Genomic DNA, 100,957 nt, shown 5'->3' with positions numbered 1-100,957 from the left:
TCTACAATATACTTGTATTTACTGTGGTGGATGTTGTGTGCAATAGATTTTTTTATAAACAGTCTATGGTGCAGAGTGAAGTAAGAAACGTTGTGTTCATCCTACCTGGGTTATCTGCAATTAAGATGTTATCGTTGATATTCATACAATTCACAAATTCAAAATGTGTTTGCTTTACTGTTCACATGCAGGGTTTGGATGATTTACTTAACTGTTGTTATTTTTGTCATACGTTTTGTGTCGGCTATTTCAGAGGTCTGTTTAACCCTGAAACTCCAAAAGTGATTTGTGGACTCAAACACCTCACCCACCCCTCCATCTGCAAAATGGCGAGTAGATAATGAGTGAATATTCATTTTTGAATGAACTATCCCTTTAAGCGATGGACACAATCTTCAGACCCACGCTTACAAATTTTCTAAATAAAAGCTCTGATATGGCTCGATATAAAGAATTTCAGCAACAAAACAAACATTGTGCTTTTAGTATGAAGACAACTTGCTAAAAAGGAAAGGATATATACGTCATTGGAAAATTAAAATAATCCGATTATCAAAATTATCTGGCGGGCAGGGTATTATTATTATTGACCACCAGTTGCTGACCACTGCTATAGTTAATCCAAGGACGTAGATGAAGATTCAACTCGGTCCACTGACTGAAGGCACACTGCCCCGCCCCCACTGACCACTACAGAGTGCTGGTTGCCTGTTTATTCAATTTGTATTAATATCCAATGTATCACCTGTCCAAATCGCACCAAATTAGGCACTGCACTAGTGTTAAGCTGAAAAGATGAACAGTCCGTGAGATATGCATTTCACATACAGACAGACGGACAGAAAGACATTTGTAGAATTAGTAGGTAGATGGACGCTATAAGCAAAGGCCAGTTAGACACAGTTGGCCATAGATTAACCTGCTCAGAGACAGGATCAAATATTAGAACCTGGTCTCAAGTATGTTTGCATATCTTGGTAGATTCTTTATTTTTCACTGCGGATGTGACAGAGATCCTGAGAGTGTATCACTTCAGATACTAATCTGAATCCCTGGTCTGTTAAAAGGTTTTGTAATCATGTCTTTATAGGAGAAAAACACCAAACTTCCATCATTGTATGCAGTCCAGTTTAATCACAGTCTGAACAAAGCGAGCACACCCACACACATACACACACATACACACACTCACACACACGCACACACACATAAAATGAGTGGGTGCTGCATCGGTATCGTATCGACTGTTTTTTGGTGGAGGAGTGGTTACAGTGATGATGACAGATAAAAGCTGTGTGTGTGTTTGTTCTTCTGAGAGAATATAATAGGAAACATTGTGATTCATTGCATTGAATCACACTGAAAGAAAAGAGCTTTGAAGGGTGGGTGGGTGAGTGGGTGTGTGTGTGTGTGTGTGTGTGTGTGTGTGTGTGTGTGTGTGTGTGTGTGTGTGTGTGTGTGTGTGTGTGTGTGTGTGTGTGTGTGTGGGTGTGTGTGAGAGAGATCCATAGCTTTTTATCAGTCGTGCCAATCATGAATACTCTTCATTACTTGAGGAAGATGGAGTCAGTCACACTTGACTTGTTTTTATCTTGAAGCAAATGTCCTCTATTCAATTATCCCCCCCTCACTGGCTTTGACAGATATCTGGGTGCAGACATTGGGCATAATATGAAAGGCTTCCTGGCTGGAGAATTTATTAGGAACTATTTCGTGGGAACGGCGCAAAAGGAGCCACGGTGACATTCCCGGCAAATTCAATAAAGCTATAGAGCCGAAAACACAAAAGATTGCAATGAGTCAAATAAGAATTATAGTTTTAATCACCTCTGTTTTCAGACTAATTGTGTTTTCTGTCGGGGCTTTGCTTGCTAATTATGGAGTCCACCAACAGGAGGGGCAACAGTAATTATTTCTCTGATTGAGGTCAAAACCCTTGCGTTTAATCCTGAGGTCTATCCTGAGCTCCCCTCACACACAGAGTAAACGTCAGTAAACACCTTCCCAGCATCCCCTACTCAATTTCACAGCAGACACTCTCTTATAAATGATCATTTCACTCTTCAGTAAATCCACGTTTCATTAGAAATTCTGCCACATTGTCTGCAACTGCACCCATGGTGTCTTTATATTGTGCAAACCCAGTGTCTTTACATTAATACACTGGATTGATTCCATACCATCCACGCTTAAAAATGAGCAAAAAAAGGCCCCCTCTGGCTTCAGGCGCCCTTCTGGTAACTGCAGCTGGCACTAAACAGAAAATATCTTTAGGGACTTATGCAATAAGATCGATATATATACAAACATATGAAATACTTCCAGGACAATGCGTTGGCTCTGAAATCAAATATCCCTGACTTTTTTAGGGGGGTTGGTTGACGCTGCAGATTTTCTGAGCGGCGGCGTAATTCTTCCTCTTTTGCAAAATTAAGGCAGCCTTTGGGGAGGAAAATGTATTCGTTTTTTCCCGGCAAGAATTCATTTTCCAGCCCTGCTGTTAATAACAATCAATTGTGTCTTGACAGGTGAAAGTCCTGAGCTGCCATAAACCACCGCAGAGACTTCCCCCGCCCTCCCTGTCCCCCCCTGTTCCACATCGTTGGGTTTCATTGTGGAGGATAACGGTAAAACACCTCAGCTGGGTGAGATGGAGAGGAGACGAGGAGCTCGGCGACACGAGCCAAACGCCGCCCAGGTTTGGTTGCAGCTGCCTGTGTGTTTTATGTACTGCTTTTGGCGGGGGGCCCGTGAGCCATCAGTCAGCATTTTTTGCATCTCTAAAAGTCCTCTGAATCCAGCTGTTAGTGCAAGAAATAAAGTTATGTTTTCAGGTGATAAATCAAAAAAAGGGGAATGTACAGAGCATGCAGATTTCCCATTTGCTTACGTGTCTTTGAGTTGAAATTGAAAATTGAATTCATTATAGGTGTCTGTCTTGGGACAGATAATACATTTATTCTGATTGGATAATACATTCTGCTTTTATATAAGCTATACATCCTCTCAAAACTCTCAAATGGTGCATATAAATACGTGGTAAAAGAATTTCTTTCTTATTACGCCTTTATATCCGACATTCTCCGATTTTTGACAAAAGGATTGTTTTTTCTTTGATTTAAGTACTCATTTTTCTATTGATACAAATCAATATGTTTTCTTTATATAACATCAGAATGAATTAAACATCTTTGGACGCTCTGCTGAGATATTCTGTGTAGTTAAATGTTGTCGTATGGCTGTTTGGAAGCCAATTTCTAAAGAGGGATGTTTGCTTTTCTAATCCATGTGGAGAATTGGTGAATGAGGAACGCTTCAGCCAATAAGAAACACTTTTTTGTCAAAACTGGAACTGCTTGGGCTTTATTTAAATACAGAAATACAGTTTTGTTCTTGGAAATTATAGTATTCCCCGTTTAAAATGATACCTGAGTTCATTTTCGAAATTGTTTAAAATGACAAAATATGTAATAACGGATGCAAAAGAGAAACATGTGCAGGGTACTATATCACTACTAGTTATGAAGAATCTAAATGAGGCTTTATTGCTAAGTAGATATACACCTACAGGGGATTTGCATGATTAGCATTAATATAGAAATAAAAAAATGTAGAACATTATATATAAGTTATAAACATGAACATTACAGATGTGCAATTGAGTGTATGTACAGTATGACCATTGTTGGCCAATTTCACAAGGTTTCACAGGATTTTATGGCTTGACAAGAAATTTTACAAAACATCAATACCAAATCTGGACTTCTGGGGTTTTAATGTGATGTTGTGCCAAGTTAAGCATGGCTTCCTGTGTCATCAAGGTAATCTCGGCCTTTTGCTCAGCCTCTTGGAAGCATTTATGTACACTGGACAGCCAGTGGATAACAGCGATATCAATGACAGACAGGCCTCCCAATGGCTGCTTGTTCCTCAGGGCTCCTTATCTCAGCTGCACCGAGGGCTCTGTCTATGTACCCAATTCATCTATCACTATCAGACCTCTCACAGGTTCAGGGCCAGTGTTCACACTTGCACAGGGAGGCAAATGCTAACGCCAGCTCCTGATCACAAGGGAGTTGATCCTGGTGTGTAACTTCAAGACCAAAAAAGTAGGTTTTCGAGACATAAGCATTGCTATCTCTTTCACATGTACAGTCAATGGCTACGGAGCCTCTGGGTTTTACCCACACTAGCATACAGACATTCATGAGCCCGAGAGGTAGAATCCTAATAACTCATCCGCTGACTTTTCTTCAAGTGCCACCTGTAGATAGAAAGAAATCCCTTATATCACTTTATCTCTACATCTGTGAGATGTGATGGCACAAAATGTGAAACACACATTCATGGTTCCCAGATAATGAATTCTAATGAAGTTGCTGATAACCTGACCTTTTCTACAGCACCACTCAAGAAATGTTGGATGGACCATGAAATGTGGTATCGCATCCCTAACAGGACAACCCTGTATTAACTTTATGGAACTTTGAAACTTTCATCTATTGTGACATTAAAAGGTCAAATCTTCAATTTGTTTAGTTTATGACCAAATATCTGTAAAACTAATGATAGCCTCATCAACCTCAGCTCTACTTTTGTTTATTGCTAAGGGTGGGCCAGGGGGGACGTTGGCCCCGGCTGAAATCTGATGAGCCCTTGAAGTGCCCCTGTCCTGTCAGTAGTCTTTTATAAGCTCGTCACTTACTATCAATAATAAATATGACAATTTGTTAAGATATTTTATTTTCTAAGCTTTAAGTACACAATTTGCCTGATGCTTAAGCTATAGAGCTATCATTAAATAATGAATACCTTAAATGTGCACCTTACTAAATCAGGAATTGTGTATGGATGTTGAACATATAATTGGCCCCTCTGTGTAAATTGCGGCCCCTTTGTGGCTCCAGATTAAGAAAAATCCTAGATTTGCCACTGAAATGTTAGCATGCTAAGAGACTACAACTAAAATAGAAAAAATAGTAATTATTGACCTCTCAACATTAGCATATTAGTCTTGTTACTGCGAGCTTGTTATGATGCTGATATCAGTATTTAGCTCAAGTACAGCCTCAGATTCATTTGAATCTTTGAGGGTTGCAAGGGGGAATGGAGCCAATCCCAGTTGACATTGGGCCAGAGGTAAGGTCCATTTGGACAGGTCGTGGACAGTGTATCGCCAACATATGAAGAAAAAACAACCATGCTCAAAGCTATATATAAAGCTCAGAGGAAACAAGGAATGAATGCATTGTAATTGTAATCGGCCCCTCTGTGCAACTTGTGGCCCCTTTTTAAAGCAAGTGATTTTGAAAAATAGCACTCACATTCACACCTATGGTCATTTTAGAGTCACCAATTAACCTAACTCCAGATCAGAAGGGAAGGTATAGGAAGCCGGAGTACGCCGAGAAAAACCCATGCAGAAAGAACCTTTCTCCTGTGAGACGACAGTGCTAACCACTGCACCACCACTGCCACCCTGCCACCTGTTCCTCCAACTGGGCTTCCTGGTTCCTATCTCACTATCTCACCATACCTTGTAAATACTGCTCCAGCCACTGCAGCGCCTGAGTTAAAACCACACGGGTGGTTTTTTGGTGTACATCCTGCCTAATCCGGTTTTTCTTATCTTCATTTCACTTCTCCTGCTTCCTCATCAGCCTCATTTTAAACCCCCACTTGTTTCTGTCTTCACATTTTTTCTGCTCCATTGTTCTTGTGGTTGATATAATCATCATCACCTTAACCAAACACTCAACAAGTATTATGGGCTGTAGCCTACAGTGAAACCCCACAGGACCTTTCAGGCAGGTTTCTTTTTTTTTCCATCCCCAAATTTCCTGCATGACTCATACAAACCTCCCGTCTGCAGAATCAGGCTGGCTGCAGGCTCTGTCCATTGACTGCCCTGCCCTGTATTGTCTATTATTTTACCTACAGGGAGAATGTAGTGTCCTATTCAGGTGGACCATCACCACCAAAAAAAGGGCTTGTTGTTTTTCCTGTCTCCAGCACAAACAACCTCATCGACCCATCGTCATCTCCATGGCATCGCTCTTCTCACCAGCGCTCAACTAGCATTTCTGGATTCAACACCTGAAGTGTGCCATTGTTTCCATGACCTTGGCGGCAGCTTGGCATTGAGGCTGCGGGTTTTATGGACACCTTAGACACGGGGCTTCTGGATCAATCTCAGGGTGGATGATGCGTATTTTTAGAGCCCCATTAGTTGGCTCAATGAAGACGAAACCAGTGGCGTAGGCAAACGCCTCCTACGTCAGCACGGGGCAACGGGTTGTGTGTGTCTGTCCCCGGGTTGTGCGTAACAGAATGGGGGAATCCACCCCTCTCTCTCTCTCTCTTACTCTCCTCTCTGCTGGTGTGAATGGTGATATACAGGGGAAGGGAGGAGGGGGGGTGGAGGGCTGAGCCAGGAGGGAAGGGGTGTGCAATTATAAGAAGCCTCAGAGGAGGCATGTGTTCAGTTGTTGAAACCCTTAGCCTAAGGATACGAGCTGAAGCACCAAACTCTCTGACAGGAGGAGAACTCTGAGAGAATATCTTTACGTCACCAATACAGGTAAGCAAGTATGACCTTTTTGTATCTGAGTGTGAACCTGCCTGTGTGGTCGTATGAAAAAGATGTGAATGCTTAGAGATGTGCAAGTAGTTCATTAGGAAAGGATTCTTGTATGCACAAACTAATGACTAATAGATCCTGGGGGAATGTTGTTGTTTGAAGACAACAACTGTGAGGACTCTTCCTCTTTCTTTCCTCTTTCATTTTACTGAGTCTCTAATTTCTGCTATATCTGTTTCTGATGCTGTGATTTTGGGTTTCGACTCCAGAAATGGATCTAGTGTAAATAACCCTTTCCTCAACTGGAGTAGATTTTTTTTTATTTCCATCTCTCTCGTCTCCCAGCGGCTCTAAAGGTACCACAGTCACGATCAGCATTACCCACATCGCACTTGATAACTATCATATTAACAAGAGAGAAAGTCCACGATTGTGCTGAGCAAGCAGTCAGTCACTCAGCTGTACTTTGTATTGGGCTAAAATATATTTGACTTTAATGTAACACAAGTAGAATATATAAAATGTATAAATAAGTTTAAGATGAATGGAATGTAGATTAATGACACTATAAATGCTGCAGTGTATACACAGATATACATGGATGTTATTTAAACCATTTCCAGTATTTATTCTGAATGCTGCTTATTTATGGTATCATGTATCACATGGAATCTTTAAATCTTTAATCTGGCAAAAATATTTCCTATTCTTCTAAAAGCAGCCCCAATGTCAACCTCAACAAGTAGAGAGAAAAGACTTGAGAAGTGAATCGCTTGAACGTCGTTATTATGCTAAGCGTATGATGATGATGATTTTAATGATAATGGTAATGAATGTGCATAATCTTTTCCCATTATCAGTAAAGACGATACGCGCGCAGACGGGGGAGAAAATGGGTGGTTAATGTTCCGTCCACAGATAAATTACTCCATAGTGGGGGACTGTGCACTGAAGAATGGAATATGTTTACAGGATGGAGTGAGACACAATATTTTGGAGGTTTATCACACTATGCAGTCAAATTAAGTGCATAGTGTGAGAATATAATAGAAAAAACAATTTCACAAAAATTAATTTCACAAATGTTGTATTCAAAATGCAGAGCATATAAGAGGAAGTCCATTCATGCACATAGGAATCCCTTTTTGCGTTTGAGCATTTTTAATTGAAAATACCTCAAAATCTATATTTATATACTCTTCCTTCCGATATGTGGTTGTTTTAAAAATACAAAAAAACTCATGCTAAATTAATTACATTTTTGTAATTCCAATTCCACATTTCCTCTAAATCTAAAAAGGTTTAATCAAATCGTTTCTCGCATTATAGGCACAAAATTTCATTTACATTTATTTATTCTGTCTTGTAAAAAACAGGATCATGTTTCCTTGCCAGATCATCACACGTATTCTCTCTCTAATCAGCTACAAAAGCTTGACTGAAGTGATTACACTGTGTTTACAGGCCTCTCTGCCAATATTAATTTAGACGGCTTTGTATCGTCCTTGTGATCAGTCATTCAGTCATTCAGTGATTCACGGTTTGCTGAGGGAATAAGAGCAGCAAAGTTCCCTTATAGAGAAAAAGGGTGGATTTCTTCCACGCCTCCCTGCACAGAGATCCTGCACTTCATCGGTTCGTCACGTCTTTTCCAGTCTCACTGTTCTCACCGGTGTAAAAGTTGGGGGCTCGTGTGGCCGTGCTAGATTCCTTTCGCCCGGCTCCATGTCCAATGGATTTGTGCAGGTGTCAACGCAGCTTAACGGTGACCAGATCAATGATGACACCACGTCAGCTGCCTAACACTGCAGAATTTCAGCGCTATACAGTCTGAGGCTGGCGGGAGGAAACGCTGCAGGACCGAGGGCTTAATGTCCATATTATGTTTTTTCCAGGAGCTGATTTGGGTTTGATACATGATATTTTTCACCCAACTTTTTTACGGTGCATTATCCACAGTTTGGTTTTATTTCAGCATCGATATTGCTTTGTGTCTCACTGCCTCTTTCTGGTCTTGAAGAAAATCTAAATAATCTCAACTCCATCAATAACTTTGGGGGAATGCAAAGCTCCACATGAATGCACCTCTCTGCAATCTCAGCGTCAACCCTTTATTTTCCCCGTCTTCTAACACATCCATTTCCCACAGACTCTCTCACACACACACACACACACACCTAATCCTGTTTATCAGCCGACGTGTCTGTGCTGCTGCTCTGCTCTCTCCTGGTGGTGCCACCAGCACGTACGTACGAGCGTGCGCTGTGAGGGTATTATTTGGGGGGCAATTAACACAGCGTCGTGCTGGCTAAATGAGACGATTGTTGGTGTGCTTTCCAATGAAGGACGTACCTGATGCTGGGAATGATTGCAGAGCAGCTCTGCCTGCAGGTGCTAATATGTTCCCAATTAAGAGGAACCCTGCAAATACAATAGAGGGACACAATAGTAATGATTCGCTCAATTGGTCTGATATGATGGTGCCTTGAAACAAACATAAAGAGGATCCTATCTCCTCTAATATTTGTGCTAAATGTGTATGATGTGAGTCAACGCGGGATATGGGGAGAGAATAAGAAGTGATGCACTTTACCGTATTCCCACTCAATTTATGTTCTCTGCAGTCTACACGAGATAAGGAGATAAAAAGCAATGCAAGATAAAAGGACAGCCGCAGGAATTGAGATTACTGTGATAGATATGGAGACGCAGAGATTAAGACAAAAAGAGCGAAGATGATAAGAGGAATCTATATAATCGCATGTTATCACAGTTGTATTAATTCGCCTGATGCTCGCACAGCGTCACCATTCCCTCAGTCAGCTTTAATCTTGACCTCTTTCCCCTCATGATCCTCATAATCTATCAGCCCTGCTTGTGTGTGACAGTAACTGGACTCGAATGCAGCGACGTGTAAACAGGCCCAATCATGAAATCTGATGCAGCTTTGGCAGACGCCTCTAAAATTGGATTAAGCGCACGCTCTCACATCAGTCATTTCAGGAACCTTCCTGCAAGGAAAGGCGACCACTGCAAGTGCACCTTCCGCTGCTCCTGGCCGTCTAAACTTTCCGCCGAGTCGCACGCCGTTTTTATCTGTAGCTGCGCAGGCGGGATTTAAAGCTGCTGTGTGGCAGATGATCCTGTGGCTGTGTGCGTGCAAATCCTCCACAAACCAAGGGTGTTTGTGGGAGTGACTCGTTATCTGTGGTTTGACTGGGCAACCATGGTCATACTTGGTGACGATTCCAGTAGTGGGGAATGTTTCTTGTGGTTTTCTTTGGGACTTTTTTGTGACTTGAACCAGTGGAATGACAATGTAACCAAGGGGTGACATCAATTTTGGTAAAAGTAATTTATCAAGCAAGATTTCTAAACACTTGTTGTTGTCGGCTTCTTAAATACCAAGGTTTCTGGCTTTTGGACCAGCAATTTAAACACATCTCTTTGAGCCTCAGGAAATTGTCCTTTTCACTTTTCTCGTCATTTTGTAGACTAAACAAATCGTCTCTCGATCGGAAAAAAATAACCAAAGCTGATGAAAAGAAAAAACCTGTTCAACACAACTCGAGGCTGTGGTTGCAGATGGTGCATTATAGCACTATACACATACATTTTTCTCAAAACAGTTATAGAAGCAGAATAACAAATGCAGAAGAAGGAATTCCATTGGAACTGGAATTTTAAATGAGCGTATTAAGGACAGTTTGATTGCAGGCAATCAGTGACCTATGAGATACAGTATCTCATGTGAAGTGGCTGGTCTGATGAGTCACCACATGATGAGCAGCGAACCTGATTTATAAGACTCAGTGGTGAAAGACACATAAGTACAGTCACTCTAGCATAGCTCATCTATAATAACAACAGCCATTTACAATGTTGATTCTAGTAATAATAGTAATTATCGCAGTGATAAAAGTGAGTTGAATTCTTGCTTCTTTGTGCCGTTGTTTCTAAATTACTTTTCAGAATAACTATTCATGCGTCCACACATCCATCGATTCTCTAAACAAACCACTGCGATGAGGGACGAGAGGAGCTCGAGCAGTATAGAGACAGGCTGCAAGTCTGTAGCAGATTTTAGAAGAACCTAAATAAATACATTATTTCACTTTAATGGTGCAGTTGTGAGCGGAACTCCAACTGAGTGCTAATAGTAAATGATAATAATGTTACCTGTGGAAGATGGGGCTATACAGCAGCTATAGATGGGCACCAACATGATGTTTTTTTTAGTAATGTGATTTATTGCTAAAGTCATTTTTGAGAGAATCTCATCAAAATGTCACATTTTGCTGCACACTACAGACAATGGAGTTTTCTCAGTTCACAGAGCAAATCACTGGTTTGATTCAAATTAAGAATCATATTGATTTCTCCTGAGAGGGCCGCCTTGAGCCTTTTATTTTTTCAAATTCTCATCAAATTCTCATTTTAGAAAAATAACATTTAAAAAAACATACCTCACCAGACACATTGTCTCCATCATGTTGGATATTAAACAGACTACTTTTGATTGTGTCTTTGAAAACAGATGTTAATGGAAAATATGGTTGAATTACTCTGTACAGGTAAATGGTCCTATATGCTAAATGGTCTGTATGTACAGTATATAGAGCTTTTATAGTCTGGATGACCTCTAAAAGTGCTTTACAGTACAGATTTTGCCATTCACCCATTCATAAGTACATTCAGTCAGTTCATCTATGTGCCGCAATTTCTGTATGAGAAGTGGCAATTTAGGATTCAGTACGTCTTGGCTTTGGTTGCGAGCCCTGTGCCAGACCAGAAAGGAAACATCACAGACTGCAGAACGCTGCAGCCAATGGCTCTGGATCAGGAGGAACGAGCCCAACTGGGCCCCAAGATGTTAGGGAGACACACCCAGGTCAGATCAGCCAGTGGTGGGCCTGACTTATCAGAGGGTGCCTTTTTATTAAAAAGCCGAAACACCCGATGACACTGAGTACACAGCTTATGATATGTACCGAACATCTTCTGGTGATCCCTTATATCTGCTGGTGATTGGCAATGTATCATCAAAGTGGTGTGGCAAGAAACCCAACAGTTCCAATGTTGGGAAACATGTTGCCCATGAGCATTTAGGTAGAATATGTTCAATATCAACAGTTTTGTGACTTGACAGATTTACTTGACTTGATATTAATTTTCCATAGTTATCTTGATAAAAATGTAACCGGCAGCATTTTTTTCCTTCAAAACATTACAAATTAGTGGTTTACCAATATCGGTGAGTCAAGAGAAACAGTTCATGTTACTGTGGATAGTCAACACATCAGTCTTCACTGATTTCTCTGGAAACCAGAATACATAAGTAAGAAAATAAGCTCTTTTACAGAACCAGAGTGGAAATACTTTGAATTGTGAATGGATATTAGGATGCCTCTCTTCTTCTCTCTCCACTAAACCACACTTTATTGGCCCATTATCCCAGATCAACGCATTTTAAACAAGCAATCACAGAATGTTAAGTGATGAAACACTCATGAATCTCCTCAGGTTATGAGAAATGAGTGAAGGACCATTAATGGTCCATGATATGCAATAGGTATAATATTAATTTTAATCACTTTCCCTCCTACAAAAGTGGCCAGATTTTCATGCCATCCATCTTTGGTGGCTTCCACCGCTCCAGCTCAGCCATAATGAAGGGGAGTTAAGATCTACTCACCACTGGAAGCGGCTGGAAACCTCTGTGATATGTAATCAAAGATAAAAGATCTCAGCCATAATTCACAGATGTGTGGAGCGAGAGGCAGAAACATGGAGGGAGGAGAGAGGAGAGGAGTGGAGGAAGAGGTTTGAGTGTTCCAAGAATGGAGCAACAGGAATGGGAGAGAGGATGCGTAAGATGGACCAAGAACGAAACAGAGAGAAATAGACAGAGAGAGACCTCTAGGTTATCTATGCATTAGCAGACTCCTTTGTGCTTTTCAGCTTCATGCAGACGACTAATGGATGAGACAGAGTGAGTCACAGCTTTGTCAGAGACGTGTACAGAGCTTTTCTTCTCCCGCGCTCACATTCACGACACCTTGGCCCGCTCTCCACCCTTCATTAAAGCCACTAATGCTAATTTATCCCACCATTACCTTTATAAATACACTTTGCAGCTTCGCACAGGCTTCTCAAATCCCGCTCTCGTCCATTCATTTACACAAACAAAAAAAAAATTTTTCCCAAGGACTGTTCAAAAAGTCTTCTAATCAAATATTACATTTTCATAAATAGCAAGAGCCTCACTTGTGTGATTAATATATCCTATGTACTCTCTCCAATGACCAAACAAGTCCCTCCCCTTCATACCTAACAATTATATATTTATGACAAAATAGTTCTCAAGTAAAGTGCTGTTTGTTTCACAGTAAATCTGATCTCACAAGAGAAGACTGAAACAAGGAAAGATTAACCAGGAAGAGAACAAGTTCTCAAATCCTCCTGTGCTCTCCACAGCTTTTTAATCCAACCAAAAGTCAAAGGAACTTTTAGTCTCAGGAACTTTTTTGAAGGAACTATAATTTTCCTGCGAGTTGTTGTTTACTTGTGTTTACTTGTGTTTACTTGTGTTTTCCACCGCGGTCTAAAGACTGTAAACAAAAACCCATGATTGAGAGAACTCAATTGAGAACCTGTTCCTTGTAATAGATATTGCTATAGACTACCCTCTATAGACTACCCTCTAGACTACCCTCTATAGCAATCTAGAAAAAATAGAAAACTCTTTCTGAACCCCCCCTCTTCACCTCTAATAATTGTCATAGAGCCCCTTATGGAAACAGGTGGAACAATACCCATGATTTTCCTGCTCTTATGTATTTTAGGCTCCGGCAAGAGATGTACTCAACAAAACCTGAGACCAGCGGCTCTTTCATGAATACTCTGATTGCTTCCTGTTTGATGTGTCCCCTTGAAGAAATGTTCAGGGTCTTACCTAACTCTTATAGGAGCACAAAGTAGTATATTTGTTTCGGAAAGAAGAAGGTAAAACCCTTCATCTGTGTAAGATGGAAAAACTTATTTACGGAGGGACATCAGGTCATTTGCTATATTCCATTTTCTATTCATGCCAGCGTTCATTTTGAAGAGCAAGCTATTTACAGATGATGATGAAGATGATGATGAATGTTTTCAAACGCCACTCTTCCTGTAATAAGGTCCCAGACTCCTGCAAGAATTATGTTGTTTTGGTGCCCCAGGGGAAAAGCCTTGTGCGTCCAAATCACCATTTTATCCATGTACAGTACATCATATATCAGCCCCCTGCACCCAGTCAACTGCCTGCTCTGTCAGATTATGAAAATGATATGAAACATTTTATATAGCTGCAAAAGTATGCAAATTCATAGGCAAGTGTGGCTAAAATGGACCGTGTGGCAATATGGAGACCAAGAATGGAATCATTGCTGAAATGGAGCAGAGAGATGAGGGTGTACGGTCATGACTCAAAGTGTCACACACTTTCAATTTAAAGTTATTGAGATATGAGAAAGTTGTGACTCTTCGTGGTCCCTGGATGTGAACAGCTCCCGGGTGTGGTGACAGGCTCACTTGTCTGATAAAAGCAATTGTCTTTTCTTTTTTTTTGAAGTCAACTATTACAGACTACCACTTATGTGCTTCATCTCATCTTGGCTGTAGAAGAACTTTTTTTGTGAAATAACAGCTTGTATCTGTCTCTGCCTTTCAGATCATGGTGTTTTAGTTTAGTCATATTTTAACTGATTACTTCAAAAAGTCAGAAACTGGTAAAACGGTTTTAATTTCCTGATGTTAATCATGTATGTTTACCATTTATTACATTGCGTGTTAGTGTGTGGCATGGATGTTTGTTACCAATTTTAAGACGGTCCATCAAATAGCTAGGGAGACAAACGTCATGGTTGGCAGCAGTCAGATGATGACCAAAGCTATTAGGATATATCATCTGGGGACCATGACTGTCGGTATAAAAATTGCATGGAAATCCATCCAATAGGTTTTGAAATAAGTTAGTGCAGACAAGAGGTGGACTGACACTGTCATCCATAGACTGTATATAAAGATGGATGACATGATTGCCCCCCAGAAATGAAGCCAAAGTGTCCTGATTGCCTCCTGGTGGCTGGCCACAGTATAGGTCATAAATCCGGCCTCCTCCATGTTATTGTTTGCGACATGGACCAAACTAAATAGTCAAAGAACACATCAAATGAACAATTCTTAAAGATGGTTTCTGTTGTTTTAGGTAATTCTTGTCACACGGATGTATATCAAATGTTTCAGATAAGTTTGGTTTTAATTAGATATTTGATGCTATGGCTCCATCCTTAAATCGCTATTGCACCAACTCCAATATTTCCTCCCCTGATATTATTAAAGCCCATCACAGATAAAAAAGAATCCACTCCAACACAATCAAAGTTGCAATTTACTGATACACCAAAAGGTTCTTGTTTCCGCGTATTGGTAAAGCTTTAAAAACACAAAATCCTATACTTCCCATGATGCAACTAGAAAGCATCTATTAAAAAGATGCTCCCTGTCTAATGCACTTCTTTCAAAACCCACAACCCCAGTTTGTGACGTAGGCTTTCTCTCTCGAGTGTCAAGCCCAAGCTGAGATAACCCTGTTCACATCATCAGGTTTTTTTTTGCTTCAAACTTTGGAAAAGCTCCTCCAGTGTCAAAGACCATATTATCTGTTTTCACAGGTTCAGTAGTGCTTCTAATAATGAATAAACTAACGTTAATGTGTAAAATCACTGCAGTGTCCCTTTAACATCTAAAATGTAATTTATTCTCTGTGGAAGAAAATTATTCTTTCACCTACACTGATCTTTGGTTGGTCTCTATGAATTTTCAATTGCATGGCTGACACAGAAACTGACATCCCCTCACATGCACTGTCCTGATGACAGCTACAGACCTCGCTACTACAACCATTCTACACGAGCTACCAACAAAATAACCCCATACATTGCTCTACATACATGTTCAGTGTGGTGAAGTCAGAGCAGGCAGCGCTCTGTTACCAGGCTCTAAAGGGTTAAGTGTGCGGTGCTGTGTGGGGACACGAGCTGTGCAAACAGATGTGAGTGGGTATGTAATAAATAACCAATGAGCGACTGGAGACACTTCAACCCATCCCATGTCAATGGGCTGACCAATGCAAATCATTACAACCAGCTCACTATCATACCCTCTATAAACATCTCCAGGCTGCAGATTGATGACAACGTAGCCCATTAACCTGTAATATCCTTGTCAATTGTTTCTTACCGACTGTAATGGCTTCCACTCATTGCAACTCATTCCCCGAGCATTGAGACAGATATAAATTGCTATTTATCCACTTCATCAACTGTCGGCGGCAGCTCCACACGTCTCTGTTCGGCGAATCAACAGGCTAATTAAAGCCGATGAATGAATGAATTAATAAATCAACTGGCCATGGACTATTTGGTGATAGTTAAACATTTCCTGGATACATTTTAATGAGCCATGGCCTTAAAAAGAATGAAGAATTGCACTCAGAGGCACCTTTTTCTGATGTATGGTTGTCACAATAGAAAATATATTATTAATAATACAGATTAACAGTTTTGTCATGATGGGAAATAAAAGTACAAACTTTCCAAAGCCTGTTGTGGAAGCCTTAATATGTCTTACCTCAGATGACCTGATACTGTCTCCATGTTGTGCAGCTAAAAGCCTAAATCACAATATTCACAAAACATCTGAATGTGTCAAAGTGGACAAATGGACGCCCGTTGCCCCAAAATAAATCTCTGAAAACATGAGATTGCAAAACATGGAGCATTAATAATAATGGCTCCAAATGCATGTTTATATTAATACGCATTATTAATGTGTGAAAGCCATATTTCTGTCATACTGGAGCCTGTATCCACGGGCCTACGACACCATTACACGCTGCCAGTTCACTCATTTGTTCAACTTACGTAGTGAGGGCCACTTAAGGGAGAACATAACAATATCAAATGGGCTTAGTCAGCAGGCTAGCAAACGATCATGGTACAAAACATCTCAGTGAAGCAAACAAACATGTCCCCTCTAATGATTTCCCATAAAGCCATTTATATATTTTTCAATGGGCCAGAGTCACACTCGACTTGAACCATATGCTATTGACTGCGAGTGGTAATGTGCCAAAGTGGGAATGGTCACAATGTGCCAGTTTTCGCGTATTCATTTATTTTTCTGCTCCAGTGCACCCGTCAGTACGACTCCCGCTCCTTGTATGTTCAAAGATCTCTATTGACTTCCATCAAGTGTGACGTCCTCATTGTGGTTTTTATTGTTATGTCGTTACCGAGCTGTGACTTCTGCCAATCGTCTCTGTCTTGTGAATTCCACTGAGTGTGAGTCAACAAGGCACTGAGAGCATTTTTTATCAGCAATCTGCTATTGATAGCATATTATGTAGTTTTATAAGGCTAATATTTATAATAATATTATTGCTAATATGGTTTTTCTGTGTGGAGTTAGCATGTACTCCCCGTTCTCTGAGTGGGTTTAGATAATGGATAGATTATTACTAATATGCTAAATATCTCTATATCTGTAGAAGACATAACTGTGCAGCTCATCTCAACAGGTTCACAATCAAAAGGATTGAAAAATAATAAATATATTAGCTTTAATAAATTATAACATTTCATAGACAAATGTAAAGCATTCAAATTAAAACAGCTTCAATAAAAGACATGAGCAGTAACATACAGTAACATGCAGTATGTTCACTACACATTGCCCCAACAGTGCCGATCCATCAGCTGCATACAAAGTGTAAAAGTCCCTGCCTTGTTTTATGGCTCCCATTATTCCATAACAATATCTCTGTAAGTGTCTTGTAAAGAACTTAAAGGCTTACTTCATGTGTTGCTAATCACAAGAACAATGGAGACAATGGTCTCGTAGAGTTGAGCTGATTGGTTAATTCCAGTGACAGCTCCTTCAGAAATCAGCCGCTGGACATTTTACGGTCGATTTAAATCGGTGAACTATTGATAATTGCAGATACCGGTTCACATTTTCTTTGCTCATCTGAAATGCTGTGCACGGTCATCCGTGAAGATTCGCAATCTTCCAGGTCCTGGTATCTTCAGACGTTTAACACGTGGACATGAACTGGACTTGCTTGTGAAGTAAATCAAGCAAGTCCACTTGCCTACGTCCCCTTGTACAACGTCTGAAGACTCCAGGTTACACTGATAATTAGTTTATTATTTGGAAGTGTAGCTACTGAACACTGACTTTTTGCACTGTCCCATGCTTTTCGATTTTATTATCAGTTCCTTTCTAGTAACAGGTAGTGATACCAAATGGGGAAACCTGGATTCCTAATATAATTTCCTGCATCAGCTCCTTAGAGCAAGTCAATAAGTCATCAAGACCAGTAACATTAAAAACTCAAACCAGATGAGGCCATGAGACCAATGTTGCTCCTGAAATACAATATTTTTTTCACCATGAATGAGAATGGCTATGTTCCTGCACAGCATTGTAATATTGTGTACTGTTAGAGAAAGTTCTGTTGTGGAACTCTTTAAGGCTGCTATCATCAAACCTTCATTATATCAATACATGGTAAATGCTCTGTATTTATATAGGGACTTTCTAGTCTTGATGACAACTCAAAGCTCTTTACTTTCTCTCCCACGCATTGCTCATACACTGCAGGCAGCCATCAGAGGCTATTAGGGGTTGAGTATCTGGACCATCATTATATTCATATTAATAATTGGAAGGTGGAATTTATAGTGAATTTCCACACAAATCGACTGTCCTCTTCAGCTATACAGAGCGTTAAAGCCTCGTTCTGCTAATTGTTTTAGATTTACGGCCTGCAACGTCAATGTTCTGGTTCACTCTTCAGTCACATCATATGTTTACCAGCATGAAACAACAGCCAGACAAAGCAGGTGAACACTGTGCAGCATGTTGCTGCTAAAGAGCCAGGTGACCTTGGTTTCGGTTAAGACACCTTGGGGAGCCGCAGATAATGTGTCTGGTGTGGCGGCAGCCTATGAGCAGAAGCAATCTATGATGTTGTGAGTAGCTGTTTTTTCTTTGTTATCTCTGTTATTGGATGATACAGTGGTGGGTGACAGGATAGATGGGGTCAGGGAGTGGAGGTCAAACAACAAACACTGTGCACCTGGCTCACAATCTGGTTGCTGGAGCCAGAGGCAGCAGCATCCTCTGGAGTTGATTCATTCCTACAGTTTATCTTCCTTAAGCTCACACACACACATATTTCTTACATTTCCAGCTGTTAAGATCAAAACATGTTTCAATTCAACTCTCTTACACCAATGCTTCTGCCTTCTCACATTTGTTTTTCTACTTTTCCTGTTTAAAATTGTTGCTTGTGGGTTCTTGCAGCCACAGGCCATTACCCATGTAATGGTTAAAGCTAATCCCTACAACCACAGATCAATTCTTTCAAATCTCTAACTCTTGCTGTATGATTTCATCAGGGATTCTAGCCAGGGGCCTACAGTGACCGCTTCCTGCCCACTGGAAAATGCCCAATTTTTTTCGTTTATTGCCTCAGGTTGTGCTCTCGCTCCGTGCCACCTACGCTGTCCATCTCCTGGTGTTGGCTGAACACTCTACCACCAACGCTTTGACTGACCGCCTAAATCCAGCCAATGATCCTGAAACATTGAGATTGACGCAATATTCCTGTCACTCTATCTGCTTTCTCCCTGTAGACTGGAGCCAAGTCCCGAAGGCTTCATTTCTCAGATTCTCCCACTGTTGAACCCCGACTCCAGTTTTCTACCTGCTGGGCTCCTGTTTGCCGCTGCTTGTCTGGGTGTGCTGAGCGATGAAGATCCCTCTGTGGTGCCTGGTGGTGCTGCTGGCATGTCTCTTCACCCCTGGACGCAGTGACTGCCAGGGCCAATGTGCGGCCTGCAGTCTGCTCCTGCAGCAACACCAACAGCTGCAACAAGCCTTCAACACCATGGTGAGTGTGTGTGTGTGTGTGTGTGTGTGTGTGTGTGTGTGTGTGTGTGTGTGTGTGTGTGTGTGTGTGTGTGTGTGTGTGTGTGTGTGTGTGTGTGTGTGTGTGTGTGTGTGTGTGTGTGTGTGTGTGTGTGTGTGTGTGTGTGTGTGTGTCTCACTGCTGAGTCGTCACGACCCACCGTTGATAAGAGCACCTGCTAAATGCCTTGTCAATGCTGGAGAGTGTGTGTCAGTGTGGGCTCAGATGCAATAAGCTTTCAACAGCTTTATAGAGGTGTGATTGTGATTTTGTGAATAGGTTGTTTTCAAGCTGGATAAGAGCATCTATGTATTGTGTTGTGTTCAGTGTGAGAGTGCTGTGTCCACTCTTTCCCCGGTTATGTATATAGGTTTAAATGAGTTAGAGGGCAATGGGATTTTTTGTATATTTCTCATGCTTTTTTTTATAGCAGTCTCCCAAAAGCTTTTACAAATATGTATTAAGTTCTTAAAATATATATATATTTTTGGGCATCATGGTAGTCTAATGGCCACAGAGTAAATCCAATCTGTGCACTCTCCAGGAAATACTTTTAAATTTTCTAATTCTAAACTGAGGAAGAGAAAACATTAAAAGACAAAATGTATCCAAAAAAAGAGATACAATGGAAATTTTGGCTCCATTTTCCCCCCTGGAACCAAAATAATTACTGTGGTACATAATGCATGTTGATCTCAGACTTATATTAGCAAACAGTTGAGGCTGCACAGAGGTGCTTTGAGCTAAATGCCAATGTCGTCAAGCTAATATGCTAACAGTTGTAATGCGAACACGCTGATAGCAGGTGTGATGCTTACACTGGTCACCATCTTGGTTTAGCCAAATAACAAGCTAACATTTGTTTACAAGACAAATTAAAACTGACCAGTTGATGTCGTAGAAGAAAAGTGAGGGCATATTACAAATAATAATCCCATAATAATCCCATGGTCCCATTAAGGGGGAAAGTCAGGGGGGATCAATAAAGTCACCAAGCTTCATCCACTTGGGAACAATGAATGTTTGTTCATAATTTCACGACAACCAAATGTGTTGACTAGTTTTCAGTTGACCATTGTGGAGCCATACAGCTTGGCTCAAACGCATTGATTATTATTTCTAAAGGGAAATTAATATAACCATAGACCGACTCAGCAACAGCCCTGTGGGCTTGCTTGCTTGTTGCTTGCAGATTGCTCACCTTATTCATAATAATACATTATTTCTCTCACATCATTGAAGAAGTTTAATGTACAATGCTACACTACGCCATTTTAGGTGTCTTAATGTCTTTTCATTGTCAGAAATATATATATATATATATATATATATATAGTAAGTCACATATATATATATAGTAAGTCACATCTGTTTTAAGATGGTTATAAGAAGGTGGGGGAAAAATTTACACATTTGGTATTACCCTTAACGGCTAAAGGAATTTGAGCTAAGCAACACGACAACAAGTCCAGCTAAAACAAACAACAACAAAAGGTATAGAGCTTTCTATGAGTTTCTCAACAGGTGGCATGTGGTAACTAGACATAAGTAGTATTGCTTCTGCCTCATTTTCGGGAATATTTGCAGGTACATGTATCTGCGTGAAACGCTTCATGACCAACATGTAATACACAGGAATTGCTCCCCGAATTCAAAATTTCAGCACAGCACACACAATCTCATTTCCAAGCAGCCCAAGACACATCAGTGGGTAAAAATAGTCCATGGGCGTCCATGAATAACTGCAGGACGGCTAATTTAGCTGATAATGATGCAGAGAAAGGCAGCTGGGACCTTTTGGGAAGTTGTAATAGAACTATGTAATTGACTGCTGCTCAGTATCATCAGCCCCGGCTTACACCGGTGACTGACACATTTTATCAGCTCCTCATTGTGTTAGCCGCCTTCCCATTGAGCCACAGATGGAATCCACTGAGCAATTCCATTGTTGCCACTCTAGACTGAAAGAGTGTGTGTGGAACCGCCGGTGTTTGCTATAATGTCAGGACCCATTGATTTATTCATGCGAGGCTACAGACTTTGTATATGTGTGCATGCATCCACTCACACACAAATAAAGCACACCATCCTCTGACTACATTCATGACATAATGTTATTCTTGGATGATGTGTGGAAGTAAAGTCAACTCAGGTCAATTTTATTTATATTTCACCAAATCATAAAAAGATGTCTCAGGGCATTTTTCAGATAGAGCAGGTCTAACCTCCAGTGCTCTTCCTAGTACTGGAGGTAAGAATACTATGATTTAGAATAGCCCTCAATCAAGCTGCGCCACATTGTACACACTCATAGATATCAGTTCCCTTAATGGGCCTGATTTTGTTTGTTTTATCAAGATCAGTGAATTTTTCCCTGCAAAAACAACGAAAACATAAAATACACTACCTTGCAATATTAAAGAAAGTGGGACAAAATGTCTGTGATCTGGGGGTAATGGGTTCTTCCCTGACCCATACTGCATCCTTTCATCAACTTTCCTGGAAATGCCTCCATGCTGTAAGTTCTGCATTTCATCAACATTGTCAAAATTCCTGGTTTATTCTATATCTGCCCACATCAATGACATTAAGGTTACTTAGAAAATATGCTTACAACAAATAAACTACATCAACAGTTGCTTGATAGATTCCAGTGGTAGTCATTAACTCCCCTCATCAGTCCATCTACAGGTATAAGGTGAGAAGTATTCCTGACCTCCACCATACAACAAGCTCCAACTAATTCAAACCCTAACGTCGTATTTAAAGGCCAAACCCGAACTTCCTCTTCTCTATAAAAAATAAAGCTTTAGAAGCAACTTCTCTTTGCATAACCTTTTTATCCTGTGGTCCTCATCAGTATATAAATACATGACTGCGTGTGTGTGCACACTTTCCCACACACACATGCACACACACACACACACCCACACACCCACACACACACACACATCTCCTCTCACTCATAAACTCCTTTAGATTGCTCCATTGATCTGACGTGGAGAATCCCCTAATGTGCTCATTTCATTTACGATGGATAATTAATTTCCGTTGATAAATTTGCAGCAGCGCTCCCTGTCCTCTCATCCCTTTGATGTGAGCAGGTTTTCCGATAACAATGCAATTTATCTTATTTGAGCGTGATTTAACGAGTAAATGGGATTTGCTTCTTACCTCAAACTCAAATTTCACTTAGAGGGCTCCGGAGTTGAGGAAAGAGGAAAAATGAGAGGTACGGAGGCATACATTTCTATAGCGTGGCAGCTTTCGCCGAGTTTTACACATATACAGGTCTATGTCAGAGAAAATAATGTATTGAATTTTCTGCATTTGAGGGTATAAATGATAAACTGGTTCTTTGAGTAAGTCAGCAGGTTAAATGTGTGATCTAAAATATATTGATCTTTGATGACAGACTGAAAATACACAGAAAAATGTCTCATATGTCCTTCTCTACATACTAATATGTCACTACCTCCTTCCCTCTATACTAATATGTCCTTACCTCCTTCCCTTTATACTAGTATGTCCTACCTCATTACATATATACTAATATGTCCTTACCTCATTACCTATATACTCATATGTCCTTACCTCTAGAGTAATATGTCCTTACCTCCTTACCTCTATACTAATATGTCCTTACCTCATTGCATTTATACTAATATGTCCTTACCTCATTGCATTTATACTAATATGTCTTTACCTCCTTACCTCTATACTAATATGTCCTTACCTCCTTACCTCTAAAGTAATATGTCCTTACCTCCTTACCTCTATACTAATATGTCCTTACCTCCTTACCTCTATACTAATATGTCACTACCTCATTACCTCTATACTAATATGTCCTTACCTCCTTACCTCTATACTAATATGTCTTTACCTCCTTACCTCTATACTAATATGTCCTTACCTCATTACCTCTATACTAATATGTCCTTACCTCCTTACCTCTATACTAATATGTCTTTACCTCCTTACCTCTATACTAATATGTCCTTACCTCCTTACCTCTATACTAATATGTCACTACCTCATTACCTCTATACTAATATGTCCTTACCTCCTTACCTCTATACTAATATGTCTTTACCTCCTTACCTCTATACTAATATGTCTTTACCTCCTTACCTCTATACTAATATGTCCTTACCTCATTACCTCTATACTAATATGTCCTTACCTCCTTACCTCTATACTAATATGTCCTTACCTCCTTACCTCCACATTAGTATGTTCTTATATCCATACTAAAATGTATAATCCTTATATGTCCTATAATAGTCAAGTTGTGGTTTGTCCATCAGTGTTCAAGCGTGAGGTCAAACCGTCAAGTGTGATGATTATAAGAAAAGAAGGCCTTTAAAGCTGCACTAAATTAATTCTATATAAAAAATTATTTTCCAAAACACTATAAATAAATCAATATCAATTTAACAGCAAAGATATCATTAGCCGCAAGTTCAAAGTTTTAAATCATATCGTCAGCAAAGGACATAATTTACCTGCTATCCCTCAAACTGATTCGTAATTTCTTCCAATTTGGTGCTGTCAGTCATTTTGCAGAAGTGGATGTCAAATGTATCAAATGATGGACATTTCATATCAGCACATAACCTTCTATATACGCTGAACACAGCAGGAACAAGTCCCATTAACTTCCATGACACACATGCCCTCCAGGTCAACAGACTGTTTTCTCAGCCCGGAGTCTGGTTGAAAAAAAAAAGTGTGATTGAGTACCCTAACTTTTATGCTGACCGTGGGCAATACATACATTTGTATTATTAAACAGGCACTCCAATTCTTGATGCAGTCATCTTTTGTCCTTACATCTGGAACCACTGTGACTCAGTTGTTTCCTTTCCTATTAAAATATCTTTTAAAGAGTATTGGGTCAAATGACTTCAAGTAATGTAAAAGGAGTAGTTCATTGTAATAAATCCACAGAACATTATAAACCTCTGCATTTTCAAGCTAAGTTTTGGGCTTTATTGCCAACTTCATCATTAAGATTCACTCTGGCTGTCAGTAGCGACCTTGTTCACAGCTGTAGCAGGCAGCTGTTTTCAGTAAAAACCTTTGCAACTAGATGCTGAACAGTGGAGCGTTTAACAATACAGCTCTCAAGAGATGGTTTAGACCAAAACAAAGCTAAAAAGAGAATGAATGTTTGACTTATGCTCATCAGGCTGATAGAAACATGACTCTAAAATGAAAGCTAATGCTGATGTTCTGTGCCCATAATCAGTCAAATTTGTTTGTAAGTGGCCATAAAAAATTACTTATGCAGTGTTGAGCATCTACTACGTATTTAACTGTCATTTTAATGTGGCTGCGCGGCTGCTAACATGCAGCTACTAGCATGAAACTATTAATATCAGTATTTTTGGTGGTAAAATGTATAAATATGATTTCTGATTAACTGTAACTGATCAGCAATATGCTGGTAGTCTATGTAACAACACAATTAAGATGTTTAAATTTCCAATCAAACAGCATATCCATCCGTCCATCCGTCCATCCATCCATTCATCCATCCATTTGCTACTTATCTCAGTTTGCTACTGTGTCAACATCACCCCAAGCAAACTCAACCTATGGGCAGGATTTAGAATTTCAAATCATTCCTTGGTTGAAATAATCAATTAACTGTCATATGCTCTTCATTAACACATCACTCTTTCTTATCTGCCTGCAGATGTGTTTGTTGGAGTGTGAGGGTCACGTCTCCGCCTCGTTCACATGGGAGGTGTGTAAACGTGCTGTCAAACTGTCACAGCATCCTCTGTTTCCTGAGGGGGGCGCTCTGTTCAAGCGAACAGGGGAGGAGCTGGAGTTGACCCCCCTTGACCTGAACTCTGACAGTGAACTGCTGCAGGACGAGATACCACTCGAGCAGCGCAGTGTCCACTATGACTCATCCCTGCTGGAATCCTCTGAGGACGGGGAGGGCCTGCAGGGGTTGGATCTCAGTCTGGTGGATGAAGAGATGAAGTTGAGGGAGGAGAGGAACGTCGAGAGCAACAGCCAGCTAGAGGTGGATGAGGATGACAGCTCAGAGGCTGCCGTCACCTTATCCAAGCGCTTTGGTGGCTTTCAGAGAGGGCGCCACGGATACAGGAAGCTCATTGGCTCACACATAAGGCCCCTACAGAAGCGCTACGGCGGGTTCATAGGCGTCCGGAAATCTGCCCGCAAATGGAACAGTCAGAAGCGAGTGAACCAGCTGCTCAGACAGTACCTGGGCATGAGGAGCAGCCGCAGCGGCAGGTTCAACAACGTCCCTGTAACTCGGGTCTGGAGGCAAAACAAACTGTGATGGGTTTCTGTTGCTCTCACAGGATCCGGCCCCAGTTACCTCAACCAATCAATCATGTTTCCAGCAGCTCCCTCCAGTTTGAACTGTGACATCATCACCACCATCCTCATCATCATCATGATCAGAAGAAGAACAGACTTCACCATCTCGCTCCACCACTTTTTGTGTCTCTAAATAACAAGGAATGTTTTGACCGTGCTGATTGAGCATATTCACATGCCATCCTGTCAAATAAAAGAATAAGCGAAGTGCAATTGAATATATTTTTGTGTGTTTGTATAATAAAAGGGCCCAAATGAGATTGGAAAACTGGTTCAGTGCAAGGTTTGTCAGATGTGACATTTGAAATCATGTTGAATGCACTTTCATGCATGTGTGGATGGGCCGTGTCTTTGCACTCTGTGGTTATGGGAACTATAAACTGATGTCCAGCTCACATTAAACGGACTTGTGTTTCAATAGATAGGTTTCCCATTTTTAATATGGCAAGTTTACAATCTGGCACCAAACAAATCCTGTTCAGCAGACTCAGATAGAAGGAGCAAATCAGAAAACTGGAGCTGGACCAACAGTGTGCTTGAATCCATTGTAAATATGGTCGGACAGTGAAATTGCTGCAGCACAAACTGTTCTTTATTGGTATAAGAGTCCAATATTCTGCTGAAGGAACTTAACTTATTGGAAACAATGGATGTAAAAATAACACTGAGCTTTAAACCTCAGCTAAACTCTGCATCCTATTAAAAAAACAAACTGGCTGCCATTGTTTCATTCCTCCTGTTTCTGATTTTGGTCATCAAGCCGAGGAGATTAGCTGTAGGTTTGCAGGCTTCCTGTCAGTGGAACAATACTGACCTCTAGTGTTTGAGGAGCAAACATGTTCTTGGATCAATTTCTGTCAATTCTTTGGATTGGATAGGCTCCCTCTTTCTACTGTTTGGGTGAAATCATAAATAAGAAGACAACAAACCCAAAAATGAGGCTGGTTCATGGTTGATATATCATATTTACCATCGAAGGAACTGTACAGACATTTTTCAGGAGGAGAAGGGTGTTGAACTTTATGTTGAACTTTTTTTCTTTTTAAAAAAAAATAGAAATACCCTTCCCTGTGTTAATAATATTTTATTTGGACCCTCCCCTTAAGGAAACGACAACATTCACAGACAAATAACAAAAATAAGTATTAATAAATATAAATTGTTACAATTTATCTTCCTGCTAATAATTGAAATAACGAAAGCATTAAAAAATGAATTAGGTACAGCTAGAAGAACAAACAGAAGTTTGATCTTTTTTCTTTTGTAAAATTACGTGAAACTGGCAAATACTGGCACAAAAAAAACAAATTCAATCGACAATTCCTGACTTCCCTTCTAATAATTTTCACAATGTCCATAACTTACTCTGTAATTATGGAAATGAAGGAGCTATAATTAAAATTTGGGAGGAAAAACAAACTAATTTCCAGTCAGTCCTCAAACATTCCTCCTCCTGGGGCTTTTTGACGAGCTGTTATTGTCACTTTGTTCTTGTAAACTTCCGGGGTCAATGGCTGTGCACTGCAGCGCAGGATGGGAAAGGTTCGTCTAAATGACAAGCACCATCTTAATGTACCATTTAACAACAGAGGAGCAGGATGAACTGTGCATGTCAACGATGATCATTATTATTCAGAAAAAGATTGTTTCTGCTCGGGTGATTAAAAAATATATATGGTCTTGTTCTGCCATCAAGATGTTTTTCCTCCACAAGCAAGTCACATCCATTCTTTTGCATCTTAATAGTGTTTACTCGTGTTGGATTAAGAGATGTAATAATGTATGTGTGTGTGGGCGAGTGCAGAGAGTGTGTGTGTGAGTGTGCGAGTGTGCACGTGCATGTATGCGCTGGCTCTCTGTCAAACTCCACATACAGAAACTGACTTTGTGAATACAGTGTACATTTCAGACCACATTTATAACATTTACCATTGTTCTGAGTCTTCATACAAAGTGTGTATAGAGAAAACTACAATAAAATAGTTTGCTATTTCTTTTGTGGACTGTCATGCAGAAGAAAAACAACAGAAGTTTCAAATTCTCAGTGCTTTTTAATGTGTTTGACAAGATATTTCCTTTTTTTTTCTTTTATTGCTATTACAAACTCATTCTCCTAATGCTAGTCCCATTACCCCCTGACTCCATAGCTTCATGGGTAAAACCCATATATACAGTCTATGGTAAAACCTCACAACACTGGTCATGTGCCAACAACACGGGCAGGAAGGAAATCCATTTCATGGAAGGAGCTTGGTTGAGTCAAACCAAACGTAGCTTATTCCTGTGAGTTTATATACCAACAAAGTGCCAAAAAATTCGCCCAATACACGGGCTGAACAAGACAATTAAAAAAAATGTATAAAATACTTGTATGTAACTCAAAGCATACAATATAATGTACAGCATAACCACTGTGTAACCACTGGAAGAGAGGGTCGGAACGAAGAAAACAGCCAAGTAGCGGTCTAACAACGTGGAGCTAAAGGGGGCAGTAATATGACCTTTGGATAAAGTACTGTACGCTTAGCACATCACATGGTCAAAGTCAGTCAACAGTTAGCGCCACCGCAGACTTCACGTCTCAGGATCAACTTACAAAGATACATAAAACTGGATTTGCATTCTTTTAGGAAAGAAACAAAAAGAGGCTGAAAGTTAAAAAAAATCTGAAAACATGTAATAAAAGAAGAGTTGTTTTTCTCGATGGCTCTCAGGCCCTGATTTGTATCCTCTTTGATAAAAGTCTCTCTCTCGCTCATCGGTCCATCCACCGCTCTGTCTCTCACCCTCTCTCTTCATCACACAGATCTGTTTTTAGTCGGGGAAGCGCTGGCAGGCTTTTTTCCAGCGGCAGGCCGTGCACCACTGATCCTTTCGCTCCACTCCGTACACCTTGCGGCACTTTTTGGCCTCGCCGCGACCCTTCCTGCAGACGGAGAGACACAAAGCGTGAGGCTGAGCGGCGATGGGAGAGATCAGGAAAGGAAAGGGCACTAACACACATACATGATGTGATCAATCTTTATGAAAAAAGAAAGTGATAGAACACAGACTGATAACAGACAAAGAGAGGGTTGAATCAATTTGTATATCCCTTTGCCGAGAGCATGAAAATGACACTCACAAAGAATGAAAAGCTGGAAGAAACAGAAAAAAAATGCGTGAATCCAAATAAATAAAGCCTTATTCAAAAAGCTTCATTTACACTCATTGTTGAAAATATAAGACACTTTACGTATAATAAATCTATGAGGCCAGCGTCTCCTCATGACCAAACTTAAAACCTTGGAAAGTAGAACTTACTCCAAACTTGACTGAAGGGTATTTTGATACACTTCCTAATATTAAATCTACCTTATTCTTAATAAAATTTATAGTTTTCGTTTTAAATAGCTTTATGGTCATTTAGATGCCATTTTAAGATGACGAAAGAAAAAAATGAACTGAGACAGATGAGGCATGATATTCAAAAAGGCCCCCCCCCCCTAGCGTGTAAACGGGGGAGGAGGAATGGTGCCTCAACCCCTAAGCAACCAGGGCTCCCTCAAAATGCCACATTTTTAAAAATATGATTATTTATTAATTCATTTGTCTCACATAACCAGGTTGGTTTCCACAGCACTGTGTCATTCTGGCTGGAACCATTTTCATTCTGCTGGGAAAACGCACCAGCTCTAACCATTGTCAGGGGGGGGGGGGTCTTGTTTTGATGGAACGTTTGCATGTGAAGAGGTGAGCACTGTCATTTCAAATTCCCCGCAAAGAAAAGCGCCTCATGACATAAATCGACGTGTGATTGCTCATTTCAAATCTTCATCTGATCAATCCCATTTTGAAAACAGTAGTAGACGAGAAGGTTATAGTCTACATCTGCTGAGTCAGACTAATAATGTTTTTATGAAAACTTTAGTATCTGATGATAAAAACCAGCAAAATATGTTCATTAGCTACAACCATCTATATAATATTATTATACAATAAACTGTGTTTATTATATTTTTTATCTATGATTAAAAGTAGAGTTGTTTCCTGAGTCATTGAGGTTTCATAAACTGAAGCTAAATGCATTAATTTATGGGATGTATGTGAGGAAATTGTGAACATTAATGAGAGAGAATAATTATGCAAAACCTCAAATAATGTTTGAAATGCCCACTAACATCAGAGAAATAAAAGTATCAATGAGACTTAAGTTTAGAGTGTAGTGGTAGTATATATTTACATGTTACCTTCAAGGATTTATGGTCTTTAAATCAGCTACAGGATGGGTTATCATATTTTATATTTATTGAATAATGAATCGAAATACTATTGGTGATCCCTTACCTAGTTGTCCTTTGTTTTTATTACTAGTTAGCAGAGGTGGGAAGCAAAGAAGTACAAATACTTTGTGACAGTACTTAAGTAGATTTTTCAGGTATCTGTACTGCCCTTGAGTATTTATTTTGTAAGGAGTAACAACATGGAATAAAGTAAAGTACCATCCCTGGCCTTCATTCAACACATTGTGTACATTTCCTTCTGGACAGTTTTTCATGCTCACAAATCTTTTCTTGCTCTAACCCTGTTTTAGTGAATTGTTTTTATTGAGGTAAGAGTGGTTTAAGTCTTCGAACTATATTAATGTGACATGAGTCTCTGTCTGCTTTGCACAGGTACAGCCAGATGAAAACTTTTTACTTTAATACATATACTTTGAGAACATTTTAGAGCCTGTACTTTTATCATAATTAAAATAGGCCGAATCAGTACTTATACATTAACTTGAGTCGTTTTTAGCCCACGTATCTGTACTTCTACTTGAGTAAAGAATGTGTGTACTTTTACAACCTCTGCTAGATAGCCATCACTCAACACTATGTGCTGTGTCACCTGAAGGAGCAGTGAGTGCGGGACGGCGACGCGCTCATCGGCTGCAGCCTGTTCTGTTGGAGCCACTGTTCCCCAACGCTCACAGACCGGCAGCGAGGTTTCACCATCTGAGGAGACAGACCACCACAGAGTTACAGATGTCAGTGGGAGACGTGGTCACTATCTGTAATCTAACTGTATCAACAGTTCCTTTTATTATGAAACTTCTGGATTTCAAAAAAAATCAAATAGACTGGTCAGAAGCACACTGAGAATTAGATGCTGCCATGGGGATATCAGAGAATTAAGTTCAAAATAAATCAAATATTGTTGAAGTAAATTGAACACAGAAAGCAGATTTATATCACTGGTGGACTTACTGGAGTGTTACTGTGGCCAGAGACAGGGGCAATGGGCGTCCACCCCTGGCAGGCGGGGCTCCTGGGGGCCACAAGTACCTGGACGGGGCTGCAGGCCTGCAAGGGACAAAGAAAAGGAGACAACACATGACTCTTAGTGTCTGCACAACCCTGACAAGTATCTTTAAAGAGCTTTTTCACTTAAACAGTTACTGATGCTTTTGAAAATGACAGTGACGGCTGAACGTTGATGTTAAACCAACCCAGAAAAGGCTAAAAGATGGTAAAATGCGATATAGAGCAAAGGGAACCTGATGAATTGTTAATGAATAGGGATGATGTGGGTTTGTGTACGAGCGGCACATTGTTAATACAACAATATTTTGTTACATACATCTGTTCTGCATGATAAACCTATATCACACGGGTTACAAATGACCAATTCATGGTTTGTGATTCCATCTATCTGCTGTAGTAAATATTGTACACATCATATCTCTTCCTGTTCCCTCTGCCCTAGTTCTGCTCCCTGTGAAACCCTGAGCTCACTCAACATGGCACATGTCTACACACCTAACACCCCCCACACCACAGCGTAGACAGAGGTGGATGGAGAAAATCTGTGGAAAGTGCAATGTAACGTCCACGAAACAAAACACGAGGAATCTAAGTACCCACTGTGTTAACCCTGGAAGTAACAGTGGGTCTGTCGAGAAATGTCAAGGGCAAAAAAAATTGCGTTTAACACACTGGCCAAGCCTTTCAAGCCAAAAGCCTCAAGCAGCCATGACACGCACACGAACAAGCAGAGGCGCTGACCCACAATTCAACCCAAACACATTTCTGCATGCATGAGAAAATTATAAGACAAATGTCTTATTTTCTCAAATCTGCACCACACGATACAGATGTTATGTACAATATATGTAAAAGATGTAAGAAATATGCATAATATACATAATACATGTAATTATATCATATCTTTATGGTTTTATGTGTAGGATAAATCGGTCCTAAGTGTGCATGGATACATGTACATTGTGTCCTGACTGCTGTAAAAGCTCATGCAGTGTTATTCTGCCTTTTACAGGCTGCTCTGGGTCCCGTCTCCTTGGGGGAGCGAGCAAGCCGCCAGCTTAGTCTCTCACTGTCACAAAGCATCCATTTACATGCTCAGTGGTACAGGGTAAATGCAGGTCACCAGTTAAATGTGCTGCTTTGTGATGCATAAACACAGTTGTAGCTCATTGGCCTGTTAGAGGGGTATCTGCATGGGGTGCGCTGGGTGGGTAGGGAGGACCTCTGGAACGACACCGCGGCCGCGTGACACCAGTCTCCCGCACAGAAGCCCCGGTGAAAAGAAAATGAAACCCTTTTTTCCTATTTCTTCTCTGTGTTGTTTTTGTTTTCATTTACAGCCTGATTTCATGGAAAATATGATTAAGTCTGGGTAATTGGGAACACTGATGTTTGGGAGATAAATTCCAGCAGTCACATGCAAAAAATCTATGCCGGACATTTAATAATTAATGCGAACAAGGACTGCACTGTCTCCTTTCATCTCTCTTTAAAAAAAAAAAAAAAGTGTCAGTCCCCAAAAACATTCCCGAACCACATCTTCACGAGAACTTGAATTCTGGGGAGTAAACGTTTGTTTATTTCAATTTCATGTCAAATGACAGATTGAGGGTCTTTTCCGAACAGACTGAATACAACATCCAGACAGTGACAAAGCACAGGAATACAAATTCATTCAAACTGGGACAGATGAAATTATTTTAGGTGGGCGAGTGTCATTCCAGCTTTTCCAGCTGGTTGAACACATGTACATCCACCCACCCACACACACACACACTCACTAATCACCTGGGTCAGTCATATGAAACTGAAAGTAATAATAATGATAATAATCTAATATAATATAATGGAATAATGAAAACTTGAATTTATGTTATTCTCAAATCTGTTCATTAAAACTTAGGCTAGATCCATTAGCTGATTAGCTTAGCATAAAATACTTTAAAAGTTAAATAATCAATATGTTCTATCAGCAGAAAACGGGTTTTGTTCATTTCCACGGTTCACTAGTTCTAATGAGGTGATTGTGTGGCGTTATTTTCTCTGGGCCTGAATCACCTCAGGGTGGCAACTAGAATGCAGCTTTACGAGAGTGCTGTCAACCTTCTTGTCTAATCCTGAGCAAGAAAGTGAATTATCACATTTCCCAAAAAATATTAAACAATTTATTTCATCTTATTATCGAATAATTCCAGAAATCTCACTGTCTGTCTGTCTGTATGTGGCTCGAAATATCTCGAGAACCATTCATCTTATCAACTTCATACTTGGCGAGTGTATTGTTTAGGGCCCAAGGAAGTGCAGTGGCCATGTGATACCTTCAATATTAAATAACCTTTGGAGTCCAGCGCGTTCACAGCAACAACAACCGATTCTCCAGTTCGGATTTCTGCGTACTGAGTCTAGCTTCACCGAACCCTGAATAAAGTTATTCAGTCTTTACTTCCCACAGCTCAATGACTGCAGGTCTCTTGTACAGTTCCAGAAAGAAAGATGCAACCAGCATTACCACAGGCTAAACAAACAGCCCATTCAAAACAGAAACGTCTAAAATACTCTTCATGTTCACATTTAAAAGAAAACATTGGGTGAATGTAGCAATGCTGCTGTACCCACCTGATAGAGATGCTCTGAGTGGATCTGCCAGAAGCTGCTCGGTGCCGACTGGCTGAGTGGGCTGGGCCTGCTCAGGACCGCCCCAGAGCTGGAGTTGGACCTGGGCCTGTGAGCCGGGGGGAACTGGAGCTCGGAGCACGGAGGAGAACCACAGGAGGCCCAGCTGAGATGAGGGGACGAGGTCTGGGCCACAGGCTGCTGGGAAGGAGCTGGAGCGGCGCTGGTGTCCACACTCTCACAGGAGATCTTGGTGTAGTAGAAGTCCTCCTCTCTCTGGGACTGATCCGATCCACTCCTGTGTGTGTGTGTGTGTGTGTGTGTGTGTGTGTGTGATGGGGACAGACCAGATGACACAGACAGAAAGAGTGACCTGCTTGTCTGGGTGTGTTACTGAAAGTAGCACTTCACTGTGGCCCAGATGTAAAATCTCAAAAATATTTCATCTCTTCACTCTAACTAAGTCAGCGAGTAAAAATTTCATTCCCTCTTGTTTTTTTAATGCTGCTTTCCTGCTCAGGACATTCCGACAGCACTAAACTGTCTGGTTTCCACTTCACCCTCCACTACAATGGAGATGTGGCAAAACAATGTCCGCATGAAGCTGAAAACTTACAACGTTATAAAACAACATGTCCCCTGAGTGATCGCTTGATATAATTCCACAAACAATCTATTTATATATTTATTTAACTTTCCTTCTTTTTAATAAAGCTGTTAATCTACATTATATGACAGAAAAAACAAAACATATACTGTAAGGAATAAATGTAGTATTTTGAAGATATAAAATATATCTCCCTTGCAATATGTAAACCTAAAGACAGATATTTGGTGGCCGTACATTTCATAGCTAAAATAAACAGGACACACCCAGTTTTTAATGTCTCCCAATAATTGGATAATTTCTAATTGGCTCTATCAAGAAAGTTGGGTTTTCATCTGGGTTTGTTTATTAGCAGGATTACAAAAAGATCTACTGGACAGATTACCACAAAACTTGCTGGAGGATTGCAATCTGGGTCACAAAAGAAGTCGTCATTCAATTTTTAGTGCTGAACCAGATCAAGGGGCGGATCCAGGATTTTTTTCACTTTCACTTCCCTTAACAATATGATGTTTTCTTTGATTTGTGTTTGCAATTTGATGCAGAGCCAAATACAAATCAAGATCCGGTGAATTTAAATGTGTTATAAATATATATATATAAAATATATATATATATATTTTTTTCTTAGTTTTCTCCTTTTAGTTAATAATGGTAACATTTCTTTATAATTCTATGATATTAGAGAGGGACTGTGGTTCAATTATCAGTTTTCCTGGGCAGGGTCTATCACCATAAACTTAGCCAGTTTAGTGGCCTGGAGAAATGACTGTAAGTATATAAAAAGTTATATTGTGATATTTACACCTAAAATAATTGCAACACTAGTATAAACCCATTCAGGCAATATTTTTTGTATGTTTACATATCCTTAAAAAGCATGAAACAAAGACGACAGCTCACCCCAGATGCAGCACACGGATGTGTCGCTTTATTCCGACTGAAGACGTGAGCACTTTGCCACAACTGGGCCACAGACACTTGTACACACCTCGGAAAGAGCTCTGTGTGACAGAGAGAACGGAGCAGATGTTTAGTACAGGAGAGAAACAGAGAAAGCAGAAAGCAGCATCAGTCTATAAAGACATTACAGCTCACTGGCTTTGCTGCTTGGAGGGGCAACGGCTTCCACCATCTGGTGCTACAACCGAGTCAGTAAAAACTTTTTAAGGGAACATGTACTGCTGTGCACCTTTGGCTTTTTGGCGTTAAGCTCCTCTCCTTGCTCCAGCTCCATGTGCAGGCCTTCGTCGGGGCTGCTGTCCATCTCAGTGACAAACGGCGACGGGGTGGGGCTGGAGTTGCCATGGTCCCAGCTCCAGTAGCCGCTGCTGCCGCTGTCAGAGAGCTCGCCGCCGCCACACTCCATGTCAGCTGACGATGACGAGCCAGCTGGAAGACGGGAGGATTCACCGATAGTTGTTGTTTAAAGTGACTCTTGTCCTCTTTGCCTCTCAATCAGCTCTTTTCTCTCAATATTGTTAAAACATAAACATGCTGCTCTTTCCCCCTGATAGGAAACTTAGCAAGGAGTTGGTGATGCTGGATCAAACACAAACTCACCCATTGGAGTTGAGCTGTGAGAATATACCTTATAGTTTAGATTCCCTGTTCCTTTGTGTTGGAAATAGCTACTGTGCATTCGGGACTGCGCTCTGCCCATCCTACAGAGAACAGCAGGTGTCCCACACTGGTGCCAGGCCTGTGACACTTTCTATTTTCTGAGACTGTTTTACCATCATTTTAGCCTCTCTTTACTCCCTTTATGCTCCGTTCCATATCACCTCTCCAAAAAAAAATAAATAATATCAACTTGCTTTTGCAAATGATCTATTTTTAATCTAATAATATACTTAGATTAATCAAAATTAATCAAGGAAAACACGAGTTTAAGGATGAACGTTATTGTAAATACATGTGGATAGAACTGTGATGATTGATTTAATATATTGATTTATTTACTGAGTTTGCAATAAGAGCTTCTGACTACTCAATTAAAAAAAGAGCATCTTTTCCATTGACTACAGTTACAGCTTCTATTTCACTCCTGCCACTTTCTCTCTCCTAGTGCAGTGTCTGTTTTAAACATGGCAGTTTGATATGGGCTGTTTACTTGGCCTGTGGTAATGCTGGTTGCAGGTTTCTTTCTGAAACTGAAAATGGGACTTTCACTAAGCGAGCCGCAGCAAGTCAAGACCTGCTGCAGGAACTATGATGCCGCCGCGTTGTTGTTATAAAGCTGTGATACCTGATACTACTTTTTTCTACATATGCTACATCTATGTTGCATGTTAACATTTGACTTTACGCTTACAAACGCCACATTTATATTATTCAGCTAAAGTTACATTGTCAAACTTTAAAATAAGCCTTGAAAAATGATGCCTACACCAATATGATACAATGACGTGACAGGACAACTGTAAATACTATTCCTTTATGTAAATGTTTAGCTTTTGTTACTTCCTGTGACTTGAATACCTTAAAAAAGGCATTCCATAAATCCTGCTTTGCGAACATTGCTCATTAAACTGAATCTGGGTTTTTGCAATCTGCTACTGCAGACTGAAAATGATCTGTGTCTAACAGGAGACCCTTAATAAATGGGTTTAATTTGCAACTTCAGCCTTATAGATGGGTACGTAATCATTTGCAAAATATCCATAGATAGCCATTAAAGTGAGCAACTTTTATGATTGAGAAAACTTTGACTAGTAAGACACCTGACCACTTCCTTGAAATGAATATATGCACGAATAAGTTATTAACCATTAAATCGGCAGATTTCATGTTACAAATCTATTTATTAATGACTATTAACATTTACAACTACTGTCTTTGAGGTTTATTAGTAATAAAGTTGTTTAAAGGATCTATAAAGCAGTGGTAAATGTTGGTTTAACCATAAATAAAGCCATTAGTCACAACTTATACGCTCTTTGTAATGGATGTTATGTGGTACTGAAAACAGCAGAGACAGCGAGAGGAGACATACCTGGTCCAGGATCCATCTGTGGAGGACTCTGGACCGTGGGGCTGCAGGACAGGCTGGTCAGAACCATGGCGGCCATGATCTCGTCCATCTCCACTGACTCTGGGCTGCGGAAGCTGGAGACAACAAACAACATAAACACCATTAGACTGAGGGGATAAAATCCACACGCACGCTCTTAAACTGTGAACTCGCCCTCACCTGTAAGGTGCCTCTCGAGGAGACGACAGGTTTTTCAGGTGCGTTGTGGATCCAACAGTTTGAAGGGGAGTGGTCTGGTGGCTCCAGCCTCGCTCAGCCTCCCTCTGCAGGTGGGCGGATGTTTTGTTCTTGTGATGGCCGCTCTCTATGAACGCTTTCTCCGCCTGGACACAGCTCTGTGTGCTTACCTTTAAACGGAAGAAGTCAAATAATGAGCTTCTGGTCAAAATCAGCAAAATGTTTGTTTTTGGTGCCTTGCTCTGGGTTCACTTCAGCAGGGGCCTTCCAGCCAGTAGATCAGTGGAGGTTGATATGGGCAGACACCAGTAAAACACTTGAGAAAATATGTGGAGTCCTGCCCGGCGACAGCACAATCTGCTAGTGAATCAGTGTGAGAAGGAAGTGGCTGCCAACCTCCAATGACCAGTGAAAGGTGCATAAACAAGTTTTTAATGTAGGAATGAGTACATTAATGAATAGATGGAAGGCTACAAGTAACAAATACATGTTGGGTGAATAGCAGACTCGCCCCTCTCGGTCAGCTCACCAGAGTCTGCTGCATGCCAGGCCTGTTGATGTTGTGTGCTGTCGTAGAGGTGCAGGCCTGTAGCCCCGGCAGACGTGACGCCGTCCCTGCTGGCCCTGCTCCAGCTCCGAACTCAGGTCCCATAGCTGCCATGGTGCTGCTGCATACAGTGAGGGGACTCAGCTCCCTGAGGGAAACACAGCAGGGATATCATGAGGAGCGAACCAATCAGACCTGACTTCCTTTTTGCGACAATGGAATGTTCCCAAAATGGCCCATTACGGGGAGACCCCAGCGATTTTGGTGTTGAACTTTTATCAAATTAAAATCAAAACAACCAATGACAAGTTATCTTACATTTAGCCTCTGGTATGAGTGGAGATGGGCAGTGAATCCTGCATTTCCCACAATGCAACTTAATGGTGTCTGTCCGACTCTTTCTGCAGCCTAAACACTTACTCAGCAAAATTCACAAACAAAATTCAACACACGCCTCCTGTTAAAAATAAAAGTTGAAAGCTAAAACCAGGATAAACCTAAACATATCATAGAGATTAATTCAAATGAACCCTGATGACATCATCCCGGTTGTTCTCCCAGTCTGTCTTCATGTTGAGTCACCTGACCTTCACGTGGGAAAATTCAACTCATCAATTTTACTCTGTAGAATATTTCACATAACTGTCCTTAAGTAACGTTCATTTTACAAAGTTTATGAATATGTTCATATGTTCATTCATTCACTCGCTGCACGTGACGTCTCTCTGTCTGACGAACAGATCACAAACACCACATAGGAGATTTACTGCAGGAATCTGAAGTGAGCTCCACCAGTGGGGACTTAAACTGAGGCTGAACCCAAATCTTGCTGTAGTTCTGTTGCATCCTCCTCTGTTCAGGCTGATAACGTGTCCCGCAGACGTAATCTGACGTCTGGGTGGATTCACTGTGGCCTGTCACCCACAGAGGTAAAATGGGGGCAAGGCTGCTTTCAGGGCGCGTGGGAATAATCCTGATGAAATTGCGCAGCAGGGATTTTCTAGTTTTTTCACCGCCCACGTTTAGTAAAATAAGTCTGTCAGTCCCATTTACGAGAGGTTCCAGAAGAATCGTCTCTGTTCTAATCAGCTGCTTCAGACTGCATCTGCATGATTAAATGAGTCACATGAGCTAAATGATTACATTTGAGTTCACATTACAGCAAAACAAACACTTTCACTTTCAACAAAAATTTGAGGGGGGGGGGGGAATACAAACACAAACGTTTTGTGGTCAGATTCTCAAATTTGAGGACTGCTTTTAATTTGTTGTGGACACAATGTTTAACATTCTAGACTGGTATTAGGGTAAAAAACATTTTTGTGAGAGGCACTTTTTAATATTTTCAGAAGAAAATAGATAGATAGATAGATAGATAGATAGATAGATAGATAGATAGATAGATAGATAGATAGATAGATAGATAGACATTCTCCTTATTATTGTTAACAACATAACAAAAATAAAATATTATCTTAATTTATCTCAAAACAACAGCACACAAAACATGTTGAACTGTCACACAAATCAGGACTAAACACACAAAATGCATAAGGTATTATCAAAGTAAATAACTTGTATTACTGGAGTAAAATGGGAGTCCAGTGCCAAATTCTCGACGCGTTTACTTCTTGACAACCTTCGCTTGACAGCATTTCCACCAGAGCAGGTACAGTCTCCGACTCTCTCCTCCGACTCATGAACGCAGCATAAAACCAGATTTACCCACCTCTCCACCAATCAGCGGCGAGGATCGGTAGTAAACAAGCGGCGCGGAGTGGGCGGGGCGCCGCCGCCGATTGGCCGAGCCCTTATTTTCAAGCACACACCTCCCTCCCGACAACGTGTTCGGGCACGAGTCTCGCCGGGAGCGAGCGAGCTAGCCGGCCGTGGGGGAAGCGGCAGAAAACGACCCGATGTTTACAACGCGTCCTAAAGTCAGAGCGACATTAACGACGCATCGATCAGGAGCCACGAGCAGAAAACCACTGTAGTGAGATCAGGCGGCGGAGATACAAGCGTCCACAAGTCACAACAACAATAACGTCATCCACCCACTGGCGGAGCAGCGCTGCAGACCCGAGATCGTCACGTCCACACATCTGTGCACGGAAACACACGCATTTCAATACGAGATGATAACATGGATATCAGTCCTTGTAAATAAAGCGACTGCACAGTTGAGTGTTTCTTGCGCGCGATGACTGAGCCTCAGGTGACGCCGGGACACGCTCCTGCAGATTCATCTAGAACCGCTGTTGTGTATGTGTATATCCATAGTAGTAACAATACTATTGATGGGTCAGTGTTTATGGAGTCTGTCAGTGATCTCCACCCGGCAACGCAGATAGAGACCAGGGGGAAAACCCCCCTCCCTCCCCCTTCGGCTGAAGGAAAACAACATTTCTCTCCCTGCACTCGCTGCACGCGCGCACACACACGCACACGCTAAGCACAACCACAACAAAACAAGGCAACCTGCGTTTTCCCCGGTTACTCACTCGATCGGCGGAGACCTCCTCCCTGCTCCGGTCCCGTCCGAGCTGCAGCAGCGGGGGTCTGAGTCTCTGAGGCTGTCCCGTCCCGCCACTCCGCTCCGCTCGCCGGCTCCTCAGTCTGCCGCCGGGGGGAGAAGAAGGGGGTTGGTCGCTCGGTCGGATACGCGCCTACGTGTGTCTGCTCGCTGGACCAATGCCGGGGGTGACAGCTGGGCAGAGCAGCGAGCGCACGGATATCAGGCTGCAGCGCGTCCGCCGTGCGCAAGAGGATGATGTAGGTGAGAGGTTACCAGAGCAGCAGCAGCAACGGCAGCAGCAGCATCCCCCCCTCTGTATGTCTGTCTGTCTGTGTATCTGTCTGTCTGTGTATCTGTCTGTCTGTGTATCTGTCTGTCTGTGTATCTGTCTGTCTGTCTGTCTGTCTGTCTGTCTGTCTGTCTCTGTCTGATGTCACTCACATCTGCATGATTATTCATCTGAGTCACATGGACATGGTGTTGTGGTTGCTTTTGAGATAACATAAACAGTAAACATGCATTACAAAGACATTATGGTTTTCAAAATTTTTTTTTAATTCACATGCCAATCAATGCTAATAAGCTGAATAATATGCAATATGCAGTATGTGTAATACTACATCACCTTAGTATCCTCTTTTAAAAGCGCATTTTTGTAAAACGATTCTTGAATTTGAATTGTGTTTATTTAGTTGCTTTATTTTACCCATTGTCCTGCTTTAACTTATATTGTTTCTGTATAAGTGCCATATAAGTTAAGTTTATTATTATTATATGGTTATATGGTTGTTTTATTGTTCTTTTCATGTTATCACACAAGCTACAATGACACTCAGGAGCACATGCAGTGATGCAAACCTGCAAAAGTTGTTCAGTAGCTGCTACGTCATGATGATGGATTTTATCAACGACTGAATTAGAGTCGTTGAGGATTAGGAAAACTGAAGCAAACATTTTTATTTATGGGATTTATGTAAAGACATTATATACATTATTATAGGAACAGATTGCCAAACCTCAAATGAGAAAATATGCACTTATGTAATAGATAGTAATATGTAGTAGAAATAAAAGTCACAATATGGCTTCGAGAGTATTTGCAGCATATTTGCAGTGTTGCATTTAAGCACTTATGGTCTTTATATTATTACAAGAGCAACAGCTACTGAGGAGTTATCGTTATTATTTTTTTGTTCAATTTAGGAGTTGCAATACCTTTGCTAGAGCCTTAACCTTTCGCGTAGATTCGTTTAATTTCAAAATTTCAATTTGTCCAATACTTGCGCTGGTGCAGACCTCCACCAAGGCCCAACAGTCCCCTTATGGAACCACATTTAAACTCACTGGATCCAGATTTTTATTTGGATCTGCACCAGATTGCACACTCTCATACATATGACTCCCCTTAACACATATTTCATCAAGATCCATGAATCATTCTGTGAGAAATCAAGGTTGAAGTCAGCTCCAACCCCTGATCTAGATCTGCACAAACATTTTATGGGGTCTTCCTTGGGGCATGACCCACGCCGCCACAAAATTTATTGGAAATTGGTTGAGTAGTTTTTGCATAATCATGCTCAATAACAAACAAATAAAGGCAAACACATAACCTTGGTGGAGGTAACACGTATCAATGCAAATAAACTGTATAATATGCAATATAGATGTAATAGTATCAAACCACAGTTTTTGAAATCTTATCTGAACCTGAATATTAATCTGATACAGAAGCATAAACTGTTATTTTATTACAAAAATAAAATGCAGATCGGTGATTGGACCCATTCAGGCTCCATTAATTGTTATGATCAAATGCAAATAACTCTAATAAAACTGCTCATTCCACATCAACCCCCCACATCACATGCAACATTACTCACACTGAGATGAAAGACGACTTTTATGTGTGTGTTTCACAGACGGGATTAGTGTTGACTGTCTGCACCCTTTCCACCAGACATCCAGTCAGCAGGGATTTTAGGGTCTGAGCCCCGACACAGTCATAGAGAGGGAGAGGGAGAGAGAGAGAGAGGGATACACACACACACACACACACACACACACACACACACACACACACACACACACACACACACACACACACACACACACACACAGAAACTCAATCCTAGTCCCAATCCTGTTCCTAAAGCAGACCGAATTCCTGCCCTCTCTACTTCCTTTACTGATGACATGTCATGTGACCTTGACAACCCAACTGCTTTGACTGGTTCGACAGATTGAGAATTGATGCCATGAACAGATGAGGGATTTAGGAGGTAAACCTTTATAGAAAATAGAATGCAGTTGTTTTTAGAGAGACAATAAGTGTCAATAGGAATAATGATTTAAAGGGCGATGGTCCGTGGGCAAAGCTTCGACAGCCTGGGTTTTAGGTCATTATAACATTAGATATCCTCCATTTGAAACACTGGCCTCTTCTCTTAAGCCCTTTTACAACTGGTCAAAAAACCCAATAACATCTGGCTTTTGTCTGCAATGGGAATGGATAAAGTCGACATTCACTCCAGGGTCAAATGACACAGGTTTTAATCAGTTCTAGCTCCGATCAGCAGTGATGGAATCATGACACTCAGGTGAATGCAATAATTTGGCAAGACAGCGAGGTGGGAGAGGGCTTCAGTCTTTTGCGCATTTGTTGCGTCAAAAAAGACAAGGTGGAAAAAAAGGAAAAATCCTCCCATTGCCAGAAGAGGAGTCATTTGCCTTTTTAGAAGGTTTCCACGCATTCAAGAACCTGCATGTAGCTGCTGTTTTTGTTGAAAAAGAGTTTTTAAACAACACTTGGAGTTTGCAACCAAATCAGCAAATGATAATGCTAACATGCTTATGTTTAGCGGGGCTAACATTGTCCATGTTCATCATCTAAGCTTGGCATTTTAACATGCCAACATTTGCTAACTAGCATTAAACACACAGAATTGCTCATTAAACAAAATATTTGACCATTGATTTATTTCATATCATCTTGCAATTTTGTGCCATTCCATCCTATGCTGAAATATTTCACCAGACAAATACGAATTGGAAGTTTAAGGATTGCTCGTGGCCTCAGGATTCATCTTCTTGGCTTTCAATTCAATCTATCCAGGCATTTCTGAGACATTTACAAAGAAAAAACAAACATGTCAACCTCAAGGAGGGGAAATGTCTTCAAAGTTAGAAGACACAAATGTCTGGACAAATATGTCACAGCACTCCATCTAATAGTTGTTAAGATACAATATTTTAGTCTGGACGGAAGTTGTGGACCTATTTATATTGAGCCATGTCACCTGACTAAAACTGCTTGTTGATGGTAACTACTGAATTCTCTTTAAGAGAAGATGACTGAGGGCCTGCTGGCTAGAAAATATTGAAAAAGCTTGTCCTAAATCTGATCTTTGCAGAAAATTAAATTTAAGTCTGAAGGGACATTTTGCAGACTAAAACATGCAACAACCACAATTAGTAGTTTTTTTGAAAAGGACTCCTTAGTTATGAGTTTACACTAAAAAAATCTAGATGGGCAAATAGTCGCAGCTGGCTTACTCTTCAATGACAACAAATCTGCTGGCTCACCTGTTTGCTTTCCACCCAAGAGAAGCAGCCGAGCAACGTGGAGTGTTCAACTGCCTCAGTGCGCGCAGGGTGGGGTATTATAATACATTCAATTAAATTGTGTGTCATGTCAAATTCGTTCAAAGTTCATATTTGGAAAAAACTGATAGCTCTAGCACACATTTCTGGGATATTTTAGCACCAGTTTTGCAAAACGGGAGGAAATGGTAAGATGTCCAACTTCATTTACACTCTATACTTGAAACCAGCAAACTTTTGTGCTCACATGGGATCCCGGCCAATCAGAACGTTTTCAGGGCCCTCAAAGTACAGTGACTAGAGACGCAGTATCACTGTCTTCTGTGTAGTCCCACTTGGGTGTGTTTTATTTGGACAGTTCGACAGACTAGATTGGCAATGCATGGCATGACAACTGGTATGACAAGAACGACAACTCCACCCGGCACTGAGCACTCTTTGGTTCACTTTGAATTCTCAGTCGACTCAGGTGCCACTCCTATCTCAACGCTGAAACTGTCTTTGTTTCCGGCACAAAGAGACCCACAAGGACCACGAATATCATTCACTGTTCACATTGAAGATAGTTCTACAGCTTGGACTTGCATGAGCAGATCCAGGGACTGATCACCAGCTGACCGAGAAACTCGAAGAAGAGACAGAGAGGAATACAAATAGACAAACACAGACAGAGGGTTGACCCTGTCATTGATAATGAACGTGCTCCAACGATTAAAACAAAAAATCCCCTTTTACCACAATTAATCAGTATCATCACATGCAGTACATGTTAAGAAACCCCCTCGTGGTTTTCCAGAACCCTATCCAGCCCAGCAGAGGAAACAGTGCTGGTAAAACAGTAAGATCCCAGGGCCAAGCCAGCGTTTTAGCATGTTTTATCCCAATACACTAAACTCTCATTCTGTACAAACACCAAGAGTCTGCTCACTGATTGCCATACAATACAGATATGAGTAATGCCATTGGCTGCTAGGAGTGATACATCCAAAGATCATATAGCTACCATATAAAGTTAAAGCAATACTTTGACATTATGTCATTTGACGTTGATTTGATTTAAATGCAAAGAATTAGTAGATGAGAATATCAATGCCACCGTCATACTTGTTAAATATCAAGATATAGCCAGCAGACAGCTGGCTATATGCTTAGCACAAACACAGGAGACGCTACAACCACAGTACCTCTAAAGCTGGACAGGCCATTTACAACACATAATCAAAAGATTGAGCGTTTTAGTTAAAATGGTTAATGAATCGGCTTTTGTGTCACTAGGAGAGGTTTTCTCTTTTCAAAGCCAAGTGTCCCTGAGCTGTAGCTTTGTATTTTTTACAAGCTCACATGAGAAAAGGCACTGATCTTCTTTTCTGACTGACTGAAGAAAGTTTATTTATCAAAATGTCAAACCCATTCACATGATCTGCTGTAATCCAGATACAACTTTCACTGTTGTGATCCTTAAGCTTCCCTGCATCATACTCAGTAAAGAGCTTCATGACAAATATATAATTGGATCAGCTCTGTATACAGCAAGAATAATTTCTTATAACAGTCACCTGTTAGGAAGTCTGTCCCGTCAGCTTCGTGGTTGATTACAGCCAGGGTCAAAAATCAGTATAGGTAAGCGCCGATCAGAGATATTACAGCCAATAAATCATATATCAACACCTCAATCTGTTGGATTGAAAAAATAACTACACAGATTAACTTTAAGCAACAGTTTGGGATTGCAACAGTTTTTTTTCCTTATAACTGCTGAGTATTACACTCAGAGTTAAATCAACACAGACCATTGTGTGTATATTGTGATCGTATGGTAACACAGAATACAAAGTCAGAGGAGTCAACAACAGTCGACAGAAAGTCTTTTGATGAAATTCAGAGTCCATAATTGAGAGATGATGTAAAAAATTGCTTCCATCCAAATGAATGAGGGACGGCCTGACGTGACGAAGACGAGGTGCGGATGGTGGCTGGAGCTGGCAGAGGACGAGGCCAACCTCCCCTCATTCATCTCTTTTTCTGTCCGTTTGTCCATTTGGGACACTGTCAGTGGTGGAAGAGTGGGGTTCAACGGCATGTCGATGGTGGTTGGTTCTTCCTGCTTCTTTTCGTTTTCCGTAGTGTGCTTGTGATGTGGCTGTGGGGTTAGAGTTCAGGACTGGAACTGGCTGGTTAGTTAGTTATTTTTGGTTAGATAGAGTGTTGACAGGCATGCTTTTGTGGTCCCTCCATGAGTAGTCTGGGTCTGGAAAGTTAGAAAAGAAAAAGTAAGCGAAATGAAAATTGAATTGAATTATATAATATAATATATATATTTTACAATATATAATATAATAATAACTGTTGTCCAATTTATAGAGAACTCACTGGTGTTTCCCCCCAAGTTTGGGCTTGCAACCCCGTTGGCCCCGCTGGTCCCTTTGGCTCCCCCCCCTGATCTAACCTTCTGTGGAGAAAAAGAGAAAATATCAAAAGATGTACGTATGTACAGTATGTATGTATGACATCATGTTAAAAATTTGATGCTGCAGCTGCTGGTTAACTTAGTTAACATTATTTAGGCTGGAAACAGGAGGAAACCGGCTCTGACCACCAACACTCAAACTCACCTTCTTGTCTAATCCATACAAAACTTTAGTGTAAAATAGTTTTACAAGGGATTGAGTGCTGGACTATTTTGGCCAGGTGCAGTCATTTACTGTGCTCAACGCTATTGCGTATCATTTTTGATGAAAAGGGTGGGAGTTTCTTTGTAGTTGTTCATAAAGGTCTATATAAAAGTTGATCATGAGAGGCGAGTGTTTTTTCTTCCCGTTGATCTTTGACAGGTAGCTATCACTTAGCTCAGCAATTGTCAAATGTAAGGGGCTAAGGTAAGACCCTGACCCGGATGACCAGAGCACCTCAACTGGCTCATTTTGTTGTGAAGGAGCAGTGGTTATATCCCAAGCTCCACCTGGATGTCTGAACTCTTCACCCCATCTCTAAGGCTAAGTCGACTTGTTCTAGCTACATGGAAATAATTCCAATTACAGAGTTCAGATGGCTTCTGGACTTCACTGATGATTATATATGAGTAAATTGGATTTAACCAATGCAAAGTTTTAAGAAAATGGTGCAAACTGTATCTGGTGCACATCTTCTTAATCAGAGTAGTGTGTGGACTTTTATGTCAGTGCACCGATGTGAATCAGACTATATTATCCTCCCTAATTGAATAATGTCAAGTTCACCACTAATTTAGTGTCTTGATAAAAGTCAGCCGCAATAACTTGTCCTCTTTTTTTACATTTAAAATGTCAGTAACAGACAAGTAACTCAAGATAAGAATAAAAAGAAATGCTTGTTGACTTGTGTGGAACCGTCCTGACAATGGAATCAGTGGAGGTTGTGTCTGACAAATAACTTTCTGATAGATTGGCCAGGTGCCTGAATAAACATAGGTTTATACTTTTCTCTCAGGCTCATCACAGAGTGCACAGCCATCAAAATCCGCAGTTTTATGCACGTTTTTCATTCTGATTGAAATCATTTCAAGTGAACATTTGGGTCAACTGTTTACCTGTGATGTAATTTAATACCGTCTAGCGTTCGGTGTTTACATGCACTGTTTAATTGGAACAGCTGTGTGACGAAAGTGATGAATATTTGATGCATTTGTCTTCCTCTGTGGTTTGGCACATGTTCTACCAGCGCCCTGAAAATGAATATCGATTATCGCTTTAGCTCTGTTAGTTCTGTTGCTCTTCATCAAGCTACAGCTGGATAACAGCATATGCTTTGAAATGACCGTTTTTTGCAAAGTGGAGAAACGTACGTCCCCACGTATATTTACGTCAAGCCTGGCAGCATGCACAGGAAGTAGTCGTGTTAATATGGTAAAATATTTATTTTTATTGGTTATTGAAAAGCTATTAGCCCTCTGAGGTGAGTATATGGAGGGGTTGTAACTAAGGCTTCATGTAAACACACCTAATATGCCAATATCAGTAAATACTGTATGCAACACAATGGCGGCAGGCTTTTTTCACATGCTTAGAAATGTGGCTAGTTGGTGAAAGTGTGTATTATTTTGCCTTCAAATGTTCTTATAACATTGTAACAATACGATTTAGTTTCTTTGAAGCATGCTGGGACCACTATACTCACTGCTGCTTGCAGCTGAAGATGTATTATATTCCAGATATGCAATGCTGAAAGAAGCTTGTCAAGAATGTGTTTTGGAACTTGCTTTGTGCACGGTATGTGGCAACACCCATCGAACTCTCAATGTAGCTTTCTTTGCCGCAACACGGGGAAGAAAGAGCGGTTTGAGTGGAACAAAAGAACTATTTATGAACACTGTTCAACATGGTTGTTTTTTTGTGATCGAAGCTTCCTTCTATGCCAGTGGTAGATGTTTGTTTACCTATAAACCATGTCCTAAAATGTGCCCTATGCAAGTATTTTAGTATAAAGTTTATTCTAGCCCGGTAAGTAAACAGCTGTTAATGCTAATGTTGGCTATGTACCACTAGCGAATACCACTTGTAATGCTTGACTAAAACTGTTTTGTAAGTTATGGGGTAGCAAAGTTTCCTAACTGCATCACAGCATCCAAAAACATCCCTTCACAATATAAACACTTATCCTATTCTTATGATGTGTTATGTGGTCAGTCTTCATCCGTAAAACTTAGTTAATGAGTCACTTAATATGTCACTTCCTGCCTCTGCCTGCTGCACCCAGCTGCTCCACCTTTACTGTTGTGAATGCGTATGTCCAGAGAACCTCCCCCTGTTTTGTGCACGTGTGATTGGCAGACTACGGGTTAACTCCGTAGCCAATTCTCCAGATTTAACCCGTAGGTTATGTGGCTGGTTATTTGGCTCGATAAAAGAAACTTGGAACTGAAGCCGAACTCTAGTGTAGATCAGGTCAAGTCAAGTCAAACAATTCACTGAACAAACAGCATTCATATTCTCAGTCACGTTTCTGCTCAATGAGGTCAAGCTATTAATGGGCTTTGTTTTCTGTTCAAACGTTGAACTGCTCGGACTCTGAGCCCAGCAGAATCAGCTCCCACTTGTGGCAGCAGAGGCCACTGACGCTCAGCACATTGTGTTGCTTTAACTTATTAAAATGCATTAGGTGTAATAGAGTTTAAGTGTCAGCGTGTTATTAAGCTCGTCATTTTGATTGATATGGATTTTGGGATGAAGCATTGAAAATTACAAAATGGAATTATTACTGGTTCATTACTCCATAAACAAATCTTTTGTTCTTATTGGTATTAATCACATTCAATAAATCCTGGTCATGAAGCACTTATAACATCCTGACGAATGATTTCTTATAGTCTTTGAGCAAAACATTGAAGACATCTTTATTGATAACTCTAATCTGTTTTAATTTGTCTCAAAGGTTTCAATCTAATAAGGCCAATAGCTGCTACACAGCCTCTACCATCCTCCTGCTGATAATCACTTATTGCTCCGGATAGGCAGCTAACGAGCTGCAATAGATACAGCACGCTACATTTAAATACCGGAGGTTCTTCTGCGTGAATGGAATGAGGTGTTAAGTGACAGAGTGACAGAAAGCGGGAGAAGGGGAGAAAAATAAAATGTGAGAGAGCGGCAGCTCATACCATTGTTCCATTCACATCGTAGGCATTGGTAGGTTTCCTGCAGATGAGAACAAAGAAAATGAATGATTAAAAAATGTCATGATGGTGTCAGGCATATCTGTTTATGTTACAGTCCTGTTTACATGTAGGTTTGATTTAGGGCTCTAAAGATTTAAAACTCTGCCAGTTTACTCCATGTTCTACTTTCTAATCATCTCGTGCAAGTGAACCGGGTCTTGTGGTCACAGTCTTTGTGTCTATACTGGTCATCAGCCTTCCCTCTCATGTCCTGCTTCACTGCTACATTCAATGATCATGTACAGTTGAGGATATAATGTACAACGTTTTCAGTTGAACTTGTGAGATAACATATCAGTCTGCAGTTCTATCAAAGTCTTTCTTCCTCAAAGCATTCCTTGATGCAACAATGCACCGTGTCTGCTCGTTGTCTCAATCAACACACATTGGCTCTAGTGGCTCTATTAAATACACAATCTTCGGAGTTGATTGACTCCTATCTATCACAATGTTGCCATTCTGATCTCATTCCATTGGGTGACAAACAAGTCCTGGAATGTACAGAGACAGTGTACAAGATAAGACTGTTGTCCCATGTCACTGCTAGGTTGGGCATGACAACCGCAGTAATTTGCGTGCCAAAACACACGTGTCGTCACCACAGGTGGGAGTGGTGACGACCACATATGTGTTTCACGGACACACGCACACCCACACCCAAGCACACATGAATTTCTCATGTCAATCACGCTTAATGACTCAAGTCCAGCCCATTTGGCTCAGCTCCCTTTAAAAGATGTGTGACTGTGCGTCTCTGCTTCCTCCTCAAACAGGCGACACCCTTCACAAAAAAACTATCAAGTCAAACAAGTCTCTGTTCTGCTGCTGGAAAATGATGAATAGGAATTGAAGCCTCGGAAGTGCAGAGAGAAAAATGAACAGCCATTCCAACAGACTTGTTTTAAACTGGCTTAGTCACAGTCACTCATACATTAGGTGACACGTGAATTCCTTTAACTCCCTTTTAGTGACAGCATTAAGGGGTTAAAAGGGTCAAAAGCAGCTCATATTTTACAGAAAACCGGAGCACATGACTTAACTCAAATATTCTTAAATCAATGTAACGTTTCCCTCACCTGAAACACCTGGCACAAAGGACGAGGAGAGTAGCGCTGAGGACGAGGAAGGCGACAAGCGAGATGATGCCCACCTCTGCGGATGAAAACCAACCCAACGTGCCAATCATACCCACTGGAGCCATTGTCCTGGTGCTCTGTAAAGAATGGCAAGACCAAAATCAAATCCGTGTCTCCATGATGTCTCGTAAACATACAGCATGTCACATGTTGAGATCCAGCAGGTAGACAGATTCTTCATCATGAACCACTGGGAGTCTTAATCTATGTCAAATATAAAACAACAGAGTTTATAACTTACTTTTGATAGTGTGTGATTCCGCTGTAGCTCTGCCACCAACTGCGCCCAGTCATTCAGCTGCCTCGGCTTTATATGACTCACAATAGACAGGTGACTTAGGGAGGGACTCTTTCCCTCTGTTATGAAGGAGGTGCTGACAAAAGACCATTAACACCCAAGTGTGTCTGTGTCTTTGTGTCTGTGTGTCTGTGTGTGCCCGTGTGCGCGCGCGTGTGTGCGTGTGTGTGTGTGTGTGTGTGTGTGTGTGTGTGTGTGTGTGTGTGTGTGTGTGTGTGTGTGTGTGTGTGTGTGTGTGTGTGTGTGAGGAACTGTTCACACTGACTGTGGATGAGGGGGGGAACTTGAGAGTTACATAAGAAGACTGGTACAACTCTCACATCTGTCTGTTCTATTCAAAGCTATGGAGACGGTTAGCTTCAACTATCCTGAAATTATAAAGAAGCTTAATAATAAACATAGAGATATTATCTCATGGTTGCTAGATACAGACATGAGGAAATGTCTGTATAATAACCTAAACTTCCTCACCTCAAAAGTTAAAGAATAACAATATGGGGCCCCCTTAAGGATGACACTTCCCTATAATGTGACTGGGTGAACAGATTTAAGGTCCACAATATGAGTAATACCTGGACCACATACACACACCCAGGTATGCGCAGCTATCCTTATTTGGACTTGGCACTATGTTCCAATCATTGTGTACAGCCTAACAAAAACATTATCCCATAACTTAACCATGACCAATTAATGCCTAAACCTAACCTTAACCAGACTACAATGCACATCTTACCCCGAACCTTAAAGGTTCAGTGTGTAAGATTTAGGTGAAAGGGATCTATTGGCAGAACCTTTATATAAAATAATCCTAGAGATGTTTTTACTAGTGTGTTTCATCTAAATTGTACCAATTGTTGTTTTCTTTACCCTAGAATGGGCCCTTGTTATTTATGTACTTTATATTTACATCAGGAGCTGGTCCTCTCTACGGAGGCCGCCATGTTTTTTACAGTAGCTCAGACTGGACAAACTAAACATCTTTTGAGTTTTAATGTCAACTGAAGGCTACCACAGGTTCTCTTTCATGTTTGGAGGGGAAGGGTGGTGTGAGGGGTGTTCAGCTGCAACATGCAACTTCACCACTAGATATCACGAAATTCTACACACTGAACCTTTAACCATGACCTCAGAAATTACATTTTGCATGAGGAGGACCAGGCTCTTGTCCCCATAAGGTCTATTTCTCCTGATGAGGACAGTGTAGATGCTGGAAAAGGTACTAATGAGGTTACATAAAAGAGTGTATACATACACACAAACACATGCACACACACTCTGGCAGCAGTTTACATGACTACAGACTACAACTCTTCACAGAGTCAATTTTATACTCCGTTCTTTTCACATTTTAAATATGCCATCATCTTTGTTATGTTATATTCACATCTTTCCATTTTTACATCACATTCTCACCTAAACTTTTGATATAGCATTGATTCTGTGGTGCCACATTGCCATATGTATTTATAAGTAGTTATTAATTGCCTCGGCTTGTATAGATCTGCTGTAAATACCTAGAACAAGACACACTACTCTTTCAATACACACGTTAATCTCTGTTTCCTGAACTCTGTACAGTGAGCTGATTGGCTGGAACTTCTGAGATCGTACTAACAATGGAGGTATTACAGAAAAAAAGGATCATTGTTCTAATGCGGATGAATTGTATTATTGTGCTTCAGAGATGCAGTTTGAGTTGTTCACATGGAAGCGAGGACATTGTGGTGGATCATTGTGACAAGGTCTGGGCTGGAGTCATGAACTTCAGGGATAATGTGATCATGATAATGATTAAAGTTTGCCTTGCAGTGGCTGACGTCTCAAGTTGGGAGAGATGGTTGCACATATAAGGAAGTTGACAGCAAGTCTTTTTGTCTTAAGACGTGCAAGTTTCCTGTCCTCGATTCTGTCAGACATTCTTATCAGACTTTAAGGGAGTTACCCCATCGAGCACCGAGATGTCACTCTGCCCTCATGCCATGTTAAACATTTCCTGAATCTATTTTCCCCCGGAAAAAAATCAAGGTTCTTACATTTTGTTGTTGACTGTGAAATGAACTTTGTATTGATTTCTGGTTTCACTTAAACCACTTAGTTCAGTCTTTTTAGGAAACTTGCCACATTTTGAATAATACTCTTATTCACTTTGTCTCTGAGGGTTACATAAGAAGAAGTACCACTGTCACATCTGTCTGTTCAGTTCAGAGCTATGGAGACTGTTAGCTTAGCTTCAACAAACCTCTGTCTGAAGGTATGAAATAATCTATATACTTTTCAACACTTTGCTTGAGCTTATTAATAAACAGATTGAAATTATTCCAATACTTGCTATGATGTAGATGCAGAGTCTTGAGGTAATTAATACATTCAGAATCTCATACACACACCCACACACCCACACACCCACACACCTACAATAAACTCCTCTTTGTTTGCAATGGTATCAACACAAAGTTTACACCGACACCCACACCCACACCCACACCCACACCCTCATCCACACCTACTACTTGTTTAACAACCCTATACTGTCATAATCATCTTCTGATGCCCTGCAGAACAGGTCATCTTTAGCTCTCTGCAGCCATTTCGACTCACTCCCTCTCTCCAACAGAGTTATCAGTTTTACTTGGTGGCACAAAATCAATAGATGTGCTTTCTCCGAGAAATAATAATAATAATAATTTTCATTATGGATGCACTTCCTACACAGAGACAAGAGGAAAGAGGAGGGAGATAATCCCCAAACACAAACAGGCTTATTACCACACATGGTGCTAATGCTGGCTGGTTAACAGGTAAACATAGAGCATGATTACAGACTGCACAAATAGGCCAACAGTCAAATTAACATACAATAAATAATTAAAGCCAAACCACATTTTCATTTTTAGAGGACTATTTTTCTAAAGGTTAAAAGAAACATGCTGAAACATGTCAATTAATAATCTCAAGAGATGCTGGCAGGTGAATTTTCTAACCTCTCTGTTTCCCTCTGGTTGGTAAACAAAGCTCTGATGTCGCATTTGTCCTTTCAAAGGTGGCCTGAGCTCTGAGTCACTCGGTGATACCGGGCCATCCTGAGAGTCAACCTGTGGGAATTTACACTTTAAAAAGTCTACAGGTGTGGCCACCAGTGCATGTGCATGGCCCGACAAAAAGACGGCAGAGTGATCGTGAAACACTCTCACAATAACCTGTTTTCCTCTGTTTGGACTTACATGATGTTTACATTAGTGTCCTAACACCATGTATTTGTTTAAGAGGTTCTGTTCTAAATACTCTGCGTCTGTGCCGACATGTCATGTGCAACAAAGTGCTCGTTTCGCTGAGATAAACCAGTTTTTCATCTGCTCTATCAAAATCATTCAATCCTTTAAATTAGGCACGAACAGGATTTTTTCTTTTGTGAACCACTATAATGAAACAGATGAGATCATCGTGAGTGAGTCATCTAGTCACCAGCTGATCCTGTCAGGCCTGTAGTGGTTGCCTTTTGCCCCTGACAGTGTTGTTTTCTGTCGGCTCACAAAAAAACCACACACACACACTGCTCTGGAGGTAGAGGTAGATTTTATTAAAGTTCATTTTAAAAACATTTAAAAAACAAATGAGTTTTATTTATAAATAACATGAGACACCACGTGCATACAACACTCAATAATACATAACCTGGACCAAGGGGAGAATCCTGAGAAAAGGACAGTGCACCTCACGTGTCCTTCCACACTAACCCTAAAAGAACTAGAGATGGGAATTCTCGGATCTTATGGCTTCTTTACTTTTCCAAGAAAAGATGCTCATCGTAAATAATCTCTTGGATGATGATATGAGAGGGTGAGATTTACCTTGAGCCGCTTTTCCACTGGTCAAAAAAACCCACTAACTCCTACTAACATCTGGCTTTTGACTGCCATGGGAATGGATACAATCGGCATTTGCACATTGGGTCAAATGACTCTGCAGTAGGCACAGATTCTTATCGGCAGTGATGGAATCGTGACAACCAGGTGAATGTGCTAATTTGGCAAAACAGCGAAGTGAGAGAGCGCCTCAGTTTGTGATGTCGAACGCAACAGGGGGAAAAGAATAGAAAGGCAAACTCCTCTACTGACAACGGAAAAGGAAATCGCCTTTTTTGTGTGGATTTACCTGCATTTAAGTAGACAGCATATACCTGCTAATTTTGTTGTAAAGAGATGTTAGATATCCCACCAATATCTTTTTGGATGTGTGGATTATGCAAATTCCACATCACTGAAAAGCACAGCTTAACCCTCCGACTTTAAAACAGTGAGGACCCCATCAAAATGTCCTCCAGAAGTTCTACGCTCAAACTGGTGCTCACAATTATATATGTACACACACACACACACACACACACACACACACACACACACACACACACACACACACACACACACACGCACACTGCACTGTAACTGGATTTTCTGAGGGACTTTATCCATTGGCAGGACCGTCCTGCCAACTTGTTTGCATGCGGTCTCTCCTTCTGCCTCAGCGTTAAAATGGCCTCTTTGTTCACCTCATGTAAATCCCACCATTTGGCTCGTCCACCTCAGTGAACGCAAAATAAAACAGAGCTGCACTCTCACTCTCTCTCTTCGTCTTTCTCAATAGTGACACTGCTGCTTACCTCAGGCCGTACTGTGTTCTCTGTGGCAAATAAAGATGTCAAATATTGTTTGTCCAAAACTGTAAGTAAATAACAGCAAGTAAATCATTTTATTCAGCCTTTGCTTGAAAAAAGAAAAACTTGCATCCTTATATATTTCATAGAATTAAGAACGTATTACACATATAGACATCCTGGTGTGTTTCATACTAACATGCTGAATCAGCATTCTCCAAAGAATAGACTCCCCAGCAGTAATTAAATGGGAGGATGATTCACTGTCACAAACTTTACTGAGACATAGTTAGAAAACTATGGAGTTGGGACATTTTCTGCAAAACTTAAACCCTTTTTATTGGGCTGAGTAGGGGAGACTAACTAGCTTGATGTGCCGGCTGGTTAATAAATGATAAAAGGGAGATCTAATATGCATTTAGTGATTTTTTTTACTGTAAATCTAGTGGCTCACCAAATAGATCCAAGTCTTTAAAAGCATATAGAAGGCCAAACTGACTCTTTAACAGCGGACAGTAAACAGTAAGGCTTCCCCCGTCACTTCCTCTCCATTCATTCACAACTAACCAGAGAACAGGTGACATACTTTACGCTTCCGTCACCAACACCACATGACCCGATTACCATGTGTAAACAAAAAGGTGCGACAACAACTCAAACTACAACTGAATGCTACACGTTCAGAAAATGTCAGAGCTGTCACTTGAACCAGACCACAAATTATTTGATTATCATATAAGTAATTAAAATAATTATTACATACTTCACAGATATACAGGTCGTTTACACAAATATGGCTTTTTATGAGTATTATCCTTATTATTATTATCATTAGATATATTTATACCCAATCCCTGACTTTTGTATGCAAACACTCATGCAAGGACATTTGAAGAAATTGTACTTTCTTGATTCTTGTTGTTCTGGGTTTGTACCCTCATGGTTGAATGCACTTATTGTAAGTCGCTTTGGATAAAAGCGTCAGCTAAATGAAATGTAATGTAAAAGGACACACACACACACAGTGGTTTGCACAGCTATCCTTTTCATTGACTTCCATTCAATTTAGACAGCCAAACCAAAACCTTCCCTGACCTTAACCATGACCAGCTTATGCCTAACCCACACCTTAACATATAACCACCCTTCACATGTTACTACTAATCTTCAGAGATGATGTTTAGCCATACCGGGTTTTGGTCCCCACAAGGTCCACTGCCCCTGACAAGGTCAGTGTTTATGCTGTAAAAGGTCCCAAAGAGCTAACAGTAACGAGTACACACACACACACACACACACACACACACACACACACACACACACACACACACACACACACACACACACACACACACACACGCATGTAAACACAGACTAGCACAGACACTTGTCACTCTCTCTCTTGTTTCGCCTGCAGTTGCTCATTCACATGCTTCATTGTGATGACTGCTGTCAGGACGCAACACAGAAACAGGGCGGGGAAGGATACACAAGCCCACCACAGCTGCCTCTCTCCAAATACCTCCACCAACGTATCCCTGCGCCTGGCATAATCCTGGAACAGCGCCTCCAGCTGGAACATTGTGCACAGGGCCAGAAACAGGTGGAAGATCTGGTGACCCTGGACCCCAAAGTCGCAGTGGCCCGGGAAGAAGCGCTCAGGGATTGGACAGGAGAAGAAGAGGGCAGCCAGCATGAAGGAGGCGATCTGGAAGGCGTGGAAGAGCTGTGAGTACTCTTGTGTCCAGGTGACGGTCAACAGGCGGTGGACTACCGGGCTGATGTCCAGCAGGTATGCTAGTGTGGCAGGGATCACCTGGTAGATTTTGCGCTGCAGCGGATATGGCCGCCTGTACCTGAACTTGGCGAAACAGCAGCAAGCACAGAAGAGCCATGCACAGAAAGCAGCTCCGGGTAGAAACAACTGCCCAACGCAGCTCTCCCTCCATGTTGTCTCTGACGCATAGAAATAATGTCCAAGTGAGCACCCGTACTGATACACGGCTATACCAACATAGTCTATGCAGAAGAAGAGGTAGTGTGCGTGTTCAGAGTGAGACTGCAGGAGGTGAGCTGTCGCACTGCAGAACAGACAGGTGAGACAAGACACCATGAAGAGGCACAGAGGTAGAGAGGCTGTATCCAAGGTGTACCCCAGGGCGCCAGCATTGGCAGACCAGCGTATCAGCAGCACAGGACCTGCTAGCAAATGAGTCCACACATTCAGTGACTCGTTGTGTCTCTGGAATAGACTGAGGAGGTAGCAGCGCCAGTTCTGTTTGACCGGACGGTAGCCTGACAGGATGTAGGGCTCTCGGAACAGGCTGGGGACCTGTGAGGCCTTGACCGTGGGGCTCGGCAACTGCAGGGAGGTAGGTACGATGTCCCATGGCCGAGGGAGGTGGGCAAAGTAGTTCATGTTCAAGGTAAGGGTCCTGACCCGTTGCAGGATATCGCCAGACATAGCTGAGTGATGGAGGTGGCAGAGAAGGAGGATGTGGACCACAGACAAAAGTGGACTGTAGGAACACAAAAACAGAAAGTCAGTCAGTGCTTAATACAAGGTGAGGGAAATTAAAACTGCAGACAAAAAGTAATACAACTCCACACAAAGCAGTTAGAAACATGCCAGGACATTTTTCACAGACAGATTAATGAACAAGAACTGTCCTGACACACTGCAACAAGCCCAGTTAGTAGTATGGATGTGGCTACATACATTGAAAACACAGTGGTATGGATGTGGCTACAAACTACTGTGTTTCCAAACTAAAACAATCTGAGTCCACACAAGTGTTTTGGCTCCATATGAGTTTTAGTCCCCATCAGTACAAACACACCTGAAAACGCGCATCCTGCAGTGGTGAGTAGAGTAAACAGAGACAGTACTCAAGTAAAAGTATTTTTATTTTATAATTATAATGACTCAAGTAGAAGTAACGTAAAAATATGCACTTGCGTAAGAGTAAAAAACTGCTCAAGTAGTGAGTAACTTCATCAGAATGTATTGTGTTCAAACAGGATATTATGAGGTAATAACAATGTTAAGTCACATTGATTGTAATTATTAAATTGACATATTCAAAACTAGGCAAATGCCTAAATGCAAGCTGTAAAGCACTGTTTGCTCTCCAACCTTCACTGAATCCTCAAGGCTTGGTTGCAGCCAGCATTGTGTGTGCAGATATTCAGTTTCCAACACAAACTGAAGTTTAACTTGAAAAGGTTAACCTAATTAACACAAGATAGGACAATGCAGACATTCGAAAATAAAAACAATATTCATAATAAATAATAATAATAATAACAACAATATTCTATGCCATAAAATATAAATCTTCCAAACTAGGTCGTAAGATAAACAGGTGAAGAGCACAAACAAGTAAATCTGCAAATTCGGCAAAAAACTACTCACAGAAGTACAATTTAGTTAAATAACTAGCCAAGTACATGTAACAGAGTAAATGCAACATGTATACCCACCCCAGAATAACAGCTCCTCATCTTCACATGTAAACAGTTGTTTCGTTTTAAAATGCAGAATTTAACTGCACAACAGCTGTTGGCACTAACAACAGATTGAAAAACACTTGTAATTATTGATCCATGTTGTTCTACAAGTAGCTGAGGCCGATGCTGTTTCCTCTTCTTCTGCAGAGGGTCCTGTGAGAGAAGCTTGTGGAAACAACGAAGGCGACCAGAAAAAAGATACCCGTCCAGTTTTAAAAGGCAAAACAGGCCCAGCAGCATTTTCAAGCTTTTCTGTTTTAGCTGCTCTAAAACTCCAGTAGTGTTGACCTCCATATTACAACTTAACTATGTAACCCCAATGTTATCCCCAATGGCTGGTGGTTATATACTGTGTGTGTAAGGATAAACAAAAAGTCAGGAATGCCCATGTTTTACAAATTGTGTCTGGCTTCACTCCACAGTGCTAAAAAATAAAAAAAGAAGTGTCAGGAAAAAAGTCACAAACAACACAATAAAAAAAAAAGTGAATAATAATGGAGAAGGACTGAATCTCAAAGTGTCTATTTAGTAACTTCTACTAATATTCAGATTTACATTTAATAAATATTTAATAAATCATTTTGATTATAGATTCTTTGTTGGTTTTTGCCTGTACCTGAGTTTTCCTTGTGTTTGGATTTATGTTGTCTCCCTGAGTTCTGTTTCCTGTTTATTTTTGTGGTTTCTGCTCCTTGTGTGTTTCCACCTTTTACTTCCTGTCTCCCGACCTTGTGTTTGTCTGCACACATGTTTCACCTGTGTCCAATTACCCCGGCCTCCCCTGTGTACGGGTCTCTGTGCTTACCTTGGTCGTCGTACATGGTCGTCTCTCCACCCGTTGCCATTTCTCCTCCATCATCCCTCACTTGTTAGTGTCTTATTGTGTTCCCTTGCTTTTTCTGTTTTTCTCTTTTGTGTTTTTTAAGAAATGTGGACTTTTTGGACTTTGTTTTGTAAAGAACTCTGCCTCATTAAAAGGACACTTTTTGTTTAAACGTTTGTGTCTCTACATCTTGGGTCCTCCTGCTTTAACTAAATCTGACAGCATGAGCCTTTAACATTCCTACTCGCTCACAGCGAGTTTGTGTTGCTCGGGACCAAATGAATGTTTATTTACATGTGTGTTGTTGCTGTGGGAGTTAATGGTTTCTGAAATACCATTGTAAACATGCAGTGTTTGGGGTTCTTAGAAATGTCGCCATCCCCTGGACAAATGCACAAACGCTTTATTTCGTTGCCTTTCCTCCATTTTTTTTTTACAGCCCTCCTCTTCCTGCTCTGTTTTCGCGGGAGTTCTCCGAGTAGGCGGGGCCACGTGGTGACACCGACGATTCTATTGGACAGCTGCACGTTTCCGCGCCGACTATGCAAAGCAGCGCCGGTGGAGTTGACCAATCGCGCTTTACGTTTTGCTCGTGCCCGGCACGCTGTGGCGCGAAACCCTGATCAGTTGCGTGGTTGAAGGCGGCGGAGGAAACGGCACCTAACTCTGAACAATATATTAGTGAGTTTACAAGCGGAATCAATAATCGAACATAATGGCGACCGACGTGGTAGATGACCTGGAGATGAGGGAGGCTCAGAGGGATTACCTGGACTTCCTGGATGATGATGTAAGTCTAACTTTAGTCCGGTCAAACAGTTGAAGTGTCGTGAAACCATGCGGGCACCACAAAAGAAGCAGATCTCATTTAATCAGATGTTTCACTGATGGTTTTGGAAACAGTTTGCAGATGCTGCGCGTTGTTATGATTCAGTTTGAGTCCTGATGTTGTGTCAGGTTCGAGGCGTCTTGTCTCCCTGAGATCAGAGAATCGTTGTCACCGAGAAGAGTTTGATTCAAAGTGAACGAACATCAAGCATCTGTCTGTTTTTTCCTCCATCCTGCAGCAAGACCAGGGCGTTTACCAGAGTAAAGTCCGGGACATGATCAGTGAGAACAAAGCTCGACTCATCGTCAACATCAACGACCTGAGGAGACGCAACGAGGCCCGAGCTGCAAAGTAAGTCACTGTGTGTGTGTGTGTGTGTGTGTATGCGGACTGATTAGTTTGATTAAGTTAAGCAACTTGGCACAAAGAGCTGTTCTGAGCATGCATGGATCCATATTCTCAGTAGTTTTTGTGAGTCTCTCACACTTTATAATTTGTTGCATACAGGAGCGTTTTCTAGGGACTTTGGGGCCCCAGGTGGGCCTTACATAGAACCTAACTAGTTAATACATAAAGTTTTCACTATGAAAGCCATATAGTCAGATTCCTGTGTTTTGCTGTCATCAAACATTTCTCTCTTGAGTCCATGACCCAAATATTCCTTGTCCTCCACCAGACTGATGAAAAACGCCTTTGAGGAGCTGCTCGCTTTCCAGCGGGCACTGAAGGACGTGGTGGCCTCGGTGGACGCCACCTACTCCAAGCAGTATGAGGAGTTCTTCATCGCCCTGGAGGGCAGCTTCGGCTCCATGCACGTCACCCCCCGCACCCTCACCGCACGTCTGCTGGGCAGCATGGTCTGCGTGGAGGGCATCATCACCAAGTGTAAGTTCTCTATTGATCACCCCCCCCCCCCCCCCCCCTTTCTCTTTTGGGATCTACAGTCTACCCTCTTTAACACCATCTGAAGTAATGTAGTGATTCAGTTAAATACTATTATCCCCTGCTGGTTTCAGGAGGGCCTCATAATAATAGTTGTATAACGAGATTCTTCGATTAATTTCCTTCTTTTTCTTCAGGTTCTCTGGTGCGTCCCAAAGTGGTGCGCAGTGTCCACTACTGCCCGGCCACTAAGAAGACGATGGAGAGGAAGTACACAGACATGACCTCCCTGGACGCTTTCCCTTCCAGCGCCATCTACCCCACCAAGGTAACGTAGCATAAATGCAGGCTGATCCCCGTGGCATCAATCAGAAGACAAGGTTCTAACAAACGTGTCCAAAAGTCACAGGGTCCATGCTCACTTGATTCCCTCTCCTAATAGGATGAGGAGAACAACCCGCTGGAGACGGAGTTCGGTCTGTCCGTCTACAAGGACCACCAGACCATCACGGTGCAGGAGATGCCAGAGAAGGCGCCCGCCGGCCAGCTCCCCCGCTCCGTGGACATCATCCTGGACAACGACCTGGTGGACGTGGTCAAACCAGGAGACCGAGTGCAGGTGATCGGGACGTACCGCTGTCTGCCGGGAAAGAAGGGAGGATTCACCTCCGGCACGTTCCGGTGAGACACCACCTTGTATGTTAACTGTCGCAGCTGCAGATTTCATCCCCCTGCGTTCTCACGAATTTTGCATCCCCTCCCCTCCTCAGGACCATCATGATCGCCTGCCACGTCAAACAGATGAGCAAGGAGATGACCCCGTCCTTCTCTGCTGATGATGTGGCCAAAATCAGAAACTTCAGCCAGAGTCGCTCCATAGTAAGACCTCATGCTCCCATTTGGACACGTTTGGAAAAGCAACTAAGTCTCACGTGAGAAGATTAAAACCCCTTTTCTGCTTTCAAACAGGATGTGTTCGATCAGCTGTCTCGCTCCCTGGCTCCCAGTATTCATGGGCACGAGTACATCAAGAAGGCCATCCTCTGCCTGCTGCTCGGCGGCGTGGAGAAGGTGCTGGAAAACGGCTCGCGCATCAGAGGAGACATCAACGTCCTCCTCATTGGTACCAGCGCCTTCCCTGCTGATGTTCTCATTCAGTCAGGAAGCTCGAGTTGAAGGTCAAACTAATGTCGTCATGCATTGTCCTTTTTGTTTTGATCAGGTGATCCATCAGTGGCCAAGTCCCAGCTGCTGCGTTACGTTCTCCACACAGCTCCCAGAGCCATCCCCACCACTGGACGAGGCTCCTCTGGTGTGGGTCTGACCGCCGCCGTCACCACCGACCAGGAGACCGGTACGACGCGCACACAAATGCATCCACTGGCGCACAAATGTACTGTAGCTCTTTTAAGTTTCTGTACTGATCACAGCGTGTGACCTCATCCTCTCTCCATTAGGTGAACGCCGTCTGGAGGCAGGCGCCATGGTGCTGGCCGACCGGGGCGTGGTGTGCATCGACGAGTTCGACAAGATGTCCGACATGGACCGTACGGCCATCCACGAGGTGATGGAGCAGGGCCGCGTCACCATCGCCAAGGCTGGGATCCACGCCCGCCTCAACGCTCGCTGCTCCGTGCTGGCAGCTGCCAACCCCGTCTATGGCAGGGTAAGTAACCACATAATGGCTAATGTGTGATGCAGCAGCTGCTCTGTGTTTTTTTCCTCATGTAAAACTCTCCCGGCCTCCTCGTTCCCAGTACGACCAGTACAAAACCCCCATGGACAACATCGGCCTGCAGGACTCCCTGCTGTCACGTTTCGACCTCCTCTTCATCATGCTGGATCAGATGGACGCCGAGCAGGACCGCGAGATCTCCGACCACGTGCTGAGGATGCACCGCTACCGGGACCCCCGCGAGCAGGAGGGAACAGGTACTGTGAATCAGGGCTTTTCTGTATAACAAGTTAATACTTATTTAGAAATGTGGAATGATGCATTTTGTTGTTTTTGCCGTTTTAGCCATGGCAATGGGCGGGAGCGTAGACGTCCTGGCTACAGAGGACCCAGACGCTATAGTAGAGGAGCACGAGGAGCTGCAGATCTATGAGAAGCACAACAACCTGCTGCATGGGAGCAAGAAGAAGAAGTACGTACACACACACACACACACACACACACACAACTCTGTCCTGGAATGATGGAAACATCACAAACCTTTTTCCTCTGTCGACGTCGTGGGCTATGGTAAAAAAAAAACAATTGGGTTAAGTGAATCTTTCTTTTGTTTCAGGGACAAGATTGTGAGTAAGGAGTTCATGAGGAAGTACATCCACATCGCTAAAGGTGTGACGCCTGTGCTGACAGAGGAGGCTGCCAAACACATCGCAGAGGAGTACTCCAGACTGAGGAGCCAGGAGCAGATGGCTGCCGATATCGCCAGGGTGAGTGGAGCAGCATTGCCACTCTTAGATGTTCACCACATTTTAGTGGATGCACTGGGTTATATTCAGTAAGAGTCTTCCTCAGAGCTGCGTGATGTGTACTTGTTGTTGAGGAGACACCACTGTGGAGTCTCAGATGAAAAAGTGTTTTCTAGGCTTTGCTTAGCACAAGAGAGCTGGTATCATACGCGTTGCTTTTTGTTTCGCGTTTGTTTCTGTTCTTGTCTCTGGAAGTCAGTGGCGAGCGCTTCCTTACTGGTGACGTCTCACACTTCATAAAAGATGGCCACTTTTGTTTGGTTGGCTAATAGCAAACGTGTAGTCCATCGTGTCTCTCACCAACGGCACGGCAAGAATTCATGACTTAATCATAATCTAACACGGTGACCAATTTAACAGACCACAACATCTTAGAGTCTGAGCCCAGGATAACTGAGACACTGAAATAACAGCGCCAATGTTAATGTGGCCAGAAACCCATTTACTTCTCCCACTGAGTGGAAATGTCAGCGTGATTTTAAATCTAGTTGGGGACCAGTTGGGAGTTTCTCCTGGTGAAAACATGTAGTGTTTGACCCCCGCCCTGTACCATACACTACTTAGGGTGTAGCAGTTCATCGTTTGCCACTTTTTGTACCTAAATATTTTCATTGTGCCTTTTTTAAAGTCATGCAAACAACTTGTGGCAGCTTAACTCCTAAGAAGCCAGTGTAACATCACATGTACAACCCATGATGTGTTTGCATGTATGAACTGGCTCTGATCTCGGTCCCTCTCCTCCTCAGACTTCTCCGGTGACGGCCCGAACACTGGAGACGCTGATCCGTCTGTCCACAGCTCACGCCAAGTCCCGCATGAGCAAGGCGGTGGAGATGGAGGACTCGGAAGTGGCTGTTCAGCTCGTCCAGTTTGCCTACTTTAAAAAGGTGTGTACTGCTCCGTAGATCTCAACAATGCAGCAATATTAGTTTTTACACAGCACAAGGGGACTGAATATTCCTGCAGTAACATGTCAGTGAACTCCTCTCTGTTTTGCCTTCTGTTCAGGTTCTGGAGAAGGAGAAGAAGCGTTCGAGAAAGGAGCGAGACTCCGGCTCGGAGGAGGAGGAGGAGACGTCCACTCAGCGTTCCCAGAGAACTCAGAAGAAGAGGTAAACAGTCGGTGAAGCACAGCTGAACAACACTCTTGCACTCGCCAAGCGTAGAAACCCTTCTCCTGGCTTTACTTCCTCTTCTGTCGCTGTTGGTAATCTGTGATAATATCCTGTGTCCTGCAGGGGGCACCAGGGTTCTCAGGGCAGTGAGGGCTACAGCCCATACGACTTCAGCGAAGAGCAGAACGTCCCTGAGAGTAAGCGTTTCACAGTTTTTTGTCCATTCTTGTATTTTTATAAAGATGAATCTAAATATATATATTTTTTTAAAGCAAAATAATACTTTTGTATATGATCTTGTGACATTTTATTTCACTGCTTAGATTTGTGAAATTGTACAATTGATCAAATGGTTTACTCATTTGTTTATCATACCCACAATGCCCTTGGTTGCACTATGTGTTCATGGACTATAAATAAACCAAGCTGACTTGAAAACACTTTCAAATAGAAATAATAGAAACAGGTGTGACATACAGGCAAAAACAACTTGTTTTTCATTTAAAGCTATTTTATAGTGTGTAAGCTACAAACTCATTCAGAAAGTCAGCTTGGGAATTGCTGAATAAGTATAATTTTGAGGTACTTCTACTGGAGTATTGCCATTTTTGCTACTATATACTCTTGGGTCATCATATTACAGAGGGAAATGTTCTTTTTTTTTTTACTCCACTTCATTTATCTTTAGTTACTTTTGAAGATAAACTTTTTTACATGGTCAGCAAGTTAAATACAATGTGTTTTATGATAGAGGAACCCACCTAACATTATTTAAAGTTGTTAAAATGACCATGATTTGAAATTAAGTGTGTAAGACAGGGATTTTTTTTTACCGTATATTTATATTAAAGTATAGTGGTTGTTTTTCTACTTTTGCTATAGTAAATGATCTGAGAACTTGAAGCACTGCAAGAAAGTTGAGGGTTATAAATTATATCCAAAGATGTTTTTTAAACTTGTATTTAGTATGTTGTATTTTCAATGTTTTTGTTATTAATCAATATTCAACAAGTAAACGTATATCATTCAAAGAGATAAATACACGTATTCCGTTATGTTGCTCAAAGTAACATTGCAAATGATGATATTGCACAGTTAGGCATATATTATTTTATATTATATTATTGAGAAATACTTGAGGATACTTTAAATCTTCACATCATTGTCATATACAGGTTATGTGTCACTTCCTGTATGAAAGAGTTCTCACATTGTTCCTTATGCTCTTTAGTTCAGGCTGGAACCCCGAAACCAGCCAAGCCACAGCGAGAGGAGGCGGAGCCCATGGACGCCACATCACAGGCTGAAGACGCTGAGCTGTCTGCAGAAAGGTGGGTGACTGATTCCTGCCAGAGTTTCAACAATGTAGATGATATTAAATATTCGATCCCGAGTCTGCTTGATTTCTATTTGAACAAATCAGTTCCAATGAATAGAGCTGGTTGAAATATATTTTTGGGTGAAGGGGAGTCTGTAGACTCACATTTATCTTTTAGAACAAATTACAGCTTGTTTCGACGATGTTTGTTGATTCATACTTAAATATTAGTTGACAAACATGAACTTTTTTTCCTTTTTCTCTCTAGACTGAAAGAATTCAAGTCGTCCCTGTTCGCCGTGTTCCAGTCGGCTCACGCTCAGTCTGTGAAGATGAAGAGCCTGATGGACGACATCAACAAGGAGCGCCAGGAACTTTTCACGGAGCCCGAGGTTCGCGCCGCTTTGGCTCGCATGCAGGACGACAACCAGGTCATGATGGCTGATGACATCATCTTCCTCATCTGAGCGAGGAGTAGGAGGACGATGACTGTTTCTGAAATGGATGACATGAACTTTGAAAGAAACAGTGATTCATATTAACATGTACATTTTGTTTGTTTCACCTGGTTTTGGACATCTCGTTGCTTTTATGCTGTTTTCTACAAATTTTCCTAAAATGCAGTCTAATGTTGAATTTACAACCAGTCAGACACCTGACCTGTTATCTGTAATTCCACATCGGGCAAAAACATTATTATAAGGAATTTGGATCGCATAAGATGCAGCTTAATCTATCAAGTCAAGTTTTATTCTTGTATGCACTTGTTTCCTTCCAGGTAATGTTACTTTATAATGTCGTTATTATCACAGATTACTGTAAGTGTTATGAACAAACATTTCAGTTCATGAGAAGAAGGCAGGGTTTTTTTCACTGTGCCATAATAATCACGTTATTAAGTAGTTTTACCAACACTCCAGTTGGCTGGGTTTGTATATAGTTGATGAAAAGTTTTCAAATTGTTAATTAACTGTAGTTGTTAATCCAAAAAAATTAAATGTCATGCTTTGGAAATGGGCTTGGATTGTTAGATGAATGTTTTAATGTCACTTTATCCACCTACTAATTCCACAAACGTCTTTCTGTCCGTCTGTCTGTGGAACGCATATCTCACGAACCCTTTATCTCATCGGCTTCACACTTGACATGTGTATTTTAATTTGCCAGAGGAAGTGCAGGGCCACTTTTGGTGAGATTTGGACTCGTGATATGTTCAGTATTAATAAAACCAGTGCTCTGTAGTGGGAGAGTGGGTCAGTAAGCTTTCAGTCTGTGGACGGAGCAGAACATGTCTTTTGCTATGACCTCTGATAAACTACAGCAGCGGTTGGCAGCTCGTTCACACCACTGGTCAATATCAGCGCCAGACCATTTTGATAATTAGATCTGTTTTATTTAACCATATTCGACTGAAAGACATTCACTGGTGCTAATATCTGTCATGGCAACAACATAGAATCTGTCTCAATTTTGTTTTACAAAGTAAAAGCACAACATTCCTGTAGTTGCTGCAATGCTTTATACCGAACTCTATTACAGAGCTTTTATTTTGAAAAGTTTTGAACTTTCCTCTAAAAATTGTTTGCTGTTTAACAAAGAACTCTGAGATAGTTGACATGCAACGTATGAAGAATAACCACAGTTAGTAAATAATTCAAAGTTATATGTAAACACGTGAACAACGATCAAGCTTATTCAGTTTCACTTTATGAAAAACATTGACTATAAAAGCTTCACTGCAGATAAACCAGGTTGGATAAACACCGTTTTATAACCTCACTCTGCAACTAGCCTGGTTATAAAAAGGGTTAGGGTTTACATTACAAACAAACAGGAGAAATCACCGCTTGTCTAGTGCTAAGTTTGTTCTGTGATCTCCAAGGTTTCTCAGGCCCTGGCTGCAGTCTTGTTGACCTATTATTTATGTGACCGTAAATTTGTTTGGATGCTGGAACTGCCTGCAACTTTTTGGTTTCCCATCAGACCCAAAATATCCAACCTCTTCCGGTATGTGCACCGGTGTGTTTACAAGAAGTAATTTATATCAACCTGCAATATATCCGGACCTCAGTGTGTGGGAGGCAGGCCCCGTAGTGATACACCTCTTGACTGGTTAGTACTTCACTGTTCAACCACCATCTTCCTTCTCACACTTTTTTACTCTGAACGGAAAGTGTAAATAAGTAGAGCAGCTTTACCCTGAGTCAGATATTTCAGGTCATTGGGGAACACAGCATCTTTGCACCCACACATTAAAAACCTTCTGTATCTGATCTTTGGCTCCATAATGTAAATTGTAATGTAACTGTGGCTCCGATCAGTCGGTAGATATGATCAACAATCACTCAAATCATGCAAAAAACGCTCCTAGAAACCGCTGCTGCCATCCAACCTCAAGCTTGAAACACCCACGGCTGACTCATATCAAATAGACTTACGTCTCTCTCAAAACTTTAAGTTCAGCTTTGATTTTGAATGTTTCTATAATCAAAGCCTGAGGAAAAACTTGAGCAGCGGAGATTTAGATCATTGTCTCAGTACTCGTCTGTCTCTCAGCAGGATTGTGTTAAAACACTACTAGAGCGATCTTCTTGAAACTTGGATGAAGGGTGGGCTTTTGGCCGCTGAAGAACTTGTTCACTTTTGGAGGGAGTCATGGCAGAAGCAGGCAGATTCTTAAGCACAGTGGGATAATGTGTTTTACCTCATTTTGGAGTATATCTCAACAAATAACGCAGATATCTTTATGAAAAAAATCAAGCGCGTGCATGCAGAGTGCTAATATGAACACCTGAAATTGTAAGGATGGAAAGTGTCACGTGAACATGGAATTTATATCTGATCTCAATACACGTATCAGCAATTAGGTGATCAAGTGACCAATCAGACGGTTGCGCTCGCCAAGTGACCTTCTTGTGTTGTTTTTTTTATATATTTAAAAACATGCATTTTTTTCTCATTTATTAAATGTGCATAGATGACAATATAGATACTTAATATAAATATAATATGTGTTGTGAATATAAGGCTACAGCCAGCAGCCAGTAAACCTAGCTTAGCAACTAGACCATGGGGGTTAAAAGCTACCCTGGCTCAGCCCAGAGCTAACAAAATGCTAACCCATCATGTATAAAGTTCACCAATTAAACACAGTATATAACTTTTATGTCCCTGACATCCGCTGTTGGCTGCTAACAACTGCTAACATCTAATGATAGTTGCTAACTTAAATTATGCAGAAGACCTTGAAACGTTTATGGGATATTCAACATCTTGATTTTGCTATCAGACAGGGCCAGGCTAGTGTTTCCCAAAATGTCAAACAATAAAACCTTAAATTTAAAATGTTTGTGCAAGTTCCTGACAGGACAGTTCATCTGTTCTGCATTTGTAATCTCTCTCTGACTTTCTGCGTCCTCTGCTTCGTTTTTGTCTGTCGTGTTTATTTGTTGCATTATGCAGCATTATTTCAAACCCGTGACTAATTATGGATTAGTTAGATGTAAAACCTCTAAGCCGTGCTCGTAATGAGAGACCATATAAATAAATGGTCTGGGACACGACTCATGTCAAACTGAACCTTTGGGAAATAAAGCTGCTGACTGTTATGTCGCACACTGTAAGGATGGCTGGCTTGTAGTTTGAGCACTTCACTGGGAATACGTGCAGGAGAAGAAGTGCTATTTGGAGAAAGAGAAATGAAAGAAGGAAAGAACTTATGCAATCATATGCTCAATTATCCCAAAGTGTATACAAGTGAACTCTCATATTGTTGTAATGATGATTCGCTTTAATACTTCCAGCATGTAAAACCTGCAAGATGGATGGATATCTGCTGCTGGAATAAAAGAAAAGAAATTGTCATCACAGGTAGTTTGTCCTCCTAAGTCAACTGGACTTCTTTTACCTTTTATGTCACCCACAGCTGGCACGTCTTTTAATAATCAAGTGCTCTTAAAAAAAATAGATTTCATTAATTGCATTGCCAAATTTCAAACTGTTACTGTAAATTACAGTTATGTAAATCTATTTAATAATTAATTAATAATAATAAAATGACGAAAAAGTACCGTTTTAGTTTGTGACTTACACATTCAATAATTATAATTTAACTCTAATGTTATAGTGAGTAATTATAACGGTACACTCAACTTGCAGAGCTACAGACTGCAAAACTGTAAAAACTGCAATGACAATAGCTTTAAATAAATGCTTTTCATAGGCTGCACCCTTTATATGAGAGCAAGATTTTATCATTGTAAAAACAAAATATCTAATTTCATCATTATTATCAGTTCTTTTAGTCATTTTGTTATCCGTTCGTTTTATACATCTGTTGGCCTGATTTTGGTTGAGGTATAAATTGTAGAACAATTCTTTTTGGAGGATTACTGGTGTCACAGTGGTTCTCAAACCATTTCCTTTCACTACACTGAAGACTAGTTAGTCAGCTCTTTGCTCATATGATGCATGAGGAGAAGATCTTATCACACGGTTTGTCTTTGCAGAATAGTTATGCTGTCAGCATTTCCTTGACCTACATTGTTTAGAGTGGGCCGTCAGTGTGAGGGTGATTTATATAACTAAAAAAAAAAATAGGAGTCACAGTTCAAAATGTGGATTATTTGTCTTTGAAGGTTATTTAATGTGTTAATGCAATAAAAATGCATGAATGAAATTTTCTTTTCTTTTCTGCTTTCAGGATAAAACATTTTTTAACGAGATCCGAACCAGAGTTTGAAAGGATATCGCAAATAAATAATTAGTTAATTTGGATTGACAAAATCCACTCTGCTTTGGTTTGGACATTGGGAGAAAAAACATAAAATTACATTTTATATAATTATATAGAAAAGTTTAAATAGTTTGTGTTTCAAGTCCTCACATCAGTGCTGTTTTTGTTCCTTTTAGCTCCAAAACTAAAAAGAGAGTGCGCTGCTTTCACAGCCACATTAAAGGTGTTAGGTTGAAGGAATGTTTTCACACCATTTGACAGGATGCAGGTGGCTCGTCACTCACAGGGGAATTATCACTTTCTTCCCGTACTGGGTCTTGAGAATGGAAGATCAAAACGAGTTCAAGAGAACACTTCAGAGACTTTGATCATTAAAGGAGGCACAAGCTATTGTTATCGAGGGGCCTTCTCGTTACATTTTTCTTTGGAAGTTTGTCTTTGCTCTTGTAAATATGAGGCTAGCTTGTTAGCTTAGCATAGCACAAAGAATGAGACCAAGGGGAAAAACATACCCTGGCTCGGCCCAGAAGAAACAAAATGCCTAAAATAATCTTTATAGTTCACAAATTTTGTTTATCCGTGCAGTAACTTGAGTGTAACATGTTAAAGCTGTAGCTGTGGAAATGCACGCTGGGATGTATTTAATATCAGAATCCAGAACAGTAGGAAATATGAATATATTCCTATTAATAAAGAATTATCTTATCTTATCTTATCTTATCTTATCTTATCTTATCTTATCTTATCTTATCTTATTTTACACAAAGAGAATGAAAAGTGAGGAAGATGTTAGATGGACAAAGATAGAAAGAGACTAAACTGAATCGTGTTCAAAGGTCAACATGGTTGTCTTTAAAGTCAGTGACAGTCATAGCGGAAATGCTCTGCTCATGTTGTCAGCACACACCAACACATCTGCCTGCATATAAACACACCCAGAGAGAGTGTAGACACAACAGAAGAGCAGAGGAGCGGCTCACACTGAAAACGGGGCTGGAAAAGCCAGACGACGCGACCATGCAGCTGGTGAGTTGCACCAATTTCTTCATTTATCTCTCATCTATGATCATATGAATACTTATCAAAGAGCGACTTTGAGCTTTATATGACATAATGTGAGCTGCTTGAAAGGACAGGAACACACTGTAGGGAATGTTTCGATTCTGAATTGAGAAGTAAACTTTACTTCTTGTCATTTTGAGTATATTTGGGCATTAATACTACCTAAGTATTCAAACAGAGACAAAAAACAGCTAAAAGTATTGATGCATTTTTGTTGACCACCCCAGTTTGCTTCATCCTTTCCTAGATTTGTCTTTGGCTGCTGCATTTCATATTTGTTCTCATAAGCAGAAAAAAAGCTCTTACCCACTGTCTTGTATTCAGTTGCTGAGAGCTTTCTTGATGCTGAGTCTGACCACGCTGCTGCTCGCCTCCAGAAAAGGCCGGCGCGTCTCTGTAAATTTTGGAAGTGATACTGGACTGCAGGGCAAGATGGCGAGACTGATCCTGGATCCATCAGTGCTGCCTCAGATTGTCAGCACCTTCGACTCGTCCATCGCCAACATGTCTCTCTCACCGTGGACGTACAGGTGAGGCATTGCAATAAGTCTGTGGGACCGTAATGTTATTTTTCATTCTTATACGTGGTTTGTGCAAAAAAAAAAAAAGAAATATTCATATACATTTTTCTCCTCTTCCTATTTTTCCACGTCTCTCCAGGGACTCCTATGTAGAATCTCGGGTGCCCAGGAGGATTTCCCATGCTCAGTGCCTGACCTCTGGCTGCCTGAACCTGCAGGGAGGAGGTGAGGTTGCCGACCTGGAGGCTAAACCCATCCACTACCAGGTCCTGGTCCTCCACAGGTGAGCCACTGCAGTCGAAAGCAGCTGCTGATGAGGTTTTTGTGGTTTTGTTTCTGGTGCAACAATCATCCTTGTGTGCTTACTTAAAAATACATAAAGTTCATGAAGTTTGTCCTTGTAAACACATTGAATTAACTGACATTACAAGAACTGAGAAATTTAGATAAATTTGGCATTTGACGATGAATGAGACTAAGTATGTAAAGTGTGGAAATGTAATTTGTAATTTTTCAGTGTGGCTTGAAATAGTGAGAATATGGAAACCAAACATTATCTGATATTTATCATCCAGTGTCAGACTGTGAGGTTAGACTCTGCACAGCCTCAAGTCTTCAAAGTGCACTTTCCCTTAACCTGACAAAAACATCATACAATTTGAAATATTTGTTTCTGTGGTGGCATCTTTCTCTGATTGACATCCCATATTTGAATAAAAAGTGATTGCAGTTATGCATTTATTGTATTTAACTGAATATAAATACACAGAACTGAAAAAGACTTAAATAGACTTTGCAGTCAAATTCAACAAAACATAATTTACTGTTGTCCTTTATTTTTCCAACCCACTCCAGAGTCCCAAGGCAGCAAAAGAAAAAAAACAAAAAAGGAAAGAATGCAAGGACCAGGTATTTATTCAGACTGGGGATGGAGGTGGTCTCAGTGGGTTGTACGTGTGTGAGGCCCAGTGTCATATCACAGCGCTAACACTCAGGGGCAGTTCTTCCAGTATGCTGTTGATGTTTTCACAAGTGTGTAACTTAAATCTAGCGAAACCTTCATGTTATCACGGCTTCAAATGACAATGTGAAATGTCTTTTTTAGCTAGTGAATAATTAGTGCTTTCATGTTCCTGACCCTCTTGATGTTAGCTGTTAGCTGTTAGCTGTTAGCTGCAGCAGTACTAACAAGCCATGTCCCTGTGTCAAACGCCTGTGCCACTTGATAATATCACAGAACTGCGTAGAGCTGTGTTTCTTTCTGCCCCCTAGTGGTGGAAAAACACTTCATGCAGCTTTAATCCTGTATAGGCAGAATTAAACAGGAAAGGGGTATTGAAAATGTATATTTTTATATGCTATTTTAATATAATTTTTTGTTGGTTTGTGTGTGTTTTAATCATATGTTGTCTTGTGTCAATGTTTTGCACCAGTTTTTATCACATTTTATTATAACCCTATTCTTATTTAAATGTAAAATTCTTTATTAAAGTTTTTTATTCCAACTTGTGAAGTCGATCAAAGTTTCAGTCAAATTGATTGATGTGTGTGCTTGTCTTTCAATAGTTATGAGGGCTAATTTTGGTTCAATACAACAATTCAAAGGGATTGAGGGTTAAGTCTTGGTTTTAGGGATTTAGTTGTGAAGGTATAGGGTAAGGGGCTAGGGAGTACATTATGTCAATGAATGTCCTAACAAGAATAGAAAGACAAGTGTGTCTGTGCATGTGTTTTCTCGTTTTTGATTCCTCTTGAGGACAAGGCCAAATATCATGATGAAACATCTGATGTCCTGGTTAAGGTTAGGGCAAGGGGGCCTTGTGTGTGTGTGTGTGTGTGTGTGTGTGTGTGTGTGTGTGTGTGTGTGTGTGTGTGTGTGTGTGTGTGTGTGTGTGTGTGTGTGTGTACAAGTGCGAGGAAGGACGAACACAAGAGCAAAGCCCGAGTTCAGTCAAGCTGTTTTTACTGACCATGCCAAATAGATACAATCAATCCAGTCTCAAAGATATACAGCGACACAAAGTTACAGCAAGTACAAACCCTATGTCACGACTCCCAGTGCAAACACTTTGGACATTTCAATCAAGTCAGTATGACTCAACAACTCGAGCAAATTTCATCTCTCTTTTAGGTTTTTAAATCCCCATGGAAATCATAAACTAACATTCAGAGCACAGTGACACATGCCAAAGTAAACAGACATTACTGTTTAGCCAGAAAACCCCCAAACTTGTACTTTAAAAGCAAATTTGTCCAAATCCGTCCCTACTGTCACTTTGCCTCCCTGTGATGCTGCTGTTGTTTTCACACTGTCTTCTTCTTGTATGCATATGTGCTTTTGAGTTGTGCTTAATGAAATAAGAGTGCAATCAGTGCTCTAAATCTAAGAGACTCAAATGCATGTTCCTGATCTACAATCACACTAAGGTTTTTACAAAGTCGGAGAATGGCAGAAAACAGCAGAGCGTCCTCATTCTTTTCACTTTTCAAGCTTTTTTTTGTGTCTTTTTTTTTTGAATTTCACTCCCCTGGAGCACTGCAGAGAGAAACCGAAGCCAGATTCTTCATTTGATATTCATGAGCCATTTCGTGAGATTCCACACAGACGTCCCCAGAGAGGCCCGAACAAGCTCCAAAAAAATGGTGCAGCAAAGAATTAGCACGAGAGCGGAGGAAACAAGGGAAATCCGTTTTTATTTTTAAATCAGGAACAGCAGAAGCTTGTGTTTTATGACCTGTTTCTCTGCACTGACGGGTAAGTACTCTGATAATCAAAGAGTGAAGGAGCGTCTTGATTTGGACTTGTGTTGGTTTTGAGCATAGGGCTCTTAAACTTCATCCGTGTGCCTGTGTCCGTAATCACCCACTAAAGTCCACTTTATAGTGAGTTTTCCATTTTGCAATGTTTAGTGAATAATTTTACACCCTTTATAATGCACTCACTGTATCCCTCAGTGCATCAATAAAAGTATTGTACAATCGATCAATAAACGAGCAATGTAGACCATCATGCATTGCGCTCAAGAAAATTGGCGAAGAGACCAGAGGAGAAAAGGCAGAACAACTCAGCCTTCTCTTTCTGGTGATTCCACTCCTCCAAAAATAGCTGAATCATCATGACAGTATAGGTTATATTTGAATACAGATTTTAAAATCGTCTGTTGGCGTATTTGTTTCCACAAACAGGTTTATTTCTACATTTAACCATGGTCATTAAACACACTTTTTACCTAATATTACTAATACTAAGATTAAAACAAACTTTATTATTTGCATCGGCCAACGTTGTAGTTGTTGTTGTTGTTGTTGTTGTTGTTGTATGACATAATCCTGCGACAATGCGTAATTACCGGCACAGAGGAAAAGACCTGACTAGTTTTTTTCATCGCCCTCTAGATAGTTCCTGAATAGTGAGAGGGGGGGTGAATGAGTGGGTGATTTCAGACACAGCTATCATTGTTTTATCCTTAAGGCAAGAATTTAGATTACAACTCACTTTTTTCTTGTTACAGTCTAATTGTAAAAGGATTTGCCTCATTTGCAGTGTTGCAGCCAAACTGGCGACATTAAGTGATTATCCTTGATATAAAACAACTAAAACACAGCTCAGTAAACAAAGCAGGGAATCATAATAACCTACTTTCTGACTGAGGGAACTCCAAAAATGACAGATCTGTATTTTTTTTTTTTTTTTACCTCCTCCTGCTTTCATGCAGCTTTCGTTCCAAACCAAACAACCTCAACAGTCCCTTTTTGAATATGTGAAATGTTTGTTTCGATGCCCCCCCCCCCGATAGAAAAGAAGCGACAGATTTCTTTGTGAATTTCAACATCAAGTGTCGGCTAAACTTTGTACAGCTTATTCAGAATCGTTACAGCATACATCAAATATGAAAAATTGCCTTTTCCCTTTGTTCGAGTTGTTTTGGAGTTCTTGTTTTTTTTCCTGCACTCTTTTTTAATTTCCTTTTTTAAAATCAACTCAAAAAGCTCCAAGTTTCCACCCTCTCTCTCTCTCTCTCTCTCTCTCTCTCTCTCTCTCTCTCTCTCTCTCTCTCTCTCGACTCCCTCGCTCCACTCGTCTACCGGCAGGCTTCCTCCTTCATCTCCTTGTTCTTCCTCACTTCTTCCGCGTGCTTGTCCTGCCAGACAAACACAGAGACCCCCGCAGCATTAGAATCGTTATTCGTGAATAAGTATTAATGAGGGAGGTGTCAATGGAACAAGGGAACAGCTCAGATTAGGAATGATGCAGAGTGGGGAGAACTAAAAACTCTTTTCCATTTAATATAATATTCATGATTACAGATCAAGCTTGTGAATAATGTTAAAATACACCTTTACAATAACAAAGGCTTGTGTTTCTTAAGATGTGAGAGGCTGAGTTTGAGAACATTCATCACACTGGATTTAACGTAATCAAATGGAGACCGTACCTTCTCCTGCAGCCTCTCCAGCATGGCGGCCAGCAGGGCCTCCCTGTTCTCCTTGTTGGCTTCCATCTTCTGCTCCAGCTTCTCCTTTGCGTTCTTGATGAAGTTGTTGTTCTCCTCAAAGGCCTTCTGGATCACCTCGCGCTCGTGCTCCCTCTTCTCCGCCAGGTGCTTCAGCAGCTCGGCCTCCTGGCACTGGAGGGAGACACAAATCATTAATGATAAACTCAATCTTATTTACAAAAAAACAAAAAAACACAAATGATTAAATGCCTTCGAGAAAGTTTGAGGGCATTGTTATTACAATAGGCAGAAGGAGAAAGACACCTGAGACTTGAACTTAGACGATGAAGCCTTTTGTATCTTTAGTCTGCAAATTTCCAGCATTAGAAAGGCAGTAAGTAGAGCACATACCTCCAATGAGGCCTTACGGCCCCCTTATGTAACCCTTATTAAATTCACTAGATCCAGATTTTTATTTGGATCTGTACCAAATTCCTAAATATCAGTCCCCTAAACATGTCTGATTTGTATCATCAAGATCCATCAGTTATTCTATGAGAAATCAAGGAAAACACCCTAGCTCACAATGTTAGAGAACATGACTTTTTTTTCCAGGATTCAGCCCCTGATCTGGATATGCACCAACATTTAATGGCTTCTTCTTTGGGTCATGCCCCTCCATGGAAATCTTTTTTTTGCGCAATCCCACTAACAAACGCAGACGGAAACATAACGACTTTGGCGGAGGTTGTAAAACACAGCCACTCAAAGGTCACACCACAATAACAAAGGGCTATTTAGGATTGAAGGTTATACATGTGATATCCATTGCCAGTGGATGGCGCTCTAGCACCAGAGTCCAACACCACATTAAATGCTTTGTCATCCACACCTTTAGCCTCCCTCTGTGTTCACAGCAAGGTCTTGTCTATACAGTTTATTGGTGCTGCAAACCCAGTGATGGCGGTCCCTAAGCTAACAACCAGAGGGTGAACTGAAGAGAGCCAACAAAGAACAGTCCAGTCAGCTGTTGTGCAGACTGGCCAAGTGGATTTGATCGTTTAAAAACTTAGTTCAAGGACACTCATCGAGCCCTGAGCACAGCACCACATTCAGCAGGCCGGCAGCTCGTTAGCCTGGCTTCCACTGTTAGCATGCTGTGTGTCACTGACGGACTGTATGATGATGAAGTGTAGCCCCAGTGTTTCTGGTTTAACAGCACCTCAGGAGGGTCAAGTGACAGTAGGGGGAATTAGCGTGCTGCAGCTACTTCATAACTCCCAAGCAAAAACAATGAGGATGAGGCTGGACCACCAGCTCGGAGCTTGGATCACAACCACACGCACGGGGAGTGTGACTTCATTCTGTGATTCTCTGCTCAGAACGCCATTGCTCCACTATAGCTTTACATGGGGAATACTTGCTGGGTTCCATATTATTGTTTTAAATCTTATATAGCCTTTAGTGCTCTTGTTGTTTTGTCTTTGAGTGGGACACTTTTAGTGTTTAAAAATACAGTTTAAATGGGATGACCTATGGTTGGGCCCATATAGTTGCATATACCTTGAGCAGTAGGTCCTTGCTTTGGCACACACCCTAAACTCTAGCTCAGCTACATTCTATCTCTCCTCACCTTTCCCCTCTCCCCTCCTTCCCCTCCTCTCTCCAACATCCTCTTGGCTTGATGAATATGATCCATTGTGTTTGTGTCCTTGCATGATTGCCCTTGTACTTTCATGTCCCTCCTTTCATCTTTCCTCCCTCATCATGCTCATGTTTCCTCCCATCCTTTCCAGCGCTACCTCCCTCTTTCCTTTCATCCATTTCCACCCTTTTTCTCCCTGAGCTGATAAATCACGTCGCACACAAAGAGTGTTGTCGTGTGTTTGACAATCCCTGAATGGGCCTACAAATACCCACAGGGTCACAGTTTCGGGTCAGAGCGAGTCCAGCTTGGTTACTCGTGAGCGTCATGATGCACAAACTCAGATTTAGAAAAAGCCACTTCTCCCTCTCTTCACCTTTCGCCTCTCCTCGGCAGCCTCGAGTTTCTTCTGGATTTCCTCCAGGGACGGGTCACGACGCTGCGGCATGGAGGTGTTCAGATCTGGCACGCCGTCAAAGGACGGGGGCTTGAGAATGACCTCGAAGGCCTGGCCCGATGCTCGCTTATTCAATTCAATCACCTCCACATCTTTGATGGCGCACCAGCCCAGGTCCACTGCATCTGTGGTGTTGGAGTGTGGCCATGTTCAGATTAATACAAGGATTGCATGTACACATCATCAGTCAGTAATATTTGATGCATGCATCGTTCGGTTTGTAGTTTGTTTAAACATATCTGCATATATTTTACCTTCTGCCTTATATGTGGGTTTTTCCAAGGTCTGTGGATTCAGGCAGGCGCAGAACAGAGACACCAGGGGGAGCTCTTTGACCTTCTCCTTGTAGGCTGAGGACAGACACACACACACACACACACACACACACACACACACACACACACACACACACACACACACACACACACACACACACATATGCTTAACATCATGATGAAATGATGAGCAAGCATTTCGGCACTGATGATGTAATCCTCTCTTCAATGTCAGACAGTGACTGGTCTCTCTCATAACAACAGCCTTATAAATAATAACAATATACATGATCCATATAATACATTTGCGCTATTGTTACTATCTCTACCATTAGCAGTATATACAGTAGAGGGAGAGGGAGGTGTGAGGTGCACGAGTTTCCGCTGCGGCTGCATTTACCTGCCAGAGTCATCTTCTCACTGTGTGTGTATGTAAGTCCCCAGAGATGCTGACTATCCTTCTCACTCTGTCAGAAACACACAGACACACACACAGGGGTCAATGAATACGTTTCAAAGAAGAGGCTGAAAAGAGAGTTAGCAAGACAGAAAACTGCAGAGCACGTGTGTACCATGCCATTAAGGTTTAATTCAACCAATGAGAAAACTGTGCTGCATCAAATAATAAACATTGGCTAAAAATAGAGGGCAAAAATACCTGGGAGAAATGGGAAACCAAACCAACCAAATCTAATTGGAAACTAAAAAAAGAAGAATTTTCATCTTCTGCTACGATGTGAATATTGTTGATTCAGCAAGATAAGCAGTTTCACTAATTATCATCAGTGGCATTTTCATTACCGTCACTGCATTTTCTGCACTGTACTTTTACAGATACACTGATTATTTCCATTTTTTATATGCAAATTAGAAATGTGCTGTTGAATGGAGATGCACTGAAAAGTCAATTTTCAATGAACGAGCACTGGATGTTTCAAGTTTCCACATCATAGTTCTGTAGTGGACAGTGATACAGTATAATATACACTTTAATACAATTTTTACTCAGGTAACATTTTAAAATACAGCTCTCTCATTTGTGGTGAAAGTAGGATATTATATTTGCCTGCATTAACTGAGCTGTGTTTCATTTGGAGTGTTTTCAATCAGAAATGATCAATTCATGTATTAAGAGTGTGACTAGAAGAGGGCGTTGTAATTTCATTAGTTTTTTAGGGGGGGTAGGCTTTGTGTTTGTTCTATTAGGTTATTGTCTTTCTCTGTTCTTTTTTGTAATTAGAAAAAAACTCCTGATGCTGTGTACTCTTGCAGTACTACTTGTGATACCCCTTGTACACTACTCGCGTCACGATATATAAAGATGGACGACATGACGGCCCCCCAAAGTAATGCCAAACCTACCCTCAACTACCCCTTGGAGGCTGGCTTCAGTGTGGGTCATATACCCTGCATCCCCTATGTTAGCGGATGGGACAAAAAGTCAAAGTACACGTCAAATGTTGGTTTCTCAAGATGGTGTCTGTCGATGTAGGTGTATTTGGCGTGACCCCCGACTCCAAATGATGTCAACGGCACAAGATGGCAGCATTGGTGGGATATCTTGGCTTCATTTCTGGATAGTGTGAGGAAGTGGAAACGTGTCAGCCATCTTTATATACATTCTATGGTCAAAACCAACAAAGAACTAAGAAAGCGTCGGTCTTCCACAGGACCTGAAAAACTTCCAGTGTCAAACTCTGCATCATTCTCAAATATCCAGGTGAAGTAGCAATAAGTAGAACAGGTTTTAGATTGGAGGGGGGACTTAAATGTGGTTTTTGGCGCAGTCGTCTGTGTTGCGGTGAATCAGAGCCGTGACTGAAGTGGGAGGAGCGGCTGTAAATCTCGGAGAAGATGCAAGAGGGGAAGAGACGGTGTAAATAACAAAGCATCGACAACAGCCTGCTCCACCACCTGCTGGAAATGTTCCTCAGATCTGTAAACTGTGCCGCAATATGCTGTGATCAGAGCAAAGATGTTTGTGTGATACGGTAGCTGTGGCCTGCTAATCACAATAAATCATATTAGAATTCCACTACAATTCTAGTAACATTTGGATTCATTTGAAAACGGATTGAGGTACAGAAGCAGCAACAGACTTTTCACCACCTGCTATCACTCCGTCTCTGTCTGTCTCTCCCCTGTCTGTCAGATGGCCTCATCAACACTGAATTGATGGACATCTGAAGGATGCAATGAATTTTTCACAAGTAGACTTTTGAAACCTCCAAAACTGAGGAGATAAGCTGTCAAGGTTTGATGCAGATAAACTGAACCACAGTGATTGCCTCAATTTATCTTCACAGTTCGGTCAGATGACACACATTTGAAATGTTTATTGCGGCAGCAGAACATGGGTAGAGTTTGGCTTCTGGGCTCTGACTTCCCCAGATATGATTACGTAGATTTAATGGAAAGTCATGAGCAAATATCTTGAGCCCCCCTGACGGAGCCTATACAGGTGGATGCTGAGACGACCGCTGACAAGCAAATGGAGAGATTGTCCTGATTCTGGGCCCTGAACTCTGTTAACTATTAGAAAGACTGTTTTTGGTTTTCATTAGCATGGCCTTTTTAGTTTATTGACATCTACCTTGTGTTTGGATTTGTGTTGTGTTTGGTGGTTCCCCCTGAGTTCTCCATTTCCTCTTTTATTTTGAAATTTGGCCCCTTTTGTGTCTCTAGCTTTATTTCCTGTCTTTGTGCTGTTTTCATGTGATGATCTGCACCTGTTCCTAATGGGTTTCACTTGTGTGCAATCATCCCCGCCTCCTATATATAGTCTCTGTGTTTCCCTTCGTCTTGGTCGTTTGACACTTGCCGATCCTCGTGTTTCTGTTTTGTTTTCATCAAAGAATCTATTTTTTATTTCTTCACTGATGTATTGCCAACAATGATCTCTGCCTCTCTAAGACGGTTTCGTTTGTTTTTTTCTTAATGTATTATCCATTCACCTACCAAGCTGCAGGGCCTGCATTTGGGTGTTCTGTTTAAACGCTATCACAGAGATGGGAAATCTTTGCCGCTTAAATAGACTGTTACATTGGGAGGGTGTGTTTTAAAGAGGACTGTAAAGAGAGTGGGACACGTCACATGATCGGAAATATGGATCTGAGATCTGGATATCGACTGATAAGATTATAAGTGATAAAAAATCAACATGTTATCAAATTCTCAGAGGTCTTTAGAAGTTGAACACCTGCTCTCAGCTAACTGCATCACTTTGACATGTGAGAATCCACAGATCCCTGCGCACGTGTTGACCTTTTCACAGCCCAGTGCACACATTAAAGTTCGCTTTAATTCTGGGATCCAGTAACATGAGCACTTTCATTATGTGGATATAACCACCAGAATTAGACTCACACCGTTGAGAAAGACTTAGCAAAACCAATCTCCACCACAGTGTGGGAGAGTGTGTTACCTGTTGTGGGCCCAATTTAATCAGGCATCTGTGATGGGATGAGTGCCCAAATGTCCCAAATGCACCCTGTCACCTCCCCATTCATCTGCCAAGCAGAGATTCCACACAGGAGTTCATCCAAACAGCACCTGGGGCTGTGACTGTCCTAAATTAACTATATCAACCCATTTATCCATCCATCCATCCATCCATCCCTCCATCCCTCCAGAGACATATGTGCAAACATGTACAAAGTGCAATGCACATGTCCAGACACTAAAATAGCCACACACACACACACACACACACACACACACACACACACACACACACGCGCGCGCACACACACATAGAGAGAGAGCTGCTTCTCATCTCAAGAAACCACCCAGGTTGCAGATCAATGCGGTCCATCCTGCAGGAGCTGCAGCTCCATTCCTCCTTATTTACAAATGATAAGAGAGAGAGAGAGCAGCTTTGTAAAGCTCCCATTACTCAGTGGGAACATTTGGGTCATGTTGATGGAAATCTTACAGAAAGTAATGTCATCCATGGATATCATGCTGTTTTCTGCTATGTATGCAATTTTGGTCCCTATAGGGTCTGCTGAAGGTAATAGTTCACCTCTAAAACTCTAAAACATTTGCCAATACATTATAAAATATAATGTTTTTTTTTGAAAAGTCAATAATAATAATTTGTTTATCAAAATCATAAAAAACATAGCAAATGATTTATACATCTCATTGTAAAACACCTTGGATAATAAGCCTTTTTGGATGAGAAATACATGAGATGGATGATCTGCATGCTGAACATGTAGCTACATCCAGTAGTTTGTTAGCTTAGCATCAAGCATCAGACTCTGTCTTTGGCCTTGATTTGCCTAAAAGGAATAAAACACACGGAATTGCTAATTAATCTTGTTTGTTTCAGTTGCACAAAAACCAAAGTGTACAAAGTGTAATTTAATATGGGCTGTTTATTGTTAAGCCAGTTGCCAGGCGACTAGATGAGGCTTGTTACTGGTTGAGGCCAAGGAAAAGGGCGTGTCTAACATCACTCCGTATTCATATCACCGCACATTTACCGTCTGGCATTTGATTTGAGCTTTAAAAACACATGTGACCACTGCATAGTGTCTCATTTACTATCTGTGCATGAACACGCCTGTGCTGACAATCCCACAATGCAATTCTCCACCTTTTTAACGCAAACCAAATGACTGCTCTGCGTCTTTACACCGGCTCTTAATTTACCGCTCATCATAGACAAAGCGTTTATATCTCCACTGTAGAGAAAATAATAGTGGCTGTTGTATAGGGAGGAGTGAAGAAGGGAGAGAAAAGGGGGGTTTCAGACACAGTCGTATAATGACATATTTTTCTTTTGTCAATTTTTTATTTTATTTATCCTATTTATTCATTCTCTATGTAACACTTTCTAGTTTTCTTGCTCTATGTAAAGTATTTTGAATGATCTAGTTGTTGAACTCTGCTGTATAAATAAACTTGCCTTGCGTTATATACCTCCATCACAGCTCTTTCCCTGCTTTGAGCTAAGCCAACATGTGTAGGTTGGTTGTACCCAAGTTGTAAAACTATTTTTCTCTCTGTTTTCTTCTTTTAGGGCATCCGTTCTGTAAATCTACTGATCTGTGTGGTCAGTAAAAGTTTCAAAGAACCAGGAATAAAACTTAAATATGGTTCTATGCCCTCAGTAGATTGGTTCTAATCAGTGCCAGCAGCCATTTTGCTTGAGCAGATATTAAATTTCCTAAAAGTGGATGTCTGGTTTTCGTTTCTCACATACAAAACAGAGAACTGATAATGTCAGCGTCCTCGATAAAACTTGAGTTTCCAAGAAGTAGAAGAAGTTTTTTCTTAACGAGAGCAGTATTTAATATACTACGCATATGTTTTTATTTTTGCATTAAAAACACAGATCCAGAAACACTTCTGATTTCTAATTCTATTCTGATTTCTCACAGGCAAAGTGGATGTAACGTTTTTTGACAAAAGTTTGCAGACAGCCTATAATTTGCCTGTATTTTTAAACTGTACACAAACAATAATAAATCTGCCATGTTACACAGCTAAAGATGGAACTATTTGTAGACTATAAACAAGACACTGATTTAAAAACAACGAAATAAATTAGTCAAACTTTTATAAACTATTCATCACTTTTGTCTCTCTCGTACCCACCTCACCCTCTCACACACACACACACCCTTTTGCCACATCCAAATTTCCCTCCCCCACTCTCTCTCCCAAAGTGAAGTTGTGCAGACACAAAGCTGCATCTGCACATATGGGGGGATCAATAATAAATGACAGAGACTACACATCATGCCATTTGTGGGTACATCGAGTTCTCTCCCTCTCTCCTTTATCCTCCTTCTCCTCTCAGCAGGAACCACTGCATCATCACCATTATCCTCACCCTCGCCCCATTACACCCCACACTGGCACGCTCGCAAACACACACATGCAGGCATCATGCAGTTATGCAATGAGACTTTACCTGGACGAGCCTTAGTGACAGAAGGTGAATGCAGCAGTTTGTTTTGTGATGTGCACACTTACCCCCCTTCAGTCCCTGTCTTCTCTGCTGCTGCTGCTGCTGCTGCTGCTGCTGCTGCTGCTGGACCAGTGGCTACGGTTACCCCCGTTTGGCTGCACGGATACAGGCGCCGGGCAACAGCATCAGCAACAGCATCAATGCTGCCTCCATGACATCACCTAGGAGACGTCTTATTGGTCCGAGACACTGCCAGCATTGGAGGCTCCCGGCCAATGAGAGGGCAGAGCGAGGATGGGGGAGGGTCGTCAGCTCTTTGTGTTGGGCTGCAGGGTGGGTGGTGGAATCACTGTTTCATTATATGGCGCAGGAGTGTGCGATTATGTGTGTGTGAGTGTGTATGTACAGTATGCATTGGAAAGAGTATTGTGTGTGTGTGTGTGTGTGTGTGTGTGCACATCTCAGCAGGGGGCCCGGCTAGAACGCACATAGGACACTAAATTATTTAGATCCAAACTGTAAATACAAGAAGTAGGAAGCTTTTCCACTGTGAAGCACATGCACTTTATCATCCTTATCATTTGTTACTGTTACAACTGCTGAGCACCTTCAACTTACAACTATTACACAAATAAAAAATTTGTTCACATACATTTGAAACAAATTTAACCATTTTTCAGATTAATATGTGGCTCAGGAGGTAGAGCGGTTTGTCCACGAGCTACAAGATGGGTCAAGACACTGAATCCCATTAAGTGAAGGATGTTTGATAGAAAAGTGCCGTATAAATATGTATGTAAATGGTTGAATGTGAATATAAATATCCACGTCCCTTTCAGATGTGTTTGTTTTCAATCTACAAATCTCGCAAAAATAAGGCTGACTGGGTTTTTGCTGAACGATTAATCTATATGTTAAATAATTTCTTCAAATTCTTTTGAGAAAAAAAAGAAAATTCATCCTCTGTTTCTCAAATATGCTCATTTTCCTCAGTTTCCTGTCATTTTACAATGAATATCTTTGGGTTTGGGAAAAACTTTTTTTTTTTAACATTACATAGTCGACTGAATGTCATGAAAGTAATTACTTAAAAAGCAATAAAATGACTTATAATTTATGACAGTTAAAAAAATTTTTTTTTCATGATAGTCACGGCGACTGTGTCAGACACTACTTCTCATAATTCAACTTTATTCTGAGAATCTCTTTGCTGTAAAGTTAAGAGAACAAGCCCAGTGCAGATTCAAGTTCATGCATGTTCTTTGATCTATGTAACATTACTAAAACTTACAGTAACATCCATGTAGTTTATTTACAACTGCACAACTTTAATTGTGTCACCAGTAGTGTTGACAAGTAATTTCAAAAAATGTAATAAACTTCTAATTCCACATTAATAATGAATATCAGTTTTATCCTCAAGTATGATGGTATAAGAGCTCATTGCTCAGTGCACATTCCGTTACGGTGCCTTTGAAGAAATACAGAGCCTCCCCACCCTGTCACATATTCTTATATATGCGTATGTATTAAGATTAAATATTTGAACATCCAGCCTGTGTTTTGGATGTGTTTGCTGACCATCAAGAGCTCGATTATCGGCAGCCCAGGTGAGTGCACACAACACTACACAGGTCTGAACACCAACAAATGTGGATAGATCCTAGATGTTTGACTCACCAGAGACACACAACATGCACATTAGACAACTGTCATCTTCATGATGCATGGACTGGTTTAGTGACAGATCAGCTCTCACTTAGCAGGGGCGGGGCACTGGCCCAAGCTGAAATCTGATTGGCCTCTGAAGTGCCTAATAACTCAAAATATATTTAATGATCTGCGGCTTCGCTCTAAGCTATAGAGCTAACAGTAAGCAAGAAATGACTTAAATGTGCACCATACTGATTCAGGAGTTGAGCATGTGTGTTGGACATACACCCACCGATGCAACTCCCTGTGTTGTGATAGCTCAGGTTTTACAGATTTAGGTCTGAACATCTATCAATGCATTCCTGCTCAACACCAGCCACCAATGTTTTCTAGAAGACCATTTGAAATGACACATTTATGCACCCCTGTTCTTTTTTCTGACTACTCAAGCACCCATAAAAAAAAAGAAACTCTCAACCAGAATATTTCTTATCTCTATCTGGTGACTTCCATGCCTCAGTCACGGCCCAAATGTCACAGCGGAGGGGGAGAAAGACTTTGCTGGAGGACGGAGGGCAAACACTGGAGAAAGGCATCTGTTGTCGCCGCCCTTTGATCATGTATTCAGCTCACACAGCGAAACATGATGTCACCACGCTGTCCACGGGCACACGACATGAAAGAGCCTACAACACCGGAGCAGGGAGAGAGATATGCATGAGGTCACATTAGGGTGTGTCTCCTCTCCTCTCCTCTCCTCTCCTCTCCTCTCCTCTCCTCTCCTCTCCGTGACGGTAAATGCACGTGTGACATTAAGCATTGCACACATCCTGGAAATGAGATCACCAGAGATAGAAAAAAAAGAGAAGAGGGAAAGAGAGTGGAGGAGGAGGAGGGAGGGGGTGAGGAGGAGAAGGGAGGAGGAAATACGATCAAACAGATTTTTTCAGTGATTCTGGGAGAACAGAGATAAGAAGGAGGACGAGAGCAGAGGAGAGTGAGGAGGGAAGACCACATTAAAAACAATTGAGCTTATTGGTGGTGCAAGCCCTAAATTTCCCCTGAGGATAAATAAAGTATCCATATACCAATCTAACACCCTAAATAAGGCTGGCCACAGGGGATGCAGGTTCACAGAACATGAAAGCAGCTGATTATTGGGATGAAGGAGAGACGTACTAATCAGCTCCCCAAATCTCTGCAGAGCCACAGAACAGAGGGATGAAGTAGATTTACATTTTTAAATAAATTTAAAGGCTCACAGATGAAATTTATTGGATGCCCTGGTTTGACTGTCTATCATATAATGCCTTTTAACCTTTTAACCAGAGTCCATATTTATTTTTTCTGTTTAATCACTCAACCTGCATCTAAACACACACAGGCAAACACACACACATAATACACACACACACACCGTCTTGTTTCCATGACTTCAGACAAAATTGATTTAGACATTGATTTAGAAGCTTACTCTAACCTTAACCGTACCACTTGACCTAACTTGAACTTATCCGAAATCTAACCTTAAACATTTCTCCACCTTCAATTTAATGATTTACGCTATGAGGACTTGATTTTTGTCCCCATGAGGAAGACAAGTCCCCATGATGTGACTGTGCAAACAGATTTAGGTCCCCACAAAGTAGTAATACCAGGTCCACACACACACACACACACACACACACACACACACACACACACACACAGGCACACACCCACTCCTGCACCAGTGCCCTCGTGGCCTGTAAAAACACAAACAGTTCCAGCAGCGCAGAGGCAGCACCAGCTTCTTGATCTCAAGTCTGACATCATCTCTCTGTGTCTCAGGATGAGATCACCACTTATAGCTACTGGTCTTACTCATTCCACTTAGTGTGTGTGTCTAAAAAATGGGTTGTGAATAAGTTTCTGTGAACATAAGTGTGTCCACGTGTCCATTGCAGGACAATGTGATTACAGGTGAACTACCCCGCAGGCTGATCTAATCGAAGCTGAAGGGGTTTTACCAGCATTGATTTTGACAGGGGGGACTCTGGTTTAATAAGGGGGAGCAAAGCGGGACCACCCCCACTTCTGAGAGAAGAGTAATCCCTTTTCTCCTGAACAGAGTTTGGATTGAATTGTGCTCAGCTAAAAGTGGAATAAGTGGCTTGAGTCTCTGATGAGACAACAACTTCAAAATGAAGTCTGTATTTCAGTATCGCTGCTGCATCCACAGAAAGCCCAGGAGACAAAACAGCAAGTTTTAGATTCAGGGCAAAATCATCATATACAGCTCAAATAGATTAAACACAGTTTGATGATAATCCCCCAAAAAAGCATGTAAAAATAATTATTAATTATTTTGCTGTTGCAAGAATAATGTTAGGTTGTCTTGACCCCATTTTCTGGTTTCAGTTTCCGTGTGTTCCACGTCTTAGAGGACAGCCTGTCTGGATCCGTCTGTTGCCATGGGAACAAGGAACTGACAGACAAGTACAGCGGGGAAGTGAACAACAGCCGGAGAAAGTGTATGTCTGCACTGGAGTATGAAAGTGAGACTTCATTTTTTTATTTTGGTCTATAGTGGCAGCCACAGTTAATACCCAACAGAGCCTCATATACTGCAGCTGTGTTTTATAACAAGAACATCAGTGGATTGTATCATTCAGACATACAGTATATCCCATAAAGACTTAATACTTGGAGGGGCGTTATATTTTACCTACACACAGTATGTAGCACATTTTATTAACAGTAAATACTGACCTGCAATTCAAAATGTGCTTTGTTTATGCTCTCAAATTAATAGGTGTCTAGAGTTGATCATGTTTTTAAGTCAACGCTCCCGTGAGACATCATGCAAAACAAATTCCCTATGAGGCAAGAAGGTTTCCACGAAGGTAAAAACAAAAACAAAATTTTTCATTGGTCTATACGGTAAAAATCCAGGCAGTCTTATGTTCAACCTTAATTTTTCCAGGAACAAAAGCGTGATGATAGCAGCATGGGAACTTAAACACCCTTACATTCAATGTCAATTGAATTTTATTTTCAATGTTGACGGGGTGGCTGTGGCTCAGGAGGTAGATTGGGTTGTCTCTGCAGCTCCATGTGCCAAAGTGTCCTTGGGCAAGATAGTGAATCCCTGACAGCTGTGCTGGCAGTGTGTGAGTGCTGCACATAGATCGTGTGGGTAAATGGGTGAAAGGCAAAACTGTACTGTAAAGCACTTGGAGTGGTCATCGAGACTAGAAAAGCTGTTATATCACAACATACAATAATCTAGAGAAACTCAACAGTTTCCACAACAAGCAAACACTTAACATTGAGAGCAGTGTTGTAGTCGAGCAATAAATGAATATCTTCATATATCACTGACAGGAGAGTGGCACAGTACAGTCCAGTGGTGGTGCCCCCTTCTGGTCGATCACAGTCATGTAACAGTCAGAGTACAAACTGCAACTACCGATCACACAAAACATTTCATCATGAGATCAGTGTCTGTCCCCAGTAGCTCGACACCACGGCCCTGACCCTCAGCGGTTGAATACATCTGATATCTGCACGCTGCTTTTTTCTCTTTGTTTCCCTCAACCACCCCCCCTGGGCGCAAAGGGTCCTGGGGTCAGCAGTGAGGCGTACCAGGTACACTTTATCTTCTGTGGATTTGCTTTGATGCTTTTATTGGATTTCTATTCTCTCTCTCTGCAGATGCCAAATATCAGGGGGTATGCGTGCACGAGTATAAAAAGACCTGTGTTCCAGAGCAGTGGAGGTCAGAGGTGTAAGACAAGAGCTTTCCAGCGTTGACAGTATTATGGTTATGACTCTCCTGTGTGATGGACGTGATGTACAGGTCAGCGAGGATGAGGCATTCCTCAAAGACAACGTTGACTTAATGGTTTCCTGTGAGCGTGACAAACACTCGGCCGTCACTCTCACCGGGGCCTCGCTGTGTCTCACTCTGGTGATTATCATGTAAAGAGACAGAGTTTATATGTCTTCTGTGTGTTTCCATTCAACAAGATAAATAATCTGCGGGTCGCACTGAAGCCTGACTAATGTAACTGCTGTGTCTGCTGGAATGGTCGTCACGTGGAGGGGAGCCAGAGACGGCGTAGATTTCATGGTGTTCAGAGAATGAAGGTGTAACCGTCCGTCACTCGGCCGCAGGACAGTTAGAGCAGAAGACGTGTGTCTGTATTAGTGGAGACAGGAGCAGAGAAAGAGAGACTTCATAGTTTCACTCTCACAATTAAATAAAAATTGTATTTTGATTGGGCCAAATCACAACATATATTACGTCAAGGCCCTTTATATAGCAAGGTTGAGACCTTTCAATAGTATAGAGGAACCCAACAGGCAAACATTAGCAAACACATTTTAACAGGAAGAAACCTCTTAGAGAACCAGACTCTAAGAGGAGAGAGAGAGAGAGAGAGAGAGAGAGAGAGAGAGAGAGAGAGAGAGAGAGAGAGAGAGAGAGAGAGAGAGAGAGAGAGGTGTAACCATCATATTTAGGCATATTTAAAGATATTAATGATGATATTAATGATAGCAGCACCAGTTACTACTACTACTAATACTACTACTATTACTACTAGCTACTACAACTACTACCACGACTACTAATAATAATAATAAAGAGAAAAGAGAGAGAGAGATGGCACAAACTATGGGAGCGACAAAACCAGCACTCCAACAACTGACCTTGTGCTGCTTCCACCTGTGTTTCATAAGCACAGTACTGAAGTAGAGTTTTATGGGTTCGGTGCTTTGTCACCCTCTGCTGTCTGGAAAGTGGATGACTCTTGTGTTTTGTTTTCTCGGCCACTGCTCACTCCATTATGAAGGCAGAGCTCTGACCTTTCCCTCTGTAGTTACAGCATCCACTGCTGATGAAAAAATTTCCTGATGTAGTCAATTATATTTTTACAGTCATTCAATTCAAATTCAATTCTGTAATTTCATGTGACTCAGTCAAAATCACTTTAAAGAATAAAATACCCCGGTGATGCAGAATGTGCTGTAAAACAAATAGCATTTCCTAGGGGAGTGTCATCATGACTCGTGATGAGTTTTTAATAAAGTTGTGTTAAAATGTGCTGATGAAGAACAAATGAAGATGCATATGATGCTGTTTAGAAGTCATTGTGGAAATGACCCCATTTTAAGTTATACACACACACACACACACACACACACACACACACACACACACACACACACACACATAACCTGGAGTTGTGTGTTAATGTATCAGCCATAAGAAACGTTAAACATTTTCCACATTATCTTAATGTGGGTATCTTAATGGCAGTCACTAGCATATCTCTGCCATGGCCCAACAAGCCTACGCCCTCATTAAACCACATTTAAACTCACATGATCCAGATTTTTATTTGGATCTGCACTGCCAGTCCCCTAAACATGCCTGTTTTTTCATCAAGATCCATGAATTGTTCCCTGAGAAATCACGGAAAATGTTGAAAAATGCACAAATCTCACGACGTTAAGGGAAGTGAAAGGAATTCCTGAATCTGCCCCCTGATCTAGGTCTGTACCAATATTTATTATGTTCTTCCCTGACCCATAACACATCCTTCCACCAACTTTATATTTATTGGGTGCTTCCCTGACCCATAACACATCCTTCCACCAAGTTTCGTGGTAATCCATCCAGTCGTTTTTGCGAAATCCTGCAAACAAAAAAATCAAACAAACAAATGCAGATGAACACAGAGGATAATATTCTTCTCCGAGTGCTTTTGATTCATCTGAAGAGAACTTTAAAAAACACAAAGTGCAAATATGGCTTGTTGAATTAAACCAAACAAAGTTTTCCTCAGCGGCCTTCAAGTCATGTCCTCATGAAAAGTTTGAGGGCCACTGTTTTCAGTTTATAATTGTGGTGAATGAGTAAAAGACCGTTGACTGTCTTCCCTGCCCTGCACCATCAGTTAACCATCATATCCATATGGACACCATACGCAGTCGGGCTCTCTTAAGTATTCACAAATAAATCAAACATTATAGTCCTCCTCTGGAGCAAGAGAGCAGGGCGGATCTATTTATAGCCATATGTGAATCCTCCTTTCTCCAAGTATTTAAAGAGTTACACATGAAATTCAGTTTTTATTAGAATAAAAAAAGACAATCAAAATGTATGCAAAGCCATAAACAATCGGGAAAATCCACAAAGACTCGCATAGCTTCTTTTCACCTGCCAGTGTGAGTAGCTTGCAGTGACGAGGACATAATCCCTCCCAGGCTTCCCACTCGCTCACATTGCCAGTGGTTTCCGAGCCAGAGGCACCACAGCTGGAAATCAGACCCAGATGTGTGGTGGGTGAAATGTTTTTCTTCTGTGCGACACCTCATCTTTTCCTACCCTGCGTTCTACTCTAATTATTTGCTTCATCAAAGTGTCGGCACATTTAATAGGTTCAGCAGGTTGGATCAGTCAACTTTTAACTTCTACACTTACAACTACAACACCTCCATGTACTTGTGTACAGCAACTTCAAAGATGAAGGAAAGAGACGGAGGCAATGCTGTGACTCAAAGCTACTGTGTGTTGGCCAGCTGCTTTCAGACCTACACTGAAGTCTGAACATTTTCCAGAGGGGCTGCACGTGAGAACGCAAATGTCCCAGTCAGTTGCGTCTTCCAGAACTTTTCCTGCCAGACCCCTTTTTACATTTCCAGCCCATGTGAGAACACAGCAGGACAATGTCCAGAAAATTCACAGCGAGTGTGCGTGTTGATGACATTTCTAACAAACTGGAAGAATACAAATATCTCAGGATGAAGAAGAGGTGCCAATATTTTCTTTACATCAAACTTTCACATAATTTTTTATTTATTCTTTCATAATGACGTTTTTATCCCTTTATATGTACTTTTACTTGTGTGTTTTTAATTTGTGAAGCCTTTTGGAAGAGCTATATAAATAAAGAAATGTTTATCACACACGTGTAGAAGACAACGACCAAGATGTCAATTTGGAAAGACAACAACATTCGTAACTTTTGCAAGGTGATAATGGCTGACACCAATGCCATTGTGATGTAAACAAAAATATGTGATTTCCGAAGTGGAATTTATGCATCATGTCCCAGCTCCAACATGTTCTACCCAGACATCTCCCCTCGCCTGAATGTTACGGACATTATCCTGCTGCTGTGACGCGTCTGCACCGGACAATCTCCTGCTGCATTTGTCACATGCGAAAGACAAACTCTGGAAATAGCCCAAACCCAATTTATCAGATATTTTCCAGAGATCATGTTAGAGTTCAAAATCAGTTCAGTTTTCTCTGTTTGCTGCTTAGTGCTGCATGGGAACAGTGTGCAGAGGGTTGACCCTTTCAAAACCTGCTCTTGAGATCTTTGTGAATTGATCTGTCATTGTAAGTGCCATCAACCCTAGGAGGGTGTTGGTTTGTGTTCTTTACAACTTCATGTGTATTGTAGGTTAATGGACAAGGCTGTTCAGTTAGTAAGATAATAGCCCTTCAGTTTGTGTGTGTGTGTGTGTGTGTGTGTGTGTGTGTGTGTGTGTGTGTGTGCTGTGTGTGTGTGTGTCTAACGAGGGACTCAATGGCGTGTGATGGGTTTTTAAAGACGCACAGCGAGCCGTTTGGTGAAAAGCTAAAAGACGGACACCTCCCTACCGAGACGCTTTCATGTGCGTCCTCTGCTTTTCTACCAAGAGACAAGTGACTAGGACGAGTGACCTCGGAGCAGCAGGGGAGTGAGACGAGGACAATGAAGAGGGAGAGAGAGAGAAAGACAGGATGGAGAAAGAGAAGCTGACAAATGAAACAATGGGAGACAGAAAGAGAAACAAACGTGATTTAAGTTGTATTAAAACACACACACACACACACACACACACACACACACACACACACACACACACACACACACACACACACACACACACACACACACACACTAATCCTCCCACTATCAAACAAACCGAACTGGCCTGTCAACTTGTTTCCCTCCCACCTGTTTAAAAAAATGACTCCAGCCTCCCCCTACTGTAACAAAGGCATATTTTAGGCCTGCGTCCACAATTAGAAACAGATCCAGGTGGTGTCCCACTGAATAAACAAAGAGTGCGGGTCACACCGGGGGCGACCTTTGACCCACTCTGGCAAATAGGTTTAACTTTTTCTCCAGGGGATGCACGGGGTCTTTTCTTCTTGGGACTGAGCATGTGTTTTGGGGGGGCTACTGTCATGGCTCATTTAGCGAAATTTACCCTCCATTTATGACTACTGTTGACCTCCTGCCCAGTGACTTCAGCGAGAGAATAATGGTGTCAGGCCTCAGCTGTGAACTCTGTTGACTTTTTACTCGTTTACAATGAAGAAAGAGATTTGGGGATTTGCAGGGCAGCGTCACATGGGTGAATGTATTTCTTATTTTATTGTATGACTCTGGTGTATTCAAGTCTATAAAAGCTGCTCTGATCGATTATATGTGCAATGTGACAAAGAATTATTGCCAAGCTCAACATTTCCCCTCAGCTCTTGGGAGCAATTTAGTGTCAGGGGCTTCATGGCAGCTTTACTGTTTAGTCTCACCGCTCTCATTACACTCATTTCCAGCTGTTGTCAGTGAAAACACTTTCATAAACCTACTGCAGCTTAGTGTCCTGCACCAAAGTTGGCAACCAGCTGGTGAACATGGTGCCGCATTTGGCAACCAGAGAAATGTTTCCTTCAGAATTTATTGATCAAAACGGACATGAAAGGAGAAAAAATATTGGACTTAAAAAAGAAAAATTGCAAGAAACACAACTCCAAACTAGTATGTGAGTAGAGTTCACATCTCCCCCAACAGTCCACCGAAATTCAATTCAACTGCACAAACTTTTACACAAATTTCATGCCAGTCCCCTAAATGTGTGTGTTTTCCCATCAAAATCCACGAATTATTCTCTGATTAAAAATGTAACCGGGGCTTTCTTGGGTCATACCCCACCCCTCCACAACATGTCATTGAAATCGGTTGGGTCGTTTTTTGCGTAATCCTGCAAACAAATGCAGACAACTACCTAACTTCAACTACAACGTTGCTCCGTCTGCCATATGTCTGCTTTTATGGCAGAGTTAATGATTCCATTAGCCTTGACTTGCTATTATCACTGTGAAATCCACTGGGACTAGTCTTTTGTGTATGAGCGCTCTGTGGCCTGGCCTGGCGTCTGCACTACTCTGGAGTTTTGGAGCCACTGAAACGGAGAAGTTTGGAAAGGCTGCTGGCTCCGTTTTAGTTTGAAAACTCCAGAGAGCATTTTAGTCTGGACAAGCATTAGCGGAGATGTTTGCATACCATGATGTAGACACCCAAAACCGCTTGCTGATTGGGTCTTTTCAGTCACTACGTAGACTTCTTGGATTTGTCATGACCCCCTTCCAGGAGAAAATAACCGCCATCAGCCTCGGCTACCAGTGTTGAACGCAACATGGATAATCAAATACAAGCGTTGCCGACCTTGTTGGCTTTGCTAACAGCTGTTGTAAAGTTAAGTGTTTACATTGTCCAGTGTACGTGAGTGGTCACGTGATATGCGTTTTCAGGTGTGTTAGTATGGACAGGGATTAAAACTGATACAGAGCCATAACACCCGTGTGGACAGAGATCTTTTCAGTTCATGGTAGTATGGATGTAGCCTCAGTCCTCTGTATCCTGCCGCTATTGTTGGTATGTCTTTAATAATCTCAGTTAAAATACGTGTTTTTGTTGGTATAAGTCTGGCTTTTGTGTTTTATACAGTATGTTCTTCTGATCATCAAAGCTGCAAGTGGCCTAAACATCAATCAATGCAGCTTTCAGCAAAATTGGAACAGTGGTAGAAAATGAAAATCAGACCCTGGTTGATGTGTGATGGGATACCGCACAATTTTAGCAGTAACACTGTTCACTATCTAGACGGAGATGAAAATGAAAAATGTTAATATAGACCATAAAAGTTTTTCAGTTTGTTTAGAGTTGAAAACACATAGGGGAAGCAAGAGGATATAAAAAAAACAGCATGAAAAGATAAAAAGAGACAAAACAATTCCCCATGTGTCTGTGTTTCTTCTCTCTTTATTCTGTAGTCTGCGCTAAAAAAGTTCATGCGCTCTCAAGCGGTTCCAGCTCCATTTCAATTTTCTGTAACTCCTCCGCCTCCTCCACCCTGTCAGTTACGGGGTCTGTAGTTTGTTTTGACTTATAATCATATTCTCATCAAATTAATCAAAGTCGGTTAAATTCTATACCTCATTTTGTCATTTTGCCAGAATCAACACGCCCGACCTCTCATGCATGGGCTAAAATTTCCTTTCGGTTTAACCATGTGATTTGAATGAATCATGCTCCTGTAGCTCATGGCTAAATGCAACCTATAATGTCAGGGAACAAAAACATCCCACATTGTTTCATAATGTTGAAGTCCAACCAACTATCATCAGATTTTTGGCTCCAGAGAGAAAATCGTGCGAAATAATAATATGTGTAACATCATATATCATAGGAGTTGGGTGAAGAGGTCTGAACAGCCCATTCTGCGTTAGTTCTGGCCATTGATTGGCCCGAGACACAGATGTGCCCCTTGAGTAAAGTGAATTCTTTGATCCCGGGGCCCGTCGGCTGACCGCCGCACACCAATAAAAGTCCAGACCTTTGCCACGCCTTTGATCACCTTACACCTCGTGGAGGACGACTCCACATTCATCACCACTTTAAAGGGGCGCTCGGAGACCTGATGATCCGCTGCATTCCTTGTGCACTCCATCATGGAAGGAGCTCCTTCAAAAACACAAAAGCATTGTGTTACACACAAAGTGTCGGCTTTGGAAAAGAAGGTTAGCTTTCTGACAAATAGTGACCTGTCTGTTTCTAATGCACGGGGGAACAGGACACGGGCAAAACTGCAGTTGTCTAAATACCATTTGATGAGAAATATACTCAAATGATGGCTGAATACATTGCTCTCGTTACAGCTTAATTTTAGAGTTTCAGTTTTATTTTCTCAAAGAATTAAAGCTGCTCTACTCATTATTTTTATACTAGAAACGGATCAAATGACATTGTGATGTGAAAGGAGTCGCTCATGGTTACAGACCCTTAGAGAATCATCCCTTCACTCATCTATACCAATCTGGTACGCTGCTTTCAGACCTGCACTGAACTTCTGAAGTTATCCGGAGGGGCTGCAAACATCCGAGTCAGCTGCTCTGGACATTCTCTGGAGTTTTTCCTGCCAGCCCCCAAGTAAAATGTCTGGAAAATGAATGAGGACAGGCGAGGATACAACAGGAAAATGTCTGGAGAATTCCCAGAAACCGAGTGGGGGGGTTCTAATAATATTTTATCGCATTCACATCTGAATATGGAGTTCATGTATGAAAAATGCTTTAGTTTTGTGTTAGGAAGATGAACACTTTCTTTGGAAATGTTTAACTTCTGTGGAGTTCCTGCCTGTGTGCTTTGCTTTGTCCCGTTTTGGTATCTGGTTCATATTTGCATGTGCCTCCGGCATGAAAGCTGGAATTGCTTTCATGCCGGAGGAACATTCAGGCAAGAGATGCCTGTGTAGATCATGCAGGAGGAAGGACATGATGTATAAATTCCACAGTGTTTTTGTTTATAGCACATCAACACCAGCGTCTGCTCTATTTACTGAAAGCTCTCAAATCTCCTTGTTCCATCCAACATCTATGTCAACATCTTCTGCGTGCATGGTACCTCTTTTTCATATTGAGATATTTGGATTCTATTTTCTTTCTGTTTTGTGTCTGTTGTGTGTTGGGAACATCATCAATATTCCAACTATGAAAGCAGCGGGGGACACTGCAGTGTAAGAACTGACTCTGCCAGAACATTTTTTTGGCCGAGCGGTAAAAATTTTCTTTGGCCAACCTCTCTGCTCTTCTTCTTGTTAACCTCACCATTGATGTTTTTTTTTATCAGCCAACCTCTTTGTTGCATTCTGCCACGCTCGGCCAACCGTTTGAGCCCAGTTCATTCTGGATCACTTGAAGCTCCAGTGGAGACTCAGCCCCTGTGTTCCTCTATCAGAGTCCAATCATTAGACTTTTGTTAGTTATGCAGGTTTTGTGAGTTTTCTGTTTTGGTTTTCAACAGGCAGCGATTTTCTCTATACTAAATGCTAGTGCTACCATAGCACCGTCTGACAAAGTGGAGCATTTAGCAGCTAACGACGCATACATCTCACTCAGCAGTAAGGATGGAGGGAAACGTAATTAAAAGGTGAGTTGCCATGCCCTCTGCTGCTGCCCCCTCCTCCCCCGAGCTGCGTCTGTTTGTCTTAGTTCTAATTACAGGAAAGGCAACATTTACACGTTTTCATGTGACAATCATCTCCTAAGCTTTTAAATACTGTCCTTCAACTCGGCTTTTGAGTCACATTCCCAGCATTTTGAATCTCATTGCTTGTTTAAGCTTATTGATAATTCTCCTCTGTGCCAGCAGCATTTCCTGACCGTACTCCTGCTTCCGTCCCCCTTATTCTGCATGGAACCCGCCCTGGATCAACTCGACGTTTACTTCCATCCTTCTCCTGCTTTGTCCGGAACCAGCTCTGGACCACCTCCTTTCCCCCGAGCTCTCGCCTTGCTTCCCCTCTATCTTGCCCGGGTCAGCTCCCCTGCTCCCTCTGCTGCGTCTCCCCACAACCACGACCAGATAATCACCTCCAACCTGTTACCTGTCCGTTTGTTTGTTTGTAAGCAAGATTATACAAACACAACTAAATGGATTTCCATGGAAGTATGGGTGAAAGAACCAATTCAATTTTGTTGTCAATCTGGATCAGATTGCAGATCCAGTATTTTTTCTTTCACTTTATTTAACATTGTGAGATTATAATTATCATCATTTTCACTGTTCTTCCTGGGAATAATTCATGGAGGTAAGGCCTGTAGACCACCAAGGCCGAACTGAAATGAAACAGTCATGTCTACAGACGCTTCCTGTGATCGGCGTCACCAGCTCGTCTAGCCCTTATTGCTGTTGCCTTGCAGCAGAGCTGAAATTGGACATGTTTCAAAGCCCCTTGGTTTTTTAACATGTGTACCATTTGCTTTTCAGTGAGTCCAAGAGTGATACTGAAGAATTGGACATCTTGTCAGTTGCAGTGCTTTTACCTCTTTGAAAAACC

The 100,957-nt window shown here is 41.4% G+C and overlaps 6 protein-coding genes and 2 long non-coding RNA genes across 11 annotated transcripts; 3 read left to right on the top strand and 5 right to left on the bottom strand.

Annotated features, from left to right (window-relative positions):
* Positions 1-6,447: 6,447 nt before the first annotated feature.
* pnocb (prepronociceptin b) lies at positions 6,448-27,958 on the top strand. Its single transcript, XM_034580042.1, has 3 exons — positions 6,448-6,580; positions 19,324-19,580; positions 25,303-27,958. Exons 2-3 carry the CDS (start codon positions 19,440-19,442, stop codon positions 25,921-25,923), a joined length of 762 nt encoding a protein of 253 aa, XP_034435933.1. The 5' UTR covers positions 6,448-6,580; positions 19,324-19,439; the 3' UTR covers positions 25,924-27,958.
* Positions 27,959-27,995: 37 nt separating this feature from the next.
* Positions 27,996-40,961, bottom strand: znf395b (zinc finger protein 395b). Of its 3 annotated transcripts, none has more exons than XM_034580039.1 (11): positions 40,732-40,961; positions 40,055-40,063; positions 38,213-38,382; positions 37,666-37,853; positions 37,468-37,580; positions 35,665-35,864; positions 35,376-35,476; positions 33,869-34,163; positions 31,196-31,291; positions 30,837-30,943; positions 27,996-28,890 (listed from the first exon to the last, which is right to left on the bottom strand). In XM_034580039.1, the coding sequence occupies exons 3-11, from the start codon at positions 38,342-38,344 to the stop codon at positions 28,779-28,781; spliced, it is 1,344 nt and encodes a 447-aa protein (XP_034435930.1). In that variant the 5' UTR covers positions 38,345-38,382; positions 40,055-40,063; positions 40,732-40,961; the 3' UTR covers positions 27,996-28,778. The 3 variants fall into 3 exon arrangements, with proteins under 3 accessions (XP_034435930.1, XP_034435932.1, XP_034435929.1); XM_034580041.1 differs by having other exon boundaries at positions 38,213-38,378; positions 40,056-40,063; positions 40,732-40,879; XM_034580038.1 differs by lacking the exons at positions 40,055-40,063; positions 40,732-40,961 and adding an exon at positions 39,815-39,945 and having other exon boundaries at positions 38,213-38,378.
* LOC117758401 lies at positions 35,872-36,626 on the bottom strand. The gene is made up of 3 exons (XR_004613279.1): positions 36,356-36,626; positions 36,257-36,313; positions 35,872-36,182 (listed from the first exon to the last, which is right to left on the bottom strand). It is a non-coding gene; the product is annotated as an uncharacterized LOC117758401 (long non-coding RNA).
* Positions 40,962-49,325: 8,364 nt separating the features above from the next.
* LOC117758490 lies at positions 49,326-51,509 on the bottom strand. The gene is made up of 3 exons (XR_004613299.1): positions 51,415-51,509; positions 51,114-51,250; positions 49,326-50,017 (listed from the first exon to the last, which is right to left on the bottom strand). It is a non-coding gene; the product is annotated as an uncharacterized LOC117758490 (long non-coding RNA).
* A 5,051-nt stretch (positions 51,510-56,560) lies between these two features.
* Positions 56,561-58,621, bottom strand: paqr8 (progestin and adipoQ receptor family member VIII). Of its 2 annotated transcripts, none has more exons than XM_034580206.1 (2): positions 57,540-58,621; positions 56,561-56,973 (listed from the first exon to the last, which is right to left on the bottom strand). In XM_034580206.1, the coding sequence occupies exons 1-2, from the start codon at positions 58,587-58,589 to the stop codon at positions 56,890-56,892; spliced, it is 1,134 nt and encodes a 377-aa protein (XP_034436097.1). In that variant the 5' UTR covers positions 58,590-58,621; the 3' UTR covers positions 56,561-56,889. The 2 variants fall into 2 exon arrangements, with proteins under 2 accessions (XP_034436097.1, XP_034436096.1); XM_034580205.1 differs by having other exon boundaries at positions 56,561-56,978; positions 57,545-58,621.
* A 2,434-nt stretch (positions 58,622-61,055) lies between these two features.
* Positions 61,056-68,101, top strand: mcm3 (minichromosome maintenance complex component 3). Its single transcript, XM_034580238.1, has 17 exons — positions 61,056-61,248; positions 61,526-61,638; positions 61,964-62,172; positions 62,367-62,497; positions 62,612-62,850; positions 62,940-63,048; positions 63,139-63,292; positions 63,392-63,523; positions 63,627-63,835; positions 63,927-64,101; positions 64,190-64,316; positions 64,461-64,611; positions 65,397-65,537; positions 65,659-65,762; positions 65,889-65,962; positions 66,997-67,096; positions 67,352-68,101. Exons 1-17 carry the CDS (start codon positions 61,174-61,176, stop codon positions 67,548-67,550), a joined length of 2,442 nt encoding a protein of 813 aa, XP_034436129.1. The 5' UTR covers positions 61,056-61,173; the 3' UTR covers positions 67,551-68,101.
* A 4,631-nt stretch (positions 68,102-72,732) lies between these two features.
* il17a/f3 (interleukin 17a/f3) lies at positions 72,733-74,956 on the top strand. The gene is made up of 4 exons (XM_034579793.1): positions 72,733-72,844; positions 73,205-73,410; positions 73,541-73,684; positions 74,257-74,956. Exons 1-4 carry the CDS (start codon positions 72,836-72,838, stop codon positions 74,387-74,389), a joined length of 492 nt encoding a protein of 163 aa, XP_034435684.1. The 5' UTR covers positions 72,733-72,835; the 3' UTR covers positions 74,390-74,956.
* Positions 74,957-75,344: 388 nt separating this feature from the next.
* Positions 75,345-86,356, bottom strand: stmn4 (stathmin-like 4). Its single transcript, XM_034580055.1, has 6 exons — positions 86,203-86,356; positions 80,615-80,681; positions 80,194-80,289; positions 79,859-80,064; positions 77,838-78,029; positions 75,345-77,543 (listed from the first exon to the last, which is right to left on the bottom strand). Exons 2-6 carry the CDS (start codon positions 80,625-80,627, stop codon positions 77,484-77,486), a joined length of 567 nt encoding a protein of 188 aa, XP_034435946.1. The 5' UTR covers positions 80,628-80,681; positions 86,203-86,356; the 3' UTR covers positions 75,345-77,483.
* Between the last annotated feature and the right edge of the window lie 14,601 nt (positions 86,357-100,957).

Source organism: Hippoglossus hippoglossus, chromosome 24 (assembly GCF_009819705.1).
Source record: "Hippoglossus hippoglossus isolate fHipHip1 chromosome 24, fHipHip1.pri, whole genome shotgun sequence".
NCBI lineage: Eukaryota > Metazoa > Chordata > Actinopteri > Pleuronectiformes > Pleuronectidae > Hippoglossus > Hippoglossus hippoglossus.
This window is presented reverse-complemented; position numbering and strand designations above follow the sequence as displayed.

What these genes read in the sequence shown, in the direction of transcription:
- znf395b (XM_034580038.1), bottom strand. Translation starts at nt 39,930, where the DNA reads ATGAGTCGGAGGAGAGAGTCGGAGACTGTACCTGCTCTGGTGGAAATG. An exon ending in CTGGCATGCAGCAGACTCTG is followed by an intron (nt 37,854 to 38,212) that starts GTGAGCTGACCG and finishes TTCCGTTTAAAG; the next exon opens with GTAAGCACACAGAGCTGTGT. An exon ending in ACAGATGGATCCTGGACCAG is followed by an intron (nt 35,865 to 37,467) that starts GTATGTCTCCTC and finishes CCCGTCTTCCAG; the next exon opens with CTGGCTCGTCATCGTCAGCT.
- il17a/f3 (XM_034579793.1), top strand. An exon ending in CTCTCACCGTGGACGTACAG is followed by an intron (nt 73,411 to 73,540) that starts GTGAGGCATTGC and finishes ACGTCTCTCCAG; the next exon opens with GGACTCCTATGTAGAATCTC. An exon ending in CAGGTCCTGGTCCTCCACAG is followed by an intron (nt 73,685 to 74,256) that starts GTGAGCCACTGC and finishes AACCCACTCCAG; the next exon opens with AGTCCCAAGGCAGCAAAAGA.
- stmn4 (XM_034580055.1), bottom strand. An exon ending in CTGCCGAGGAGAGGCGAAAG is followed by an intron (nt 78,030 to 79,858) that starts GTGAAGAGAGGG and finishes GTCTCCCTCCAG; the next exon opens with TGCCAGGAGGCCGAGCTGCT. An exon ending in TGGAGAGGCTGCAGGAGAAG is followed by an intron (nt 77,544 to 77,837) that starts GTACGGTCTCCA and finishes TTTGTCTGGCAG; the next exon opens with GACAAGCACGCGGAAGAAGT.
- pnocb (XM_034580042.1), top strand. Translation starts at nt 19,440, where the DNA reads ATGAAGATCCCTCTGTGGTGCCTGGTGGTGCTGCTGGCATGTCTCTTC. An exon ending in AACAAGCCTTCAACACCATG is followed by an intron (nt 19,581 to 25,302) that starts GTGAGTGTGTGT and finishes ATCTGCCTGCAG; the next exon opens with ATGTGTTTGTTGGAGTGTGA.
- paqr8 (XM_034580206.1), bottom strand. Translation starts at nt 58,589, where the DNA reads ATGTCTGGCGATATCCTGCAACGGGTCAGGACCCTTACCTTGAACATG. An exon ending in AGCATGTGAATGAGCAACTG is followed by an intron (nt 56,974 to 57,539) that starts CAGGCGAAACAA and finishes AGTCAGGGATTG; the next exon opens with GGTATAAATATATCTAATGA.
- mcm3 (XM_034580238.1), top strand. Translation starts at nt 61,174, where the DNA reads ATGGCGACCGACGTGGTAGATGACCTGGAGATGAGGGAGGCTCAGAGG. An exon ending in GGAGGGCATCATCACCAAGT is followed by an intron (nt 62,173 to 62,366) that starts GTAAGTTCTCTA and finishes CTTTTTCTTCAG; the next exon opens with GTTCTCTGGTGCGTCCCAAA. An exon ending in CAGAGAACTCAGAAGAAGAG is followed by an intron (nt 65,763 to 65,888) that starts GTAAACAGTCGG and finishes TGTGTCCTGCAG; the next exon opens with GGGGCACCAGGGTTCTCAGG.